Here is a 123,569-nt window from a genome sequence, read left to right as displayed (position 1 = left end):
AAAGATAATGGCCATCTGTTGCTCTGTAATGATGCTCCAAGATTTGTCATGAGTTAGGCTGCCTTGTATCAGCTAATAAATCCTGAACACCTTGCCTGGAGACATTCATGAAAAGTCAAATGCATCCTTATAGGATGAGGCAACTTGTCTTGGCAATAGTATGTGTGAAAAGGATCTAAGGGTCTTAGTAGACCATACACTTAGTAGACCATACTCACCAAGTCAGCAGTGTGACTTGGTGGCTAAAAATGGGGTTTGGGGCTGTATCAAAAGGAGTATAGTGTCCAGATCATGTGAGATCATGTCCAGATCATGGAGGTCAAATCATATGAGGAAAGGTTGAGGGAACCTGGTCTGTTTAGCCTGAAGAGAGGACAACTCATATTATAGCCATAGAGCTGTCACATAGAAGATGGAGTAGACCTCTGTTGCCCCAGAGGGTTGGGCCAGAAGCAATGGGTTGAAATTAATTCAAAAGAAGTTCCTGATAGAGCAGTTCCTCTATGGAACAGGCTTCCTCAGTAGGTGAGAGGTTTTCTTCAGAAGGGATTGTAACAGTGCTTGGCTCTTGTGGCCCTTCTTACATGCCCAGAGAAATGCCAATTGCCACTTGGGGGTCAGGAGGTGAATTTCTTCCAGGCCGTACCGGCCAGGGATTCTGGGTTATTGGGGGGGGGGCATCCTCTAAGCATGGAATTGGAGTCACTGTGGGTGGGTAGATAGTGATGAGTTTCCTGCATTGTGCAGGAGGTTGAACTGGATGACACCAGAAGTCCCTTCCTACACTGTGATTATATGATGCATACATACTTAGGGAAACTTAATCACTGAGTTGAAGAGTGTGCCATTTATGGTTTATTGTGCCTCATATGTTTTAAGGCCATTTAAAGTTTTTGTACCAGAATTCAAAATGTAAAGTATGAATGGTTCCATAGCTGCTTATCGATTTGGCAGCCTCTTTATCTCTTAGTTTCCTTCTGTTGCTAGTTGTTGTTTCCCCTGCTCCCTCCCTCGAAGAGATGCTCCCGCCTGGTTCAGGTCCAGGTTGCTGTGTTTAGGGTAGAAAGCAGTAGGGGGAAATTTCTGCCTCTTTCTATAAAAATGAAAAACTGCTTTTGCTGCATCTCTTTTCATCCAAATGTTCCTGGTGGGATTCACAGTCTGGCATGGTTTATTTAACAGTGATCAGTAACACCGACTGTTGTGTTCTGCGTCAGAATTGTAAGTCCCGCAGGAGACCTTGCTAATGCTTGTGATTACAAGAATCCAGAACAAAGCCTGAGAAACAGCGTGTGCAGGAGGAGACCATGCAAGGCCTTGCTTGGCTTTGGGCCTCATGCGGGGCCATGATCCGCAGCAGCATCTGACTGCCCACTCCATACGTTCTTCTTAGGGCCATGTCTCCGGTTTTGAAACAAAAAAAACAAATCACCCACATTCCTCACCCGAGCAACACTGCTTTCTGTGACCAAGATAAATTATATGTATTAAGCAAATATGCATAAAGTGGCTCATGTAGTACACTGCGATGATCTAATAACTGAAAACTTGAACTATGGATAAGAGGGCCTCTGGTTTGAAGCCTGACTGTACCTTGAACTCATTAAACAAGTCACTCTGTCTCGGTCTCAACATTCCCCCCCATAAATATGGAAGTACCAATACTGAGCCACACAACAGGGTTGTTGTACTTTAAGGTAAAGGTATCCCCTGTGCAAGCACCGGGTCATGTCTGACCCTTGGGGTGACGCCCTCTAGCGTGTTCATGGCAGACTCAATACAGGGTGGTTTGCCATTCCCTTCCCCAGTCATTACCGTTTACCCCCCAGCAAGCTGGGTACTCATTTTAGCGACTTCAGAAGGATGGAAGGCTGAGTCAACCTTGAGCCGGCTGCTGGGATCGAACTCATGGGCAGAGCTTTCAGGCTGCATGTCTGCTGCCTTACCACTCTGCGCCACAAGAGGCTCTATACTTTAGGCCAGTGGTCCCCAACCTGCGGGCTGCGGCCCGGTGCCGGGCCGCAAAGGCCATGGCACCGGGCCGCGGCTCCCTCTCCCCGCCCCGCCCCCGCAGTAAAAAACTTCCCAGGCCGCAAGCTTGCGGCCCGGGAAGCTTCTTACTGCGGGAGGCGGGGAGAGGGAATCAGGGCCGGGCCGCGCCTGTGCGGGCCACGCCCGCTCGGCCCGATCCGCGGGCGCGGCCCGTGGGCGCGGCTCGCGGGCGCGGCTCGGGTGCGGCCCGATCCGCGGGCGCGGCGTGGGCGCGGCCCGCGGGCGCGGCCCGATCCGTGGGCGCGGCCCGCGGGCGCGGCCCGATCCGTGGGCGTGGCCCGCACGGGCGCGGTCCGCGGGGGCGCGGCCCGATGCCCTGCCGGTCCCCAGCCTCGGAAAGGTTGGGGACCACTGCTTTAGGCTAACAAAATAAAGGGTGGATTCAGCAATCTGTGAGTGGAAGGTGCTGATGGTGGTGGATTGTCTCTGCTTTCCTCTCCTCCGAGCAGTCCCCCACAAACCCGAGGAAAGCTGATTACAAGGATCATGGAACCTACATGGAGTAATCTTGACGGGTGAAAGAAGGGGCTGCAGTGAAGAGAGAGGAATCGTCCTCTTTGGCTCGTCCACCATTTCTACAAAGCATGCTGAGGGGAAAGGAGTGCAAATCCCCACACAAACCCACATACTACTGCTCTGCTACAAACATATGCTGGAATTTGGGGAGTCAGATCTTCTTCTGAGTGGTAAACATAGGCATTAGGACATAATGGACTTGAACCAACCTTAGATGCACACAATTAGTGGCCATGGTCAAGGAGATAGTTCTCCACCTAGTTCTACAGACATGGCCAAACAGTTACGCGGAGCCCTTCCTGGGGTGTTTGATGTGCTGCTGCTGATTATCTCCCTGTATAGGCTTCATCTTCCCAACAAAACCTGATTAATGAAAAACAGAAAAATCAGGAGATGTGATTGAGATAAGCTGATCATCTGGATTGTAAAGGTTAATTTGTGAGGAAAAGGCGGCTAATGCATCTGGAGGATGCAAAGGGAAACAATTTCTCTGACAAATGAGCTGCTCCTTTGGGTGGCCGGGTGTGAAAAATTGGGACAACGCAAAGGTAGCATAGCTAATAGCGTGGTGGCAGAGGGAAAACAAAAGAGGCAATTGCACCAAACATAATGGGGGTTAGCTAGAACCTGTGGAGTAGTCTAACAGCTCCCATTAAAGCAGAAGGCAAGGCACTTGCCGTGATAAATGGGAATGCTTCCGTCGCCTTGTTACTTTTGGAGCTCCTGCTGGATGAAGAGCTAGCCTGCTTTTGCCAATGGCATCAGCAAAAAGCCCACTTTATGGCCACAGAAAATAAATCCAAATTGTGCAAGTTTTGAAGAATGCTCCCTAGTACGTAAGGAACTCTTATATTACTGGAAGTGACAAGGCACTTGCTACTAAAAGGTGCCGTCACACCTGCCTAGGTTCATGATATGTGGGTTTGAACATGTTCTCTATATTTCCATGATCTTATCTAGTTTCATAATTTTAAGCTTCTAGTATATCTTCCCATCCATTCTTAGTCTCGTCCCCCCCCCCCACCTCACAGACACTTTAGACAAAAATGGTGTGGATGGAGATAGAAGATTACACAATATGGTAAACAAAAAGATGTTTTTCTTTTTGCACAATTCTGGCTTGGTAAAGCTATACCGAGTCTTTTCATCTAATTATCCCCAAAGCAGCTTACAAAAGACATGAAGAAACTCTAGGCTCCAGGCTCACTTTTCAGCAGTGGAAGCATTTCTTAAAGGGTAATTGATACTAAAACCTCAGTCTCCCCATTGGTTTTGTTGCTGTCCTTAATACTAGGGTCACGGAATTAAACTGATGGTGCAGCCACAGATTCATGACCAGAAACCAGAATACTTTAGATAATGTATAACTCACATCGAGCTAGTTTGTATGGCTTTCTTAAAGCAAGGAGACAAATGAACAGAGAACAGACTGTCAATGGCAATTAGCGATACAGTTTTGATACGATAAGCCTGTTGGAGCAAAAAAAAACAACAGAAGTCTTGTGGCAGCACCTCAAAGATTCATCAGCCTTCCGTATGCCACAGCCCCTCCATCTCCCGCCTTTGCCAGTGGCTGGGGGAAAGAAGAAATCTGGGGGATTCGCTGCCATTCCAGAGCAGGCTTGATTAGATGGGCTGTCCTCACAAAGCATCACTTCTGATGGAGAGGGCCTGGCTGTGGCTCCCTAGGGGATGCACTCAGGGGCCTCTGCTTTGTAAGTAAAATAACATTTTCCATCTATCCTGTAGCTGAGCCCTGATATTTAAATCTTGGCTCAGTGTCACACCAGATTGCACCGGTGGGCCAGATTCTATCTTCCTTTCTCTTTTCAAATTATAATTTGAAAATGAATTATAATTTTCAGTTTCAGTCAGCTTGGAGCCCAGAGGGCTGCGTCTTTCAGTCTCAGTAGTACAATGCTCTTGTCAAATTCAGTCCTGAATCAATTATCCACCTAGGAGAGATGTGCCTCTGTGCAAGCCAGGGAAATGGAACAACATGGACCAGATGTACACAGGAGAGCTGAGAGTAATGAACACTGGGAAGGTTGAATGAATTTTATCCAAGGAAGAAAAACACACACATTGGAGGGGGAGAGATTCAAAGGTAATCGAATTAAAGCACCATGGATCACCTTTCCAGTTAAGGGTAGATGGGGAAACACAACACAGTGCCCTGGGTATAGATGATGTTTGATAAAGGGCGGCAGACTGAGGAGCCAGCATGGTGTAGCGGTTAGAGTGACAGATTCCAATCTGGAGAACTGGGTTTTATTCCCTACATGTCAACATACAGCCAGCTGAGTTACCTTGGGCTTGTCACAGTCCTGTTAGAACTGTTCTTGCAGAGCGGTTCTTAGAAGAAGAGTTGGTTCTTATATGCCGCTTTTCTCTACCCGAAGGAGTCTCAAACCAGCTTACAATTGCTTGCCCTTTCCTCTCCCCACAACTGACACCCTGAGGGAGGTGAGGTTGAGAGAGCCATGATGTTACTGCTCGGTCAGAACAGCTTTATCAGTGCTGTGGTGAGCCCAAAGTCACCCAGCTGGCTGCATGTGGGGGAGGAGCGGGGAATCAAACCCTTAGAACTGTCTCGGCCCCACCTACCTCACAGGGTGTCTGTTTAGGGGAGAGGAAGATAAAGGTGTTTGTTAACCACTTCTTTTCTCCATAGTTGCATTAACCTCTGGAATTTTCTTGCAATGGTGGCAACCCTGAATAAAGCTCTACCAGGAGACAGATTACTGCACAGATTTATATATGCATTCCATTGTTCACCCTTGAGAAAAGTATTTTACACTGTTTCAAAACTGTTTGAATAGAAATAATGCATGCACCATGAGAATGGAGAATTTGCTTTCCTGATGAACAACTGCCTTTCACTTGTTCACTGGAGAGTGCTCCAGCTGAGACAACGGTGTCCCTCCACCAGCCAGGAGTCATGACACCTGAGCTGAACTAAGAGTAGCCTTCCACTTCCTTCTTGCATCCAGTTCTTATTCCCAGCCATGAAATGCAGTAACATTAAAATATGAAATGATGGCAAACCCTAGTGGTAACTAACAGCATGTCTAGTGGGTGGATTGTGAACCGCTTTTGGTGAGCAAGTATAAGGATAATTCATTAGGTAAGCAAATAGCCCACTCTCCCTCTTTGTTCCCCTTTTGGGGTCCAGATCATGGAATGGTTCAGAACAGTGTCAGGAGACTCAAGTAGGTATAGGTCGGCTTCCTCAATGGAGGATGCAAAGATTGATCTCATAGCATCTGGAAAAGGTATATAAGGAAGCCCAGACAGCTGCTCAACACACCTCCTAACTTGTGGCTTGTGAACAGAGGACCCACCCCACAAAGTGAATGAGCAGAGGGCTATAGAGTAGGGAGAAGAGATGTTTTTGCAACCTTATATGCTTCTGCAGTGCTGTTCCTGAGTCACCTAGCAAACAAGGTCCTGAAAGCCTTGTTGGCCCTGCTGTGAAATCCATAGTCACAAATCACTTAAAGGGCCAAGTCACCATGAAGGTAATGGCAGGTCTTTTCCTGCGGATGGACAGGGTTAGAGCAAATGAAGGAAGGATAAACTCCCATTACTTATGTTAACTCAGAGGCTGCCTTTTGAAATGAAAGGAGGATCAGAGCATAAAGCAACACAATCCTGATAGCAAGAGTGCACCCAACCAAGACTCTCCAGGCTGAGGTGATCGCCACCAAAATGGCTGCCCTTTTAGAAAAAAAGGGGACCTTCTTAAGATTTCAAAGGGAGTCCTAGTAAGGGTTTAAAGATGTATTGTAAGTTGCCAGTTGGGAAATCTTTGTGCCACAGGGGGACCCAGCTGGGAAACCATCCTCAAAAAAGTACTTAATGTGAGGGTTGGGCCCCAAAGAAGCATGGTAACCTAGGGAGACCATGGTCTCTAGCACTACCACAGCGTAAAATCAGGTTTAGCCAAGCTTCCAGAAATTCCAGGATGGATGGCACTTGGTCTGCTCAGATGAAAGTATCTTTATCCTGACACCTCTCCAGCAATATGTCATCCCCTGGTAGGCCTATTTGTAGTCTCTTCTATCAGGAAAACCCAGTTCCCTAGCAGACACCTGTGTACCTGTGAAGGCTGCAATGATAAACTGGAGTTCCCACCACTTGTCTCAGCATCGATTCCTGTTCTCTTGCCCAGCCTGGCCTGCATTTATCACGGTGCTTTCATGTTGTTGACAAGCTGACATTAGGTGGCTGTATTCACATTCAACCCCAACAGGGTCTCAAAAAGAAGCTCTGTGTTTGAGCAGTCCTCACCCCAGGAAGCAGCCCAGACTAGCATGCTGTGAAATAGGTCTGCTGTAGCTGCTGTCAGAACGTCGGGGTGTTCTGGGCAATGTAGCCAGCCCAAATGACAGCACGCAGTGGGCCAGACTCAATAAGCCAGTCTGAGAAACTTGCATGGCTTGGTGCTCATCAGGACCAGTAGATCAAGGGTTGTACTGTAGCAAAATGATTCAGAGGATGCTTCGGTACAGGAACAATGCTACTATTTGTACAATTTGTAGTGTTGCTATTAAGTAGGATCCTCCTATGTAATTTCTGCTTTGTATAATGCATCATATTAATGCTTATGCTTTTGTTGTTGTTGTTGGGTGCGAAGTTGTGTCCGACCCATTGCGACCCCATGGACAATGAACCTCCAGGCCTTCCTGTCTTCTACCATTCCCCAGAGTCCATAAAGCTTATGTTTTATGTTAGCTCTATTCAGATTTCTGCTTGGTTCCAGACTCCTGTGATCCAAATCCTACTGCGTTGCTTGTGGGATGTCCCATGCTGTTGATTGTGTTAACATACACCCTGTAATCTGCCCTGAGTCTCATTTAGATAGGCAGACTATAAATAATATACATAAAAACAATTTGAATCTCCTGGCGGAAGTGCTGCTGAAATTGAGAGGGTTCTGTCTTGAAGCGTCTTACTCTGAAGTACTTGTTGACCTTCAGAAGGTTGAGAAAGGCTCTGATATCTGTATTTTTCTTTTGTACAAGAACAGGATGATTATACATCCTGATGTCTTGGTCAAGAGGGACAGACTTCATGGCTCAAATGTGGAGAGCCTTTGTATGGTTTTAGCCATAAGAATGCATTGAGGAGGAGGAGGGTAGGAGTATCTTGAAGTACTCTCCAAATCTACAGGGACTGTCTGAGACAGACTGGGCTCTGACCAGGTGATATAATGTGGGGAGGCTCCAAGGAAAAAAGCCCCCTAATGGGGGCAGAAGAGATCTCTATGAGCAATCAGGGTTTATCAGGCAGAAAACCAGAACAGCTACCTAAATGCTTGTGCCTGGGATCCAAATTACCTGGAAGCTCAGAAGCTGAAGGGTCTAGATGCACATCTGCGAGGCTGAGTAAAACTACAGTGCTCTGAACTCTGCCCTGGACTGCTGTTTCCATGATATAAGGAAGAATTTGTGCTTAGATCTTAGAATCATAGAGTTGGAAGGGACATCCAGGGTCATCTAGTCCAACCCCCTGCACAATGCGGGAACTCACAACTACCTGCTCACCAACTCACAATCTGCCTAATTTCATAAAATCAGCATTTCTGTCAGATGTCTATCTAGCCTCTGCTTAGAGATTTTCAAAGAAGAATTCACCACCTCCTGAGGAAGCCTGTTTCACTGAGGAACTTCTGAGGCGAGATGACTGTGAACTGATGACAATGAACTGAGGCTAGATAGTCTGCTTAAGAACTTCAAAAGCAGGAGGACCCACCACCACCCAAGGAAGCCTGTTCCACTGAGGAACCACTCAATTGTCAGAAGCTTCTTCCAGATATTTAGCCGAAAATTCTTTTGAATTAATTTCAACCCATTGGTTCTGGTCTGACAATGGTCTTCTACCATTGTTCTCTATGAACACTTGGGAGACTCCCAAACAGGCTGTCTCCCTACAACTTCCCAGAGGTGAAGACTAACTTGGGAGCCATATATCTTCCCTAAAGCCTGAGGCAGAGAGACCTTCTAGGAACACTGCAACACCTCTGTATTTGCTAGCCTGACAGGGAACATTAGTAGTATTGTGTATCATTAAGTCAAAGTGTTGTTCAACATGCAGACAAGTGGGAACAGGGGAAGGTAAAAGGAAGGAGACAGATGCTTAGGTGGCTGTCTGCTGGGCTGATCTATAAGGCAACTGACAACCCATCTGATACTTTTCCCACTCCCAGGAAACCTGGGAAGAGAGGATGCAGTGGTGAGCCTGAGAGTGACAGCAGCTTATTTGCAACTAGCATCCTTCTCATTCTATTTAATAAATTAAATCCCACCAAACAGAACCAAAAGAGGAACAGACCAGGAGGAAGGAAGTGGAGTCTCATCATCTTAAAAGGCCTATTGTCTGGCTTCAGTCACAAATCTGAAAGGAGTTCGAGGTTTTGAAATATAGCCATTGGATTGGATCCTCTAAAACATGGGTAGTCAAACTGCGGCCCTCCAGATGTCCATGGACTACAGTTTCCATGAGCCCCTGCCTGCAAACGCAAGGGCTCATGGGAATTGTAGTCCATGGACATCTGGAGGGCTGCAGTTTGACTACCCCTGCTCTAAAATTTCCACAGACAGAAGCATTTCCATCGTAGAACCTCCCTACCGTTTCCCTTCAGCAGCAGCCCAAAATGCAGGAGAGGTGGATGTCTTATGATGGGAGGCAGGAATTGGTAGAAAAAAAAACATCTATGCAGAATTATTAGGTGGGATTCCAGCCAATATTTTGAAATAAACACGTTAATCTCCTGATCCTATATAACTGTATTTTCATCTGTAAGAACAGTAGCACTGAGAAGAGGATGAATCTTGTCCATTTACCATTGGCAAGTGGAACTGAAAGGTAAACTGCACGGCCACAGGGGTTAGTGGATGACACCAAACCCCCAAGACAGCCAGCTGGTTCTCTGTGGCATCAATTGAATTCCTGGCATGACTTAAGGGTATGATGTTGTACTGAGCAGATGAGTGTCTAACAGAGTAGTCCCAGGCTTCTTGGCAAAGAAGATGATTAAGCACCTTAGCATGGTGGAGTCAGCATGGTGTAGTGGTTAAGAGAGGCAGCCTCTAATCTGGAGAACCGGGCTTGATTCCCCGCTCCTCCACATTCAGCCACCTGGGTGACCTTGGGCCAGTTTCAGTCTCACTCACAGCTACCTCACAGGGTGTCTGTTGGGGGGAGAGAAAGGGAAAGGTGTTTGTAAGCTGCTTTGGGACTCCTTTGGGTAGTGAAAAGTGGGGTATAACAACCCAGCTCTTCTTCTTCAGCCCATGGGTTGGGACTCTCAGGACAGTTCAGAGTCCCACCAGCTGAGACATGAGCCCCTAGAGAGCTGCATTCTTTGCTGCCTTCTGGAAGACAACCTGCTAGCACATGAGGGCAAGGGAGATACACGTCCTCCTGACTCACTCTGCAGATGCATGGTCCAGTGCAGAAACTTTTTTCCTACAATTAATTGAACTCGGGAGGACTAATTTTTAACAATCTTCAGAAACTGAACAGATTGCTTGGGACTGATCAGCAATGGGATTAAACAGTAAGTGCTGCCATTCATGAATCTTGCAAAATCTTTCAGCCCAAACGCATCCAAGAATAAAATATGTATATCAAAGAAAACCAAAAACTGCAAAAAGAGGTGGCTTGAAGAACCTTCTTGCTACCAAACAATGTGCAGTACACATAAGTTCACACGTGATCATCACCCTTGACCAATGGCAACCTAAACATATGAACCAACTCTAGCCATTTCTGCTTGCACAGCTTGATTTTGATTATCCCTGCATTGAAACCAATATCCTTTTAATTCTCATCCAGTTTGCATCCTGTTCCTGCACTCTGCACATTTCTTCTTTCTCTGATTTTTCTCCTCCAAACTGTGCATATTAATGAGAAAAACCAGATTGCAGTTTGTTAGCCCACCTCTTTTTGTGCTGCTGGTTGATCCATTGGTCAGTTTCAGGCAGGGGGTGTCTTTTGAAACTGTAAGGAGAGAGTCTTCAAAATTCTTCCACTTCCCAGTTGCTATTTTAGTGGTAGGTTTCCCCACTTTTATTCTGTCCAAGTACTGTTTAAATATTTTTAAAAAATATAATCACTCAAGTCTTGCAGGAATTGGGGTGCAGCGTTAGAACTATAGGCAAAACTTTCCTAGTGGATCCCTTCCAGTTGTTCCTCCCCCTCCCTCCCAAGAACCATGTGTGCCTTACCCCCCCCCTTTCCCCTCCCATCTTGACAGTGTTCTTTTTTCATGAACGGAGCTCAGTAAAGTCAGGTTTCTGGTGGTTGTATTCTTTAAAACCATTCTAGTGAGGCATTACATTGCTTTAAAAAAAATGAAGAAAACTGCTGATCTGCTCCAGAATTCAACATAATTTGTTTAGCTCAATCAGTAAGACATTTGTCTGAGTATCAGAGGTCTGTGAGTTCTAATCCAGCTTCGTGTGCTAACTTTTTTCACACAGAATTGGCCACGCCAATTTTACATTTTTTGCTCTGTTTTGAAAACATGGTGCAGGCATTTTTAAAATATAAGCTTTTCAAAAGCAAAACAATGTAAAATTGGCATGGCCAATTCTGTGGGAGGGAAAAGTTTACACCCAAAGCTTGACACAGTTTAGGCCATGGTTCCTGTACTGCTTTTCATACTTTTGGATCACACCCTGGGGCAAAGATCCATTCTTCCTCCAAATAAAATGGTTCTTCTATTGAAGGAAAAGCCATTAAACTTGGGGAAAGGATTCAAAGTTTAGTCAGTGGAGTGATAGGAAAAGGGTAGGAGCCAGCCCACTTTCTTTTCCCTGCCTCCCTTTGCATACATAGAAACACACCCATCATTTTACTCTATTGCTAATTGCATTGGGTTTTCCTGAAAAGGCTCTGCGTACAGAACAATGTTTGAGTCCAGGGGCACCTTTAAGACCAACAAACTTTTATTCAAGGTATAAGAGCTGTTGTGTGCATACATATCTGATGAAGTGTGCATGCACAAGAAAGCTCATACCTTGAATAAAACTTTGGTCTTAAAGGTGCCGCTGGACTCAAACATTGTTCTGCCGCTTCAGCCCTCATGGCTGCATACTTGAATCTATCTGTATACAGAAAAAGCAAGCAGTACAATGATTTGTCTTCCCCACTTCTGATGGTTTTCACTAACCATGTTTTTTTTTACAAATCTCAGAGCACTAAGCTTTCAGTGTGTAAAAAGCAGATACCATGCTATCATGAATGCAGAAGGAAGCAAGAAAAAAGAGTGATAAAACAGAAGCAAAGTTATCAGCTTCTAATTTTTCTCCTCAAATCTGAGGGAGGTATATCTTAAGGCTCTTGGTTATCCTGGCTAGCAGAAAATCTTACCAAACAAGTTTAACCATAAAGCCTGATTTAGTAATCCTCAGCATTTACTCAATCATATATCCAGCAGTTTTGCAATCTTTACAACATCCTCCCTGTAAGCCAGGAAAATATTATCCTGATGTGACAGATGTGGTTAAAAATAGTAGCTTGCCAACCAAATCCAAGAACAAAGTAAGATTTTAACAAAGAACTACCTGGCTCACCTCATTATGACATACCAGTCTGTGTTGTGGATTCCTACTGGTGTGCCCACAGTTCCCACATAGGTCTCCCATGCACCCCTCCTCCAGCCATGGAAAGCACTGACACACACACACACAACCACCCGTCTGGCTTTTTCCTCCAGACCTGTTTATAAATCCAATTCTGCTGCTTTTACACGTCAAACTTGGCAACAGCGTTTCTGCTCCTGCAATGACCCCTCCTGCAACAGGCACAGATAAGTCTCCGTTCTACTCCATCTTATACAATGTTTGTTCTCCACTCGCTGTGTGGTCAGAGTCGTCGTCTCCTTTCTTCACCCAGCGAAGACTCCGAATGGGCAGAAATCCGTCCTATGTAGGAGTACTGAGTGCTTGAGTATCATGTGAAGTTCCTCTGAATACCCACTGGGAGGGGCAAACCCAGTCCAGCTTGAAATGTGTAAGACCAAGCGTGCTTCTCTGGGCCCACAGCTTAAGCAGGCAGAATGGCTCTGGGCACCTGGTTCATCCCTTGGTTTAATGGAGAACGGCCAGGCACTCAAAATGGCTGGGGATGTGGAGAAGCTGAGCCTTGAAGAGTTTTTGTTTTTAATCCTATAGCATATGAAGCATGCCCTGGTCTCATGCCAGTTAGTCCTGAGATATTTCCCCCTTTCCTATTGTTGCTATTCGCTCAAACTGTACTATGGCAGTAAATGGATGTTCAGCTGTAGCTTCCCACAGCAAAAGTAAAAACGCCCCCATCTTCCTTCTCCGGGGAGTGGGCCATCTGATTCTGTTCACACGCTGCCTTCAGGCCAAGGCCCCGGCAAAGGTGTAGGTTGGGCAGATGCAGCAACGGGCCAGGCCAGTGGAGCCTTCCTTGTGCTGGGCAGGACACAAATCCCTTAAGTTGAGTTTTCTGAAGAGGCTGGACATTCATGCACGGCAAGGGAGACAGAAGATGACATCTGCAAGGGAGGGCTGAGGGCAGCTGAGAGGGAGAGCAAAAGCCCAGATTATCCATGGGAGGAGAAGATAGGCCGGCTGATGTTGCTGTTGGTTGTCATTGCGGTGAGCTCCCATCTGCCAATGCAATAGACTGGGTTTAAATGCAGGTATGGACTCAAAGGACCCACTTCTTAAAGTAAAAAGGAGGGGGGAATAAACTGTTTTGTTTCAGTCAGTCAACCATTATTACATCACCCACAAGCCTTACGGAAGCAGAGTATTTGTTTCTGGATACAAATTAAATGTTAGAAAACCTGAATGGATGGGAAAGAATCTTCAGAAGGGTGAAGGGTGAACTGAGTCAGTTAATATTTAATGGTCATTTCTTGAAATGCTGACTGTTGAAAAGGATTGCCACAGTAAAAATGAGTATCTGTCAAAAGATTCTGTTCTTATACACAAATGGTCAGCTGTATGGCACACTAGCTATAATGAACTTGTGAAAGATCACTTTTGATTTTTTTTTGTATAACCTGCAACTATTATGGCTGAAGATTTGTATAACATAAAAGAAAAAGGGGGACTTGGGAAGGCCAATTCAAGTAAGTATTAATAAACTAGATTAGTTTCTTTAGAGGATATCGAATGGTACTTTTCGGTGTCAACAGACTAGAAGTATAGGTTTCATATATTATCTACAATACTCAGTAATATAACAGTGATGAATGATACAGTGCAAGTGAAAGCCTATGCTGAGTGCTTCTTTAACCCTTGAAATCTCATAACATCCTGTCACGCTGTGACCAACCAGAAAGGCATCTTGGTGTAGTGGTTAAGAGTGGCAGCTTCCTCTCTGGTGCGCTGGGTTCCATTCCCCACTCCTCCACATGCAGCCAGCTGGGTGACCTTGGGCTAGTCACAGTACTATTAGAGCTGTTCTCACAAAGCAATCCTGTCAGAGCTCGCTCAGTCCCAGCTACCTCACAGGGTGTCTACTGTGAGGAGAGGAAGGGAATGTAATTGTAAGCCGCTTTGAGATTCCTTTGGGTAGTAAAAAGCGGGACATAAAAAACAACTCTTCTTCTGGCGGCCAAGACTTTCCCTTGAGGTTGTTTCCTGGCATTCGTATTCATGGGTTTGCTGCTTCTGAATGTCGAGATCTTCTATAATAAACAGTTTAAGTTAGAAACAATTCCACTGACTGACGTTGAATATGGAAATATGGATTAAATATTTTTGGAAAATGAACAAAGGGTGGCAGCATTTTATCACATGAAGAGGCTATGGAAAATATGGAAAGTTTAAAACCTCCATTATCTCAATAATGTCAAATGTGATGCATTGTTACACTCTTTCAGAGGGAATGCGGTTCATTAAGAAAGGAATTTCTGTTTGAACCCTCACTAATACTAATCACTAAAAATTTAATAAACAGTATAAGTACACTGGCTTGGATCCAGACTAAATGATTCAATGGTCAAATGGAAACTCCCTTCTTCTATTTCAGCTCCCATGAAATGTTGTTTCTGGAGGATAAGGGATTCTGAAGGACATGGGGGAGGTTTGCAGTGAAAATTGCCAATTTACTCTGAATCCAACCCATTATTTGTAAATCTCTAAAGACATTCAATGTAGGTTTCAAAAAACAAACAAACAAGAACAATGGGGAGAAATATTTGGGATAGAAGATACCAGTAGATACAAATTTAGTTACACTGTCTAACTCAGGGTTTCTCAACCAGGGTTTTGTGGAACCCTGGAGTTTCTTGACAGCCCTGAATGGGTGGGAGTAAATTAATTAAAAATATGTTTTTAAATGTTTACCAGGTAATAGGACCTACCCACCCCTCATGTTGACCTACCCACCCCTCCCAAAATGGTTAAGAATGGGCCTGGAGGGGGTGGGAAGGGGAGCAGTCCTGCCTGGGCATGTGCACAGTTATGCTTCCCAACCATATTCCGCACGATCACACCTCTTCTGGGGTATCTCAAAGCCTGAAGAATGTTTCAGGGGCTTCAGGGGTTTCTCAACAGTAAAAAAGTTGAGATAGGCTGGTCTAAGTGAACCTCATGCAATCTGAAGGTAAAATTTTAAAGTTTCTGCTTTAGAGATAGTTGACTCCACACAAACTAAGCCATATTTATACATCAGTGCATGAGGTACTATATTCTGGTGCAGTCATAAAAGTTAAACAGACTTTATGTGCTATTTACACCTGTTCTGTAATAAAGCACTTTGGAAAGAAATATTGAAAATAATGAAGGAAATCACAGACTAACCCAAATTTGCCCTCTAACCCCAATATAATTTTGCAATAGGCTTTGACTGTGATATTAATTAAAGTATCATTAAGATTTGGAACAATGAATTTATTAGCAGTTGCTTCTTACTAGAAAAAGAAGGTGCCTTCCATTTCAGCTTGGGGGAAAAGAATTTGAACCACTGGCACAATATCAAAGCTGCCTTACGGAACTGTACCACAGACATAGAAATCTGTTGAAAAATTAATTGTCTTTCCCCCCCCTACATCTTTTTGGGAGCAAGAAATTCCAAGATAATGTCTGTCCTCCTCAATGCTGTAAATTTTGCCATGTATAAAGTTTGTACTTTAGATCACTGCTCATTAATGAGTTTTTATTTTTACATTTTTCTTAAACTGACAGATGATGAAAACGTTGGGATAAACAGGATTAGCAATGATCCTTAGTGAATAATGGTTGCATTTACATTATCTTCTTTGGCCCAGTAAGCTGTAGTGTTAGTATTTTAATATAGCTTATTTTTTATTTTCCAATTCTTTAATGTATATTCGTTTTATATCTTTCATCGTAACTACAGATAGGACAAGGAGACTAAGCTTAGACTGGGAGCTCTGGGGAAAAGGATCCCCAATGCTCTTCTTCTCTGGAGATGGCCGTGCTTGGTGGATATTACTGATTGCCTCCCTTTAGGGCACCATGAAAGTCACATAAAGGGAGAAATCAGCCTTTCATTGCAACAGAGTCATGCTTGCCACTCTGTCTCCCTCCTGCTCAGAAGAGTAACAACCCAAACTCAGCAGGTAAAGAGGCCAAAAGAGAGACTTGGATGGCATAATAACTGGTCTTGTTAGGAAATTTATTGTTGCTATATGGATTCATGAATTTAGATAAAGCAAGTCGCCAACAGTTGTAAAGCTTGAGCAAAGATGGGGCTGGGATGCAAAGAGAACTTCGTAGTCGTGACAGTCATTCTCTCTCCTGTTCAAGCTTTCTCAATTTCTATTGCGGAGACAGGCCTCAAAGGCAGGATCTCCAAAAATCAATCTTTCCTTTTTGGAATGGACAGGGTCCATGGTTGGCTTTCCAATCAGATCCAAAAGAGTAAACATAATTAGGTGCAACAACAAGGTTTCTTGGAATACCTTCTCTAGTCTGGGGTTCAGTGGCCAGAGACAACAAATGCATGGCATACAAACGTGTAGCTTACCTGATATCGTGAGGGAGGCAAGACTGGTCCAGATTGTACTGGATCACTGCCAGTTTACACAGTGTCTTTAAATTGGGACCTGAACAAAGAGAAGCATACTATAAGATACTATCAGTTCCCCATAAATAACTGAAGATAAGATGAATGAAATGCTGTATAACGGTGGTTCCCAACCACCAGGCTGCGGCCTGGTGCCGGGCCGCGAAGGCCCTGGCACCAGGCCGCAGCTCCCTCTCCCTGCCCCCCCCCCCCCGGTAAGAAACTTGCCAGGCCGCAAGCTTGCGGCCCGGCAAGCTTACTGTGGGAGGGGGGGAGAGGGAAGCAGGGCCACGCACGCACAATGAGCCATGTGTGGCTGGGCCGCCCATGCGCCATGCGCGGCCGAAAACATGCATGCGCAAAAGTGCCGCGCATGCATGAAAGTGCCACACATACGCGTTTTTGGCCGCGCATGCCCGGCATGCGCAGCCGGGCAATCGCCCTCCCTGCTGCCGCCGGTTCCCAGCTTGAAAAAGGTTGGGGACCACTGCTGTAGAAAACTTACACAGTCTCACAAATGGATCAAAAGGCTGTGGCTACTTCAACCAACTTAAAACAAAACAAAAACAGGAGACCAAGCCTAGATAAGACAGCTACTGAAAGAAGACATGAGAAGGAAATGCTCACGTACTGAAGTCCAAGATGTACAAGTCTGAGTGATCCATCAGGTCAAATTCATCTCCCATGCCTTCCTCTGGGGATGGACTGTGGGAAACAATGAGAATTCTGCGGTCGATCACTATAATCCACTTCAAATGAAGCTTGAATTTCAAATTACTAGTAAGTTTTGGCCTGTTATATGGAACTTTCTTTGGATAGGAAAAAAAAATCTGAACAATGTTTCTCTACAAGTAGCAATGGGCTCCCTCTCCTCTCTACTACTGCTAGCAGCCATTCCAAAGGTTCTTAGTTCTTATTGTTATATATTGAAGAAGCCCTGCTTGGTTTGGCCTGCATTCAGTGCTATGACTCCTCTGTCTTACTGGATAAATTGCTTTACATTTCCATTTTTTCTGCAGGATTCATTCTATCAACCCTGGTATTCTTGAAAGCCTTACAGTGGTACCTGAAACTAGAAGGCCCAGGTTTTGAGCTGCAGACTTCTTTATAAATGTTAATGTGTAACGAGATAACAAAACTCTGGACTACTTTTCCTGAAAGGGTTGCCAGACTAAAGCAAAGAAAAACAACATTTATTAGATTTAGATAACTTATGAAAGATAACACACAATATCCCCTGCCCCCAAATATCCCAGTTGTGTCTTCCAAGGCCAATCCCCCATTACTAAATTATAAGCCTAAATTCTGTTTGTCTCCATTCCCTCTGGGTAGAAGAAGCTGCCACCGTCAGGGATGGGACACTGGAGAGAGGAGGAGAAATTTAAATGTGGTTTTCCTTTGTGAATTGGTTTTATTCTTATTTAAGATTGGACTGATTACAATATTTGGAGGTCGAAGAGACCTCTTCCTGCCCCTGTTAAACTAATCAGATTGACAATAACTACAGAGGATTTCTCGTTATCCCACTACTGAGAAAGGAAAACGCAATTATGTCAAATGCTTCCAAACAATGTTCCAGGTAGCTCTGCTGTTCCTTGGACATTTATTGGGGTTCCTCAGTAATGGTATCTTGCCGACCACCGCGTATCTTGCATTTCGACATGCAGCTCCAAGTGCTGATTGTCTACTAAGTTATGCTTTCAGTTCATACAAGGGGTGATGGCAAAGCCTCCAAGGTGATACAACATGATTACATCCCAGGATCCCCTGCCACACATAAAGATTCCATTGCAGATGTGACAAATGTGGAAAGGGTTTTCTGTAGGCCAAGAACCAATGGAATAACAGGTTCACTCTTGGTTTTTCAGTGCTTTCATCCTGTTACCATGCATTTTCATATTCAGCTTTTGATTCTGAACTCTATCCATACATGACCTGCCATTTCTGCTCCTGTCCATGGTAGAGAAGCCCCTGAGAAATCCTATTTTTTGTGAACCTTTCTACTCTCTCCTACTTCACATGCTCTCCATCCAAAGACATCCAATGTGTGCTACCCAGAATTTTACCAAGTAATTTGTGAAGCATCTCACATAATTAAGAAACAAAGTAATCTCTTCATGTTCCACTCTGGATTTTTAAGTGGAAACAAAGCAGTGCTCATAAACTACAAGGGCAAGGAGATCTCATGGTTTATGAAAGGAGACACCTAAGCATGCAGGAAAGAATATACTTTGGTGTTGGCCAAGATCTGTTTGCACAACCATCTGCTTGGTTTTCTCCAGCCTCTCTTCTTCCCTAGCAAATAAACAAGGCTTCTTGTGCTGCCCCCACAATACTCAGGGCCGGATGTTCTGGCACCATCTGGAGATTTCATTATCACAGAAGGTCACAGAGTCCCCTAACAGGCAGCCAACTCGAGAGCAAGGGAGGGGAGGAAAATCACATTTAGGTTTGGTATCAGATCACTTCGTATCACCAATGAGGTCCGCTTTTCTCTGAAGTTGGAAGGATTCTTGGTTAGAGAAAATTTAAAAACAAAAAACATCTAAATCATCTCAAAAACACCAAAATCTTCTAAAAACAGACACAGCAGCTGCAAAAGAAAGACTTTAAAAAATGTCTTTAAACCTGTTAAAAGTGGGAGACTTGATTTAGTAAAATAAATCAGCCTCCTTCTGCTGCTGCCTTAATCCCAGGCCAGGACACAACAACAAACAGGCTGTGTAGGTTTGGTTCATCAGGGGTCTTGACTTCAGAAAGTACACTGCTGACATAATCTAGCTGCATGAATGCCTGCCCTGTAAAAACCTAACTGTAAATTGTAGTGTTTGGAGACAACACAAAAAATGACACTAAGAAGCTATTTTCTGCCCTTATTTCATTACGGCTATGAATGCTCCTGCCACCCGCTCCTTTTTCCCCCCCTCCAAAGTCTCAGCCTGTCAAGTCGCAGATGTTGGAGGCTTTGGTGAGCTCTACTCCTCCTTGCTCATTTTCATTTACACTCTGCCTTTCTCTCAGAGATTCAGTTATACATTCTGCAAAGCAGCACTCACATTCTGAATATGTCACTTCTGTGTGGAGGAGACAGAAGAAACCATTTCCAATCTGCTGGATGGCATTTTATAGCTTATCTTACACTTATAATTCTGCATCCTAGTCTAAAAAAACTCAACAATCTATTCAGAATGAGTTTAGAAGGATTTGTACATATCCTCGCTTGGTACAATTGTTTCCCTTTCCAACTTAATCAATTTACAAAACTTTATATGGACATAATCTAAACAAAAAACCATTGTATACAATCAGAATATCTGACCTTACATTATGATTTTTTTTCTTACCACTTGGGCATAATGGTTTCGATTTTAGCATAACATACTGAACAGTGACATTAGCTGAAGTGTTCTCAGTAACATCTTCTCAAGTTATTACTAGATGAGAGTGCTGCAAGGGACAGCTCAATGTAATTTCTCCAATACTACACAACTGCAATACATTTAATCTACTTTCAGATTTCCCGCTTGCCATGTTAACTCTGAAGTGTATTTCACTGTTGCTGGCAGCAGAATACTCTGATGTTTTACCCTCTATTGCAGGAAAGGTCAACTGAAAGAATGCAGACTGGATCTAGATCCTGAAATATTTTATTTGGCACCTGATGCTTTTACTAAACTTTAATCAAGCTGTGATCTAAAAACAATAGCAAGGTATGTGTTAAGTGAAAAGATCCCATCATACATTGAGAGTCAGAGTGCTGTAGTGGCTAGAGCGCTAGAATGGGATTCTGGAGAGTATTATATTATTTTCACAACCAGGTGTTGTTCTCTCTTACGCTCTGTGGCTAGGAAAATATTTTTTAAATACATAACAAGCCATGAGTTCCTTCTCATGATGCCTGTACTGACACAAACATCTTCAGTCTGGTATGGAATTTCCAAGAGCTCTGGATTTCTATCAACTGGCTGATGTCACACACATCCTGTCGGGTCTACTGGAGGTGGGGGCAGCTTCGGTGTTGCAGTAACTAAGGATCCTCATCCTGAGGGACTTCAATGTCCATGCAGACGAGGCTGCCTCCAGAACCCAGACCTGGGGGTTGTCCATGGTGACACTAGGGTTCATGCAATTTGTTGCTGGCCCCACCCATCAAGCAGGCCACATCCCGGATCTGATCTTTGGTGCATGGCTAAAGGTTGATCTGATAGCAATGAGTCCTGTTCCATGATCAAATCACTTTGCTCCAGCTGTATAGGTGGAGGGCATATTTACGCCTGCCCATGGAGACTTATGGATCCTGTTGGATTCCTGAATGCTCTATGGGACCCAATGCCCCCCTCCCCCAGCAACTCGTTAAATGATCTAGTTGATGACTGGCAATCCTGGCTGATGTCAGATATTGACAAGACCATGCCCTGATGCCCTTTCTGCCCTCTCCACCCTCGTCCCAAGTCAGCCCCCTGGTACATTGAGGAACTGCAAAGTAAGAAATGGCAGCTGAGAGCAAGTTTGGAGGAAAAACTTTGATGAAGCAGCAAGAACATCTTATAGGATGCTTATGAGAGCCTATGAGACGGAGGTGAAAACTGAGAAGAGGGAATTCTATGCAGCTTCCATTGTGTCCACAAACTCTTGCCCAGCACAACTGTTTAGGGCAATTTTGTCTCTCACCACCCTTGAGGATGGGCATTCAAATACAAGTCAATTGGCCATAAGCTGAGAGGCTTTTGTAAATTATTTTGCAGATAAAATCTTTGCTGTGACCTTCCACCAACCTTTAATACAGAACGGTTGTCTTCAGGAGAGAGATTTGATAACCTCAGGGAACTTTCACAAGGTTGCTAGGTTCAATGAGGTTGATCACCGGCCCCCTAGATCCTGTCCCTATTAGCTTTTAAAAACAGGTGATGAGAAGATTGAGAAGCCCCTGCAGGACATAATAAATTTGTTTCCATCTTTAAGGACATTCTCAGGGCCTCTATCGAAGAAACCATCATTGGATCCGTAGGACCCTGCCAATTACCACATTTCTGGGGAAGCAGGTGGTGGCAGACCAATTAAAAGCATACCTAGATGAAACTTCGGTTCTGGATCTCTTCCAGTCTGTTTTTATTGATGTTAGCTGCCTGAGCCTATGTCAGGGAGGGGTGGCCAGTAAATATAATTATTAATAAAATACTAATTTGTGTACCAAAATATGCTTCTGGCCCTCAGATCACTGCATAGAGGACAAAGTGGTCCCTGAAAATGCAGCAGCCGGTCATCCCTGGTTTGTTGTTCCTAAGGGGAGCCGGTTCATTCTCCACGGAGTCTAATACCAAGCCTTAAGTGTATGTCACGAGTGGCCTTTAAGAAGACAAATGGTGCGCTCTTCATTTTTACTCTTCTGCTCCTGTCTTTCTGACAATTTTAAAATATAAAACAGCACTCTGGTGTCTAATCCATTACTACCTGGGCACCTGCTGTAGTCAGCTCTGTTCACACTCCCATTTATGTGCTGATTCACTGATGTATTTAGTAAATTCAATACAGCAAGGAACGAGGATCCACATTTGGTATTCTTCATGACCCTCATGAATCAGTCTCAGAATAATCAGCATTCCATTCAACCAACATCTATTAACAAAATCCAAGTAAGGTAAAAACAAATGAGGGAGAAGGGTTAAAAGATGTAAGACAGACTAAGGCCGTGAAGTGAATACAAAGGAAAGAAATGAAAATGAACCCCAGCACTGATTTAAATAATTAGCACACTGGTAATGGATGAAAAAAGGGAAGATACAAGAAAAACCTCCCAACATCACTGAACAAATTATAGAGAGTGGTTAAGCAGCAAGAGAGGTACTCAAGGGGTGTTGAACAAAAGAACATGTCACACACTCCTTCGTATTCAGACTAGGGGGTTCAAGTGCACAGGCAGCTTCACCATGTCAATTTTAACATCCCTTGGCTAAATTTTAATCACCCCATATTATATTGCAGATTCCTTAAGCAACCAAAAGGGATATAATTGCACTCCAGGACTGGAAGGCAATGTCCAAATTTAAGGTGGGCATTAACATTAACATTTTACATTAATATTCAATCGATTCAAGCTACAATTTCACAGAAAAGCTAACAATTTTATGTTCCAGGTAAGAGATACGTGTTGATGGGTATCTTAATTCCTTCACCAGAAAATGGAAAAGCAGTTTGGCTTTACTAATTCTTATTTGTAGAAAAGAGAAGATGGAGGCAAGTCCATCCCTACCAAATTGCTCCAACGTTGGTAGAGACAATACCGACTGCAAAGAAAAGCCAGCTACCTGAAATTAAGAGGAAGCCCTTTAAAACACAAGCGTACTGTTGTTTCCAAGACACCTGATAATCTTTTTAAAAATTAAAAGTATATACAAAATTAATTAACTCACACTCAATTGGCAAAAACCTTCCAGGGCCATTGCGAGACCCCAGGGTTTCATGAAACCCTGGTTGAGAAAGCCTGATCTATAAAGTGCGAGGAGACAATGTATAGTGTACTGTAGACAAACCTTAGGGGTGAAGAGATGTCAGATTTCATGGTCAAGAAGATCTGCTAAAGAATTAGACCAGGCATTAGGGCGAAAGGCTCCCAAAAATGAATATCTTGAGCACCTCCTAGGGATACCACTCCCCAGGTGGGACCTGAGGATCCTCTGGAATTATAGTTAATCTTTAGGTGACAGAAATCAGTTTCCCTGGAGAAAATGGCTGCTTTGGAGGGCGGACTCCATAGCATTATACTCCACTGAGGTCTCTCCCTACCCCATCTCACTCCCAGCTTCACCCCCGAAGTCTCCAGGTATTTCGCAAACCAGAGCTGGCAACACTAGCAATATCAGCCAAACAAGCTAGTGGGACTGCTTGCCATTTCACGGACATGCCTGGCTGGTTAACTAACTTAGAAGCAGTTTACACTGGAAGGAAGGTAATTTGTACGTTTTGCTCAGCCAAAATTAGATAAAGATGGTTGCAGCAAAAGAAGACAGCTCTGAAGAAACAAAATCTCTAACAAAATCACGGGACGGCAAAAGGAAAACCAGCTAAGTTCAAGTGAGCCCAAATCACATTTATTTGCAAGTCGCCACTTCACAGTATGTGCAAAACACAACATTCCTGGGGCCGTAGAAGTCAGGAAGCAGAGGGCTTGAGGCCATTCAATCACATTCACAACTCCTTTGGGAAAGATCAGACAGAGAGTAAAACAGCTCTTCTAGCGGCTTCCATTCATCAACAGTAGGCAGTTCATCATGCTTTGCAAATCCCTTTTGCTGAAGCACTATCAAGCTGTGTTGAATATTAGATATGGTTTAACATTGGTGCCTTGGGACAAAGCTTGTGTATTTCAAAATATACTCATCTGGCCATTATGAAAGTAATGCTTACTTAAGGCTAGTTTTGACAAAATTGCCTTAGCTTTTATCTTTTTAAAACTGTTGTTACAGGAGTGCAATTAGGTTTATAGAGTTCTAATCACTAAGAAACCAAATGTGGCAGTACAGGCCTGCTCCCTCTTTTGGATGTGGGAAGGAAGAGAGTTGAGGATCAGCGACTCAAGGATGAGAACCTATTCAAAATCTCTCGTTAGAAATCTGACAGGGCTTCCACCGGGTATATCCTATAGTGTCTGCATGCAAATATAAACATGGTTAAAGTAGGGATAAACAGATTTGCAAGATCCGTGGAAAAGATATTTATTTATGGAGCCGCCTGCAGACAGAAGATACCGATTCATAGTCTGTGGGAGAACTACTGGGATATATCTGTGTTTCCACCAGGATTACAGGCTGCGCTGACAGAAAACATAATTGAAGTAGTACTCTGAGACTGAAATCATAACAGGTCTTTTTCACACAGCACGGAAATATTATGGTTACGCAGTCATTTCCCCACGGTGTGGACATCGTCTCAGTTCAGTGCCTGATAAGCAAGTTCTGGCGTTTTTTTGTAGTTAAATACCTTCAACTAAACCTGTTTGATCTGAGTTAACCGTGAACAAAAATAAATTAATGTATACACCTACCACCTTCAAATTTCTTAAATGGTCTTCAACTATAGAACCAAATAATATATTCCAATTTTTAAAGATATGAGTTATTTTTACAAAAAGGAAGAGCCCAAATGGGCTCAGAATAGCACTGTGGGCAGAGGAGTGCCTCTTGCCTCCCTCTGCCAATCATTTTCCCATGTGAAAACTACACTGAGGTGAGTTATTTCCCCAGTTTTGTTGTTCCATGTGCACAGGCACTCCAAGTGGAACCGAAAACGGAGAGAATTATTTAAAATTTCTTGAAAACCTGTGCCATTTAGCTAGGCTCACAGACTGCAGAAACAGGCTGTGAAAAGGAGAGAGGTAAGGGCCTATGGGCCTCAGTAACCACTGAAATTTGGTTCTCCCTTTCTCCTTCCTTGTGCTCTGTTTTGACAATGGATCTAGAGACTGAGCTGTTATTTGTCCACTAATGCTTTCCCTAATCCCTTGGTCTGGGCTGAAATTTTATCTCCCCCCTCCCCGCTTCCTGGTGACCTGTGGCCTTCAGGACAACACAAGTTGCAGAAACCTCTTCATTTACAACGACTTCCTGGAAAATGTCTTATCAAGCCAGCCAGCTCCACAGCCTACTTGATAACCACTAAAAGGAAGTGAATCAAGACCCCTTCCTCCTTATTCTCTCTTCTGCCAGATAGCAACCATCCTATTAAACCAGCAATAGAGATGGAAAACTGTAGTGAACAATAAAAATGTTTTGAAGTATAACCCAAAACAATTAAGAACAAAATAAGACTTTTCCAACACTTTCTTATTCTGATATCACAATACTAAAGGCTAATGATTAAATAGTAATACTCAAATTGCTCTTGAAAGTGTCATAAGCGAAACTGCATCCCTTTGGTACATAAATCACTTACTGTGTTACTGTAACACCAACAAGAAATGTCCTCAGGCAGCACACAAGCAATTTCATAAACCCCATTCTCCCTCTTCTCCCTTAAAAGCAGATTTAAGTATTTCTGTACTAAAAACCATAGTCTGAACAATGGTCTGCCTCATTAGTTTGTTGAAAGTAGTAAAGCATGTTAAATACATAATATCAATAGAATTGCTTGCTACACCCGGTTGGTTTTGTGCTGAAAGGAAGGTATATTTCAGTGAGGCGAAAGATTAAGCAAAGTAATCAGGTACTACTAGAAGGAAGATGGTGTATGAAATTAACCTAGTTCCCAACAGAACTACTTTTGGAGAAGGGCTTGTGGCTGGGGTTCTGTTCTATCTGTTTGAGAGTTCGATATCATGTGCAGTTAATCTTACCTAGTCTGACCCTCTGCTTATGGCACACTATGAACTGAACTAATATGTTTGTGGAGGACTGTGCTTCAGAGAGATTTTCGACTTGATGCCCTTTGAGAATATGCTATTAATGGAACTGTTCAGACAACATACAAGATCAATCTTATTCAGCCATATCAGTGATACAATCCATCTCTCCAAATATTCTGACTTCAATACAGGCTAATACGTGATGCTACGAAAGGGGCCAACAGCAGCAGCAGCAAAGACCAGTGTAAAGCACTGATGTTTAACCCATGAGTGACGCATGTGTACTATATAGATGGCACTTATCAGAAAGCCGCCCTTTATACTAAGCAAACCACAGAACTGTCCCAAACTAATTACAATGAAGACCAATGTCTACTCACAAATATCCCAAGGAACAATGGGAAAAGTTGAGAATAAATGTAAGTACGGTAGTTAATTTGTAATCTTTCAGTATGCTTGTCATGTTGCATAGGCACACATGGTCACTGTCACCAGCATCTACCCCTCCAGGGAAGACTCATGGCAAAGGTTCTGCAACTGATGGGCACTTCCTCTCTGTGAACAGGTGTTAAGTATCTCAACCACTTCCCCTTGACCTGCATCCTGCTGCACTCACTTCCAATGTTTGACAACTCAATCCTTAGTTCTTGGAACGCTCCAAGGCAGTCGGAAATTCACCCACATGATAAAGACATGAGGGGGAATCCTGTCCCTCATCAGAGATTCAACGCTTCACAGTCAGTGTCACAGACAAGAGTGCCTGGCTACTTCCTCTTACTATAAGACTTTCTGGACTGCCCGCTTACCATGCAACAACGTGCAGCAAATTCATATGTTTTCTCATTTGCAGTGCATGCACTACACCTCTTCCCATTTAAACCACAGTAATTTTTTGCCTGGGAAAAGACAATTCTTTGTCCAAATGGGCACTACAAGGACGTATAGTTGCTACTGCTGCAGTTTTCCATGAGTTCTCTCCCATCCGCTTAAATTAGGGTACCCAGTTCCAATCCAAAATGGGATTAAAAACAACAGACCCATCCTGAGCAGTCCCTATCAATTTCTCTGACCTATGCCTACTGACAGGCACAAAGGCAGGGAATAACTCTACAGTTGCCTTTGTTTACATAAAGAAGAGAGGTAGTGTACGTCCCAACATACTCGGGGGACTGAAGGCAGTAAGCTATTCTAAGACCTCTATGACAGGAAAGCAGCCAAGAGAACTTCAGTCATAACTTTCTTTTTGACAAACTAGCAACCTAAAGGAACAAGGGACAAAAGAGTGCTTTCCCCATACTCCTGTACTAGAAGAGACATCTAATTGATGATGGTTTATTTTATGAAAGGGGAGAACAATATCTGACAAGCTGCATAACCTACCACAAAGAACATAAAGAAAGAATAGACTCGTGGGAGCAGCCATCAAAGGATGAAGAGCAACTGGGGGAATGCTTTGATTGGGTGGAAAAACCCATAAGTGCAATGGCATTGAATGTCAACACAGGAAATGGACATGACCCTTTGCAAAGTATACAGATTTCCACTGTTTATGTGATGTATGGACACCTTATGGCAGCCACAAGCAGTTTGACACAGCCTTCCCTTCCAGAAGCACCATTATCTTTGGACCACATTTATGCATTGTAGCAACATGGCATGGCCCTCTCCTTTTTTGCAGAAATTGTTTTAGTCATAAGTTTCAAGGCCAGGCTGAATTATGTTTGACTCGAAACTGGATGTTTGCAATGGCTATTATTGTCACTGTCTTCCTGACCATCGTTTCATCTTTCAGAAGAAAAGTGGCTAAAAGAGAGCTGTGGAGATGGAGCGTGGGAGCAGGGGGAAAAGGTCTCCTTGCCTATAACTTTTTCTGATGCTAAAGACTGCCCAAGGACAAGGAGGAAAGTCTTTGTCCCACGTAACCATTCCACAAAGGCACATATAAATTAACTTAATGTGTATAGTTCCCATAATGGCTTTATGATTTCAATGTACTTAGTATTTTATAATCTTTCATTAATTCCCACAGCAGCCCTGGGAAGTAGAGCATTAACAATGACCCTTTACAGATATGGAACCAAGTGACTCATCCAAGGCTACAGGTCTGGCCTTCCACGCACGAGACTACATGCAATGAAATCACCACTTGTAGAGGGAGGAGGGGGCGCAAGCACGCCGAAGCCACCTCCATGCCGTTGTAAGCTTGAAGCACAGAACTGATACGTACAAGCTCTCTTCCTGCAACCTGGGATCCTGCTTTTTCAAGCATTCTCAGCCATAGGAAGGAAGTCTCTACACACAAACTGCATGCAAAAAAGCTGGTGATCGCATGTAAGTGGGTCTAGTTTGATGGCATCTGCATGTTGATTTCATATTATTATTATTAATGTTACTGTTATTATTTAATTTGTTACCTGCCACTCCCAAGAGGTTCGTGGCGGGTTACAGAACATCCAGCTAAATCCCAATTAAAACCCATTAAAATGAACAATCAACAATACAATAACAACATAGCAGCAACATGGCAGAACCCCCAACCCCTCCCCCACCCTACTTTGAGGGAGGAGGAAAGAGAGACAAGAATCACAGATGACATTTAACATCGGGGGACCCCGTTGATCTTCCTTCACTGCCCCAGCCTCAACCGTAGACCTGGTGGAAGAGCTCTGTTTTACAGGCCCTGTGGAATGCTGGAAGGTCCTGCAGGGCCCAAAGTTCACTCGGGAGCTTATTCCACCAGGTCGGGGCCAGGACCGAAAAGGCCCTGGCCCTGGTCGAGGCTAGGTGTGCTTCTTTGGGGCCCGGAACAACCAATAAATTCTCACCCCCAGAGCATAGAGCCCTATGGGGGGCATAGGGTGATAGGTGGCCCCTCAGGTATGTGGGTCCCAACCCACGTAAGGCCTTGAAGGTTAAAACCAAAACCTTGAACCGGATACAGACAACAACTGGCAACCAATGCAGCTGCCTCAGCACAGGCTGGATATGGGTCCTCCATGGAGTTCCCGTGAGGACCCTAGCAGCTGCATTCTGTACCAGCTGGAATCTCTGGGTCAGGGACAAGGGCAGGCCCACGTAGAATGAGTTACAGAAATCTATTCTGGAGGTGATTGTCACATGGATCACCGTGGGCAGGTGTTCAGGGGACAGGTAGGGCACTAGTAGCCGGGCTTGGCGAAGGTGGTAAAATGCCTGGCTGGCTACCTTCTTGACCTGGGCCTCCATAGTTAAGGAGGCACGATGGTCACACCTAAATTCCTGACCTGGGATGCAGTCATAAGTTGCGTTCCTGCCAGGGATGGTAGTCACGCTTCCTAATCCGCCCCCCATCTCCTAGTCACAGGACCTCTGTCTTGGAGGGGTTGAGTTTCAGGCGACTCTGCTCAAGCCATTTAGTTACTGCTGTGTTGACTTCAATGTGAGCAGGGGTATAATCTCCACAGGCACACAAAAATCTTAAGAGGTTTCTGGTGCACTTGATCCAAGGCAGGTGGCTCTATGTGTGCCCCAAATGCAAGGGTGTGTTTTAATCCTGAGCTCAAAGCAAAAATTACGTATATCTCAGTACACTCTACAGCTGGGATGTGAATGTCTCAAATCCACCACTCTACAATGAATCACACCAGCTGACAATGCTGGATGAAAATTAAACTTTTACAACTTACAATGGGAATAGTTACTATCTAGAAAAGTTCCAATTTTTTCTTTAAAAAATTAAGAAACCTCTAGAATGCTCCAACATTGTTCCTTCTAAAGATCTTATCAAATTCTATGGAACCTACAAACAAAATGAACTTTGACTTAAAAGAATGACTGCGCTTGGAAATCATATGTCAAGGTCATTGAGCATTTGAGTGCACTGAATAAATACATTTTAAAAGGCAAAGATGAGGGACAAATATCTGGGAGGAAAGGTTAATTTACATATGAAATCACTCAGGACAGGACCTACAAGCATGGGTTCATCAGTATGACATTTAAAGCACTCATAGTCCCTTAAATGCCTTCCCAAGGCCATGGGTTCATCAGGAAGGAATTTAAAGGACTGCAATTCCATTAAACCCCTTTTAACATCACCTATATGGTGGCCCTGAACAATCCAAGATGTTTTCAGAATTTGTTGGGCTTGGCCATTTTTGATAGCCAAATAAATGCCCCAATTTATATCTGGCTGAAAAATATCTGCTATATAATGATAAGGGGATTTTTGGCTGTTCTTTCAGCTTGGATATATTGAATGCATATGCCTGTATGCTACCTTGATGCTACAGCAGCAGTGCAAGATCCTATACTTATGTAAAGGATGGGCTAAGGAATATTGAAGCAGATGGCTCATTTATCTGACCTGATATATGGTGGTTTCACGGTATCTTAAGAACACACACTACTGTAGTTTAACATGCTAGGTAATTCTGGAGTATTAGAGAACAGTTTAGGTTAAAGCAGGGGCCCCCAACCTGAGGCCCACAGAACACATGTGGCCCCCGACCTCTTTCTGTGCAGCCCTCCAACCTGCTTGTCTGCTACTATCACGTTCAGGACATTTTCCCTTAGACTCATACTGTTCTTCCTGCGTCAAGAGGCATCATCTAATGCTGTTCATCCTGTCACTTTCTTGTGAAATAGACAATAGCAAAATTGTTTGTTTTTGTCTCCATGGTTCCTTCTGTCAGCCCCCTCTCTTTCTTATCCTCCATAATAGCATTTTGGCCATTCTAGGTGCTTTGCTAGCTAGGTAAAGCTCGGGCACCCACACTACTCAGCTTTTTAACTCCCCCTCTCCATGAATTACCAAGCTGAAGCTATGTATGTATATAAGGAAGGTAAAGTCGCTGTGTGAATGGGTTCAGGAGATGTCAGGTCTGCTTTTGCAAAAAAAAAAAAAAGGGTAGGACAGGAAAAAGCCTGATATTTTTGCAAAAAAAGGATACAAAGTGTTTTGTGTACTGAACATTTCTAGAGGCTTCACCCATCAAAGCAAGTGGCTTCCAAAGTTACTGGTGAGGTTGCTGCTGCAAGCAAAAGCATTCGTCCTTCCACAACAAGAGCTGGTTGCTCTGACTTCTGGCCTTGCTTGCTCTTTCCTCTCCTCCCTTCCTCGCTCCAGCATGATTGCAGGAGCCGGTAAGTGGCTCCTTGAGTACTCTCTTAGCAGGGAAAACTTATGGCATTCCCCTTCTCACATCTTCCTCCAGCCAAGTTCTACTTCCTCTGGCTCTGTGCACTGCAGAGTTTGAAAGGTACTACAACTACAGAGAACATAGATTCAAATGGATAGCTGTGTTGGTCTGAAGTAGCAGAATAAAACCAGAGTCCAGTAGCACCTTTAAGACCAACCAAGATTTATTCGAGGCGTGAGCTTTCTAGTGCAAGCACTCTTCCTCAGACTCAGAACTCCCTACATAGCTCATGCCTTGAAGAAGAAGAAGACGAAGAAGGAGAAGGAGAAGGAGAAGGAGAAGGAGGAGGAGAAGGAGGAGGAGGAGGAGGAGGAGGAGAAGAAGAAGGAGAAGAAGAAGAAGAAGAAGAAGAAGAAGAGTTGGTTCTTATATGCCGCTTTTCTCTACCCGAAGGAGGCTCAAAGCGGCTAGTCGCCTTCCCATTCCTCTCCCCACAACAGACACTCTGTGAAGTAGGTGAGGCTGAGAGAGCCCTGATATCACTGCTTGGTCAGAACAGCTTTATCAGCGCCGTGGCGAGCCCAAGGTCACCTAGCTGGCTGTATGTGGGGGAGTGCAGAATCGAACCTGGCATGCCAGATTAAAAGTCCGCATTCCTAACCACTACACCAAACTGGCTCTTTTGGTTGGTCTTAAAGGTGCTATTGGACTCTGATTTTATTGCACAGAAAACATATTCCTGAAGGTGGAATATGGGGGCTGAGCTGGGATAAATTGAAAAGCATCACAACTGATGGTGCAAGAAATATGGTGGGAAGTAAAACTGGTATACTTGCAAAAATCAATTCAGAGATACTGAAATCAAATGGTACACTTCCCATGGAATTTCACTGCATCCATCAGCAAGCCTTGAGTAGTAAGATTCTTCAGTGGGAAAGCATGATGCGTACTGTTGTATCCAGCATTAATTACATTGGACATCATGGCCTTGCTCATCCTCAGTTTCAAAATTTTTTCTCAGAGATAGATGCAAAATATGGGGATGTATTGTACCATGCAGAAATCAGGTGGCTTAGCAGAAGCAAAGTCCTCAGATGTTTTCTCAGTCTTCATCATGAAATTGATGTCTTTCTTAAGGAGAAAAGAAAAGATCAAGAAGCATTTTCTGACCCTGAATGGCTTTTTGATTTGGCTTTCTTAACGGATATCACAGAGCATCTCTAAGGTTGCAGGAGAAAGCTTGTGTGACATGTATATTGAACTGAAAGCTTTTGAAGCAAAACTAAACATTTTTGTGAAGCAAGTTAGTGAAAGTAACTTTTCAAGCTTCTCATGCTACAATGGACTAAAATTTGAGAAGGATGGGAATTTACAATTCAATGTTGAAACACACATCAAAACACTGAACCTATTGCAGGTGGAATTTCAGAACAGATTCACTGATTGTCATAAGCTTGGAAAGGAAATAAGAATGTTTCAGAATCCATTTGAAGTAGCACCAGAAGATGCAAGCCACTTTTTTTCAGATGGAACTAATTGATTTGCAAGCTAGTGATCATCTCAGAGACATTTACAAAGAAAATAGCCTGTTAGATTTCTATTCTGGTCTACCTGATATATTTATCAACCTAAAGAAATTTGATGCCGGCATGTTCATGGTCACTGGCACCACATACATCTGTGAACAAACCTTTTCCAAGATGAAAATTGTGAAATCAAAGTGTAGGTCAGGGCTTAGAGATGAACATTTACACGACATATTAAGAGTGTCACAAACCTTGACTTGGACATCAATCCCTTGGCTAACAGAAAACAGCCACAAGTATCACACTGACTAGATAAGCATGTATAGCTAAATAAAAGGATTCCACAGTTAAATAAATGGATTGTATTAAAGTTAACATTTCTTCACTTACCTTTGAATGTTTACTTTTGATCTAAATAAGTAGGTTAATAATTTTGTTATATTTTGTTTAAGATGTGGCCCTCTTTAGGTACTAGGCACGCTAATGCATCCCCCATGTGCCTAAAGGTTAGGGACCCCTGGATTAGAGTAAAGCTCTTAGCTATTTTTCCTGGAGAGTGGTTTATGGAAAACCATGAGGTCAGAATCATCTCCATGAACCAGACTGAACAGAATACATACAATGCCTGAGAGAGATTGGATCATACCTGCTTCTGATCGTCTCATGAATATTTTCAAGGAAGCACTACTATTGTTGGTGTCTCATCAAACATGCAGCTATAAATGTACACTAAAAAAGCCCACCAGTGTGTAACATCACTCACCTGGTGCCTCCAAAAAGGATGATCTTGTCTCCTATCCTACAACAGCATTGCCTCCGGCGGGGACATGGCCCCTTTCCCTTGGGATCGATTTTCTTCCAGGTAAAAGAAACTGGAGAAAACACACACACCATGATAGTAGCACATCTCAAACAGTCCTAATACAAGTCATGTGGGTGAGTTCTAGGAAGACTTTACTGCTTCTGAAACAGAACTAGATAGCAAAAAGACTACTTAAGAATCAACGCCAGTTCCAGACTTCCACTGCTTTTTCCGTCAGCTTACTTACTCTCTTTTGTCTCAATCAGAACAACAGGATGTGTTTCTGGGGTGAACTCAAGATGCTATAGGAATTAGCCTTTTATTTTGCACAAAAAGTATCTCATAGAAAACAGGGTCCCATATTACTCTCGGTAGACATGGTTTAGTGTAAAAAACTGAGGATTTCTACCAGGAAATATGACAGATTTTTCAGGATTTCAAAGATCTTAATTATTTTACACACAAAAAGAGTTCACTTGTATTCTAGATACCAGAATGGAACAACAATCTCCTCAACACAGAAACCTGAGAATATCTCACTGAAATCTCCTACTAGGACAAACGCATACTTTGTCACCAATAGTACCAAACAGGGAGTGAGTGCAAAACTCATATGCCAGAAAGCCAGTTTGGAGAGAGTCAGTTTGGTATAGTGGTTAGGAGACTTATAATCTGGCGAGCCAGGTTTGATACTACACTCCCCCACATGTAACCAGCTGGGTGACCTTGGGCTTGCCACAGCACTGATAAAGCTGTTCTGACCGAGCAGTAATATCAGGGCTCTCTCAGCCTCACCCACCTAACAGGGTGTCTGTTGCAGGGAGAGGAAAGGGAAGGCGATTGTAAGATGCTTTTGAGACTCGTTTGGGTAGAGAAAAGTGGCATATAAGAACCAACTCTTCTTCATCTTCTTCTAGATGCTAAGAAGCAATGAAATTCTATATCACACTACATTGCTTAGGCAATGTCTCCCCTCTTCAACAGACTAAGGATCCTACTTTTCCAAGATTCCAACTGATTTAGCTCTGACTTCACATCTTTGTTGCACAAGAATCCCAGTAAAAGCAAGTGCCTTTGAAGGGGAAATGAGAGGACTCATAAACAGGGAAAAAAATCCCCTAGATCATCCTTTCCAAACCATTCTGCAGAAATATGCCCAACAAGCTCTTTTGAAGACTTAATAGAGGCACATTGCCATCTGTTGGTAATTATGGGAAGTGCAGATATCACCTATCACTATTACCGTCACTTGTTCTATCAGAAGACACTCCAAACTGTACCCTGGCTTTGGAAAAACATCTCTGAAATGGGTTGCTACTGCTGACTGTCATTGACAAAATATTTTAAATACTAGGGACAAAGCCCGTTGCATACAGGAATACAACGGGTGCTAGAGCTTGGTGATGGGAAGAGGAAGGGGAGGAGTTGTCCAGTCTGTAAGGGCGTGGGGTTGAATGTGTGTGTTGTATGGGAGGTTGTGGTGGCATGGTGACAAATGAGGGCATGGAGATATGGGTGTCAAGAATCTGTGGTTTGGAATGTTCATTGAGTGTAGGAGAAGACTGACCTTTGGGAATTGTGGCATAGTGGTTACAGATGAGCTTTCCAGAGCCATGTCTTCAGATATGTGAAGGGAAAATCAGACTGAAGACTCTTCTTAGGGGAAGATTACATGGCAACCGATTCCTCCCAGTTCTGTGTCATTTCCCTTCTTGTGTGAATTAGGCCACTGACACCAAAATGTCCCCCTGCCCTAATACACATGGGGTAGTCACAGTACACAGGTATCCACCCTGCCCCTTCTGTCTCCATTTTTTCACTGTTGATAAAATGTTATGTGCCCACATGCATCTTTCATGGTTGCTCCTTAGAAGAAGAACTGGATTTTTGTACCCTGTTGTTTACTACCCAAAGGTGTCTCAAAGCGGTTTACAAACACCTTTTCCCTTTGTCTCCACACAATACACAACCCGTGAGGGATGTGGGGCTGTGAGAGGTCTGAGAGAACTGGGAATGGGCCGCAGTGACCCAGCAGGCCTCAGGTGTCTCAAAGAATATTCAAATTATCTTCCCTTCCTCTCCCCATAGCAGACTCCCCATGAGGGAGGTGGTGTAGAGAGCCTCACATGGAGCTGGCAATCTCTCTATGTGCACAGCAGTCTTGACCTTAGTAAGGTTTTTTATACTGTTTTTTTTTTTATTTGCCTGGCCAAGGTTGGAAAAAGTCACTTCGGTTCCCATGTGTCTCCAGCCATTTATTTGTTCACTATTTACAGTTTCAGGCTGTAAATATTTATTTAGATCTTCCTGCACTTTCCATACTCACAGGAATGATGCTGGTCTGTCTGTCTGCGCCCCAGAATACAAACAGTTGCTGGTAAGGGCTGGCCATAGCCCATAGCCCAGGAGGGACACACCTGCACCCCTCTCTCCCAACTGCAGGCAAAAGTGGCTCCTTTGAAGGCTGGACTCTGAGGCATTGTGTGATTTTGAAGTCCCACCTCCAAACCTCCAGGAATATTTCTAACCCAGGGGTAGCCAACCTCCAGGTGGGATCTGGAGAGCTCCTGGAATGATGGCTCATCTGCAGAGTATAAAGAGCAGCTCCCCAGGCAGAAAGGGTTACTTTGGACAGGGTTGTGGTAGAGAAGAAACATTTAAGGCCTCCCACACAGGTTGTTGTTGAATTGAAAGACTTGAGGCCAACTGCACAGGGTTGTTGTGCAGATGAAACAGGAGACCAAAGAGCCTCCACAACAGCATCCAGTTCCGTCTGCAGAATAACACTGTGCAGTAGGCCTCAAATCTGCAGAGAGTTGCAAAGAAGAAATATATATGGCTTGGCTGTGTCTAAGCCCTGGGCAGAGCAGTATTTTAAGTGAGAAGGGGCTTTTCTGTGGCCTCCCTGTCAGCCAACATTTTGGCAGGAGAAATCCCCCCCCCCAAAGGAATGCCCACCCCCATGCCCTCAGACTCCCCTGCGTTGCTCTCGGAAACGCCTCCCTCCCCTCAGTCAGGGGCTGTCAGAGGCTCCTTCGGAGCAGGCCTGAAGGGAGGGGGGAGGGAGCGCACTCACCAGCCTCTTGCCAGCTCTGTCAGGGTTCTGAGGCAAAGAGAGGGAAGTTACAGTGGGACGCAACAGTTAGGACAGCCTTGGAGTGAAAAGGGCTGGCGTAGCCTGTTCAAGCCTCTCTTCTCATCCCCCTTGATGAGAAAATACCTGTGTTGCTATAAAAGCATCTGGTGTATAAACTAATCATGTGAGCTGGCAGTATTTCCTAGGGAATCCCTCTTTACATTTATGAAAACACATTCTAAACATGTCTACTGCACACACGTGTCACGCAAATAAACTATACAGACATTCTTGGAACACAGAGGAAAGGTGTCTGATGTCTAACTGCTGCCCTGATTACAACACAGGGCCTAGAAGCTCCCTGCGATTCCAATACAATAAGAAGGAAGTTTTAGTCCAAATACCTGGATCGAATTTCCAGAGATCATGGAAGTGTCGGTTGAGGCGTGCATTGTAGCCACCGAATATGTACAACTCTCCATTGTAGCCGACTGCAGGGAACAAAGAAGAGAGAGGTCAGAACATCCTAAACGTTACTCCACTTGTTCCAGTCTCCTAATTGCATCCATTACAACTTAAAAGAGTTTTAAGGTTGCTTCCTTGTAAAGCTCCACCTTGTCTTGGATTAAGAGCCATTTCAGAGGAGGATGAAGATAAGGGGGAGAGAGAACAATGATGAGGAATAGACCAGTGACTCCCATTTCCTGAGCTTCTTTACTTTGCCCAAAAAAGGATATCAGTCATGGGAGACGAGCAAGACTGAAGACAGAAAACTGTGTGTGTGTGCTCCCCCGAAAGTCTTACTTGCTTTCTCTCCAAAAGCACAGGCCAATATTTTACGGAAGACTTTCACCTGACCAGCATTCTCCCTCTCTGCACTCAGCTCTCCCTCTTTCCATGTTCCATAGTCTGTCTGTGGCTTACATGCTGAGTGGCTCCTTCTGCCTTCAGGGAGGAGTGGGGTGGGAGGGGAGTCCAGCCAAGCGTTGGTGTCTGTGTCAAACACTTTGATTCGGTTACAGTAGATCTCATTGTTGGAGTGGAATGGCCCAAAGCGGTCTGCTCTTCCCCCAAACACATACATCTTTGTCCCGATTATTGTGGCTGAATGGAAGTCCCTCCAACGAGCTGGGGTGCCCTGAAATAAGAGGCTCCTGTTAAGTCAGTCAAAAGGAAAACGGAGGTTACTTAAGACAAAGTGGATGCGGGAGGAGATACAGTCAGGTGCCTACAATTCTACTCCATTCAGACCATGGGCTCAGCCCATCTCCTAACACAGGACTGACCTTTGTAGCGATCAGACTCCACGTCATGTTGCTGGTATCCAGTTTGTGAATGTCATTTGAAAAACAGTCCGCCTGAAAGAAAGAACCTTTGTTGAACTGTTGAGCACTTCAGCGCTAATGCTACGATTCAGTTCCTAAAACTGACAGTCACTCCCTGCAGAGATTAAAAACCCTGCAGAATTATATTCTTCAGGATTTCCTCTGGAATGAAATGGGACGGAAAGAGGTGGGCCAGAAAACAAACAGCTGCTGCACTGATTTACCGTATGGTGTGTGTCATGTAGCCAAGAGGTCCAAGGATTGTCTGGCAGCCAGGCAAGGGAAGTTTGGAGGTGGCCTGCCATTGCCTGCCTCCGTGTCACAACTAGGCTTGTGCACTTTGGCAGCCGAAGTGGCCATTTGAGCCCAAAGTGGCCAGCGCTGGCTCACAACCCCTCATGTTCCTTGGAGGTCTCCCATCCAAATACTAGCCAGGATTGACCCTGCTTAGCTGTTGAAATCTGACAAGGTCAGGCTTGCCTGAGCTATCCAGGACAGGGCAGCAACTGCAGTACTGCTTATTTATGTTGAAGCCCATGATTCTAATCCCCATACGAATATGGAATTATGACCCTCCCAGGCTTTTTATATTACCTGCCCTCATGAAATATCTCCTTTTTGCAGACAGGGAAAGGAAGCAATGACATTAAAGACAAGATCTGCTATCACAGGGGCTGGTTCCGCTTGCCTGGCTGGAGGAAGCAAGGGCTGATTGCTTTTACAAGTCGTGCTGAATGTAAGTAGCTCTCATTAACTTTCATTGGGGTTCTTAAATAGTCACTTCTTAAAGTCAAGCAAGAGAAGCCCCAAGCGAAGTATTCTGAGAGGAATGCACAATTAGCGGCAAGCTTGCAAAAGATCCAATTTTGCTGGTCTTGTTGAATTCCATGGCACCCAGACAAACCATGCAAAGAAAATCTTTGGGCTGCTGCTGTGTTTCCTCCCTGCTGGTGCTCTGCCTCATAGCATCTGATGCTGCAGCAAATGAGGCTGCACATCCAGTGACAACTGACTTTTTCACCATATGACCCCTAAATGGGAAAAGCCAGTAAGGTTTACTGGCTATGAGTGCTGGACATGAGCTCATGTCACAGAAACACCAAATAGCTTCTGGTCACCAGCAGTTTCAACTGATTCAATTCCCCAACTGGCATAACAACCTACAGAGCCAATTTGGTGTAGTGGTTAGGCGTGCCGGGTTCGATTCTGCACTCCCCCACATGCAGCCAGTTGGGTGATCTTGGGCTCACCATGGTACTGATAAAACTGGTCTGACTGAGCAGTAACATCAGGGCTCTCTCAGCCTCACCTACCTCACAGGGTGTCTGTTGTGGGGAGAGGAATGGGAAGGCGACTGTAAGCCACTTTGAGACTTCTTTGGGTAGAGAAAAGCAGCATATAAGAACCAACTCTTCCTCTTCTTCTTCTACAGACCAGGAGTCCTTAGCATGGTGCCCATGGACACATTGGCACCTGCTGACAACTTTTCAGGTGACCGCCAAGTTTTGTTAGGAAGTGGGTGGGGAGAGGGAAGGCTTTAGCCCAGAAAGGCTTCTGACTGGTTATGCAGTTTTGTTTTGAAACGTTGCTTTGGCAGCAGCTCCTAACATAGCATGGTTTATTGAAGTTAAGCTGTAGCAATCATTTTGTGACTGGCTCTCCTTCCTGTGGCAGCCATTTTACTGCTGCACCCACAACATTGAATTAGAATTATTAATGTGCCTGCAGACTCAAAAAGATTGGGAACCCCTGAGACAGACAATGGAAGAAGGCTAGAAAGGCTAGAAAGCATTTAGCACACTTTATAAGCAGCAGCAAAAGAGCTCCCCAGAGAGCCAAGAAGATGGAACAGTCAGATAGGTGGTACTTGTGTAGAATAATGGGACAGGATGCAAGAGCAGGGAAACTTATGGTCGGAAAGGGAGGGGACTCTTGGACATTCTGGGCCCAGTAGTCACCCCTCCCCCCCCCAATCTGGAACTGAAGAGCAGGATGAAAATCTGATTTGCCAAAATCTCCATCTATTCAGCAGGATTTACACCTTTTAAACTCTTTGACAAAGTGGGCTGGGATCAGACAACACTTAAAACTGGCCCACTCCAACAAGCTACTTTAGGCATGCCTTCTGGCCCTTGGCCTTGGCAGGTGGGAGGCTTACGCCATGTCGTCAGAAGCCCCACTGGGTGTTCAGATCTGTTTGTGCAGGTCTCTGGATTGCAGTATTTCAGGGAGGTTTCAAGCAGGATGTTAATACTGGGCAATCCAACAGCATTTGCTTCAGAAAAACATTTTGGATACTTCAGAGGAACATTTTGGATGCCTTAATACTGAGGTATCATTTCCAGGTGATTGGTCAGACCTCTTTATTAATATTATTGATGCTCTACATCTCCAGTCACAGCATGAGATGGCAGATCAGGTTTATGGCAGGCCCAAATGTGCTCATTGCTCAGTTCTACTCAATGACCTTGGGGGAGAGACTCTTTTTCAGCTATTTTCATTTTCCAGAACAGTATGAACAACAAGCGTCAACAGCCATTCTTTTAGAACAGGCTCTCTGAAAGCGGAAGTTTTCCAAAGAAATCCTGAAGTTTTAAGATAACTTACCAGTTGCTCGTATCCACCAAAGATATACATGCTCTTCCCCAAGACACAGGCGGAATGTCCATCTCTTGCTCCTGGTACCATTCCAGACACTTTTGGGGTGGACCATTTATGTGTGCCTAAAATGTAAGAAAGGAGAGAGAGAGAGAGAGAGAGAGAGAGAGAGAGAGAGAGAGAGAGAGAGAGAGAGAGAGAGAGAGAATAGTTGCCATTAGCAGACACAGAATGGCATTCAAAGGAGTGACAAAAAGTAAACTCTTGGCGAGGGGGAGGGAAATAATCCTAAATTTACAACACATCCTTCAGCTGGTACGGATGAAACTATCTTTCAATTTCTGATAAACTCCCCAAGGCACCTGCCACTTCCCCATAGGGAGGATCCTCTGTGCTTTCAGGCTGACCCTTATGTAAGACGGTGCACTACTAATGCAAAGAAATGGCTGCAGCTTTATGGGAACTGACTCAACTGAAAGGAAATTTCTACCCTCTTTGAAATATGTTTTTCAGCTAAGACAGCATGAATACGCAGTAGTGAAAAGTTTATACAGGCAGCTGCAATAGAACCCACTCCCCGCACCCAACCCCCCCAAGGCACTCAGATCAGCTTTGGAGCAGCAGGAGATGCCCCAATCACAGTTGGCAGTTGGCTTCAGCATCCTTCCAAGAAGCAGCGTAATGCTACAGCCAGTTCAATATCTCCTGCAGCACCAAGAGCCTCTCACAAGCTGGATTCCATCCATGGCCATCCACACAGACTCTTACCACGGCTGTACTTTCACTGCAAGGTCAGTGTAATCTCCAGGGAGATGATTAGCACAAAGGGACGGGGAGATTTGCTCCTCATGGGATGCTTGCCATGCTTGGATTTCTAAAACCGGTCATGTGTTACACCAGAAGATTTCAGCCAAGAGTAACACATGAAACTAGAGACTGAAGTGGGCTGTGACATCTGATCTAGACTGCACTTACACAACTGTACAAGCCAGCCAAGGACAATGCCCTGCAGAACAGCCTCAGGGCTTTGTCTAGCCTGAAGTGACTCATGCAAGAGGGCTTCCACTTTTTCCCTTGAGAGGGGGGAGGATTATCAGTGCTTTCCAGGAATGGTACGAAATGGCAAGCAAATGAACGCAAAGCTGCCCAGGACTCTGGACAGCAAACACTGCCTAGGCAGGTTTTCGATCACTCTTCACGAAAAATCGATGACAGAGAGATGTGACTGGCTTATACTAGAATCTACGACAGTATCCCATACATGCCTGCAAAAATATACATTAAATAGCAGCGAAAAATAAATACATGTGAAAAAATATACTTTAAAGAAACGAGCTGAAAATCTAGAAAGAGAGCCCACTAACTGAAAGGCAGGGGCAGTTTTTGCAGGCATGGGCAGTTTACAGTTTCTTTACCCTTCTCCTTGTTATGGGTAATTGACAGAAAATTTGCTCATAAATCACTCCCCTTATTTAAGAACTGTAATACCCACTCAATAAAATGATACAAGTGTGCAAGTATCTCTCTCACAAGGACACACGCACAGGCCCTTCTCATATGTTGACGCTACAGATACATTGGACTGGCTCCTGAAGTATTACCAAACATGCATCTTCTTTGGGTCAGGAGTTTCACACATTACTTTCCCAAAGTTCCACTGGCATACGCATGCATCTATGTATTCAAAAAGTAATGTCAGAAGTGATATCCTACCTGTGCTGGTATATATATGGCTTTTGCATATGGCTCTTAGTTTCACTCTTGGCTGCAATGGTGCAGGTTCTCTTCCTGCATCCTTGTTGCTACTCTTCTTAACCCATGCATCCTGCAAGGCCCTTCTTGCCCTGCAATCTCTATGTAGAGTTATCCTTCTGCCTGCACGCTGCTATCCGATTTCCCCCTCCGTTTCCTTTAACGTTCCACATTCTTTTCCTGCTACTGTGAGAAGTTTTACCTATTTTTATTCCACCCTTCCTCCAATGAATTCAAATCTGCATGCATCATTTTATCCTTCCACCTCTGTGAAGAAGGTGAGGTTGAGAAAGATGGACCCAAGACCTTTAATGGCTTTAATGGCTGATCTCCCAGATCTAAGTCCAACCCCTATGCCACTGTGGAATTCCTATGACTGGTTAACTCAGAAGTGGGAAACCATATCACCAACAACGCTGCAATCCTTCAAAGGAAAGGTTTCACACCGATTTCCCTTGCTTAAATGCAAACACATGCATTCAGAAACACAAGATGGAGGCTTGCGAGGGAAGGATGTTACCAACACTTACTGACGTCAAAGGCATATAGTACATTGCAGGCTCCCTCGGTATCATTCCGGCCTCCCCAGATGTAGATGGTGTCATCAATGAGCACTGCAGAATGTCCGTATCTCATGTAGGGCACTTCCCTCACATGGTCCCTGCTGTTGGTCCACACTGGAGGCAGCTTAGTCCAGCGTAGAGAGACTACAGGAAAAAGCCCACAGGACTATTAGTGGATCGGCTTGCCCTCAAGCTTCAGGTTGCCATGTATACAGATCCACAGAGAAGCTACAAATACTTCAGCTCCTCTGATTAACAAGCCATAGAAGAAATCCAGTCTGTTACAGAGTGCCCTTATCAGCATGCAGGAAGTGAACAATCAAACACCATCGTGTTTGTAGACAATAAAAGGGAATAAGAACAATGAAAAGGAACTAAGCAATATCAATAGATCACTGAGGAAAAGATGAAGATGCTCACCTAGACCTATTTGTTATTAACAGACAGGGGCTCTCTATCATGATGATGTGAGAACAGAAGGAAACTCCTTCCCTTTGCTCCGTGTTCCAAAAGGATGGCGTTTTGGGAAATTTACATAAATGAGCGCAATTCGGAGTATATTAAGCATTCATTTAACCGTTAAGCAACATTAAGCTCACAGTTAAAACCTTTTTTTGAAAAAAGGGAACAGGTAGCACAATGGCAAAATAAAACACGGAACAGTGCACAGGGAATGAAGAGTCAAGGCATTTTTCTTTCATTCTTCAATGAGATAGAAGTTTCCAAGATTTACAGCTCTAGAGTTTATTTTCACAACAATGCTGTAAAGTGCAACTGGATTGAAGGAACTGTCACCATTACCAAGTGAGTGTCATTGTTCACCCAGTCTGGGTCTGCAACACCCAAATACTTTATCCAGACCTAATTTCACCCTTCCAACCACTGTGATGACCATTACACCCATCTGTTCCTCCAATCCTGCTTTAATTTGGATCAAATCTATGAGGCTTTTGAGGGTTAAAGCCACCTAGTTATTTATTTATTTATTTATATATTTATTTATGAATTATATTTTGCAATAGCACTAGCTATACCTCAAATTAAAACTAACTTTTATTTTAAAAAGCATGTTGTTAACATGCCAAAAGCTGTGAAACAAAGGTACTTAGTTTTGCTTTACAGAATAACAGCTTACAAAGAGTCTCTCTCACATCCAATATTTACCCATCTCCTAAGAAAGAGTTTTCGCTAATTTAACCTCTATTTTGTGAACAAAATTTATATTCTAGTCTATTCTTTAAATAAACCTTTCTGTTTCAGATTACCTGGAAATAAAACTAGTATTAATTTAACTGGACAGAATAGTTTTGGGGGAAAGTAAGCTGGGAGTATGAAAAAACCCCTACACTGAATGTGAAAGAGGTGCACAAATTTCATGATGGTTTTTGTTTGTGTTAACCTGGTAACATTACTATCTAGCTATGCTTTGTTGTTGTTGTTGTTAGGTGCGAAGTCGTGTCCGACCCATCGCGACCCCATGGACAATGATCCTCCAGGCCTTCCTGTCCTCTACCATTCCCCGGAGTCCATTTAAGCTTGCACTAACTGCTTCAGTGACTCCATCCAGCCACCTCATTCTCTGTCGTCCCCTTCTTCTTTTGCCCTCAATTGCTCCCAGCATTAGGCTCTTCTCCAGGGAGTCCTTAGTTCTCATGAGGTGGCCAGAGTATTTGAGTTTCATCTTCAGGATCTGGCCTTCTAGGGAGCAGTCAGGGTTGATCTCCTCTAGGACTGACCGGTTGGTTCGCCTTGCAGTCCAAGGGACTCGCAAGAGTCTTCTCCAGCACCAGAGTTCAAAAGCCTCAATTCTTTGACGCTTGGCCTTCCTCATGGTCCAACTTTCGTGGCCATACATTGCAACTGTAAATAACATAGCCTGGACTAAACACAATTTTGTTGGCAGGGTGATGTCTCTGCTTTTTAGGATGCCGTCTAGATTTGCCATAGCTTTCCTCCCCAGGAGCAAGAGTCTTTTAATTTCTTTGCTGCAGTCCCCATCTGCAGTGATCTTGGAGCCCAGGAAAATAAAATCTGTCACTATCTCCATTTCTTCCCCATCTATTTGCCAGGAATTGAGAGGGGCGGATGCCACGATCGTTTTCTTGATGTCGAGTTTCAAGCCAACTTTTGCACTCTCCTCCTTCACCCGCATCAACAGGCTCTTTAGTTCCTCTTCACTTTTTGCCTTTCTCATGATGTGCTCCGCATACAAGTTAAATAGGCAAGGCGACAATATACAGCCTTGCCGAACTCCTTTCTCAATTTTGAACCAATCAGTGATTCCATGTTCAGTTCTCACTGTTGCTTCTTGACCTGCATATAAGTTTCTCAAGAGACAAATAAGATGCTCTGGTGTTCCCATATCTTTAAGAACTTGCCACAATTTGTTGTGCTCCACACAATCAAAGGCTTTAGCATAGTCAATGAAGCAGAAGTAGATGTTCTTCTGGAACTCCCTAGCTTTCTCCATGATCCAGCGTATGTTGGCAATTTGATCTCTAGTTCCTCTGCCTCTTCGAAATCCTAGACTCCTGTCAAATACCACAGAAACCTAGAGTTGGAAGGGTCCAGAGAGGCAATCTAGTCCTACCTCCTGCTTAATGCAGAATCACTCTAAAGCAGCCATGATAAGTATCTGTCCAGCCGCTGCTTAAAGCCCACCAGTGAAGGGGAATTCACCACTTCCTTAGGCAGCCATCTGCTGAACTACTCTGACTGTGCACCTTAGAAACCAACAAGATTTCTCTTTTTTTTGGGGGGGGGGGAATAAACTGTGTATCTGATGAAGGGAAAATATGCCTCAAAATTCTTGTTGATTTTTAAGGTACTACTGCACTTGAATCTGTCTGTTCTACTGCTGACCAACATGACTACCCTCTGAAACAATCTAGCTATGAAGCTATGTAGTAGAGCTGTAGCAGTGTATACTCCATTAAGGAACTGGATGAAACCTGGCTATCATTGTCTTTCTCTTTTACGTGATTTAAATCACACAATCTTAATCTGAATGTGACGAGTACGTTAACTTAGAAGATCAATTACTCTTTCTATAATAAACCCTTCTTTGGATAATTTGTTCTATTCTGATGATATAACAAAGAGGTAAATGTTGGGAAAAACAGGTAGAGTGTGTCCAGTTATATCTAAAGATATAAGAAGGCTGTCATAAAGAAACTAGTAGAATACAGATTGTTGAGAGATAGGTATAAAAGCAAATAAATGATTACAAAAAATAAGAAAATTAGTACACTGGTCTAACTAGAATTAGAATTCAGTACAGGATTGTTGCTAAGAACTTGCCAGGATTAACTAAACAGAAGTACAAACATTTTAATATGGACAGTTTTAAAGACAGATTTATATAGCCCAGAAACTTCTAAATCAATAATCTTACCTGCATTAAACACATGAACATCGATCTGTCGCAGAGTCTCATAGTCTTCACCAGAACAGTAGCCACCAAAAGAGTAGACTTTGTGTCCGACAGCCACAGCAGCGTGGTTTACTCTCCGAGGCCCACCTTCTAAGTGCACTGTCCACCGTAACATTCCCTTTTGTGAATGCTCAGTCCCTCCAAGCTGGGGGTGGAGGCTCTAGGGTCTCATGCCCACAGGACTACCAACCAACCATGTTGGTTTGTAGCCACGAAGCTCTGCAACAGGCAAATAATACAAGTGTTTATAATGTGCCTTATTAAGTCCATTGCCCAAGGAATCTGGGTCTTCTTGTATATAACACTTCCCAACTGAAGATTTTAATAGCTCTTTCATTACACCATTTGTTTCTTTTAATATATTTGGGTGGCAGGAAACTGCCCTGTTGGATTATAAAAGTTTAAGTCAGGACTGAATATGTAATTTAAAAAACATGGAACCGCTACAAAAGATGCCTTAAGATCATGCACAACAGTTCAAGAAGACCAGATTTCTCCTTCTGTTAATGGTTTCAAAGAATGCACAGTAAATGACAGCAGAAGTTAAGTGGTGTTACCACAAATACCTACTACATTTATTTGCTTGAACAGAAGGCGTCTCCCCCCTGGCTTTCTCTAAAAACTGTAATGCTGTTGCCAAAAAAAGTCAGCCCCATGTGGAGCCCTTCTCTGTTAATGCTCCTCAGGACATCAGTGGTTGTCACTGGTGAAGAAGACATAATGACATCAGTAAAGTTACATGCGGTAAATTATTATACTACATAATGCAGAAAGGGAGGAGAACTCAACATGGGGCTGCCATTTTTAGCTGCATTCCCACATTTCCAATAATATGCATAGCCTTCAACCTTTCCACAAGAAAGACATGGAGTCACACGTATATATAATCCCTTCTTTAAGAACTGCAAGGATGTTAGTTCTCTCAGTTAAAGATATGCTAGAAGAAACAAACTGGATTAACAACAAATTCTCAAGAATTCAAAATATAGATACCTCAGCAGTTGCAGTGTATGAAATAACAGGCTGTGCATGACATAGTCCTTTAGTGTTCACAGAGCATGCCACTATATGCATGCCCACTAGAATCAAGATCCTCTCCCTTAGTGATTTAGTAGCTGAAGACAGTAAACAACAGTCTTAGCAACACACAGTAATAGTTCTTTAGATGGTATCTCTAAAGGGCAAGAAAGGAGTAATAATTTCCCAGGGACAGTGAAAACAGGGACTGCTCAAGGGAAGTCAAGAGAGCTGGGACTCCGTATGTAATATTTTACAGTGAAATTATGACAATATGCATCGGCAGAGAAAGTACACCCACAAAATAAACCCAAAATGTATGGGGCAGGGCTACTTGCAGCCTTGTTAATGTGCATTGCCAAAGAGATAGGGGTTTCTTGCACACATCAGTGTGAGAGTGGGCCGCATTCCAGTCTAGCCCATATCCACACTTAAATGGATCCGAAAGCTGGACCCTAAAGAAAGAAGGCAGGAGGAAAATAGATGCTTATGAATTATGGTATTGCAGATGAATGCTGCAAATACCATGGACAGTCAAAGTTACCAACAAGACAGCTTTATAGAGGAGCAAACCAACTATGTCATTAGAAGGGAAGATATTACGGCTAAAGCTCACTTACTTTGGACACATCATGCGATCAAACTTATTAGAAAAATCATTAATGCTCGGCATGGTCAGCAGCAAAAGGAAACATGGTTGCCAAAGGATCTGCTGGCTCAACACGATCAAAGTTGACACAGGGATGACCATGAACCAGCTAAAAGAAGCAGTTGGAGACAGGGGCGCATGGCGAAAACTTTCCTATAGAATCACCGAGGGTCGGACATGACTGAACATATGACATCATCATCATTAAGGAAGAAATCTCGCTTTTAGTACCTATGCTAAAATAGCTGCTTGCTTGAGTTCTTCGCCCAAGTTAAGTGAATGCTTCAAACCTGAGCAGGGACCCACAAATGATGAAACAATTCACTCATAAAGAATGTCTCAAAGGTCCTTGCCAAGACTAATAATCCGTGGCTAACCTTTGTTGTTTTTATAGAGAAAGCCTAAGAAGAAGCTAGAAGAAATTTATTAGTGACAGGCAGATGAAAAGCTATGAAGGCAAACTAATGTACAACTCAGGCCTTTTGCTACCGTCAGGTCTCCTGAAAAGGGGACGGCAGTCCCAGCCAAGTCACAAATTTGAAGTTGCATGTCAATATGCCTTATTTATTACTGGGGAGAGGGGAGGTCCAGTAGAATATGCATGAAATTTTCTTTGTATTGAGTTCACATGCACAGAGACCACTTTGGACAAGTCAGTGCAAGTATTGTTCTCAAGAACAAGAAAGAGAAAAAACAGGTAGGCTATGACATAAGCATTTTCAAAGTCCCGGGGGGGGGGGGGGAATTAGTGGTTAGTTAGAGATTTAAACCCACACACCTCTCTCCAGCTAAGTGTCCAAAATAGAAGGGAAACCAAGACCTGTCTTCTGCCTGTTGATGACTGTAGTGGGAGTTAACCCAATCTAGTCTGAAGACTTAATGGATGGAATCTTTAAGCACTCAAAGAGCACACCCTCAGCAGGTATTTCAGTATGTAGGTGTTTCAAAGACCGTTTATGCACTGGCAACTTCAGTTCCCCAGCTCCCATGCAAGAGCACAAATTGGGGGTGGATGAGGCTCACCATGCCAAATGCTCCCCCGTGTGGGGGCAGGAAGAGGTGGGGCAACCTGCCACGACTAAAACTCCAGCCTGCATCCCGGCATGAAACCTCCAGTGCATAAATGGTCAAATAGAATACTTGCTCATTATCAACCTGCAGCAACACATTCAGTGTACAAATAGCCATAGGAAGAACATAGGAAGAATACTACTTTCCTTAAACGCATCAGCCTTCCTTATAGGCCACCAACTCCACCCCCCCAAAAAACTCTAAAGTCATTTTTCTCTTTTCCATACAGCTCATGGGCCCATCAGCCAAAGAGAGTTTGGGTTAGCATCTATAAGATTTGTGCACAAAAGGATGGCACCCTCCCTCACTGAATACAAAACTGTAATGGTTTTTCCTTAGTTAATAAGCCAGAATCCAGATGTGAAAGGCAGCAGGGGAAAGATGAAATGGCTAAGGATAACAAGTCAGAGGTCTATATAAGATACTTAAAAACACTGAAATAAATGCAGATCAGAAAAAAAAAGCCAAACAGTGAAAGGAATGAAGATAATACATACATATTAGGAAAGAAAACTATTTGCTCAAATGAAAAAGTTAGTAATGTAGCAGTAACTATATAAAACCAAGATCATAACAGTCATTTGGTCGAGAGAGCTGCAATACATCACCTGTTTTCAAACAATTCTAACATCCAATTTTCCTGAAGCCTTTTCTAAGCTTCACACTACAGAAAATAATGACAAAGACTTCAGTGTCCTATAATAAGGAACAATAGTAACTTTTAATAAGACCGAGTAAAATGTCTTTTATATACACCCAGAGCCTGAATGGAAGTTTGGTGTAAGGAAAAACAGCCATGTGAATCAATAATAGTTACCTTGCAAACAGCTTATACACATAAATCTAATATACTGCTTTTTTACATTCATGTTATTTTTTGCAATGTATACAGGCAGAGCTACTGAAAATCAATTATCCCAAAATATTAGGAGTGCATAAAGGTAGTGTAGAATCACTGGAATCAATAAAGAGGCTGAAAATTTAAGTCAAGTATCATGCATTACACTTTATGACAGCTATACAACTCCATGTGGGGAACAATCTTTCATAGCATCCACTCATTTTTTTATTTTTTTTTATTTATTATATATTTATATACCACCCTCCCCGAAGATTCAGGGCAGTTTACAGAAAACAGGGAGGATATAATTAACAATTGTTGCAATAGGAGAGAAAACATCAGACCGCCAGCAACTTACTTGTGGAGTCCCACAAGGAGCGGTCCTCTCTCCTATCCTATTCAACATCTTCATGCGCCCTCTCGCACAACTGGTACGGAAGTTTGGGCTGGGTTGCCATCAATATGCAGATGACACCCAGCTCTTTCTCCTGATGGATGGCCGCCCTGACTCTCCCCCAGAAGCATTAGCCAGCTGCCTGGAAGCAGTGACGAGATGGCTCAAGCAGAGTCGTCTGAAGCTCAATCCTTCAAAGACGGAGGTCCTGTGGCTAGGTAGGAAGGGCCCATGCAAGGAAGCGCGCCTGCCTACCCTGGATGGCGTGCAGCTCTCTACGGCTCACTCCGCCAGGAACTTAGGCGTGATTCTGGACGCCTCTCTCACAATGGAGGCCCAGATCACAAAGGTAGCGCGGCTGACATTCTACCATCTCCGCCAAGTCAAACTACTAGCGCCCTACCTGGCCCCGGAACACCTAGCCACAGTGATCCATGCGACGGTCACCTCTAGACTGGACTTTTGTAACTCGCTCTATGCAGGCCTGCCCTTAGCCCTGACCCGGAAACTACAACTAGTTCAAAATGCAGCAGCCAGGATCCTCACAGCAACACCGTGGAGGTCTCATATCCGGCCTATTCTCCATCAGCTGCAATGGTTACCAGTTGAATTCGGGATCAGACTAAAGGTTCTGGTAATTACCTTCAAGGCCATACGCGGTCAGGGCCCAGTGTACCTGAGGGACCGCCTCCCCGCCTATGCCCCCAAAAGAGCTCTGCGCTCTACTGCCTCCAATCAGCTAAGGATCCCTGGCCCTAAAGAAGTCCGTCTGGTCTCGACCAGGGCCAGAGCATTCTCTGTTCTGGCCCCTACCTGGTGGAATGAGCTCCCAGAGGAGATCAGGGCCCTGACGGAGCTTATACAGTTCCGCAGGGCCTGCAAAAAGGAGCTCCTCCACCAGGCATTTGGCCGAGACCAGACTTAATCAACAGCGACCAAGGGCCCCTGCTCTCCCCCACCCCCACCCTTCAGAATCCTATCAATAAGCCCTGGACCTGTTTGTATTACTATATTGTTTTACTGTTATACTGTGCTATTATTTGGTTACAATTATTAGTTATCAGTTATACATGTTTTACAGACTGTTTTATGTATTGTTCTCTGTTATGATGTAAACTGCCCTGAGCCTCCGGGGAGGGCGGTATATAAGTATGATAAATAAATAAATAAACAAACAAACAAACACATGGTAACAGGTAACAATAACAGCAGTAATATTATAACAATAATAATTTAACATGATAATAACAATGATACATAAAATAGAAATTGTAAGAGCCTCAGCTCAACTCTTACTGGACCCTGTGGACAACCTATTAATGTTGGTTGTAGGGGGGGGGAGCTTGAGGGCCAACTGGAAGCGGTGGTTTGGTCGACCTCAACCAAATGCCTGGTGGAGGAGCTCATGGGGTGGTAAAGATTTTACTGAACATCTGCAAATCACCAGAAACCCAGGGAAACTGAATGGTTGCAGGAAAGCTCTCTTCACTGCATGGGTAAATCTCTACAAGTGAGCAGTTCCTCATCTGCATATATGGCCACTTTGGTAAATTGCTACTTGGCAAAAAGATAAACTGGATTGAACAATAGCTAGTCACATGTGCAAGATTTTTTTGTGCCTAATTTGCCAATTAATGATTCAATATTCAAATACTTTGACCTCCTTTTGCACTGCTACATTGCATGCATTTTCCAAACCTTAGAAAGAACTATATGTAGCTCCCAAGCCACTTAGTACACATCACTACTCTAGGAAAAGGGAATTAATTCCTCAGTCACTGGCACTGACAAAAACACTTTGCTAAGACTGGTATACTGACTGGGAGCAAAGATGGTTTTATTATTCTTTTATTCTCTTGAATATTTAAGTGACTGCTGTTGAAAGTAAATTTATTTTATTTATGCTTATTTATTTATTTATTTATTTATTTATTTATTTATTTATTTATTTATTTGATTTCTATACCGCCCTTCCATAAGGCTCAGGGCGGTTTACATACAACATGGGGGATACATGGAACAAATTAATACATAACATAAACAAATACAACAACAACAACAATCCAATAACGCAATTTCAGTGATCATAAACAATACAACAGGAACAGAACCCAGCCAAAGCCCCCAGAGAGGACAGACTGGTTCAGGCCATGGAGGGATGTCTGAGGGGGGACCTGGTGGAGGAGCTCCCTTTTGCAGGCCCTGCAGAATTTTGGGAGTTCGGACAGGGCCCTGATCTCTCCAGGGAGCTCGTTCCACCAGGTGGGGGCCAGGACAGAAAAAGTTCTGGCCCTCGTTGAAGACCAACGATATTTATAACCGGCAGGAACTACTGGCAGGAACTACCCCGAAGTGTGTCCATCCTCAGCTGCTCCAACATCTAATTCCATAGCATTAGAGGTCTGGTTATATTAATTATTACTGCCATCTTGAGATTATGTAATATTAAAATGTTTTATTGGGTTGCTGTTTTTATGAACTTTGATTTTATTGTTTTCTTGTAAATGTTGTAAACCACCATGAGCCAGAATTTCTGAGAATGGTGGTATATAAATAAAATTATACATAAATAATAAATAAACAACTGAGGATATAAAACAGGTGCTTTTTCACTCACTCACTTACGTCTAATTCCTTTTCCTAATACAGCCCCCATCCCACATGATTCCTGTACATGCAATTACCATAATCTCCAGCACAGCCTTTTCTGCTGGTCAGTGGGGACCTCAAATCCAACAGGTGCTGAACAATGGTCTAGTCAGAACAGCAGCACATCTGTGCACAGCCCTGAAGGCATGACAAAAGGGAAGCTGAACCCTCATCCATTACACAGATTCTCTGTGTCAACAGACATCATGATCTCAAACACTACTGAAATTCAAGAGGACTTTTCAACACAGGTAATAGGGTTGCACTGCACAACATGTCCCATTTTTGTGACTGTGCTGGTTCACTATCTATAATCTACCTTGTGTCCCTGTGAGAAAGGCCAATGTAAATAAATGAAATTACATTTAGATGCAGCTTCACAACAGCTTGTCTCTTGGTTTCCAGCAAGCAGAGGACAATTGCAGTAGAAGTTAGAATGATAACTGTTTTTCAGAGGGGTTACAACCCACTCACAGCACACAGAAGCCACGTCATAAAGCAAAATGGAAAGATAGCACTGAAAGGGGTGGGGCTGAAAGGATGCAGCTGGTGACAGTAATGATGGTTATAGTCACAAAATGTAGGTGGAACACTATGTCCAGGGAAGTGATGATCTGTATTCTTGGTGATTGGTGGGCAATAGTGGGAGGATTTCTAGGGTTCTAGATCTCCTGATGGCACCTGGGCTTTGGCCAGTGTCTGACACACAGTGTTGGTCTGGCTGGACTACAGGCCTGATCAAACATGGCTTCTCTTATGTTGTTATGACTACTGCTCATTGTAGCTCTTATGAGTAAAGTTTTACTGGTTGATTTTACTTGTAAGCTGCATTGTGGAGAGAAGGAACAACTTTTTGAATGAATCAACAAATAGCTCCTGTTCAAACAAATCAAATTTTGTTTTAAGATTAGCATATACAAAGAATAACAGAGTGAACATAAACACTTAATGAAAAGCAGACACAAACTACTTAGCACGTGAGAAGATGGAAAACAACTGTTATAGAATATGAAACCTGTGCTGCTTTCTCAATTAATTCTTGTATGAGAAAAAATTAATAAATTTGATTATGCTGACTTTTTAATCTATGGAGAATTAACTTTTCCACAGCATATAGACACACTTAATGTGCAAAAAGTTCAATGGGTCATGGTACTGTATACCAAAATTTAATTTGCACAACTGGGCAGATGTCTCATAAATCTGTAGTCAGCAAACCCTCTGCACACCATACAGTTTTACCTTCTATTCATGAATAGCTTGCCAATTCTGCAACAATGTAGACTGAGCTGAATTCAGTGATTTTAAGTAAGCAATCTACACAAAGTAGCTTTAATATGATAGAAATAGCAACATCACCAAAAAACCAATCAAAATAACAAACAGAACATACATATCAGGAGATAAGGACTTATTATAGCTGACCTTTGAAATGCAGTAGAGAAGGAACCCAGCTTAAAAGAGAAATATTGGGGGACATATCAATTCAGAACTGACCAAACAGCCTGATGAGCTCAGTTCTACATAAAAGCACAGAATTCTTATCTTTAAAAAGAAATATAAGAATCAAATTCTGTCTTTTACAACAGACCAGATGGAAACAGCACAGCAAGAACAGTAAGCTCCTCATACTGTCATCTGCTGATATCATAAAGCAATCATAAAATGCCCAGTAGAAATAAAGGCTCTTCCTCCTCAAAGCAGAGCCATCCCACTCCCACCACTTCTGAAGTACATTCAAAGGACACAAGTCCCTACCCTGCTGTTGTTCCAGTCCTCCAGGGAATGAATCCTGAGAAGCTGTGGTTCCAGCCACAAGGTTTAGTAGCACTTATAAATAGCCCTTAACCAGTGTGAAGCAGTCCATATAGACTGTTCTATTTCAGGCACATCCTAATTCACTGTTACGTCCAGCAGAACAACAATCCAGCGTCTTGTCTCACTCCTGAGATTTATTCACTCCTTCAGCTATTTATTCCTGCAGAATGTAAGCCAGTCTCCACAAAGGAATAATCAGTGCCCTTATGTAATGAGGTGCAGCTATGTTAATATGGGAATGTTTGTTAGGTAGACTGAGTCACTTATGCTGCTGCTAAAATAAGACTTGCGAATCCCTGAAATCTGCAAGATACAGAATCCGGAAGACAGCCAGGAACTTAGGATCCATTCTGATCTTACTCGTTTCCAGCTCAGTATCAGTCCACAGCCTCCTTGTGTGCTCAGATCCAGTTTGAAAGGGAGAAAAAAACCTGGCAAATCCATGAAGAAAATTCCAAAAGATAAGGTTTGTTAGCCTCACAGAGAGGATTTCAGGACTTTGAAATTTAACACATTTCTTGTGGCAAGAAAAAAATTCCTCAATCCAAATCACATTCACTAGGCCTGCAAGGCAGTACAGAACATTAGATAAGCAAGAGAGCTATGGAAAAGCCATAACAAACAGGAAGTGATATGGTGACTAAAGAGAGCAGTGGGCTGTCAGCATAAGAAGAATAGCAGACAGGCATGAACAAAGGAATGGAAACGTACCGTGCTGAAAAGATATCAGGCTTTTTTTTTAAAGTACTCTACAAAGAAGACTCAATAGGAGGAGATTCCTGAAGGATGCCACTACTAACTAAGCTTGGGAGCATCAGGAAACTAACCTTCATCTTCTTAGTATAGATACTGGCAGGCTACATACATGGTAGCCACAAACCACGAAAAGTAGTATTTCCTGATGATCTCCAGAATACAGACTGTGTGTAAATCATACTGGTTCTGTATCTCTAATGAGTCATTTCTCCCACCCCCAAGATGGAAGATCATCTGATATGACAGAGATCTTGCAATGCTACTGCGAGAGGGGGAGATATGGTATCTGCTGCAGCTGATGATGCATGGAGAATCCCTGTGTTAACCTCACCCATCATGTAATGGCACAGCCCCCTCCCTTGCGGAAGAATATGCCTGCATTGTATGGGGCCACAGCCAAGCTGCAGTCATGTGTAGCTACTGAACCACCCTCCCGCTGCAAGTCCCTCTGTCTCGCTTTTCATTTGCTACCGGATGGAGAGGAATACATCTTCTGATGTCTGGCAGCACCCCCCAAATGTTCTTGAATTAATCCTCCTTTAATGTCTCCTCTTTAGCAACAAGGAACAACTGGAGTGACATCTCACAGGAAAGGAATATTGTCCATGTCTGTTAATAGGAATGCCTGCTGGAAAAACACACACATACACACAGGCTAAATTAAAGGTCACAGAGTTGATCACTTATGTAAGCTGTGTTAACAAGATAAACTCTATATTAAAATCAAAAGGAACCAACTTCTACAGCAAGCACATTCATATACCACCCACACTGCCCAAACCCAGCCGCAGCTCACCTTGTAACTATAATCCTACTTCCCATCTCAAGCAGCAGCTGCCTGTTAAGTACCCTTGGAAGTCTTTGGGGTTGTATCCTTTCTTGCCCTCTTCTCCCTTCCTGAATACTATATGGGGCTAGAGGTAAGTGAAACAATCATTACAGAATCTCCAAAGAGACAGCAGTTATCAAATCACTTCACCTTTACCTGACGGGCAACAGTACCTCCCATGCAAATTAGTGGAAGGCATTTAAAATGCCTCACCCACAACAGCTTATGCTACACTGTGGTTCCCTTTTCCCAAAAAACACCTTACCAGAAGACTGACATTTCCAGATTCCATCATGGAAGCCCCAACATGCCCACCTTGTTCCATGCACCTCCTTTGCCCAAAGCAAGATCCCACAAATCTTTGAGAAATGCATGTTAGATAAGACTCCAACAGAGGCCTGTTATAAACAGAAGTCATGAAGCAAGCCAGAAATTCCACAGACACCAATAGACATCTGAACAGGAGAGAGAGGAAACTGCTACACTCAGAGAGAAGGGTCAGTCTTGCTAATGATAGATTAAGACACCTATTCAAGCTCGGTGCACTCTTTTTCTCCAAAAACTCTGGGAACTAACTACAACTTGTTCTCATCTTAGAGCATTAAGCTCCGCCACTGCCAACTAGCTGGTGATCCCTGGTCCCAAACAAGCACGTCGGTCCTCAACGAGGGCCAGAGCTTTTTCCATCCTGGCCCCCACCAGGTGGAACAAGCTTCCTGAAGAGATCAGGGCCCTGCCCAAACTCCCACAGTTCCGCAGGGCCTGCAAAAGGGAGCTCTTCCACCAGGCATTTGCCTGAGACCAACTACAGGTCCCCCCATACCTCTGACATCCCCTCCATGGACTGAAGCAGCCTGACCTCTCTAGGGTGTTTAGCTTGTTATGTTGTTATTGTTGGGATCACTGAGATTGTTGTTTAGAACCACTGTTGGGTTGTTATTGTTGTATATTGACTATGTTGTATGTTGACTCGTTCCATGTATCCCCCTATGTTGTATGTAAACCACCTTGAGCCATATGGAAGGGTGGTATAGAAATCAGACAGACAGACAGACAGACAGACACAGACAGACAGACAGACAGACAGACAGATGTAAAATGCAGCTACATGGAAAAATGCATCCAGGTTGCAAAGGTTCCAAATTATACCTTGAGGAAGTCTAAGCACAGGATGCTGTGGCCTAAGAAAGAACTTTGAATATTTAAGGTTTTCCTCAAGATGCTATCACTGAAACTTATTGATGCAAGTCCTACTTAGTGACCTGGAAAAGGAACCCAAGCAATTAGCCAGCACAGATCATTCAGGATTTTTACACCACCATTTAGTACGTATATTTAATGTCTATTCTCCTGATAGAAACTTATAAGTTTTAAAGCTATATCTGCTATGAAACATTGAGAAAGATGAAGGATTGAGCACATATTGATATTGAATTTGCTAGTATTTTCTGATTTAAAACTTTAAAACATAATAATTACCAGTAGTATTTGAGTCCCTACAGGTGGGTCGGATTTATTATTATTATTATTATTATTATTATTATTATTATTATTATTATTATTATTATTATTATTATTATTATTATTATTATTATTATTATTATTATTATTATTATTATTAGATTTATAGCCCGCCACTCCCTTGCGGCTCGTGGCGGGTAACAATATCGCAATTCCCCATTAAAACCCCATAAAACAATAATAACATTGCCAATATTGCCGGCATGGCAAGAATGGCAGCTCAACTCCCCCCCTCCCTCCCACTACTAGCGGGTGGAGAGGAGGTCCTGATGATGTTTTGTTTCGGGTCCAGAATGGATACCTTTTGGTGCTATGCAGTTAGCCATACCAGTTTGTTACATGTATTTTGTTTTGTTTTAAAACAAATCACTTCTGGCAAGAAATCTTAGATAGAATCAGAAAAATAACATGGTATGCTCTACCATATTTAATCCAAAGTGATAAATATCTCTGACTGGGAATTAGTGATGAATTTATCACCTAAAATTAAAATTGCCTTCTCTTGGAGAAAAAATCAGACCCTCCTTTTTTTGACAGAGTGATTTAGATGAGATCGGTCAATTAATTTTATTTCTAAATTAATCTCCACAGCAGCAGAAACAAAGGAACTCACGTACAGGAAATATAATGCAAAAATACATCAAAAAGGAGAGTGTAAAAATATTTAGTATGAAAAAGATTTAGTGCTCATCACTGTCAACAGTGACATAATGGCAAAAATGGATAAATATCACCTCCAGCCAATAACACAATGATCATGCAGCCAGTAACACAATGCTGACAGATAGCCAGCTGGAATCCCATTCAAAACTACTCTTCTTCAGAAAATTCCAAAATAATTTGTGATTCCCTCATGCGCTTATTCAGAAACCTTGGGTGACTGTGACAATTATTTAAAAAAACATTCAATAACTACTGGTGTGATTTTACACACATGAACTCTTAATTTTTTGTTTCCCACTTTTAGTTGGTCAATATATAAAAGCAATAATATGCACATCTGAATATTCCGTATAATTTATTCAGGCCGATAAATCTGGCACAAATTTTAAAAAGGAGGCCTGATTAGTGGGATTGGCATGTGGTAGCCATTAGAGAAGAATCTTTTAATTGTCACAGACACTATGCACCAAGTCAGAGTTTAGTCAAAGCATACAATTAAACAGACTGGGTACCTATATAGAGTAGGAAATACGTCTGGTACACTAGACAATGGGAATGAGAAACATCTGCTATTAATGGCAATAGTAGCATACTTAGTTGCACATGGTCAAAACGCTGCAGATGTCAATAAGCAGTTTATAGAACTTGGGGTCATTCAGCTTGCCATACAGAGACCACTATACATTTGAGAACTTTACATTTATGCAGATTGGAATTACAACAATTTCCAGAGAGATTACTTTGCAAATCCATTTCCTTGCCATCATGTTCCCACCATGACTTTCTACTGCTTTTCTGCCACCTTCTGTAATAGAAATAACAATCCTACTAAGAACCTGATGTGCTGTTTTGCACATCAGGGCTCTTTGTGATTAAAATAAATCTGGAAGCCTGTAAAATAGAACCACATATACAAGTTGAAGCAACTAGGGACTTGTACTTGGTCAGCAATACTTTTATAAAGCTATTAATATGGTCACTGAACAGTGATTAAAGTTAATAGCTTCCAACCGACATCCTATGGTCTGATAACCATGAATGCATACATTTAAAAGCAACCAGGGGCCCCTCCACATATAATGAACTTCCTACACAGATTGTTAAGGTATACAATTTTCTATACAGAAGTGGTATGTGTATATTTATTTTCTCAGGTGTGTTCGATCAGTCAGAAATTATTGATGAATGTAAGGAAATTTCACTCAAAGTGGATTATCTACAAGAATATATGTTATTCTCTTACTTTACGTTGTCTGACGAGCCTCTCTTGGTGTTAAGTCAGACAGGTCCCCCCGTCTGTTTGAAAGGAGAAAATAGGCATGGATGTCATCAACTACTTGGCTATTTGAACTGTTTTAATATTTAACTGTTCTATTATTCAGTTGTTTTATAGACTTGTGAACTGTCCCAAGACAGCTGGGCCTACAGGGGCAGGTCATAAATTTGGTAAATAAATAAATGAATACATACATACATACATACATACATACATACATACATACATACATTTAATGTTCTAATTTTGAATCATATTTCATTGTATTTTAATAATAAAATATTCCTCCATCCCACCAAAGCCCAGAGGATCTCCCCCAATGCTGCTTCCGGAGGTCATGGAATTCTCCAAAACAGCACAGGGGGGGAAAGTGTCTAGCAGCGTGGGAAAAATCAACCCCTTTTCCACTGGCAGAAATGATAGTGAGTATCAACCTGTAGATCCAGCCCATTGTGTTCTTATATCCATTAGCTTATTTTGTGGACCTCTAGGTCAGACAGTAGGACACAAATTTATAAATGGATAAAGCAGTCCCAAAGTGGATGGTATGGCTTCCAGGGGGCATGTTCACCATCAGCTAGAGAGCAGGCCACATACTTGCAGAGTGCCTCAGGTGCCGTGAAGAGATGCACCCAGGGACTGCCCTCTCCCATTAAGCCAGATTGGTTAGCTGTACTCTCCCTCTCTGTGCCATTTACCATTGTGGCCATTGGCTTAACTGAGTAACGCACCAGCTGGAATGAGCCTTTTTTTAAAAGTTAGCTTCCTGTTCCAAGGCTGAGTTTTTAATTACTCAGAATTAATCATTCTAAGAAATCAAGTTTTTTCAACCTATATGTTCAGGCTGTTCCTTCTTAGAGGAGTATAGTGATCTTGCAGACAAGACAAACAGGCAACGATATGTGGAGACGCCTTCAAAGGTAGTGTTAATGTTGCCGGATGTCACATGGTATATACCAGTGTTTCTTAAAGTGGAATCCAGAGACCCCTGGGAGATTTACATTTACATTTATATTTATATTGCATGTATAGTGTAGCCATGAGATTCAAATATTGTGTGGCAGCCAAGTAAGAGACGTCCAGAGGTGATTTCCTGGGTCTATGTCATGATCCCTACTGTTCTTTGGAGGAACTACTTCCAGATCCTTGGAGGTCTCCCATCCAGATACTAGACAGGGTCAGCCTTGATTAGCTTCCAAGATCTGATGGAATCAGGCTTGCCTGGGCTATCCAGGTCAGGGTTACCCCTGGGAGTGCATGGGAGAACTCAAGGGGGACCACAAATCTTCCTTAAGAGCAGAAGGCAAGTTCTTCTTACCTTTCAGTTTCCCAGAAATGGTAGCAGGGACACTCTGCCTCAGGGAAAGGGGACAAAAATCAGCTTCCTTTGTTTAAAATAATCTCATTTAGTCAGTGCCACCCATAACCACCTGATTTTAAGATCACTTCAGAGCACTGTCCAGGAAATACAGGGATAGTGGTCACTAGGAACTCCAATTGGTAGGATGGCACCATGGACCTCATCCACTTGCACTGTAAGAATAAACTAATTTTACTCTATTTTCCAATGCAAAGGATTTCAGTATGTGTATCCTGCATTCATATACCATAACAGCCAGTCAGGGTTTTCAACTAAACACCAAATTTCAGGTTTTGCATGATGCTGGCCTTTTTCTGTTTCTTTAAGCAGATCTGAAAATGTTGTCAGGCTCTTTCCTTATTCACCTGGCCTCAAGCTTGAAGTTATTATTGATTAAGAAAGGTTCTTGCTGCCCAGGTACAAATTCCTTTCCAATCAAATGGTGAGAATGATTAGAAATTTGGCCAGGGCTATAGAATCAACTATGGTGATCAGACATGACTTTGTAGACCATGTACAAACGATACAAACATTTTATTGGAACTTGGTTTATTTTGTAATTGATATGACACTCCCTGTATTATTTTGAGGATATGGTAGGATGGAGGCCTCCATAGGGCATAGGGGGCTTGCTGTATAGGCTTTGAAAAAAGAGCTGTCTGGTACAGGGCTGCTGCCAGGAAGGGAGCCAGGTATGGTGAAACTGAAATTGTTAAAAAATCGAAATGTGGGTCCTCAGATTGCTGAAGTTTAAGAACTGCTGACCTACACTATCATATAAACATTATGCACCTGGGGTTCAAATAATTCCAAATTCTGCAGAATCTCTTAGGATATTTAAATTGCTCTATGAGTTCTTAATAAGAAATGATGATGGCTTCGTTCAGTAATTCTGACGCAAGGTGAGAGAAGTTCATACTGCCAGGTATCCTGCCATTCTGCTGAACAAAGTTTGAATTCTTCCTTCATGAGAAGAACCACTTAGGTTGGAGGGAGGCTGCTTAGGAAGTTATTCTTGTTTAAGATGTATCCGTATCTAAGAATAGATTCAAATGGGTAGCCATGTTGGTCTGAAGTAGCAGAATAAAATCAGAGTCCAGTAAGATTTATTCAGGGCATGAGCTTTCGAGTGCAAGCACTCTTCGTCAGACTATGTTCTCCTTAAATGACAGGGAATCTATCTAAGTATCTGTATCTAAGTAATTATTCAAGTTGAATTATTTTAATATTATATTTTAATATATAGTAGATATTTATTCCCCCAGAGCAGGACGTTTGTGAGTCCAGCACACATACCAGACTCTTCAAAGCACTCAGCTCTGAATTATTGGCTCAAAGACATTTGGTATCAGAGCTGATCCCTCCCATCAAAAATGACCATGGAAATTCATCTTAAAATCAAAAGCACAGACCCAAATATGGCATGTAACGAAACAGCCATGTGAAAAGGAAGCAGACTGAGTACAATAAATCGATGCAGCATGAAACAGAAGCAAGTTAATGCGCAGTCCAAGCACAGCTGGAGCAGTACTAATGAACTCAAAGTAATTAGATTAGAGTTTAGTTATGAAAAAATGAGCGTCTAAATACTGGTGGCATTTTAATATTTCTTTTTCATAAAAAATATACGAAGCACTTTCCCCCACTATTTAGTCACTGTATGAATATGGCAGGGTACTTTATTGAAAAAGAATAATTAAATTCAAATGAGACTTGCTTAAGATTGCAAGGGATTTTGTGTATGTGCCATTTGACTGTGAGGACAAAAACAAAGAAGTATGATAGCATTTATTTGTTTTGTTTATATCCCACCCTTCTCACCTATGGGGACACAAAGCAACTGACATGGTTCTCCTCCTCTCCATTCTATTCTCACAGCAACTCTATAAGGCAGAATAGGCCAAGGGCATGTGACTGGCCCAAGGCCACCTAGCAAGCTTTCATGGCAGAGTGGGGATTCAGTCCTGGGGCTAGTTTGACATTCTCACCACTACACTAAGCTTGTTCACATTATCTATCGACCCATCAGTTTGACAAGTGTAGCTGGCAAGATTTTGGAACAAATCATCAAACACACGGTCCTTGAGCAGCTGGAACAGAGAGCTGTGATTTCTAAGACTCAGCACAGGTTTCGCAAGAACAGGTCATTTCAGATCAACCTTATATCTTTTTTTGAGAAAGTGACTACCTTGCTGGATCAGGGGAATTCTGTGGACATAGTTTAGCTTGATTTCAGTAAAGCTTCGGGTAAGGTTCCACGTGATAGTCTTGTTGACAAGTTGGTAAAATGCGGTATGAATCCTAATTCTGTCAGGTGAATCGATAACTGGTTGACAGATCGTACCCAAAAGGTACTTGTTAATGGTTCAGCATCTTTTTGGAAAATAGTGACAAGTGGAGTGCCCCAGGGATTTGTCCTGGGGCCTGTGTTGTTCAACAGATTTATAAACGATTTGGATGAGGGATTAAAGGAGGACTTATTAAATTTGCAGATGATACTAAACTGGGAGGGGTAGCAAACACAACAGAAGACAGAATCAGAATACAGGATGATCTTGATGGGCTCGAGAAGTGGGCTAAACTAAATAAAATGAAATTCAATAGGGACAAATGTAAAGTTCTACATTTAGGTAGGAAAAACCATATACGCCAATATAGGATGGGGGAGACTTGTCTTAGCAGTAGTATGTGCGAAAAGGATTTAGGAATCTTAGTAGAACATACATTGAACATGAATCAGCAGTGTGACTTAGTAGCTAAAAAGGCAAATGGGATTTGGGGCTGTATCAAATGGAGTATTGTGTCCAGATCATGGAATGTTATGGTACCACTTTATTCTGCTCTGGTTCAGCCTCACTTGGAGTACTGTGTTAAGTTTTGAGCACCACAGTTGAAGAGGAATGTAGACAAACTGGAGTGGGTCCAGAGGAGGGCAATAAAGATGGTGAGGGGTTTGGAGTCCAAGACGTATGAAGAAAGGTTGGGGGAACCTGGTCTGTTTAGCCTGGAGAGGAGACAACCGAGAGGGGATCTGATAACCATCTTCAAGGCTGCCATTTAAAAGGCTGCCATGTAGAAGATGGAGAAGAGTTATTCTCTCTTGCCCCAGAGGGACAGACCAGAACCAATGGGATGAAATTAATTCAAAAGAAATTCCATCTAAACATCTGGAAGAAGTTCCTGACAGTTAGAGCGGTTTCTCAGTGGAACAGGCTTCATCGGGAGGTGGTGGGTTCTCCATCTTGGGGATTTTTAAACAAAGGCTGGAGCTCTCTCTGACGGAGGGGCTGATTCTGTGAAGGTTCAAGGAGGTGGCAGGTTATAGTGGATGAGTGATAGGGTTGTGAGTGTACTGCATAGTGGAGCGGGTTGGACTAGATGACTCAGGAGGTTCCTTCCAACTCTATAATTCTATAATTCTATCTTTCACTGCCTTCATTCCAACCATATTAACATGGCCTTGAGAGCTAATGGGGTAAAATGATTAGGAGCCAGATTTGTTCTGGGAAGGCATGGGTTTAATCTATGTCTACAATGAAGGTCACAAAATAATAGGATAAAATTGTGCTTAATAAACATGAGTATGTCAAGTTGGGGATATAGGTAGAAGCACTGGTCAGAAAAAAAACAGGGGGTATGTGACTAATGTTAAGTGCGTGCATGGAGAAGGGGCACCTGAAGACCAATGTTTAGATGAGAATTACTGTCACATTTTTTGCCTTTCTTCCAAGGAACTCATGGTGGCATACACAGCTCTTGATCCCCACCACCATTGTTCTCCTCACAACCATCTCCTAAGACAGGTTAGGCCAGGAGAGAGGGAATGCCCGAAGGGCACTTACAGGGTGAGCCCATAGGCCTAGACTGCTATATAAAGGATAGTATTCAAGCTTCATGGCTATGTGGAGGATTCAAATCTAAATTTTCTAGGTCCTACATCCAACACCTCAATTATGGGGGCTTTTAAAGCCCTAAATCGTTTGGGAACAGAGCACCTGAAGGTCTCCCTTCTCTATTCTGTCTTTCCCAGCAATTAAGATCCTCCTCAGAATCTCTATGTCCCTGCCTTCAGAGAAAAGACCAGTGACGGGGCTTTTTCAGTGATAGCACATAGTCTGTGGAATACCCTTCCCCATGAAGTTTGCCTGATAACTACCCTACTCTCTTTTAGGTACCAGGCTGAAATGTTTATTTTTAATTTAGGCTTTTAAAATAAGGGGTTGATCTTTTAGCACAGTTTTTATAGTCTGCTTCTAACTCGAAATCTGTTTTATCTGACTGATTTTAAGCAGCTAAGTGGTCTGCAGACTCTGTGCTGTTTCTATCCTCTGCCTGGGCACTTAATCAATGTTTAATGGTGTTTTATGTTTTATCTTGTAAACCTTTAAGCAGCTTTTCTGGAGAGGTGACAGGCAAATTTTCTTGTAAAAATACAGTACAACAGTAACTTTCAAAAGAAGGTGCAGTTTAAAAGGCCTGTCCCCCCCCCCTTCCCCAGATAAAATACGAATTTATTTTGGGTTACTATATTAAGAGTTTATACCCAAACTTCTTTGGCTGATATTAGAAACTATATACTCACACTGGGATGATTCACGCTTCATTTAATGCTTAATTTCACTTCAGAACTGGCCACTGAATGTATATATTGACTCAACTGCACTTTTGGACAAGGTGTTAAAATTCTACCTGAACTGCTTCATCTATGATCTCCCATTTGCACATGCTAGTGAAAAGCTACCACTGCACTAACCAAATGATGAATATACATACGTGAACCAACCTACAGCTTCTGGGTCTACAGACCTTCATAAAAGCAGTTTTTTTGCTGGTCTTTACCAATCAACAGAATTTAATTATCTCAGTGTTGCTCAATAATGGGGATGTAATATGGCCAGGAACTTCGTTGCTATGTGAAACAGCATATTTTCTCCATCCCCTCAAGAATGTTATAAATTGAGAATTCACAGTCTTCACTCAAGTTATATCTGGAGTTATTCCAGGTAAATTAATTTAGGATTATCTAAAGCAGAGAACAAAGACATGTTCTTACATATGTGGCAACAATGATAAGAGCAGTAAAAGTAGAGGTTTATTTCTTGCACACTTTCAGTCCATACCAATGCAAGGTCTAACCAGTCAACCACGTTCACTTCAGGTGACTCATGACCCAGGATAAGGACAGAGTCCTTTCAGAGGAAGCATTTGTCCTTTCCCAATTCATGAGGTTTGAATGTGTATAACTGTATTTGTGCACATTAATCCCTTGCTATCCCTGTTGTGTTTAAAAATATCTGTACTAGATTATAAACCCTGTCTGCTTTTACATATGTGCAAGCCTTGTAAAATATTTATTATAATAATGTTTGCCTGCATAGGTGGTTCTAGTTTAGGAACACTGTCCCCTAGAGGGAGGGGATTTTTACACAGGCTGCTTGGCAATAAAGTTCCAGACCAACAGTTTCCAAAGTTCACAACTGTGGAATGAGGAGGTCATTTTGGAAGGAGTGGAGAATTTGGTGGTGAAAGAAGTTTGAGAGGAGAAAAGCCTGCAGGGACTGAGAAGGTTAGTGGGTTAGGTTGTGGCATGGTCTCAGTTTTTATGGGGTTTCTCATACCCTGTCTATTTTATTATTCACACTGTTTTATTTAAAACTCCTCGTTTTATGCTCATTATTGTTGCCTTTAAATAAAAGCTGTTTATTTAAATGCTGATTCAAGTGGCTTACCCATGTTGGTCTGAAGCAGCACAATAAAACAAAATCAGAGTCCAGTCCAACAAAGTCTTAAAGTGGTCTTAAAGGTGCCACTGGACTCTGATTTTGTTTCAATGCTGTTCAGGTTTGGAACGGGGCATGCACAATTCTCTGATCACTAACCTGGCCCTTGTAAGGCTAAATGGGTTGCATATCCAAAGCATGGAATCTTATGTCCCAGCAACAACAAAAAATCCCAACAGAACTGACAGTCCTATCCTAAGCAGAATCACTGAGGTCAATGTGCTTAGAAGGCGTGACTCTGCTTAGGATGCCACCGCAACATCCCTTCGGTGAAGACATTCCTCCAGATCACTATGCCAGGAAAAACCCCAGGCCAGCCATATACCGCGGCATGGGAAAAGGAACGTGTTGCTGTTCGGAATTATTATAAACGCGCCCAGTCAACCATTCAACCCATCCCCACTCCAGAGCTGTTTCCTAAGGGGGCAGCCACAAAAAGCACTAACCTTCCTGCGTCCCAGGCTTCACGTGCGATCCTCCATCGTGACCCCCCGCCCGCTCGCTCGCCCGCCCGGGTCTCCTTCCTCTCGCGTCCCCTTGCACAGACGCCACGGCCCAGCCTCTAGCAGCCACGGATCCCCCCCGCCGCCGCCGCCGCCGCGCAGGAGCCTCCAAGCCCTTTCTCTAACCCTGCCAGGGACGCCCCGCCAACGTGGTCGCGCCAACCTGTCCCGCAGCAGACCCCCCGCCCTCCGTCGGAAGGAACCAGGCCCTGCTGCAACGTTACCTGGCCGAAGGGGGAAGCGGGGGCGGCCCCAGAGAACCCCACCCGCTCCCCCGCCGCTCTCGCAGGTCTAACGGCCCAGCCAGCCAGCCCCAGCTCTCCCCGGCCAGGCCCAGCCTCAGCGCACAAGCCCAGAAGCAAGTCACGCCTACCCAGGGAGCCTGGGACGTGTAGTCTCGGTCTGCACCGCGTCGCCGACGCAAGGAAGTCTCCCCGGGACACAGCCGACGCCGCTGGCCGCACACGCGGGTGGGACAGCAAAACGGGGCGCGGGGAGGGAAGCTGGAAGTCCGGCACGGCTCTAACTGAAGCTAGACGCACGACCGACTTGGTGGGGGTCGGGGAAAAGGACAGTACAGTCCTGCTGCCTGAAGACTAGGGTTGCCAGCTCTGGGTTGGGAGAAATCTGGAGACTTTGTGGGGTGGGGGCGGGAGTACAATGCTGTGGACTTCACCCTCCAAAGCATCCATTTTCTCCAGCGGGGCTGATCTCTGTCGGCAATCATAATTACATCTAATAAGAAATCCCATTATGTGGCTTACTTCCAAACAAGTGGTCATAGGATTGGTGCCCCAAAATTCAGTAGGCATTAAACCTCAAAATCTTATGCATCAATAAATCTGCTAGCCTTTTAGGTATCAGAAGACTACTTTTTAGTTTTGCTTCAACTATCAAGGGTAGTTCAGAGGAATAAGTTGATAATAGTTACCCTTGTTCACTCTCTTAACCATCCCACCAAATTTACAAACAGGATACAAATTTACGAACCCTTACAGGGAGTATGATCCACTTGGGACTGAGAGGGACTTTCTTTTCAGGACACATGTTGTTTTTTAAGGATAAAGTTCGTTAATGTTTACACCTTCAGTGAGCAAAGTGGGGATTCTGTTTCTTGTTAATGCTTTCCACTATGAATCCAGTTAGCTGTTCATGTTCTCTGGATAAATTAACAATAAATATAGCCTGATGTAAATTTATTTTTCTAGATGTGTAGGTGTGTTAGTCTGAAGCAGCGGAACAAAGTTTGAGTCATGTGGTACCTTTAAGACCAAGGTATATAAGCTTTCATGTGCATGCACACTTCAAACACTATTAAAAGTTAAACTAAGGACATACTTTAATTCACTATTTTAAGGCAACTATCTTAAAGCCTGGTTTATAGGTGATGCTGGTGGAGGTAAAGTGCTTTTCAGCCCAGGCAAAAGTTGCACTTTTGAGCCCACACAAAATTGCACAGGTGCCAGCTTTATTGTTCAATTGAGTTAATTTTAGTATTACCATTTTACTAAATGCCTGAATTATTTCCCTAAAACAATCTTCTAAAAATCACCACAGCAGGTGCTAAGGAAATGGACATCTTGTGACCCTGTCTAAACTGAAGTTACTTATTCAGGTTGTTCAGGCAGCACCATGCTGAATAAAGAACTGTAGCTGAGGGTGGGAAACAGCCCTCCTAAACTGGGAGAACCTACCTGTAGTCACAGAATCATAGAGTTGGAAGGGGCCATACAGGCCATCTAGTCCAACCCCCTGCTCAACGCAGGATCAGCCCAAAGCATCCTAGAACATCCAAGAAAAGTGTGTATCCAGCCTTTGCTTGAAGACTGCCAGTTGTTTGAATGCCACAGTAGGACATGACAAAACCAAGTTGTTGGGGTAAAACGGAGGCAGGGCGGATTAGGGAAATTTCCCTGAGCTCTTCCTAAAATAAAAATATTAGGGGGGATAGATAGTGCAATCCCATGTATATTTACTTATAAGTAAGTGCCAGTGAATTAAACAGGATTACAGTCCTGGAGAAGAATATTAGAGGTGACCCTATGAAGCCATCCTTGAAGAGGCTGCCGTTGTCATGGCTACACCTCCTCCCTCCTCCCACCCCGGCGCTCAGTTATGACGACATCCTCGGCAGCCGTATTTTGCCTTGTTACTTCCGGAGGTTGAGCTGGACGGAGGCGGTGGAGCTGGAAGACGGCGTTTGACCTGGTAAAAGATGGGAAGGGGTCTCGTGAAGCTACGCCGGGCATTATTTGGTTGGTCCACTTGCAGCTGGCATGTGAAGGGAGGGAGCGGAAGGTGGAAATGGGGGTTTGTTGTTGTTAAGTTCCGTCGGTTATGCGCCTTCTAAAATGGGAGGTCTTTTTTCGTATTAGCTGCCTTGTATATAATTCTAACAGCAAGCCTGTAAAATGACATATTGGAGGGGGGAGGCTGAAGCTGGGAGAACTCGGTTTGCTTATGGTAACCTAATTAATTCTGAGGAGGTGGCCCCTCCTCCCACGCTTCCTACTTTTGTAGCTCGGCCTCTTATGCTTTGTAAAGCGCCCTGAGCCACAAGGGAGGACGGTATATAAATCTATATAATAAATAGCGTTTTGAACCTATTTGAACGGCAGGTCATATTGTGTTATTAGGTTTTAGAGCTTTTTCTTTTAAATTGTGGGCCTTTGTACACCCGTGTATACAAATTGCTACTACTAGTAGCTGCCTTGTGGTTAAGTTGGATAAAATTGTGTATTTCATGAAGATAGGTGGAAAGTAACAAGCCTATGTATAATACAGTGGCATCGTGGTGTGTTGATGGAAAAGGGATTGTGAAGGAGGAAAAATTCCAGTTCAGAGGTGCTAGTTCTTGCTTTGCAGTAGTTATGTGATTGTGTGCAGCGAATGGGAAGTTTTTAGGACCTGCATAATCATAAATATATGATCTGATATACTAATTACTGTTTTCTTGGTTCTATACACTATTTTTGCAGTATTGTTTAATATTATTTGTTAGCAGAACTCTTCTCATTGTGCCAGAATTATCTGGTTTGTGGAGATATTGTGAGAAGGTACCTGAATTGGGAGTGTCATATGTTGCTTCATACTGTACTGGGATCATTGTTGGGGGTGGGGGCAAGCCATCCAACTCTAAAAGGAATGGGGAACAGCAGGTTTTGGCCCAGTCACAGCATTGTCATCAAGTTCTACTGTCTTGTTTTCTTTCTCTAAGAGATTATATTTATTTTATTACATTTATATACCACCGTCCCCTGAGACTCTTAATAGTATCTATTCACTTGTAGGAGATAAATGGGTATACTAGACCAGTGGTCCCCAACCTTTTTATCACTGGGGACCGGTCAACACTTGATAGTTTTACTGAGGCCCGGGGGGGGGGTAATCTTTTGCCGAGGGACGTCACCACCACCACCTGAGCCCTTGCTCCACTTGCTTTCCCACCGGCGCCTCTGACTTCCTGCCGCCCGCTGTGCAGTGCCACGCCAAGGGGGAGCCCCAGCCATGGCGGCTGCTAGAGAGCACCAAAAGTGAGCCGGCGGCAGAGTGGCAGGATAGGCCCCCGAGGTATCAGCTAGGGAGGAGGACAAGGAGGAGCTGCGGCCTGGTACCGACTGATCCATGGACTGGTACCGGTCCCCGGACCGGGGGTTAGGGACCGCTGTACTAGGGCACATTATTGGGATACTAGCAGTAGAGCTGCGAGCGGCTGCTGATTGGCAGCTTGGGGGTGGACTGACCAGCGGAGGGGCCAATCGGGAGGCACTTTGCGCCTCCCAATTGGGCCCTCCGCTGGTCAGTCATGGGGAAGGGGCCTATCGGCATCCTTCCTCATCCCGGACAGGGCACGCCTTCGGGGCCCTTACTCTTTTATTTAATCCGTGGCGCCGCGGGGCTGTTTTAAGATGGGTTCAACCAACTCCTGATATCCCTCACACAAAAATCCACCCAAAACCTCTTTGGCCCACCTGGCTAACAAAATGTTTGTTGTTGTTTCTCTGTACTCGAAGGAGTCTCAAAGCATCTTCCATTCACCTTACCTTTCCTCTCCCCACTATAGACACCCTGTGAGGTGGGTGAGGATATTACTGCTCTGTCAGAACAGCTTTATCGGTGCTGTGGTGAGCCCAAGGTCACTCATCTGGCCGCATGTGGAGGAGCGGGGAATCAAACTCAGTTCGCCAGATTAGAAGTCTGCACTTCTAACCACTACACCAAGCTGGCTCTCTAACGCATACATAATAAAATTACATTTAAAAAATAACCAAATGGTGTTAGATAAGCTATCCTAAGCTCTTTGGTAGAAGAATGGGATAGAAATATTTGTCTTCAGAGAAAATGGAGGTGTTAGATTGGTTAATTTAAAAGACAAGGGAATGCTAGAAGACTTAAGATATTAAAATGGATTGTTCATTCTTTGTTCCTCCTCTGACCATTGTCCTAGGCAATCTGTTTTGTAAAGAGACATGAATTGCTTAAGTTCTGTGTATGTCTAATAATGCATGTTTGGCTTGTGCATTCATAACCGGGTCTACTGTTTTTTTTTCCATGCAAAGTACCATAGAAGTATTCTGTTGTCTCCTGTAGCTCTGTTGCCCACTGCTGGTTTCTGCCTGCAAGCTTCCTTTTATAGGCTTGCCTACCATGAGTAGTGAGAATCCCCAAGTAAGATTCCATGGAAAGGAGGATTCCTGGAACGCTGATTACACAATCTGCAGTGGCTTTATTATGTAGCAAGATAGTCCAATTAAGATTGAAGTCTTTCTCCTAAACTCTTTTACACTAGTTTAGTTCTTTCCTCCCCTAAACTGTTTGGGTTAAGAGATACCTCTTTCATTGAACTTACAGTTACCTGGTGTTTGTTCTGCAAGATATGGAAATATAACTACAACCTTTCCCAACATATTATAGTGCATGGCCTTGGAGCCGGTCATAACTCTGAAAATGGGTCCAGAGAGGATTTGTCCAAATGAACATGAAGAGGTGGGGCTACAAGAGACATCTGATGGAACTCCTGATCCTGCTGGCGAATGGAGTAGTGAGGAACCAGAGGAAGAAGAAGAGGAGGAAGAAGGCAGCACTCATGGGTATTTGTATCAACCATTGAACCAAGATCCTGACCAGGGGCCAATGACAATAGAAGAAACAATACCCAGCACAGAGCCAGTCCTTGACATCCATGAGCGACTTCAGGTAGCAATGGGGTTCCTCAACATGGGGATAGGGATCAAACCCAGTATGAGCATGTCTTTGTGTTGTATTTAACTTCCATTGGGTTTTGTGCACTGGATACAGGCAATGAGACTGCACCTGCCTGATCCTCCTGTGGACAGTGATGAGGAAGATGGGTCCACAGCTCAGAACATTCGAAGCTCGATCCCTATGGATCCAGGTAACAATCAAACTTGACATGGTGCAGTCATTTTAGAGAACAGTAACCTGTGTGAAACAATGCCACCTTTAGAACATAAAGCTTTATTGTGGATGACAAGTATTACTACACTTCTGTTTTTCTATTACATCAAAAGTAACACCTGAGGTCTAGTTTTGTAATCCTGCTATTCTATGGCACATGTCATGATTCTATCTTGTACTTCTTCCAAGGAGTGCAGTGGTATAGAGATGGTAATAAATGAACTGCTTGATAAGGTTGTGAGGCAGGTAACTTGCACTTGGTGAGTTGTACTAGTGCTGAATGGAATCTAAACCCAGGTTTTCTTACCTGTATTCAGTTGCTATCTTCTCCAACTTACTTGCTCTGATAACATTTTGTGGCTGCAAGTTAGTTTGTCCTCACCTTTAATAACTAGAATATTTTCAAGACAGTTTCTTGAGTATAGAAGCCGCCAATTTGTTACCTAATTGTTATTTCATGTTGATTATATGCTATGATCTGGTGTGAAAATTTCCTATCCTGCTTACGGTTATTACATGTAGCCATGTTTGGATAGAGCTACCTGCTAAGTATCTCTTAATTGGGACCTTTCATTTTGTAAATATGAAACTGTGAATGGTGATTATCTTGGCATTGGGGGAGCTCAATTCTGGGGGTTTGTTTGTTGGTTGAAGTAGTATCTCTTATCCTTCCACTCTGTTTGATTCTAGAACATGTGGAGTTGGTGAAACGGACAATGGCTGGAATCAAGCTTCCCACACTGGGAATACCTTCATGGGCCAATGAGATTTCAGATGATCAGTGGCAAGCTATGGTGCAGCGAACACTGCAAGCCCGGCAGAACCCAATCAGTTCTAGGCCAGAATGGAAATGAAGATGCGGAGTAAATAGTAGATTCCTTGCCTAGAGGGGGAACCTTTTTGCTAAGTATGAAGTGCTGCACTTTAAATCTGTCTTTCTGTGAATAGGTCAGGTAGAAACTTACCTCCTACCTGCATTGAAGCTCTTTTGTTCTTGTAGCATTGAAAATGTGGCTCTAGTGCATCAGTTGTTTGTAATTGTGGCTGTTAACAGGGGCCTGGGTGATGAGGCTGTCTTCTGGCCCTTGAAAAGCAGGCCGCTCCAATATCAGCCCATGAGATAGGACCCTTCTACCTTTGACATGCATGGTCTATCCCTGTTGTCTTTCCCTCCCAACTAGTTTATAGCCTAAAGAGCTAAACAGGGGCCATGAGGTGTCGTCTTTTCAAGAGATCCATTTTATTTAGTTCTGTACATACAGGGACATCTGTACAAAATCCAACACTGTCATACTATGTAATACTCTACTGAAAATAAAGTACACCATATGTACATATGAACTGTAAAGCAGCTTAATACTTATGTCCAGAGAGTGAATGCGTCACTTAGTTTTGCTTCCCCCCCCTCTTGCAAGGGACTATGTAAGAAGTGAAAGAGGCCACTCTGTCCCAGTCCATGTAAAAAAATGGAGAAGGGTACAAGCAGAAACTAGGACAAATAATGCAAGGAAATTAAGTACAGCTGCATTAAGGTAGATAGTAACCTGAAGCTGTGTGCTTGAGGTGTTTGTTTTGGCTTGCTTTGTCAATTTTTACCCCATTTTTCACACAGCTTCCCCCACCTGTGAGATACATAGGACACTGGAATGAATTGGCAGCAAACTAAACTTTAATGTTAGGTACCAAACACAACTTTTCCTGACCCCCAAACAAAGATGACAGAGGGCTATATTTACATCTAAGCCATACAGCACAAGATGCTCAGTTGCAGCCCTGCTCCACCAGTGCAAAGCTGTAGAAGGCAGAGGAGTGCTATGTGGCATCCATATGGAAAAGTAAAGGGGAGAAAAGTCCTCCAGTTCTTATTTGCAGAGCCCAGCCTCATGGAGGGGGAGATGAACAGGTGGATTGAATTGTACTTTAGAGTAGAAGAGTTCTAAGTCTGTTCCTTCTCACTACCATCTGAATTACTCTAGAAGATTACAGGCTAACCAGGCACACACTGAGCATCAGGTAAAACTTTTTCTGTTCATAGGTGTTTGCTTTGCTTCTCCAGTTGTCACCTTAGCTTTCTCTCCCTTCAGCAATAATATTTCTATAGGCATTGCGCAAAGGACATTAAGGACTACAACAAATTGGTAGCCAGATGGTATTTTTTTAAAGACGGGTACTTGAAAATATTTTGGCAGCAGACAAGCTAGGTAAGACAGTACCAGTTGACAGCCAAGTCACATGACACAGAATTAGCAGCAACTCTTCTTCCCAAAGTGCAATTTGCAGGTTAAGGAGAGCAACACTGTGAATTAGCTGCCAGTATAAACAGCTGGTAAATTCCCACTTGTCAGATGTTAACTAGTCAGTTTTCTAATGGCTGAAAGGCCACTAAACAGATGTGGGGGGTGCAGGCTATCCTCAAGATACAGATGTGTCTGTGGGAGTACATATAAATGGTTCAAGGTACAGAAGAAAGAAGCATTAGGATATTGTGTTGATAGTAATTAGACAAGGCAGTACACTGTGCAAAGATTAAACAAGGAAAAACAGAAAATGTACATAGTATTTTTAAAAAGCTAAGTTACAGCCTGATCTTAAATCATTTACTCATCAGTCCCACTGATGTCAGGTGAGACTTGCTTCAAAGTAGATATGCGTAGGTTTGGAGCCTTGGTCTGAGATGCCAGTAGTAATTGGCTGGAAGCTAGAATCTGAGGGAAAACCCAGCAGTGAGTATATATGATTGGAATGATAGAGTAGGCGGAGTGTGGAGGTTGAACAGATCAGCTATAAGGGCTTTTCCCTTTTGTAGCCTTCCATGACTCTGAAAATAGCAGCTTGAGAACAATGGTAGTACATTAAGTGAATCCAGCGGTTACTATAAGGGCAGCAGTAGACAAAAAAAAAGTGGTCTAGGGCTTGGAATTGTCTACTTTGTGTATGTATCTTTCCCCTTCCTACCCACTAGGACTCAACCTCTGAAATGAACCTGAACCCAGTAAGCCAACTGTGTTTTAAATGAGAGTGGCTGGTTTCCAGTTTGAGATCGTGAAGTCAATATTTTTGTTTCCAATAGGCAAAAGGTTTTAAAAGCCATTCTGAAACGGTTTCACAAGCTTTCTAATTTTAGTAAGTGCTCATTCAGAGTCCTTCCTATGCCTTGAAGCCAGCAGTTGCCACAGAAGCTGGTGTGAGTACAAGGCTACTTAAGAGTTACCCCTGCTCCAGTTTTTGCTGAGATAGCTATGAGAACAGCAGAGCTGAAGAGGAGGTCAAACAAACCCTAAGTGAGGCTTCTGCCCAGCAGCTGCAGTCTAGTTGTCAGGCACATCTGTCAACTAGTCTCGCTTCAAGAGGAAGAAGAGCTACCAGAGAGCCCAAAGCGATGGATTTAGAATGATGTGTAGCTGCCATTGCACCACAAGTCTGGGGGGGGTGTGTAATACAAATGGAATAGTGTGTGCAAATTTTTGCTTAACTCCATTTGCATCCACAAAAATTTAGGACTTTCTGACAGATTTATTATATCCCTGTGCTAGACACAACCAATAGAAAAAGGTCTCCTGGATGCTGCTGTCACCCTTGCTCACATGGATCAAAACAAGAGTTCTCCAATCGATTAGCCAGTTAGTGAATGTGGAAAAAAGCAACAAGCTGGTCCCAAATCTTAGCCTGGTCCCAAAAGAACAAGCATGCTTTTAACCGTAGAAAATGGATTGCATTTGATCCATTTAGTCAGTTTCATGTACAATATCTGTTATGGTCATGTGTGAAAAATAGCACATAAGCAGGTGCCAGGAGGCTGTAGTGAACAGTCACTGTAGTGTGTGGCTAATGTTGCTGAACTCTGTTTTGGTTTGTGAGGCTGGGGAGTCAGAGAGCAGGAAATGGAATGATCCCTGCAAGGAATGGTACTTTCATGGGTTGGCTAGGCTCCCTTCACACGTGCACACAAGAACAGCTTTAAGAAGATAAAGCAGAGGAAGTGACAGTGTGGTGGGATATGAGGTACAATGTAAAATTAAATCTAACCTGAAAGAATGAGAATGGAGCGGAGGACAGGCACAGCTCACCATGTTCATTCCCTAGTTATACATTAGAACAAAGTGCATTTCTGTGTACCCTCCAGGGGCTCCCTAGCCCGTCAGAGCGTCTCCTGGCTCGAGGTGAGAAATTCTTCTGCTCTCTTGTGCGCTTCCAGGGCCTTTATGGTGTAGACATCCTGAGGAAGCTCAGATTTCCGACGCAGCAAAACCTTCTCCTTCTTCATGTCTTTTAGCATCTAAACAAAATCACAAGAAATGAGAAGGCAGGTTCGGTCAGCTGCTTTCCATGATGAAAGCATTAGCCTCCTCTCTCTAGAGCTACTCTACATGTTGGCATTTATTGTGAGTCACTGCTATGTAAAATTTAGGGGGGCAGCTGCAGGTCTGTGTGTCCCAGGTAATTATAATATCCCCAGGTCTATCTGTTTTCTTTACCCCCAGTGCTCAGAGGCCTGTCCTAGCAAGGCAGCTGCTGCAAAGCTAGTCAATTTGAGGGTGTTTTTTTTTTAAGTTTTAAAAGCTGCCTGTTTGTGTACAGACATACACCCTTGACTATACCACAACCCAGAGTATGTCAGTGCCACAATCAGAAAGTGGAAACTAATGAGGTGCGTACAAAGCGAGTAAGAAAAATGAGCCAAGTTGCAGTCTACAAGTGAAGTTGAACATGCATGCAACACATTGAAAGGAATCTAGAAAAGATCCCATTGTACAAATAGGGGAACATCAGGACTGAAAAGCAAGCAAGTGAATCCTTGACAAATCAAAGTCAAGTTTTAATATTACTACCCTTTTGCACCCCAAGGGCACATGGTTGAGAAAACAAGCACTCTGTCTTTGCCTCCATACAAACACATGCTATGTTTTATTCTAGGTAAGTATCATTAGGATCACAGTTTCATGAATCTCCCCCTATCTGCAATACAGGAAAAAGCCCTTGTACCAATCAACGGCTCCTCTGTGTTCATCTTTACTGTGATGCCATCTCCAACTGCACACCTTCCACTTTCAAACTGATCACCACCTGTTTACTGCTTACAATAATCTCTACGGAATTGGATTGGGAGGCATGCTGAAATGGTTCTGAAGAGGTTCTGGGAGTATGAGGAAGGGATTTCACAAATTTTACTCAAGTGCATTAGCTCCAATACGGTAACACACAAGGGTGAAAGGGGTGCTTCATAGAATATCCGCTCAGACAGGCAAGTACAGCAAAAGGGAGCAGCTGCTGAGAACAGGGAAGCAGCACTCCCTGTGCTGAGAGCCAACGGGGCAGGGTTGCCTGCTGTGTGTGCTGGGGAGGGCGAACAGCAATCCTGGCTTCAGGTCAGAGAAACCTGAAGGCTGCACCTGGGCCCCAGGACATGCCTGCTCTTGCTGACTGCCACCATCCAGCCTGAATTGGACTGTCCGTTCACACAAAAAGTAGACTGGTTATATCTGTTTCCACTGTGCTTTTTGTTCTGGCAACCTGTATGTCATAGTTATCAGGGACTTAAATGTTTCTATCAAAATTTTATAATGGAAGAAAACCAATGAAAACCTTGCTAAATGGATCTGGGGAGGAATTGCAATTTCTCTGGTGGATTTTTAAAAATTGTCTCAGTTTCACCGGTTGGCCAAAATTTCAGCAGTAGTTCCACACATACGTTGTCAGCTACAGTAATGATCTGCAAACCATCACCATGCACAACGGACCTGCACTAACTGACAGCGACCAAAGGTTCAGTCCAGTGGCACCTTTAAGACCAACAAAAATTTTTCGAGGTGTAAGCTTTTGTGTGCATGCACACTTCCTCCAACACGATGAAATGGAAATTCACTAGTCCACATGTATAGACCATGAATGAAGATGCTTCACAGATACAAGGAGCTTACAGGAATAACAAGTTTACAAGCTTATCATTCGTTTGAGTTGAACTTTCGGGGGGGCATAATAAAGGAAATAAAAATGTGAAGATTAGAAACTAATAGATGCATTCCCAATTGGGAAATGCCAAGACTATTAACAAAGGTAAAAAAAATCTGGAAATTTTGGATAAAAATTCACAGTGCCTTAAAAGTAATGCTGCACATTACATTTCCTAGGTATCCTGATTTTAATACCATATAATATTCCTCAAATGGCTGAAGATTTTTTTTTCTTTATGTAACAACGTGACAAGAATTGGAAAGGTTTGGAAACAATCCAAGACACCAAAGATGTCTGGTTAGATACACTTGCAGAACTATCTAAAATGGCTAAGCTAACCAGCCTGCTGAACTGTAGACATACAGAAGAATGTAAAGAACTATGGCACTATTACACAGATTACATGGAAATGAATGTATTAGTCGAATAAAGGTGGTAATAACTATATGGGGGTTCAATACTTGTTGTACTTGATGCATTTTAATCTTTTCTATTCTATTTTATAAAAATAAAAGTTGGAATATCCAGCAGGATAAAAGTAATTAATAAAGAACCTGTGACAAAGCTATGTAGTGCCAATGGACTCAAAACTTTGTTCTACTGCCTCAGACCAACACGGCTACACACCTGACACTAACAGTGACCGATCCTTCCAACTCGGAGGCCAGATGTTTTCTTCTACCCTGTCAGCCTCTATGTATTTTACTGCCATTCTCACAGAGAAAGGTTAAAAATCAATAACATTTTAGCCAGTCTAAAGAGACAGAATGAGGTCTGTATCTGGGAAGAACCTGCTTGCTTGTTCAGGAGGAATGCCACTTGGCCAACAAGAATCAAAGCTCCTGATCTATGTGGGGATATATAGATGAGTCACCTGCACGGCCTCTGTCTCCATCGTTTTCTTCAGGAGCTGTATGTCCTCTGCAGTGGGGGTCTCCATCTCCATGCAATAAACAGGAGGCAAAGGTGGGGGTGCGCAATACATGGGATACTGCAGGAACACGGCACACAGAAAAATGGGAACGCAAGCTCAGCAACTCAAGTACTGATGCACCAAATGTTTAAACACACACATTGAGATAGAGCTCAAGGTTACGTTTGATACAGCACTGACTGTCTCCCTTGCCACTTAAGGTTTCTTTCTATGAGATGGCTTAAGTGTCTCCAGGGAACTGAAACAGGCTGAAACTTCTTATGCTATGGGGCCATAATTCATCCTAAAAAGGGAAATTCTAAAACTCTGTCACATTATGCATCACACATTATCGTACTGTACAGGAACTGACTGTTCTGTGTGGTTTCCATGTGTTTCATTCATACAAAAGTGAAGCATGTTCAAGGTGCTAGTAGATTATGGCATCTAAACAACCCTAATTTGTTGAAAACTAATTCCAGAAGGGCTACTCTATGCTGATGCCGCTGCCCAGAGACGGGCGTCTTAGCCACCCAGGGGCCACTGTCCCACCACTTCAGCAGAATGTGTCCTTGACCTGTATTCTCCATCTGTATGATCAGTCTAAGGAAGGGTTGTAGCTCCTGAGACCCATGTGGAAGAAAAGCTGCTCATGGAGTGTGGGGGCCTGACGTGAAGAGGAACAAAGAGTTACAACTGCTCCTCCTTCCTGTTCTGTGTGAAGAGCTCTGCTGAGGAAAGGGAATCATTTCATCCCCTTGTCCTTCATAGCTGTTCCTTTGCCGATCCTGCAATCACTGTGAGTGAACTGTCTGGGAACCGAAGGGATGTTAAATGATAAAAAGACTGGGTAGGGTCTGATTACTGATGTGATTTTTACAAGCATAAGAGAGTTAAAATTAAGCAGCACATAGGTGCATGCTTCCTGTTTCAGGCACTGGCTAAAGTAGGCATATGCCACATAGCCAAGGATTACCTTTCCTGGTCTTCCTGCCACCAGACAGGGAAAACTGTCCTTTCCATGTTACCCCAAAAATGTGGGCACAGCGTATAAGTCTACCGACTACTTCTCTTGTTTTAGGAGGCTGGGTTTAGGAGGACAGCAGTTTATCAATCTATGGCAGAAGTATCTAGCAACTATATTGGAAATCACCAATCACAAATATGAGCAGTATTTAGTACTTGGCTTATAGTTTGCTGAGAAGGGGAGAATCAAATAAGTTCGGCTTGTTTTAGCAAATACTGTTATGGGACACATCTGTAGGGTCCAGGTTGCACTTGATAATCTCCATCTTGCTCCTCTGATTGTTCCCATTTTACAGAAGGGGAAACTTGAAACTGACAGCAACTCATCTAGAGCTTTCCAATGCAATTTAAACAAAGGCTAATCCCAGTTCAGTACTTCCAAGTGGATCCCAAAACAGTCACCATGGTAACCATCTCTGGGCTTGTAACCTACAAAAGCAGAAATCTCCCATCTGTTCAACTTAATCATTACCTGTGGATTTTGGCGGGCTAGTTCTTCAATCTTGTGCCACATTTCTTCTCGTTCCTTCAATCTGAATCGCCCCCTGAAGAGAGAAAGGTTTTTTTTTAAAAAAAAAGACTTTATCCTATCTCTAGATAGCTTGCTATTTTAATTAATTATGGAAATTTTTGTACCCTGACATTCCCATGGCTCAAGGTGACACAAACTTCAAATTCAAAGAATCAAGTGGGTAGCCATGTTGGTCTGAAGCCATGGAACAAAGTTAACAGTGCAGTGGCACCTTTAAAACCAACTGAGTATAAGCTTTCTCAGATACACTTTTGAAGAAATGTGCATTGCACATGAAAGCTTATATATCTTAAATAAAACTCTTTTGGCCACAGGACTCCAACTCTGTTCCAAAATACAATAAAATCCTAAAGAACGCCACCTTCTTTTTTGAAAAAGCCTGTAGCCTATAATTTACAGATCAAATTTCCTTGTATATAAAATGCAGACCTTCCAAGAACTACTTCTGTCAGGTACAGTTAAGCTAACTCTATGATTTTATGTTGCTAAGAAAGAGATCCATGACATGCCAAGAAGTAACTCATACATTGGCAGAGACATATTCCACCCACAGCTGGAATACTCACTTCTGCTTCTCTGCTTTATATTGCTGTGTGCAGTCATCAAATAGCTTTTGGTTCATCTCCATGAACAGCTTCAGTGCATTGTAAATTAACCCATGGATTGTCCTGCAAAAAGAGGGAAAGTGAGTAGAGATTGAACCCCTGGTTTCCCCAGTCTTAGACCAGCATTCTAAACACTACTCCACTTCAACTTTGTAGCTCAGTTTTCCTGTACATGCTTGCATAATTCATAGTATTCACTGCCCTTCATAATCCAAGCTGTTCTCTCTATCACCACTGTAAAGGAGCATTAGTAACAAACTGAATATAGCATGGTCATCTGGATGTATCCCACAGTGGAAGGCCAAATCTCAATTTTCTCCTTTGTGCATGCCTTAATGTTTACATACAACACAGAGGTGACCTTACTTGTTCCAATGACTCTTGGAATTCTTGTAGAGTGCTGGAAACATGATGGGGAGAATTTTGGCCGCGTTGTCACTGATCAAGCTCATGATGTATTCATTGTTCCAATAATACAGTGCCCTCTCTGCCACCTGCAGAAGCACAGAGAAATACATTTTCCAAATCTTCCTCTTGCTGCAGTCTGATATACGCCCAGAAATGCTGCTACACTGTGAGGGGGGAGGGGACCTCAGGAGCAGCATGAAAAGGAAGACAGTAGTCTACTGTAGGAGGAAGATATCCAGGTCACAGACTTCAAAAAGAACAACAACAACAACCAAAACGGTTGAAGTTCAGTTTGTTTCTCACTAGGGTGGAATTTAAGGTTAGTTTCATAATCCCTATGAGAAATTCAAAGGCACTCAAGATGATGTTGTCCTCAAGGAGGGAAAAGAGTACAAGAGCACACTGCTTTCAAAAGAAAATCCCCTTTAAAGAGGGGCTGTTTTGTAAAGACAGGGTATGGAGCGGCTTCCTTCTGCCTTTCAAGAAGGCTCACAGGCACCTTCAGAATGCAGATGTTATTCAAAACTGGGCTACAATGAAGGCAGAAGGGCAGTCATTTTCATCTCCTCTGCAAAAGGAGGAGCATACAAACTAGCACTTAGCTTCTAGAAGGATGAAGGGCGCTTGCACTCGAAAGCTCACGCCTTGAATAAATCTTTGTTGGTCTTAAAGGTGCTACTGGACTCTGATGTTACTGTGCTACTCCAGACCAACACAGACCAACTCATTGAATCTATCCTTCTAGAAGGAAGACACTCTGGAGTCTGTGAACTTCAGAGGAACTGATCTCTCCCTCACTTAAGAGTGAAGAGGCCTGCAAGCCTAAAAAGAATTTGACGTGGGCTTTGTTTAGCTTTTTGCAGCCAATTCCTACTACAGATAATTGAGTGATTTGTAACCCTGTCCCTTCCTATAACTTTTGATTGTTCCCAAATACCTCTTCCTTTGTACCACTGAAAGATGACATCCTGATCAGTATGATACGTTTTCTTAACTTCTGCTCAGCAGAGCTGCCTGTGTTATATACCAGCATGCTTGCAAATGCCACGGAACATGAAGCTGTTGCCCCCTTCCTGTCTCATGAGCCTACCTGGAAGTGTGGACTGGAGACACACTTGGCCAGCTGCCTGAAGAGAGGTTCCATAACCTTCACAAACTCAGAAGGCTCAATGACATCCAGAATTTCTTCCAGTTCATTCAGAAACATAACTTCCTTGGGGCTGTGTGTCTTTGGCCAGAACTTCAGCAAACCCATAATCACCTGAACAGATCAAGGAAGCAATTTTACAGAGGAGAAGAGAAACAAAAAGGAGCATTCTGTTTATTACATGTGTATCTCGTTTTTTCTTCCACTGAAACTCTAGGTGTGGATATGGCTGCTCTTTTATCCTGGGAATGACAAGGTAAAGTTTTGCTTTGTTACAGCAAGGCAGCTACAACATGCATCTTCAAACCACACTTGGAACCTTATCTGGTGTTGACAGGTCTCAGCATAAGGGAAGGCAACCCCTGGAGTATGTGCCAAGCAGAAGCACACCAGATCATTCAGACCATGAGCATGTAGGGCTGGAGCATTAGCTGGGTTGTTAGGAGTCTGTGTTCCCAGTGTTCCTGGCCACATATAGCTTTGTACTTTCCATTCCTTTGCTGGTATAGCAAGTTCTCATAGGTGAACATTGTAGGGGAGAGAGGTCAAAATGGTTGTTTACTCTTAGTCTATACACCCTGCAGGGGGAAAGTACTATATTCCCTTTTGTACCTCCAGTTGTGCTGTACAAAAACTAGATAACTGTGTAACAGCTTTTATACTTTTAAAAAACACTGCTACTGCTTTCTAACAATTAGCTTTTGAATCCAGTAGCACCTTAGAGACCAACAACAGTTTAAGAGTATAAGCCCGGCTTTCTCAGCCAGAGTTTCTTGATAGCTCTGGAAGGTTTTCCTGAATGGATAGGAGTTAATTAATTTTAATATAACTTTTAAATTTGTTAAACATTTATTGGGTGATATGATCATATATGGTCCTGTCGACCCACCCACCCCTCCCAAAATGGCCACTGATGGGCCCAGAGGGGTTAGAAATAGGAGGGGCCCTGGGTGGGCATTGTACACAGATAGGCTTTCTGAATATATTCTGGATGATTGTGCCACTTGTGGGTTTTCTTGAAGCCTGAAGAATGTTTCATGGGTTTCTCAGTGGTCAAAAAGAGAAAGGGTGGTATAAGCTTCCAAGAGTCAAAGCTCCCTTTGTCAGACACAGTAGAAGTGGAGATCTGGGTCCTTTTATCATAGCCAGAAGGTGGGAGGGGTGCTGCAAAGCATGCTTGCAAAGGGGGCAAAGACATAACCTTATTTATTTATTGTAATGCATGGAGATCCTTAGATTGTCTGGCTGCCAGGCGAGAGGCATTCGGAAGTGGCTTGCCATTGCCTGCCCCCACATCATGACCCAGGTATTCCTTGGAGGTTGCCCCTCCCAGTGCCCTGCCTAGCTTCCAAGATCAGGTGGGATCAAGCTTTCCTGAACTATACAAATTGGGTAATGTATACTGTAATCAACTTGATTGGAGCAAAGGCTACCAGACTTAAATCTAACCATCCTACTGCAGACCAACACAGCTACCCTCAGAGACTGCTTTTTATTCTTGGCACTTAGGAAACCTACTTTTACTTGAACTCAGATTTGTTTCTCGCTATACTTAATAAGAGTCAGCATTCATACAGTGCTGTGAAGTGTTCCAAGAGTATGTCATGCTGTGAGGGGACTCCCAAGCGGCATCCGAATTGGCGTGGGTGCCAGTGCATAAGTGCTACGCACACGCAAGCGCACCTGCGTGTGTACGCTGAGTTACACACCGGTGCCCACACCTTCCCCCCCCCGCCACGTGGCGCTGACTGTAGCGGCCTGGGACAGCCAATTTGGACGCTGCCGCACACAACCCTACTCCCAATATTATTATGTCCATATTTCTGGAAGGGGGGGGGGGAGGCTGAAGCTAAAAGTCTCTTATTTTGCTACTGAAAGCAAAAAAATCACTGGCAGGTTCTAATTAATGCGTTGGAGGGCTCTCATACTTCCTTCAGGACTTCAGAAAGGAAGCTAAACCCACCATTTTGAAATAAAACATTTTACTAATTAATAACACTTAGATAAATTACTTACTCGGTTACAGGGCAGCGGATCGTGCAGCTAAAAATTCTCTTAACAGACGACACCCCCAGCATTTCCCTTCTATGCTTGCCTCACCCCCCTGCACAGAGGTAAACTCTGCACCACTTGGAAGAGGAAGCTGCCTTCACTTTTAAATCTGTCTTGCCAGTTCACATGGCTGCAAAGCCGCACACTCACAGGAAGAGAACTTAATAATGCAGACGCTGTAACATCCTATTGCAAGAGTTTGAAAGCAAGGCGAGACAAGCGTTAGCCAGGCAGGCAAGCTCGCCCAAGAACCCATTTTCCATTCGGCCTGCTTGAGCTCTCCGATGGCTGGAGCTGGATTAGTTTTCACACAGCTCTAACAACATACAAATCCTGTAATCTGCTGGTCTTATTACATTGTTTAACGGCACTAATTGAAGTATCTTTTTACCTAAGCTTCTACACTTTCACGGAAACGTGCCAAGAATCTTCTTCACTGGCACAGCCTAGTTTGTCAAGACATCAGTGCTATTAAAAGGCTCGCGAAGCTAATGAGAGCCACTTGCAGAGGATTTCATCCAATTATGGCAGCACATCCCCATCGCCAGTGAGGCCTGACAGGGCTTTTTGGAAGAGTGCCGCTGGGCAAGAGAGGACAGATCCCAAACACTTGGGATACTCTGACCTTCTGCTTTTCTGCCCACAGATCAAAACGTAACGGCAATGCCAGTATTTTTGAGAAGCAGGATGGCTGTGTGTCCATCTTCAAGAGCATGAGGTGCAAACTACTAGAAACATTATGTGTTTTCTGTGAGGCAAATGTCAAGTTCGCCTAATGGTACCTATAGAAGCAGAGCAACCTTTGAGGCAATAGTAATGAGTGAAATGTCAATGGTTCTAACTCTCTAGTTTTCCAACGTGTTTGTGCAATGCAAAACTAATTTTGCCCGCTATTGGACTGATCAACGGGTACTCTTCTTATTGCACAATTAAGTTTATGAATGCTGCAAACAAGTTGATGAGAGATCTACCAAGCGAGTACAACTTACCTCAGCTCTAACATACACAAACAGGACAAACTTTCTGTGGATATATGAAGTTGTTTTTTATTAACCAGAACGTTCATCCACCTGGGCCAGTATCTTCTACCCTGAACTGGAAGACGCCCAGATCTCCAGCAGAAGTCTTGGCCAGGCCCATGACACCAGATATTTAACTGGTAATGGCAGGGATCAAATTGCACAATACAAGATATAGCTGTATTTCCTGTAGTTCCATTTCAAGATGGAACTATATGTGGTTTTCAAAGTCTACACTGAAACACTATCTTATTGCCATAATCTACCAAACTGTTTATCACTACAGACCTATACTGTTGTGGCAGCTCACAAATTGTTTGATTCTGCTCTCCTGATGGCTCCATATGTAAACACACAATGAAAACAGAAGAGGGCTTCACAGGCTGGTTGCAGTACTGAACAAAGAAGAGCGGCAGCTTCAAAAGCCGGTCATGTCTGCCTCCCTGTTCTGTTTCCAACTCACCTCACTGGTTTCCCAACACGTTTTTGCAATGAAAGATAGTTCTGCCCATAGTTGGACTGATTTACTTCCACTCTTTCTCATAGAAACTACACATTCCCTGCCCCCCCCCCCCAATCAATCTGGCATGTAGGTTGCCCTACCACCATAACACCTGCACAACAGGAGCTGTTTTCCATAGCTTCTTCCCACATTCCTCTAGTCAGGGTGGCAATTTCAAGTTCCTCCTGGGAACGCCATTCCACAGCACCACAGGGGCCTGATTTGGATCAGGATGGTGGCCCAAGAGGAGGAAGTGTTCAAGCCTTCCTCCCCAAACTTGAAATAGCCTTTGGTGGTGTTAACTGTTGGAAGGGTATTCAGGGCTTGTGCCACCCTTGATAGGGCAAATAATGTTGCCCCTGGTCATTTCAGACCAGGAAAGCTGCATAGGTGAAAAGGCTGAAGCTCCTTCTCCCTTCATGCCATGGTCCTGATCCAAACTGGGGCTCTGAACTCACAGTGGACATCCTGCTGTGAATCTCTGTGGCAATCATGCCTTGTGACATCTGGTTTTGGGACAGAGTTACGGACCTTTAAATACTGCACTAGCACCATGAGATGATCTGACAGAAAAGGATCTATTATGATCTCACAAGGGTACCACCCTCCAAAGAAACAGCTACCCCTCCCCTAACCGCATAAGTTTAGCTGCCTGCGAGAAGGTAAAAGTTTCCATGTGAATTGACTCAAAGTCCATTTGGATCACCCCTGCAGAAAAGGCAAGAAGTGAGCAGGTTCTGAGTCACCACAGGACTTGCATCTGTCAATGACTCCGTAAGTCCATTGCCCTCACACATTGAAGCTGGATCCAGAAACTTCATGGTTGAAGACTGGGATCCAGCCTAGCAGCCTACAACCACAGAATGACCTGTGTGCCTGGCAGGCAATACAAAACCTCCAGATTAGCAAAGTCCGGTATAAATATCTGGAACCTGCCTGCTGCTTGCACTACAGACCTCAAGAACCAGTCTGGAGAACACCACCTTCTGGCACAAAACCAAGACACATTTGCCACCACATCAGTACATGATCTTGTGATGCTTAATGTTTGTAGAAGAGGAACTCTTTGGACAGCTCATCTTGATGCTGGACAGCCACAAAGGAACACTTACTGGCTCAGTCAGGCTGCTGTCTTTCTCCAGAAACTGCACAACACAATACGCCAACTGCAGGAAGAACACAATACAGTCAGAATGTTTTGGTCCTAGCTGTGCGAGACAGGATGCTGGACGAGTGGTTACTGGCTCTCCTGGTGTTCTGTTCTGGGGACTGGTCCCACTGATGGTTGTGCCTGCCTGTGGAGCAAGGAGCCCTTTCTTTAATGCAAAAGGCTCCTGCCCTTGTATCGTGGGAAGGCTTCTTGCACTGTGGGAAGGCCCTGTCATTAGCACAATGTCTCAAGCCATCACTGCTGTACTCTGAAAGCACTACAGACACTTGTGTGGCATCAACCTTTTTTTTTTAATTGCCAAATAAGAAAAAGACTGAGGTTTAAGCCAGTAATGTTCTCACAGCAATTCAGATGCAAATCTGGCAAGTTAACCAGAAAACCTGGGAGATAGTGTTGGATGCATCAAAGGTAAGTACTACAGAGTTCTGACAGAACTTTACATGACTGAACTACTTAGAAAGCAACCCTTCCAAGAGTAAAGGCAGATAAACATGTCCAAACAAGTCTGCCAGTTCATCTACACAGTGAATCTGAGGTGTTAGCTAACGGGACTCCTTTACCTGTGGATGGTAGACGCTCAGAGATTTCACCTTGTGTAATGGTAATAAAACCCGGATGAGGAACATCTTGTGCTCTTCTTTCAGAGGCAAAGCAAATCCATTGATTATACTGAAGAGAAGCAAGAGAACTGGTCAACACTCATAGTTCCTACGTTGTACATATAAGTATGCAGCCACAGATCGGTTCCCAGACCTTGCTGGCTATTGACCCCATCACCAGGAAATCCTGCAGGAAACATCTGTAGAGCTCCCAGGGACCTATTCTTCCAGCTCATGGCATGCCTTCTTGGAAGAAGCTTAGTATGGAGGAGGGGAAATGGACGTCCCACATGAGAAATATTCACCCAACCCTGCCAAAGACATTTCTAAAAGAATGGGAAGAACATGAAGAGACTGATTCTCTTACCTGCCTAAAATCTCTAGCAGCTCTGCAATTCCATTATGATGCTCTGTCTCATAGATAAACCTGCTTAGAAAGAAGTTCATGTCAAGCAAGGAATGCAGGCTCCATGGGGACATGCACGGAATACTTGCACATGCAGACCCCTTCCCCCCTGATAAAAAAAAAAGCCCACACATCCTGTTCTAAAGAACAATCAGTGGCAGGATACTAAATAAATGTGGATGTTCCTAACAAGGAATTCAGTTACTATGGGGAAAATGGGGAAAGACACTTTAAAGCCATATATAGCTTCTCCCATATGAACCTACCCAGTCCTCTCCAATCACCTTCAGAGGCTCTACTATGGGAGGGAGTCCCTACATTTGAAGCTAGATGGGTGGCAACCCATGTCATGAACAACCCTGCCCCCCCACCCCGAGATTAATCTGTCTATGGTTGTCTAGCACCAGTGAAAATGACTTTGCTTTGTTTGGCATAATGACAATAACTGTTTCTGGCTCTCCTCCCTACTCATGGCGCTACATGCATTTATATGTTTTCATGTTCACCAACTCAGGGACCTTGCTAAATAAAATTCAATAAAACTAAGGGGGCAGGGGAATTCTGCGGGGCTCTCAACCAACGTAGCCAGACTACTAGGAGCACCCCTTTGGACTTCCTGTCTGGCACTATTCCCATACTTCTGCTCTTCCCACTGCAGTCCTACAAGCCATGTATCTTTTAAGTAGATACCTCAAGAATGTAGGCAGACTGTAAGTGGCTGGGCAGAAGGGATTGTGTCCATGATTGGCTCTTGAGGCCCTTTTTTGCATGTCCAGGGAAATGCCAATCACCACTTTGGCAAATTTCCTCCAAGCCGGTCTGGCCAGGGATTCTAGCTTTAGCCCTATAGGGGGGCACTACCATTCTGACATGGTGCGCATGCATGCGGTTTTCCGCCGGAACGCACACGTGACCTAGACGGAGCACCCCCTCTTCCCTCAGTTCCGAACTGCCGCCGCAAGCCTAGGCCGGAACATCACAGCCAAGACCCCAAGACAAAGGCTCATAGCGGGGACGGAGGGAGGGAATGTGTGTCTGCACACAAGACCTCAATGAACCACGGTTACAGGTAAGTGAAACCCCATTTTCATTGTCTGTCTTGCTGTGCAGCCCCACCCTCACGAGCTGATAGTGCCGTTCTGACTGAGCAGTCCTGTCAGAAACTCACCTAACTCACAGGGTTTCTGTTGTGGGGAAAGGAAGGGAAGGCAATTGTAAGCTGCTTTGAGACTCCTTTGGGCAGTGAAAAGTGGGGTATACAAACCAACTCTTCTTGTTCTTCAAAAGGAAAATTAGTCAAGCCCCTTGAACCAGTACAGGATCCTCTATGAGCAGGTAGGTTCACCAATAGATTCCCCATTATGTGGAAATGGTATTACCTGTAAAATATATTGTTGATCTGCCGCCTTATATATGCTCGGAGGCCCAAGAACTTTCCATAAATCCTATGCAAAATGGTCTTCAGGAAGTCTCGCTCTCTGGGATCTTCACTGTCAAACAGGTCCAGCAACTGTAGAAGGAGGAATTAAGTCAGATAGCTCCATCAACACACCGGCATAACAGGGGTGCATCCAAGTGACACTTTCCTTTACTGCTTTTCATCAAGATTCCAAAGCAACAAACAAAGAAAAAAATGATCGAACATTAATAACATTTTCCAAACACATTAGAAACAGCATACTACATATTAAAGAAATTCAGTGGAAAGATTAATATAGAACAGCAGAGGGTCAACTGAAAGTCCAAGATGTGGGCAATAAATTTTATCTACCAAAGATCATGTGAAACTAACAGGTCCAACATGTTTACTAAAAACAAGAGGATACTAACAGTATTGCATGACAGAGGGAATTTCAAAGTTCTGACACAACTATCTAGATACTACTCCTTCTATAGCCAACATTGTCTTTAAAAGAAAGCACGGCTTCTCTATTGTGTGCATTTTGCAATTTTATTTTACTTTGCACTTGCATGGTTATAATGTTACTTCACTCTGGAGATATGAATGCCCAGGAAAAATACAAAGGAAAATCAGAAAAAAATCCTGTCCTCCTCCACTGAAACCTTATTTCAAATTTTTCCAAAGGAAACATTGGAAATTTTGGGACATACTGGGGAAAATACCATCTCAAATATTTTCTCTTTTAGAATGAGTAAAATGTTTTTAAAGGCAAGGTGGGCATACTGTAGACATATACAGCCCTTAAATCCAAAATGCATTTCTGCACGTAGAAGGACACCTAATCTTTCACTGCTTGGGTGCCTTCTGTTGTCCTTCTGACCTGACTCTTGACCTTTGCATCCCTCCCTCAGGCCACTTTTGACACATAGCCACAGACTGAGTAACAAGTATCTTACTGCCCTCTCCTGCTGGAGGGGAAAAAAGATAAGGAGGTAGGGCAGGAATAGCACCAAAGCCTCAGAGAATGTTTGAATGTTCCACTGTGAACTGCTCACTCTCTCCCTCCCTCTTTCTCCCTCTCCCCCCCCCTCTCTCTAACCAGTTAGCAAAAATTAAGGTAAATGTGCTAAGGCTGCATAGTATGTATCGGCTTGCATGTTTCTCCCAAAGTTATAAGTTTGCTTGTAGAAAACAAAGGCATTTATAACTTTTAAATTCCATAAATATGCCAAATATTAAAAATTTATATCCTATCCTAAGTAAGTTATAAAATATATATATTCATGTTGTTACAGCAGTAAAAATTAGTTTAGATTTGAAAGAACAGAAAGTATTGCATATATTTCAATTTTTTTCCAGATTTTTGGTTTGTTTTCTGGTGAAAACCATTTTTTCCTGTGTTTTCCAAATTTCCAGAACTTTTACATCTCTCCTCCAGAATGCTGAGTCTAACTTATGTGTGCCCTTCTGCTGACAAAGACCGGCACAGTTTGGTGCTGGTATTTTTGGGGTGGCTAGGCTGGCAATTATACAGATTCCAGAATAGTTCCATATCCCCTCACTGTTTTGCTTTCCTGACAAACAAACAATTTCAAAAAAATCTGCAACAAATAAGCTGCCTACATGTATAGGAGTGTTATGAAGCAATACGTGGGTGACACTAGAAACGTGTTATCAGCTTTGGGTATAAGAAACCCAGAGAGAAACGGACTCTCACCCAAGTAGTTCCTAATGTATTCCACATAGAGAGGCACCAGACAAGGCCTCCAAAAGAGCCCAAGATGGATAATCCAATTTAGAGAACAGATCCCAATAATTAGTAGAAGTTAACAAGTATGCCTGATGATATAAGCTAAGATGAGGGAAACCAAGTCCTTCCTCATTAAATGAGAGTTGCATCCTCTTCAAAGAAATCTGAAGTGGTCAGAAAATTCACATCAATCTCCAAAATAAAGTATTAATTTTATGACTGCCTCTACAAGGTATATGAAAAAGAATTGCATGTAAAACGTACATAACCTAGTTATGATATTCATTTTGAATGGATTTGCCCCAGAAAGACAAGTTTAAGACTGCCCTTCTGTTTAAATCCAAAGATATATCAGCAAACAGCTTCTTACAATTCAGCATAATCATATGCATAATATCCCCAGGAATCACTATTCCAAGATAAATAATGACATCAGGGCATCACCAAAAGTGTCCACAGGCAAATGCCCTCCATGATGATACACTGTCTCCCAAGAGCATCAACTCAAATTTTTGTCCCATTAACTTGAATAATCAGACAAATCTCCAAAGGTACTAATCACATTCATTAATGCAAGAATGAAAGACCAAAGTTCTGAAGTAAACCAGAAAATATCACCTGCATCAATTATAATTTTACATTCCACAGGGTTAGGTATACTGCCATGAAAATTATTATTTTGTTTGATTGATGGAACAAGACAAAGTTCCAGACATAGATAAAAGACAAGAGGAGAAAGACAACAACCTTGTCTAGTGCACCTTTCCAGAGGGAATAGCACCGAAAGCATGTCATTAATCAATACTCTTGATCTGGGATACAAACAGAGAATTCTGATACCCTTCGAAAATTCTTCAGGAAAATTGAATTTAGTCAGTGTAACAAAGATAAGTTCCCAGTACAATTGGTCAAAACTTTTTTTAGCATCATATGAGAGAACTTGATCAGATCTCTTACTATTTAAAGCAATGAAATCAGAGGCCAGCCTAAGATTATCAGAGCCTTCCCTACCTCACCTGGTCTACACAAACCAAAGCTGTAACTATCTTTTTGAAGTCTGTTAGTGTGAATAGCCATTTATATCTAACTTCATTGAACAGGCCAAAAAATTGCACACTGAGTCAACATGTTCTTTGACAGGTTTTGGAATCATATTAATATACAGTTCAACTAATGATGGTGGCAATGAGACAGAGTCAAAAATCTTTTTATGTAATTGATAACGTTTTGAAATTAAGAGAGATTTGCCAGTATTCATATTCATTATCATTGCCTTAATTTCATCCATATGCCAAGGTTCAATAAGAAGATGTTGCTGAATAATATCCAAATATGGAAGATCAAGGTGAGGAAAAATATTTCCAAATCTTTTTCTCAGAGTTCTTTCCCTTTACTGAACTATTTAGAATAAAACTTATAACACTGTGGAACAATCCACAAAGAAATCCCATGAATCTGTATTTATCTACGCACAAGCCACCGGAATTCCCATTAGGCAAAATTCAAGTAGTGATGTGCAATCTAGACAACTAGAAGTCTTTAAGGGCCTTGGACCCAGATACCTGCATGTTTGCCTTTCCTGCTATACACCACTGGAACAGCTTTGCTCTTCTAAGCAAAGCCTTCTAAAAGTGTCACCCTGTAAAACCAGCAAGACTGGCATCTGCCTGTTCATGCACATTCTGTGGTGGCTCCCATCTTGTGGCACGGCCTGCCTGAGGAGGTCAGGAAGGCTCTCACATTTCTATCATTCCACAGAATGTACAATACAGAAATGTTGGGGAGGAGGTTTTCCAAAATGGATTAGAACTGTAGTAGAATGAATTTGGGGTGAGGTTTTTATAAGGGAATAGGATTGTAGTCTACTGCAGTGTTTACTGAAGATATCTTCTTACTTTTCCTGCATTCCCTCCCACCCCTCCAGCCCATTTTCTGCATTGTTTAGAGGGGTATCTTGCCTTAGGCAGCACGTTGTCCTCATTGTTTTCTAATTCTGTAATCCTAGTCCTATTGCATTGTTCATTGGCTGTTTTGTTCAGTCTGACTGCATTGTTTTTATGTTCTGTAGTCAGCCTTGATTCTCAGTGAGAAAGGCAGGCTATAAAGTCAATGAAATAAATGGGGGGGAAAAAGAAAGTACATGAGTCTGTGAGTCTTTATATGACAACTATTTGCTAAAATGAATTTTCAAAGTAACAGAACAGGTACAATCAAGAAGCTCATGGCACTAAGACCCTTTCACAATGTGAATTACACTCTTCAGATCTTACAGGTTCTCAAGGGAGCCCTGGACTTGTTCTTCAAAAGCTTCATCCTTTACAACCGTCATCTTTTTCAGCCACAGTGCAAAGTGACACTGATGGTGGGGATTTTCTAGACAAAACTTTCCATGCCCTAATTTCCAAAAGGCCTGGGAAAAACCAAGATAAAAGAAAGCCTTAGCTACTTACCGACAATACAAACTTCTGGTCAATATATTTCTTGGCTACGTTTGGCTGGAAGTCCGGTGACTCCAGGAACCTCAGGAAAAATTCATACACCAACTAAGAAGGGAGAAAGAAAAACGAAACAAAACCAAAACGGCTTCTGTGATACAAGAGCAAGAACGGCCCTTCCTTCTGATTAAAGCATGTGTACAGTTCCTAACTGCCAGCAATGCCATTTTGCACAGGCATAGATGGCTGCACAGTGTCCATCAGTGATCTTGGCTCTCAAATCGACAGTCTTACAGCTACAACCATTTCTACCAAGGGTGGTTCTGCCCTGCCCAGCAGAAGCTCTGGACTCAATGTGGTTCACAAAAATCCCCCAGCAATGGAATTCCTTTTCATCAGCATAAAGAGTCTTAGGTGGCAAAGCTGTAGAAAGCCCAGACCTGTTTGCTCTATACAACATATAATTAATTTCTGGAATTTACTGCCACAAGATGTGTCTAGGACAACTGTCTTAGCAATGAAATCTTAAGCGCAATTACACCCTTCTAAGCCCCTTAAAGCCAATGGGCTTAGAAAGGCATGACTTTGCTTAAGACTGCACTGCAGACTGCTTTAAAAATGAGTAGACAGATTCATTGAAAACGGATCTATCAAAGGCCATGACATTTAAATGAAACCTCCATGTTCAGAGATAGTATAGATGCAGATGGATATATGGTCTGATCTAGCAGTTTATACTCTTTATGCCAATATATATATTTAAAAAAATCACTATCAGTTACAGCCAGATGAGCCACTTATTTAAAAAATCCTATCACCAATTAACAGCACTGAAAATATGCTGACATAACCAAGTTTCTATTGGAAATTGGAAAATATTTCCAAAATAATGTTTGTTTTTTTGAACCTGGTGGCTTATATGCAACAGATCTTCAAAAATTATCATGGAGATTATAAAATGGGAGTTCTGACAGAATGAGGACAAGATGATCATTGTTGCAGTGTAAACTTTAACCATGTATACTGGGAGCAGGGGAGAACTGATTGGCACAGGAAAGGAGAGATGAAGCTGATGACTCTGGAGAAGGCTTTTATCTCTCCTCCCCCAGCCAGGAGGAGAACAGACATGTCACAGGACCTCTGAGAAAAAAGTCAATGAAAAATCTAGGCAATGCATCTCAGCAGAACCTTAATTCAATGATTAAAGACTTATATTAACATAATGGTTTGAGTAGCAATTCCATCCCGTTGCAAAGGGATTGATGGTCTGATCTTATGCAAGTTTACTTGAGAAGAAATCTTAGATCCTACTGTTTAACAGGCACAGGCTGAAGTGGGGCTTCTGGGTGCTGGATAGCTCCCTGCCTCAAGAGGCTGTGCAGACAGGAAGGCCAAAAAAGCAGTGCTCGCTAGGACTTACTAATTGAAACTTCCTCCTGGAAAACCCAGCGTCCTCACTATTGCTTCCTCTTTTAGCTTCCAAAGAGCTTTTGCTCACAGACATAGCCAGATGGCTGCAGTAATTTCCCCCTTTCTGCAAGCAAACAGTATTATCAAGCTCTCCCACTCGAAGATGAGCCTATAAACCTCGCCTACCCAACCCCCCTGGCTCTTACCTGGAGATGTGGCCAAGCAGCTTCTAGCGTGGGTTCATCTTCCTCAGGGTCAAACTCTGCTCCTGTGGGATTGGACGATGGGGGAAGCGTCCGGAAGAGATTCACTGAAAACTGACAAATGTGATAAGAAAAGTGGGTTCAGTTAGTGCTTTGGTTATTTCTTTGCAAGGAGGATATTGCCATGCAAACCTGACATGCTTTAAACTGTCCTCACAAGCCCCCTCTATTCTCAAAGACATTAACAACAGGGTTCATATGAGCCTCTGGGGAGGGCGGTATATAAGTATGATACATGAATGAATGAATGAATGAATGAATGAATGAATGAATGAATGAATGAATGAATGAATGAATGAATGAATGAATGAATGAATGAATGAATGAATGAATGAATGAATGAATGAATGAATGAATGAATGAATGAATGAATGAATGAATGAATGAATGAATGAATATCAAACCATAATCCCCCACAGGACAAATGGGACAAGCATCTCTGTACTGATCTATATTCTAGATATAGTCTACAATTCACAGTTTCACATACAATTCTTTACATATTCTACAATTCTATGTTCTACCATTCTTCACTCACATTTCAAGCCAATCAACACACGTTGTTTCCAGCTGGCAGGCCCAGTGTCATTCATCCAAGCTGTTAACTTTCCCCAGTTCCCCAGTGTAACTACATCGTCACACCATTTTTGGGGCAGGCACACAGAACATAGAATCATAGAACCATAGAGTTGGAAGGGGCCATACAGGCCATCTAGTCCAACCCCCTGCTCAACGCAGGATCAGCCCTAAGCATCCTAAAGCATCCAAGAAAAGTGTGTATCCAACCTTTGCTTGAAGACTGCCAGTGAGGGGGAGCTCACCACCTCCTTAGGCAGCCTATTCCACTGCTGAACTACTCTGACTGTGAAATTTTTTTCCTGATATCTAGCCTATATCATTGTACTTGAAGTTTAAACCCATTACTGCGTGTCCTCTCCTCTGCAGCCAACAGAAACAGCATCCTGCCCTCCTCCAAGTGACAACCTTTCAAATACTTAAAGAGGGCTATAATGTCCCCTCTCAACCTCCTTTTCTCCAGGCTGAACATTTCCAAGTCCCTCAACCTGACTTCATAGGGCTTGGTCCCTTGGCCCATGTGTTCCTTGTCCCCAAGACATCTGCAGCAAGAAGAAACAACCACTAGGCAGGGCAGCCTTACCATAATAACAGCTTCAGGGTAAATGGCCTCCGTCACGACATCCCGATTGTGTGTGATGTACTCTACCATTTCATTGAGACCCGCTCGCTTCACCTCTTTGAACTTCAAGTCACTGAGGGGGTCAGAGACAAAGTCAAAGAGGACGCAGCACTGCCGCAGCTTCTGAATGAAGAGTTCTTCCCGTTCGTGAGGCGGCGCATCTGTGAGAAGTGCAAGGGAAACTTTTAGTATCAGCTCCTCTGATAAAAACCGGTCAGTCATATTCCAATCTCCGAAATGCATTTGAGGCTGAAACTTAGCAGACTTCACGCACCGAAGCTGGCCAGTTTGTATGGATGGTATTATTTACAACATGTTCAAAGCCACGGCAAGTAGCTTCCAAATAAAAAGACAATTCATCCAAAGTTAAAACCATGAAAGAAATTAAAAACAGACAACTGTTTACCAAAAACTAGTTATCCTACTCTTTCCTTCTATTGCCTTTAGGTTTTCATATTTGTGCACAACTCACTGAAACCTAAGGCAACAATCAGAAGAATCAGATCTCCTCAGCTATATGTATTTGAGTGACTTTAGGGGACATCCCTCAGCCCCAGTGCCTTTTCAGAGAGATCTCTCCGTTGGATGCTACTTTTATTCCTGATGGAGACCTATAAAGAGGTGTAGAGGTGACGGTGAGCTGTATTTGACATATTTGATGAAGGGATCTTTAATTCCTGAAAGCTCATACCCCCCAAAACCAGTTGGTCTCAAAGGTGTAGCTTGACTTGAACCTAGCTGTTCTACTACAGACCGACAGGGCTCCCCCCTCTGAAACATTCTGCTATAGAACCTCACTGGGCATGACCTAAGGCCTGGGGCATGATCTCAGCCTGACCTATATCATGGGGTTATTGTGATGATAAAATGGCAGAGTGCAGAACTATGCTGTAAGCAAAACTGGGTCATCATTAGGGAGAAAACAGGGTATAATAGTTCACAAATAAATCAATAGCAGTTTATGTTCTTCCTTCCCCCATTTTGTCCTCACAACACTGGGAAATAACATTAAGCCAAGAGAGTGCCTTGCCCAAGATCACCAGGCAAATTTCTATGGCAGAGTAGGGATTTGAACCTGTATTCCCCCAAATCCTAATCTGACATTCTTACCATCCAGCAATGCTGGCTATACTTCTAGTAGCCTACTGTTAACAGGGTTGTTGTTATTATTTTTACTTATTACATTTATATACCACCCTCCCAGCAAGCCGGCTTGTAACAATTATTGAAGTGTGAGAAATGCTTTGAATTCAGGGAAAGCATCTAGCAGCATCACTTGTGTCCTTAACATAAGTGCTCTCTTGGTAGACCACAAAGATCCACCTGTTTCGGGCACCAGCCAGACAAATGGTGTCCTTTTCATTCCCATCTTCATGCCTTGTGTTATGTTTTCCCTGCCCCCCTGTTAATCCACTTCAAATCCCTTCTCCACAGCAAATATTTGACTTCAAATAACTGATGCTTTATTATTGGAATGCATCTGAGATAAGGAGGAGTAACTATTCCGTTATTTAAACCTGTCTGCTTTAATCTGCTCTTAAATACTTTGGGTACATGCTCTTGTGCAACTCCCATGCCCCGCTCCCTCCCTGCTCCACCATTTGCAATGCGAATGTTGTACAAACCGACAGGACCTCTTTGTGAAATATGGAACAGCAAAAGCCAACTGGCCCTGTCATTACCAGGAAAAGTGGGACAGGGCTTGGACAGCGTTCAATTAAATTGGCTTGATTCATTTTCAAAAAATGCCAACTTGTGAAGCTTGGCCAAGTCATTTTATACAGACTGCTTCAGATTTCATGCAAACACAGCAGAACGACGATGGAATTTCTTGGAGGGGCTCCGAAATATTTATTTTATACCCTGCTTTTCCTTTGGGGTCAAGGTGGTTTACAATAATAATTAAAATATTACAAGTTAAAACCGAAATAAAATAACCAATGAAAGGCAGTTCACTGGGAAGATTAATTATTTTTAAAAAATAACAGATCAAGACATTATGCTCTCCTCTACTTGGTAGTTACTTTCCATTCAGCATTGGAGTCATTGAAGTCAGCATGACTCACTGCTGAATCAACCCCTTTTTGTGCCTTTAGAAATCCTCCATTGTTAGCATATCGACCGCCAGCTGCTGCTTGCCTAGCTAGAAAACACACTCTCACCTTTAAGGGCAGGAAGCTTCTGAAGTTCCCGGTTTTTGCTCAAGTTGAAGCGAGAAGAGCTCTGCCTTCGCTCCTTCTTTACAATCTGGGGTCCCCCTGAATACTTGATCTTATTCAGCTGCGTTGGTGGCGGGGTACTGTTGCTCGGGCGCTTATTCGAGGTCTGCTGTTGCTGCTGCTGCTGTTGCTGCTGCTGCTGGACCTGAAGTGGAAGGAGCAGAAAAAATAAATCAAGATCTGGGCCTGGTTGTGCTCTAGTCCAGAGGTAGTCAACCTATGGTCCTCCAGATGTCCATGGACTACAATTCCCATGAGCCCCTGCCAGCAAATGGGAATTGTAGCAAATGCTGGCAGGGGCTCATGGGAATTGTAGTCCATGGACATCTGGAGGACCACAGGTTGACTACCCCTGCTCTAGTTTATACAAGTCTCGACCTTGCCCCAGTTGAAGATCTTAGCTGAACAAGACAATAGGAATTTCCAAAGGTTTGCTTAAAATACCTACCAATGGTATTCGGGTGGCTTTGGTAGCAAACTGTGGCTCTCCATCTGGAAGGACCCACTGGCAATTTCCCAACAGGCTACCTGGGAATCATCACTACTGCCATATATTATCACATTTGACTACGTAACATCACTCTTGTGAGTACCTTCATGCCAGCCCTACTTCTCACAATTCTCTAACCAATACAATTCAATCAGCACTCAATTCATACCAGTCAGGGTTCTGTCCTGGCCACAGGGGGGAGATGGTGCTGGTTGCCTTGGTGGATGATCTCCATGCCAGCCGGATCGGGGCGGGGCAGCGGTACTCGTGCTCCCTTGTGGGGTACCACAGGGCACGGTACTCTCCCCCATGTTATTTAACATCTTCATGTACCTCCTTGAACAGCTGGTCCGGAGCTATGAGCTGGGTTGCCATCAATATGCGGATGACACCAGCTCTATCTCCTCATGGATAGCCTCCCAGACTCCCCTCCGGATACATTTGCCAGTTGTCTGGAAGCCATTGCTGGATGGTTAGAGCAGAGCCATCTGAAACTCAACCCCTCCAAGATGGAGGTCCTGTGGCTGAACAGGAAAGATACAGGACAGGAAGTGCATCTTCCCACCTTTGCAGGGGCACAACTTAACATTTCGCTCACAACAAGGAGCTTGGGAGTGATCCTGGATGCCTCCCTTACGGTGGAGACATGGGTCACAACGGTAGCGCACACAGAATTTTATAATCTTCTCCAAACATGGCTACTAGCGCCCTACCTGCCCCTAGACTGTTGGCCACAGTGATCCATTTGTCACCTCTAGACTAGATTTCTGTAACTCACTCTTTGCTGACCTACTCTTGTCCTTGACTCAGAAACTCCAGCTGGTGCAGAATGCAGCTGCTACAGTCCTCACTGGTTCATCTTGGAGGACACATAATCAGCCAGTGCTGAGGCAGCTGCACTGGTTGCCAGTTCTGGCCTGGATCAAGTTCAAAATCTTGGTTCTGACCATTAAGGCCATTCGCCGCTTGAGCGGGACCACTTGTCTGCTTATGCCCCCCCCCCCGTAGATACCTTCGCTCTGCGGGTACCAATCTGTTGTTGGTCCCTGGCCAGGATGTTTCCAGTCCTGGCCCCAACCTGGTGGAATGAGCTCCTGGGAAAGCTGAGGGCCCTGACGGAGCTGACAAAGTTCCGCAGGGCCTGCAAAATGGAATTCTTCTGCCAGGTCTATAGTTGAGGCTAGGCCAGTACAAGTGATGGGCCCCCCTCCAGCTTCAGGGCCATTCCGCACTCGTTCAAAATTGCACAATGGTTGCAAATTGAAATTGCTACTGTTTTGCTGTTATGCACACCGTCATTGACAATCTGCAACACTCCTGAAACCAATCCGCAAAAAGCGCTTCGTTGTAGCACTTTCAGGGAAATCCCAAAAAGTGGATTCACCCTCCGGAAAGCGCTACACTCTTGCAACCAATCTGCAACACTAGCGAAAAAGACCTGTGCGTTAACATTGTTGCGGTTCCAACAAAGTCCCTCCCCCTAGCTCTCTTCTGATCTTCCGGCGAAGCGATCGCCATTTTTTTTTCTCGGAGCGAGCGGAGATCAACGCACCGGCAAGCTTTCATTTACCCAGCAAGGCTTCCCTGACTGTAGTCCCTCCCCAGAGCTGTTTTAAGTCACCAAGCATGAAGCAACACACAGCCCCGTTTGCTGGTTTATTTTCCCTTTATTTTTCACTCTATTTTCGGCCGAAAATAGCGCCCGTGCGGGGGGGGGGGGGATATTTTTTTTTTTCACTCGGGGGGAGCGTGGCAACGATGAAACGGCAGCTCAAACACCACCTGCTATCTAGATGGGTCTCTCCGTTGCAACGAATCAACGCGGATTCATTGCAACGTGTGTGTGTGTGTGTTTTTTTAACCTTCCTTAAAGGGAAAGGGGCTTTTTGGGAGCACAATAACAGCCGCCCATTGGCTGCTTGACGGCCAGGGGCGGGACAAAGCTCGGCAATATCGCTTCCTGGCTAGCGATTTTTGCCGAGACCGGAAACCTGTGGGAAACGATAGAAACGCAACTGGATTCCACTACAAAGGCAGGTATGCATAACGACGAATTCCACTATTTAAAATGGCGTTTTTTCATTCCGCAACCAATTTGCTACATAGATCCTGGTGCGGAATGGCCCTCAGTATACAACCTTTAGCGCACCCCTTGTTAGATGACTATAGGAGGTAAGAGGGACCTGGCCATCTTGGTACCTTGGGAGTTATACAGTTTAGGGGGTTTTATGGGATTTTATGGAATTTATATTTTTATGTAACCTGCCTTGAGTCTCCGAAGGCAGGCTATAAATTTAATTAATAATAATTATTAAAGTGTGCTATCAAGACATGGAACGCAGCAAATGCAAACAATCTCATCATCTCCAATTTCAATTGAAAAACTCTAAACAGAATTTTCCAGGAAATTTTAATAACTGGGAGAAAAACACATACAGGGAAAATTCTCCTTTAAATTGCTAATCATTGGTATTACCACCCTAGGTATCATATCAGGTAGGCTGTGCTATTCCTTCTGTGTAAGTATATGCACTGCTAGACTACTTAAACATGGTAACAAATTTTTTCAACCAATGTTAATTTTAAATTACCGATAAACCTGTCTTCTATATACAAGGCTATTCCATTGATCCTCTGCAGTAAGCGTGAGCCCCCTCCCCGGGAAAGTGTCTAGAACTCACAACAAAAACTCCTCCTATCATCAGCACCTGAAGGTAAGAATTCTTTAACTTGAATTGATCTCAGTACAGGCCATTAAACATTCAGGACACATGGTAACCCTCAGGTTTGAATTATTTATTTAAGGGGGGAGAGTTGCTAAATCCAGAACCTCCCTGCATTGCATCTTGCAGTACATTTCTGCTAAAGGAAATTGCAGACCACCAGTGTTTCCCTCATATTCCTGAGGGTCTCCAGTGGCAACATTTTGGGCTGCAGTGGGAAGGGAGAGGCAAGGAAGTTGTGTTCCACAGAGCGAGCCAAGCCCTTTTGTGTGCAAACCTAACGCATTAGAGTGAAGGCTGAGCCACTTCCCCAACTCCATAGCTTTCCATATGCTGGGATACTTTGACCTGGGTGTGTTTTCAAACAAGCAATCCCCACAGGCATATCAAGTAAGAGCAACAGGCCTCACTGGCTGTGCCAAGTATGCCGATGAACACTGTATACCAGAAACGCTGGTTGCACCTGGAAGCCAGGTTTAAGAAGAAGAAGAAGAGTTGGTTCTTATATGCCGCTTTTCTCTACCCAAAGAAGAAGAAGAAGAAGAAGAGTTGGTTCTTATATGCCGCTTTTCCCTACCCGAAGGAGGCTCAAAGCGGCTTACAGTCGCCTTCCCATTCCTCTCCCCACAAAAGACACCCTGTGAGGTGGGTGAGGCTGAGAGAGCCCTGATATCACTGCTCGGTCAGAACAGTTTTATCAGTGCCGTGGCGAGCCCAAGGTCACCCAGCTGGCTGCATGTGGGGGAGCGCAGAATCGAACCCGGCATGCCAGATTAGAAGTCTGCACTCCTAACCACTACACCAAATTGGTGCCCAAAGGGGGGGCCCTTAATCTGTTATTCCGTGTTATTAATCCTTGTAGAATAAAGCAAAGACATTTCAGGTTCAGGGAAGAAAAAGACTAGCACTCAAAGCTCCTTGTCTTCTCATTATCCAGACACGGAAGGGCAATTTGTGAAATAGGAGAAGGCAGAAATGGCTTGCTCTAAAGATAGAATGTCCCATAACAAGACTGATCCAAGTGGGTAGCCATGTTGGTTTGAAGCAACAGAAGAAAGTTTGTTGACCTTAAAGGTGCCACTGGATTCAGTCTTATTCAAGCTGTAAGCTTCTGTGTGCAGGCACTGAGGAAGTATGCATGCAGATGAAAGCTTCTGCCTTGAATAAAATTTGGTTGGTCTTAAAGGAGCCATTGGACTCAAATGTTGTTCTATAATAAGACTGTTGGAGGAGGAAGAAATAGGAGCCATGGAAAGCCAGAGGATACCAGTATTCTGAGGTGTTGCTATATGCAAGTATATGCCTGACAAAGTCATCTTGGATCAGGTTACTGCAGTACTAATCTATTCTGATGCTAGTCAATTGAGATACATATTTCTTATTTGAATGGGCTTCTAAATACACTTCAGAGGAACAGGAACAATTGGGACACATACCTTGGAAGAGAAATATTAAGAAAATTGTGGTCTAGGGTTCAGACCTCAAAACCATTTAAAAATAACTTGCTAATGTTTTCAGATATGAATTTTTAAGGCAGGACTTGACCTCTTGGTTTTTGTTTGTCTGAAACCTTCAGGAAGGAGTGTAGCCACATCATTTACTGTGTCCACACATGGGACAACACAACATGATTAAGGCTATTTTGGTCAATGATATTATGTAAAATATATGCAATTGCTGGAATGTAGGTAGCAGAGGATCCTTTAACAGTTATTTCTAAACTCCTCATTTCTTTGCTAGCAATGGCTTACAAAATGAACTGCATCTATAAAACCACCTAAAATATTAACTATCCTAAATAAAATAATTGTGCAGCCTTTACCATTTCTATTTGTCCAACAAAACGTACAAAAGCTATAAGTACCTGCTGTCCATAGCAGAGAAGGGCACGAACCTAAAAATTCCAGTTAGGCTGGGAGAAAGGGGAGGGGATTGCCCAGGAAGGGTTAAATGGCTGGCAGCCATTTAAACATAATAGTTGATGGGTGCACCCACCAGGCTTCTGAGTTTAAATAGCTGTCAGCCATTTCACGGATCAGTTTTTCTTCCCTCTGTTTCCAAAGAGGGGGAAGCAAAACTGACTGGTGAAATGGCGGATGTGCCCATCCACGATCAGGGCTGAAATGGCAGTGAGCCATTTCACCGATCCACTTTGCTGCAAAATTGAAAGGTTAATTGGCTAGCAGCAGATGGGTGTACCTACCCCGCTGTTAGGTTTAAATAGCTGTTAATTTTAAATACCCTCAGCATACTTTCCATGTATTTGGCTCCCTACTTGATTGTAGGACACTGACATGGATGCTAAAAGCGCAAGCTGGGGCACTTAAACCTCACAATTAAACAGGCCAGGGCCTGTTTTTGAGAATTTAGAGGCCTCCATTTATTTTCTCTGGCCCGCTGGTCCACATATGTGACTAACAGGCCACACAGTGTCCACTGTCTATGTCTATTTAAAGGAGCTGATATATTACAAAATTCATTGTACATTTCTTGAATGCTGTACTACTATATATGCCAGACCACCGATAAAGACAGCAATGCCAAAACTGGTTAGAGTCATTGAGACATTAGTATATTTATAGAGTTGGATTTTATCTGAGGCAATGCATAGAGCCTTGGGTATTTTTAATTTAAACTGTATTATTAATACAAATACCGGTATGGTATTTTTATAACTACAGTATCTTTTAGAAATTAAATACATTTCCCTTTTTTAAAAACGTTTTTGATTCCTGGAATAAGGAGCAGGGCTGGCTATACTTCTGGTAGCCTACTGTTACAGGGTTGTAGTTATTATTTTTACTTATTACATTTATATACCGCCCTCCCAGCAAGCCAGCTTGTAACAATTAATTAAGGGGGGAAATGTGAGAAATGCTTTGAATTCAGGAAAAGCATCTAGCAGCATTACTTGTGTCCTTAACATAAGAGCTGTCTTGGCAGACAGGAGGGCGATTTGAGTTAAAAAGCTGGCTTGAGCCAACCCATGGCTAGGAAATCTAGTAGTATGTCCATGCAGTTCTGCCCCAGGGGTACATCAATTTTTATTCACCACAAAAAGTTAGTTCGCTATCTTAGAGCACCTGCAACATTTACATAGGATAGGTCATCTCGACTGCAAAACAAAAGAAGAGGATGAAACAGAAAAGAGACTGCAAAAAAACAGAATGTCTGTCTATTGCATAGTAAGCTTCCAACGTATCCTAGACCAGTCAGAACTCTGACTGTGTTAGAGCACAAGTCAAATCAAAGGAGGATGAGATCTTTGCAAGTCTTTCCAATTCACACAAACCAGCTTGTAGAGCTGGGCTAATGGATGGCAAAGGCTCCACTGTGAATGGTGAAGCTGTATATCACTCTGCTCTGCTGGCAAAGGCTGGGCTTCCTATTGGGCCGGAGTCTCATTAGGTCCTAGAAGTGCAAGGCTACTCTTCAATCGCCTTCACTATAACACAGTCTTCTTTTTCTCCAACGCCTTTCTTCTCACCTTTCTTTTGAGCTCTGCTTTTATTTCCCGGGTGCCTTAGTCTCCTTGGCTAGCTCGGCACCCTAGACACTAATTAGGAGCATCCCAGTGTGGAGCTGCCCAAAAGCCACCAGGAGAACATTGGCAAATTGAGCAGCCCATTACAAGGGGATAATAAGGTTTCTGCAAGCAGTTTCTGCAAGCACTGTGAAGCATCTCTTGCTTCAGACCTTCAGCCCCCAAGCTAAATAAGAGTTGAAGAAATGTAACTGGTTTTAATTGTAATTTTTAAAACTCCATTAATAAGGTGGCTGGAAAGTGGAGATTATCAAAGCAGACAGAGTATGTTTAACAAACATCAACATGTCTCTGATAACCAAATCCTGCAGAACAGATAAGGATGCCAAGGCCAAGGCTCAGAAAGATAAAGTGATAGAAAGGGAGAAGTCCATGCAGGGATCACTGCACAAACAACACAGCACATTCGCCAGAAACTTGGCGAGCAAGGAAGATCAAACCGGTAGCTGGTATAAACAAACACATCAAAAGAAAAGGGCTGGGATTTCAGAGGACACAGAGAAAAGGAGCTCCAAAAGAGGACGAGTGCCCAGCGCTGGGGCCATTTCTGAATGCTGGCCTCATTTTGCAACACAGACTTAGTGACTGAGGCTGGCAGAACTTCCACTGGATTCTCTCCAGTAGTCCGGGACTCCTTTCTTGCCTTGCAAATGCAATCCTTAGCAACTCGCAGGTTAATTCAAACGCTGCAATAAAGAACTCCCCCTCCCCCCCAAAAAAAGAACACAAGGGAGCCCTCCCCACAGGCTTGTGTCCTTCCCGCTGGGGGAAAAAGAAAAGGGCATTCTAGGGTCCATGTGACATGTCAGGCTGGACATTGGGGGGTGTAGCTATAACAAGAAAAAATGGGGAGGCATACAGATGCCCTGGACCAGAAAAATACTGTGGGAAGCAATGACAGAAAACAATACTTTCCCAAGACAGTTGAAATGGATGGCATGTGCTTCCCTTCACCCCTCCCTAACACTTGTTCCTCTCCTTTCTTACAAGGGCCTTGGGGAGTCATGCCAGCTCCAGTCCTGCCTACTGCATATTAACAGGATCTTGCTACAGTTGCTTCATTATAAGTCTGAAGAGGGCCTGTGCCACTTTTCAACCCATCTTTTCCAGAAGCTTAAATAGAGTGGAATTTAAAAGGGGGTGGGGGAGAGAGAGAAACTATGCATCAATCCCATCCGTTGAATTTTTTTTAATTGCCTAAAGCGTTTAAAAAAAAAAGCCATGCCTCCACCAAATTGTGAGTTGAACATTTTTCATTAAAATACTGTGCAAGATCAGGGCAGAGGAATAGTAGATGTTATTTTTGAAAGCATTTTACTTAAAGGTCAGAGTATTTCCATGCAACAAAAATAGTTTTTAAGGCCCCTGAACTGAACTTAATGCACTCTTTTGAAGTGTGCTTAAACAAGGTTTGTTGGCTGAAAACTCCAGCCCTGCTTGATTTTGAAGAGACACAATGTCCCGTGTCTCGCTTGCTCTCCTTTGGCTTTGAAAATGATGAAGCAAGTAATAAATGTAAGCAAACAGGCAGCCCACAGCTCAAACCATGTCTTTTAAGGCAGGGGTAGTCAACCTGTGGTCCTCCAGATGTTCATGGACTACAATTCCCATGAACCTCTGCCAGTAAAAGCTCATGGGCTCATGGGAATTGTAGTCCATGAACATCTGGAGGACCACAAGTTGACTACCCCTGGTCTACTGTGTAGCTAAGAATTTCCACTACACTTCCCACAAATTTATGAGTTGGTGCAGCCCTACTTCTGTTTGTTATCTTTGGGAGCTTCAGCAAAGAAAGACCTCTTCTGGAGAACTCCTCAAGCAGCATGGTGGCTTCATAGGAAGTTGATACTGAAAGTAATGACAGTTTCCTGATCTAAAGCAATGTGTGTCTTTGAGCCTATTGTATTTAAAAAAACATTTTTATCTGATTATCACATGGCAAAAAAAAATTAAGATGCACATACAAGGGGTACAACAGCTTGCAGTTAGTTTTTGCTTATAGAAAAGGCATTCATACTTGTAAATTCCATAAACATACTAAAGAATACAATTTCATATACTAAGTAATAATTTATACACTTATATATTTAAAAAGCAGTGAAATAAATATAGGCTTGATAGGAAAATAAGTACTGCATGTATTCCAATTTTTCTCAAAATGTATGTTTTTTTCTGAAAAAAAGATTTCCCCACCACCACCAACTATATAACTTCAAAATTTCTGGGAATTTTATACCTTTAGTAATAACTAGAAAATACAGCCATTAAATACAAAACCCTGAAAGCCTTTATTTCTTACATTTATTTATTTCTGAAATTTATATTCCACCTTGTCTCAAGTGATTTCTAAATTTTGTGGCTGGTTCCAAAAGTCAAAGGAAATTTGTCAAGGCCTGCTATTTATTCATTTCAAATTGCAATCTGATGACCCAATAGTCTTGGACTTTAGTGACACACTCTGTTTCTACCCTCATGTAGCAGCCAATGTAGCCACAAACTTTGCTACAGTTAACATAATATCAAAATCAGGATCAGGTGGAGAGGAGAAAAAACATCAGAAGCTATTATCAACAAAATCCAGATATCTCTCAGGGAACACCAATACAGAATTTTTATAAAAGAAAAAAAAAGATGTGAGATCTCTGGATCTTAACAGCCCATCCACATGTTTTATTGTTATTGAGCCTACCAAGATTACTTCTATGCAGTTGTGAACCCTGCTGTTTGCATTGGTTAGAAATCATTCCTTTCAAAGAATTTCTCCCAATTACCTTTAACATGATAGTCTGATAGCAGTTTCTCTTATTTTTTCATTCCTTTCACCTCCAAGTATAGCAAAATACTGACTAGCAAGATGAACAATTTGCATTCTTTTTTTCTTAACACTTGTCTTCAATTCTGAGTGTAACGCTGGAAGAAGCACCCACCTACCACCCCCAAATTCCTGGTCAGGGTTGGTGCACACACACTAGATCCTAAATGTTTTATTATGGCATCCAAGACTTTTCCAACCCTGTTGGAGAGGCTAAAAAGTCACACACTGATGCTTTCATTTTTTTTCCACAGTGATGGTTGTGACATAGTAACACCTTCCCAGCTGAAATAAATTTACAGCCCAAAGTGAACCAACTGTCATTAGGTCACTCACAAGACACTTACTATTCTGTAGCACATTCTGAAGTGTCACATGCACAACTGTGTTTTCAGAAACCACAGGAGTGGTATTTTTAGTCAGCTTCATGATAATTATACAAAAACATGGCAGTTTTCAGTTTTACCAAAGCAACAGTTATGTTAATACATCAGAATTTAAACAATCATTGTTGGGTGACATTTAATCTATAACAAGGAGCAGCTGTGTTTGTTAATGCAAGAGACTCAGCATCTTGTGGTGTCTTGAAAAATAACTAAACTATTGTAGCCTAAACTTCCAGGGTCTACAGACTATTCATTCAGACGTACAATGTATGTACATATACACAGGAGGATAAAGGTGGTGGTGGTGGGAACTGTCAAATGTAGGGCCAGTATAGGGCCTTTAGTCTCACTATTCTACTGGGGGAGTTTGCCCCTGAATGTATATATCTGCCACCTGAAGATCACACATCATGAATGACAAAATGGTCTGCAGCCCACAGAGTTTAGGTAAAAATGTCAGTGCAGGGTGACACAAAAGCCTCAGCTTTTTTAAAAAATTTAAAAAGTCCCATTTTGTGTGCCCACAAAGGGGAGTAGAATCAATTCGGCATATACTCTTCAATTGTGATTTTTATTATAAAATCCATAAAGAAACCACTGACCCATTGTTGGAAGGTTTTCCTGATCAGTCAAATAAAATCAGACTTGAATATTTTTTGTCTGATAAAAACCATCAAACTCTGTGCCAAGTGGTTAGATTCTGTGCCCAGGTCAGCCGATTCATGAAAAATATCAAATTTTATCAGTCAGGGACAATTCTATGAGGAACTTTACACGAGTATCAGTAGAAATATTATTTTTAAAAATAATATTAATTTGTTTTATTTTTGCATTCACTTGTTTTAATTATCCAAACAGTCAATTGTCCATCAATGTTTTTGTACATTTCTACATGTGCTGAGGCTGCCCTTAAACATACAAGATTTTATCTTTCTGTACTGTGATTGGATCTAGTCCCAGACCAATATAAATATTTGATGTAAGGTGACACAAAACTTTGGATTAAATAAATGGCAATAAAGTGATTTGACTTTGAAAAAGTTGAGGGCTATGCTTCAGAATGGAAGAAGGTCACCTCCTCCTTTCTTAAACAGAAAGGTTAAGAGACTTCAATATCTAAGGACTAACTAGTCTGGCACCCACCTGAGGAGAACAGGAGGAGAAGCCAAGTCACTGAACAACAAAAGGATAGTGTTCTAACTTTTTTTTACACAGTCAATAAAATGGGTGAAATCTCCACCAATTTTATTTATTTTTGTGCACTGCTGCTAGACCTTCTGCTAATATGTACTTTTCTGAACAGTTATTAAGTGCTACTGAAGGACATAACATCAAAAGCCATAACTGCCTCAATCAGCTCTAGCCACAAAGGCTGCTTACCATAAATGCAAGTAGAAAAAAAAAAGTTCCAAATCCTTGATGCCAGCCTGCCCCACAGGTAACAAAGAGAATTTCAAATGTTTGGATACTAGTGTTAAGTGCCTGCAATTTTCCTTTACTCTATGCAGCCATTAAATGAATCTTCATTTCATCATATGGAATAGTAAACGGTCCCAAATTAAGGATCCCGCCCCCTCCCAGCCAGCAACATGGTAGCAGCTGCTGAAGAGAACAATCATGACTGGAGCATTATCAAAAAGCTTGAATAAGAAAGGCCAGAAGAAATTCATACTGCCACACACAGGCGCTTTCATCTTTGGCTATCCAAGCATCACGAGGACAACGGTTTGCAAGAGATGCTCTGTACATGACAAGCTGTGGTACTGCTGTCCTGTTTGCCTAACCAGACAACTATGTTTTTTCTGTTCTTATCATTAATATGCTATTTTTGAATGGAAATGCTGCCTTTTATTTGAGCTTCAGAGTAAACAGAAAACTGCATTCGTGTACACCCTGAAACTATTTGCAATATGCTATTTGTGAATGCTTTCTTCCCCTTAACTTCTCTGCCATTACTATGGGCTAAAAGGACCCTTTGGTAGCTTCCATTTACTTTGGCCAAGCATCCAACTACTCTTCTTGTGCTCAGTTCCCTCAAAACTTAGTCCCCACCCGCTTAGAGTTTTTTCCTTCTTTCCAACAGGTTCTGTCTATTTCTGACCTTCTTATCCTATAACTCATTAACAGTGCAAATGTAAAAACACTTTTCTGAGAGTAAGTTCCATTGAATAGCCTTGAGTAGGATTCCGAGAAGACCTGGTTAGGACTGATCTCTAAGAGCCCTGAAAGCAATCACAATTACTGTTCATATCATCATACATCATAATAATTAGCTTTTATCTTATTTTATTTATAGTTTGATTTATATACTGCCCCTCTTGGACTGGCCGTCTCACGTCACTGAACAGAAAAATACATAGAGTGTCATGTATTAGAGTGACAAGGATGCAGTCCTATGTATGCTTAAGCCTCACTGAATATAATGGGGATTATTTCTGGCCAGACATGCATTGGCTTGCATTGCAAAGCCACTCCACATAACTTTATCTTCCTGTAACCCTTATGAAAGCAATGCAAGACAGATCACTTTTTTATTCCCCATATTGCAGAGGGGAAATTCTATTCCATCACCTTCTCATGCACAGTTCAGTCTCTTGGCCAATACTCTACACTCAAAATAGCCACGTTAAAACAACTCACTGGATCTTTCTGCTTCCTTAGAATAAAGTTTTAATTCCACCAGTTGCTTCCATTCTTCTTTCCATTTTCCCATAGTAACTGTATGCCTCTCAAATCTGCACCCAGCTACTACATCCATGGCAGGACATAAAGTTTCCCAAAGATCTGAAGAGGTGTGGTCTGCTCGTAAGAGCTACAAACTGAGGGGGTGGGTGGGTTCCTATACATTTTCTACATCAGTTTTACTGCTGATTTTTACAGCACAGCCCAGAGATCTAGATGTAGACCTAATATCCTGTCCCTTGCCTGTACATTGTCATTCAACCCAGCTGCAAGCTAAAATATTTTAATCCATGGCTTTTTTAGCTTAAATTCTGCTGGCAAGTTCATATGCCAGCAACACAGAGGTAGATTATTAAAAACAAATGCACAGGCAAGAAGCAACTGTTTCCAGCCCCCAGACACATGCAATCTAGCTAAGCAGTTTTAAAATTGCTTTAAAGATCTGTAGTTTTCTACCAATCAGAATTATTCTAATGCTAAGCCAGTTAGTATGCAATATATACTAGGCTAAAAATGAATTAGTGCTTCACTGAATGGATATCCTACCTCTTCTGAATTCTCTGTGCCACCATCCTTTCCACCGCTGCCACTGCTGGCTTTTGTCGTGCTTTTAGTAGACTTTGGAGGCTCCTAGAAAGAAGGAGGGGACACAAAGAAAAGCACCTTGAGACGCATGGTCCTGCTGAAGATTTAATGCAATTCATGATGCTCTGAAATAGACATTATGGAAGTGAAAGAGCAGAAATTGAAAAGGGGCCTCTAGTCTATAAACAACTATCCATACCATGCTCCATATGTCAGTACCCAGAGACACACTCTTCCCGGCACAAGAGAGAGGTCTGACCACAGCCACACACTACTCATCCTGCAAGCAGTACCATCAGTTCTTTTGCCTTCTGAACAGGCACCTGACACTGTAAGCCCTGCCCCTTCTTCCAACAAAGAACATGCTGCAGAGCCTCTGACTCTGGTACTGCTCCCTAGATGGGAGTGGGCCTGCCAACACAAGCAAAGGGTTAGTTTAGAACAAAGTTTGCAATGCAGAGAGCAGGAACTGAGAAACAAACAGGAACGCTGTTACATTATGGCTAGCACACCCACCCATTTGGAAACCCGGAAGGGGTCAAGATACAATGGGAAAACAAGGAATAAGAGAACTTTCCTAGGCAGAACTGTCAATAAATGGCACTATCAGTCCATACCCACACCAACTTTGTAGAGCATTGATTACATGTGCTTCAGTTAGTCATGTGTGCACTAAATGAAAATTACAAAGGCAGCTTTGCTAATGTCCTCAGGATATTCTTTACTGACCACAAGTAACCAGGCAATGACTACTTAGACTAGGCAAGAACTAATCCACCTTACAAAGGGAGGGGAGGAAGGGAATGAGGGGAAATTAAAAGAGAGAAGAAAAAAGGGTAACTCTCAGTGCAGGTTAATGTATCCCTATTACATGTTAAATTATCACAGTTTAGGGAAGCAAATCACAGTAAGCTCTATTCCCTTGCCTGTATTTTGCAGAAGTAGGTGGTGAATATTTGGCAAACTGAAAAACTGTCCTGGGATGATGTGGCAATGACACACTGACACATTTCACTGCCACCATGTGTCTGATACAGTATGTACAGGCTGTACCGTCAAGCCCCTATCTGCCCACACATGCTGGCTGAACAGGTTATATATGTTGCATGGCAGATGAACACTGAAATGTTATATACTAGCATGCTGTAGCAAATAGAGGCCTAAAATTCAGGTTGCCAGCACACTCCACAGGAAGCTTTCTCTACGGAACTAATCCATACATTTCTGTTACAGGTTTTGTACCTGTATCTACATACAGTATAGAGGCACTGTGCCAGCCTTACATTCTACTACATGAACAGGCCCACAACTACAGGGTTATCCTCCTTATTGACTTATATAAAAGGTTTTATGTTTACTGGTAGCATAGACATTCCCATGCTTTCTCTGCATTCTTGTAAGATTTACAAGCTTTATCCTCCTTATATCCTAGATGTATAAAGGCCTTCCAGTTACTCAGTACTGATGCAAGTGTACCCAGCAGTATGCTTGCTGGGCTCATAACTTTGCCCAGATTTGTTTCATGCAGTTAGGTATGGCATAAGCCACAATTAATATCAGCAATGAATCCAGAGTCTGTCCTACAAGTTTACATCCAAATGCAGTAAGTTTATGCTATCTGGGTGCTATCTATCCTAAGACTGTCCATGCTGCATACAGGCACATTTAAGGCCTATGTGCTGCTCATCTATATGCCAACCCTGGCCACACTTGCCCTGTTAAAATTCTCATAATACACATACTTGCATGGTAGGGAATAAAAAACAGAACTTATGTACAGAAGCACAGAGAGACATTGCCTATCTGTGAGCACACTGTGCCCCACATCAGCTAAATGCCCCCCAATCCATTTTACACGCCTGCATGCCTCTGCAACCAGCCCTCCCCGGTAGTATGCAACGAACTGCAGTGGACCTCTCTGTATCTTGCATGTGTACAATGTACAACCCGGCCTTGCACTGCAAACCGCCGAGCTTCCTCCTCCACCCCGCATGTAGGTGGGTGTGGGCAACATCCTCTTATTTATGCGCAGCCACTCGCCCCCTCCGGGCGAAAGATCCCCTCCGTGGCTTGACATGTCGCCCGCGCATAACCCAGGGACAGTGGTGCGACGAGATGATGATGTGCTTTGTCTGTGCCGCGCGCCGTCCGCGCCTGCCTGTATTGCAGCCCGCAGATCTGCCCCTCTGCAGGTGTGTGCGCCGCCCGGCCCGTTTCCTGCGCGTCTGTGTGCGCTGCCCGGGCAAGAGAGCCTGGTCGGTCTCGGGCACCGGCTCGTGCTAATGCCGCTGCAGCAGCTGCTGCAGCCCCCGTGCCCGCTGGGCCGGCCTCGGCCTCTGCTTCTGGGGCGCGGGTGGGGGATCTCGGCTGCTGGCGGAGGCCCCGGGCTTGGCCCGCGCCAGGCCCGGGCAGGTTTTTGCTCCTGGGCCGGCGTTGCAGAGGGGCGGGGGGGGTGTGGGGGAGGCCCTGGCTGGCCCCCCGCTTTTGCCCCTCCTCACCTTCTCCTTCTTCAGCTTGTAGGGCATCCCGGATCTTCGGACTGGCTGGTTCGCTCGGCCTCTCCCGCCGGCCCGGCCTCCTCCTCACTCGGTTCTTCTCGGTTCTCCTCGACCGCCGCCTCCCTCTGCACTGGGGCGGCTGGGCCCCCATTGGGCCTGAGCCCCCAACCCTGCCTGGCAACTGGCTCGTGAGCCTCGCCTCATTGGTCGCAAGCCGGAAGGATTTTTCTCATTGGTTGCCGGCCCCCTCCTGTCCTCCCTCGGAGAGGCGGGAGAGGGAGAGGCTGCCAGTTTGCAAGAAAGCTCCACAATATGGGGCGGGGAGGGCGAGACGCAAAGAGCAGGGGGCCCGGTCCCCCTCCGGCCCTTGTGGGGCTGCCAGGACGAGACGCGGGGATCTTCTCTCCAGGAAGCGGGGCGAGAGCGGGCGTGGAATCTGGAGGCGTCCCTTGGGAACGAGGAACCCCCCCCCACCCCCGTGCAGTCCTGACACGGGCCTCCTCTGTGTGTCATTGTCAAGGAGAAACATTCATGGAGACAACCCCCTCCGTGAAATTCACCGTGAAGCTGCTCCGGCAAAAAAAAAAAAAAAAAAAAACACCCGACAGCTGCATTGCAGATAGAATGTTTTACAAAATAAAAATAATAGAGAAGTGACAATCTATGAGCGTGACCTCAATCAGTATCAGAAGGCTACCTTGTAAGGGCCTTTCACAGATGCAAAGGTAAGCCTAGATTTCAGGAAGACAGACACTCCACTGAAGATGCTGCAATATGTTTCTGAGCACATATGTTTAGGACTTGACACAAAGAAATAATTTGGTTGGTAGGCTTTCAAATTAGGTGAACCAAGAGGTGTCATCATGCTTCTGCCAACCAAGTAGGAACAGAAGGGAAGAAACATTCTAAGCAGGGAAATTAGTTATTCTGTTACTCGGCTTTTCTTTATTTACTTATTGTCATGTTTTATGAGACGGTATTCTTTTTTTCTTTGCCCTCATTTGGCATCACTCTGCTCACTACTTTTCTGCCAATTGAAATCACTCTCTGGGAATCAAACTGACAATTCTCTTGCCAAGACTAAACTTGATGTGCAGAGCAATAGTAAAATAAGCACACAGTGGAATGCATACAAGAAACAATGGAGATACAGAATATTTGGTTTAAATTGCAGAAGTCCACAACTCCATATTGCACATAAAAGCCCTATGCAGAGTTATTCCAGTTTAAATCCCCTGAAGTCAATGAGCTTGGAATGGAGTAAATCTGCATAGGTTCTGCACTATAAATGTGCTTAATTATCTGCATACTTGCTGAGCATTCTTCTTGATAATTTACTACCTGCACAGGTCTTATCAGCTGTAATCCTATCTCAACAATAATCATCCAGTTTCTTATGCATGCAACTAGCCCTTCCTGGTAATTAAACCTCCCAACTTCAATCTACCTTTTTGTGATGGTTGAGGAAGTTTTGTTTTGTCGTATCTGAAGAAGTGTGCATTCACACAAAAGCATATACCTTGAATAAAAAAATTATTGGTCTTAAAGGTGCCACTAGACTCAAACCTTGTTCTGCTGTTTCAAACCAACATGCCTACTGACCTAAATTGATTTAACAGGATAGAGAAGGTGCTGCCTTCATTATCCTAGGCCCATTCTGCACACGTTGGATAATGCACTTTCACTGTACTTTTGTGACTGGATTTTCCTGTGCGGAACAGGAAAATCTACTTCTAAAGTGCATTGAAAGCGCATTAATCCAACAAGTGCAGAATGGGCCCTAGTTGTCTTCTTGTTGCCCTCTTCAGGGTCTTCTTCTCTTCTTTGTACACCGGACATTGCCTTTTCCAGTACAGATTCAATTTATCCCTTTCTCTGCTCTCTCTCCCAATGTCTATGTTTATCAGTTCACATTTAGTGGCATTCAAAAGGTACAACATGAAGATAATAACATCTCAACAACCCACCAAAAGATTTTCACATAATCATCAAGCAATACCAAATTTAAAACAGCAGAATTAATACAACACAAAGTTAAATACTGACTTATGTCTACATCTAGATTATAAGCTTCTTGGGGCAGATAATTTACTTTTATTCTACGAAGCACTATATGCATTTATGTTCCTATAGTAATAATAACTTGTCATCTGTCTGTGAGATGACAGGTTTCTTTAAACTAATATAAAAGCACAGAAAATGTACATAAAAATATACACAGTGCAATCCTGTGTAGAGCTACTCCAGGATACGTTTACCTGACTTTGCTGAGTTTAAGGTAAAGGTAAAGGTATCCCCTGTGCAAGCACTGGGTCATGACTGACCCTTGGGGTGACGCCCTCTAGTGTTTTCATGGCAGACTCAATATGGGGTGGTTTGCCAGTGCCTTCCCCTGTCATTATCATTTACCCCCCAGCAAGCTGGGTACTCATTTTACTGACCTCGGAAGGATGGAAGGCTGAGTCAACCTTGAGCCAGCTGCTGGGATTGAACTCCCAGCCTCATGGGCAGAGCTTTCAGGCAACATTTCTGCTGCCTTACCACTCTGCGCCACAAGTGGCTCTTTGCCACAGCTACTCAGCTACTTTGCTGAGTTTAGACTGGAGTAATTGTCCAAAGAATTCTACTTCCAATCTGCAAAGAATGTTTTAAGCCTATTTATTTGGTTGGGACATTGACAGAAGAAGGTGTAGGATCCTTACTATGCTTTTCCATGCTGAGTTGCTTCATTCTGAATCCCCTTAAGTTAATTAATTAATTATATTTATATACAGCCCTCCCCAGAGGCTCAGTGCAGTTCACATAAAACAGAAACAATACAGGTAACTTAGTTTAACAATAATAAAGTGATAACAACAAGCAATATAGAACAGTAGAAAAATATGGAAAACATTAAATTAACGCGTACTGATAGCTCAGTGCATTGGGTGGAATTGTAGTGGGTGCCATAGGAAGGAGGCTCAAGGGGAGGGCCCATGGAAAGTGGTGGTTCAGGTCGACCTCAACCAAATGCCTGGTGGATGAGCTCCATTTTGGAGGTCCTGCAGAACTGTCAGGGCCCTGATCTCCTCTGAGAGCTTGTTCCACCAAGTGGGAGCCAGGATGCAAAAAGCTCTGGCTCTGGTTGAGGTCAAGCGAGCTTCCCTGGGGCAGGGATCACCAGAAAGTTGGGTGCTGGAGTGTAAGGCTCTTTGGGGGGTGTAGGCAGAGAGGCGGTCCCTCAGGTACACTGGGCCCAGACCATGTATGGTCTTAAGAGTGATAACCAGCACCTTAAGTCTGATCTGGAATTCAACTGGAAGTAGACTGAAGTATCTCTGTACTGGATTGCACTGACAGAATGTTTCCCCCTTCCCCAGCCTCTCTTTAACATGGAGGTATAGATTTTGTTCTTAAGCAAGTACAAAGAATTGTAATCTGCAGCTTTTTATTAACACTGCTTGTTACTATTATGTGTAGAAAATTTAAAGTATAAAATTTAAAGAGAAGCCTAACTGGGTGGTAATAGTGATGAGAGAAGGATGTTGTTGTGAGCCACTTTGGTTCTCATTTGGGGAGAAAAACTGAGTATAAATATATAAGTAAGTTACAGGGCGACTTTAGAATATTGTCCTTGTGAAAAGAGAGCATGGGAGACCTGTGAGGTTTTAATGTATTAATACAGACTGTACAAATACTAGACACACAACACTATCAACCCATCAATGCTACTGGAGCCCTCTCCCTCCCTGTTGTTCTTTATGATTGGACAGACTGATTTGTATTCAGTATTTGTTTAAAGTATTTATCAGCCCACCTTTCTTCCAACAAAGTTGGGCCTAAGGCAGATAACAAAATAAGGATTAAATAACAAAACAACCAACAAACTAAAACCAGTGGATACAAAACATAAAATATAGCCAGTGATAAGCCAACAAACAAGTAATGGTGCCCTAAAATAAACATTTCAGTACCCCATCTGAACATGGGTTTCCTTCATTCAGGGTTCTCTACACTTATAATAATAATAATAATAATAAGTAGAAATTATGAAAATAATAAGAATAATTTTAATAATAATATTGTAAACAATACATAAGACCTGACAGTTTTTAGATGAAAATAAAGTAATAATATATACAAATCCGGACAACTCCATTTCAGAATCAAGTTCTAAAGCAAAATATGGATAGAATCACACAGAGCTGGAAGAGACCACAAAGGGAAGACCAGTCCAGCCTCCCACCTTCTTGGAGACTTAAACATCACACACTTCTGACAGGTGCTCATCTAGTCTCCTAAATATCTCCACCAAAGGAGACTCCACCATCCTCCAAAGCAGCATATTCCATCCATGAACAGCCCCCACCATCAGAAAATGCTTTCTAATATTTGTGGACTACTATTATCTTTAATTAAAACCAGATTAATAAATGTAATCCCATTGTGTGTTCCGTACAGATTAATGTCCCTAGATAGATTCCATATTAATTAAATCCTTGGGTACTTTTAAAAGTCTAGTAATACTTATAAAGTTATATATGTAAATATAATTCCTTAATATTATCCCCCAAATCTTTACGTTTTGGCATTTTTTTCTGTTTCCCAGGTTCAGCAAATACCAAATTTGTGGCTGTTATATTAAAAAATTGTCTAAATTGAAGACAGAAACTATTAAGTTCAATAGATAGACGCATGGGGAGTCAATTACATTATAGTTTATCCCCTTTGCCAGCATAATTATCACCATTTCCCAAAATATTATAGCTCTAACACAGCACTATTATATTTGGAAGAAATATGCCTGAGGTGTATCACAGAACCTCTAATGGTTATTAGGCATTCTGCTTGTCTCCCAGCCACCTAGTTCCCAAGTAGGCACCCTCTAAGATTTATCAGAGGTCTCAGATGTGGTGCTAGATTTTTCCAGACTGATCATTCTGGGAGACTTCAGTTTTCACCCAGGCAGTTCCTCATCTGGACTGACTCAGGATTTTATAGCCTCTTTGACTGCCTTGAATCTCTACCAAATTCACTTCAAACTGTGTTCCGCCAACTAACTTCTTAAAACCAAAGTGATGCTGTCCATAAGAAGGGGCCCAATTAAAATGGTTCACCCACAGAGGGTCATGAATCCTAGGGAATTCCAGAACACCTTGACTCATTCTGCATGTGCAGGATAATGCACTTTCAATTTGTTTTTACAGCTGGATTTTCCTGTGCAGAACAGGAAAATCTACTGTTAAAGTGCATTAAATTTGTGACAGTCACTGTGCCTGGAATGGGCCCTTGGAAAATGTCAGGATTCCAAAGACATGTACTGTTGAGGATGGAGTGGAAACACAGAATGTGAAGCTCCTTGAAGCTATTGACACAAGGTTGTACCTCATTGACCTCTCCTGCTTATAGAGTTCTAGGTCAGAACCCTGGTCTTGTTCTGCAGATTCTTAATAGGCCCTGCACTCCCACAGACTGTGAGTAGAGAGATGGAGAAGAGAAACACAGAGACCTACTTAGATAGCCACTTAATGAGCCAGAACACAACAAACTGGTTAGTGGATTAAAGGTACAGTAATGCAGGGCCCCCAGGCACGATCCCCACAGCCCCTTGACTCTTGTCCTTCAGCTCAGACCAGTGGCTTGCACTCTTAATTCTCATAACTGCCCCGTTAGACTGAGAGTTGGTTACCAGTCTGTTTCCGGGTATTAACCTTTAAGGCCATACGCGGCTTGGGTCCTACTTAACTGTGGGACCGTTTGGTTGCTTATGCCCCCCGCAGGGCTCTCCGCTCTGCGGGTATGAATCTACAGACTGTCCCAGGCCCCCGGGACGTTCGCCTGGCCTCGACCAGGGCCAGGGCCTTTTCGGTCCTGGCCCCAACCTGGTGGAATGAGCTCCCGGAGGAGCTAAGGGCCCTGTTGGAATTACCATTTTTCCGCAGGGCCTGTAAGACATAGCTCTTCCGCCAGGCATATGGTTGAGGCCAGAGCAGAGCCCGGGTTCCATCCAAGATCCCTAATCCATCGGCTACTCTTTCTTTCCTCTCTCTCTTACAGGATTAACGCCCGACCTCTCTCTGAACAAGCGGGGAAAGTGGGGAAAGTTATAGAATAGAATGCCATCTTTTATTGTAATGATGGGGTATTTATGGGATTTTATGTGATTTTACTTTGATTTTATATTTTATTGTGAACTGCCAAGAGACCTTTTGGCCAACGGCGGTATATAAATCAAATTATAAATAAATAAACAAATAAACTCCGGAAATGAAATACCTGAAGATTTAAGGGTGCAGCCTAGGAGAGTGGCGTATAGGAAGAGGAGGGACCTTGAAGAGCCAAGTTGGTGTAGTAATTAAGATCGGTGGCTTCAAATCTGGTGAGCTGGGTTTGATTCCCCACTTCTCCACATGCAGCCAGTTAGGCGTCCTTGAGCAATTCATAGACCTGTTAAAGTTATTCTCACAGAGCAGTTCTATCAGAGCTCTCTCAGCCCTATCTGCCTTACAGTGGGGAGAGAAAGGGAAAGTGATTGTAAGCCACTTTGAGACTCCTTCAGGTAGTGAAAAGCAAGGTATAAAAGCCAACTTCTTATTGGTATGGCATATTTCCACACAGTCTGCCTTCCAAAACAGCCATTTTCTGCAGAAGAAATGGCAAAAACATTTCCAATAAATAATTAATAAAGGATTTACATAGTTTGGAGATTACTTGTAATTCTGTGATATCTCCAGTCCTCAACTGGAGGTTGGCAATTCTAGACTGGCCCGAGGTCACCTAGCAAGCTGGAAGATGGCAGGATAGGAATATGATATACTGTATGTATGATATACTGTTACCTGGTTATACTAGTTAAAAATATGAATGTTATTATATGTATGGTTTTATGTATAGTTTCAGTTATATGTAAACCGCTCTGAGCCTTCGGGGAGGGCGGTATAAAAATACAAATAAACAAATAAATAAGCAAACAAACCTCCAAAATCCTATTCTGATATTCTCTAGTAACTACACCACACTGGCCCTGTGTAAAAATAGCTGTCTTATGGCCTTTTCAAAGGGCCAGCAAGGCAGGAGCTTTCTTTCTTGTTCTAAAACAGCTACTGAATGAACCCCAATATAGGCATCAACAGTCTACACCAGCCTCTCTCAACTTTATTACTGTTGAGAAACCCCTGAAATATTATTCATGCTTCCACTGGCGCAATTGTCCAGAATATGGTTGAGAAGCACAGCTGTGTACACGCCCACCCAGGGCCCCTCCCCTTCTTCCCCTTCCAGGCCCATCATTGGCCATTTTGGAATGGGGGGGGGACTTGTCAAATGACCATATATCTTATCTTATCTATGGTCATATCACCCTATAAATGTTTAACACATTAAAATATATTAAAAGTTAATTAACTCCTACTCATGTGGGAAACCTTTCCAGGGCTGTAAAGAAACCCAGGTTGAGAAAGCCTGATCAACATTCTACATCTGGGAGGAACAAAGAGAAGGTGTTTCAGTGGCGCATAAGGGCCTGATTTGATATTATGATTTGACTAGGGATGTCCATGGGTTAGATCAAGTGGAATACTCTGGGGTTCCCCACTTCTCAGGGGCACATAGGGTCTGGTTTCAGATCAGGACCATGGCACATGGGGAAAGGGGGATCAGATTTGAAAAACTGATTAGAAACCCCCAGCCATCCACACACTATTTACTCCCCCCACTTCAGACTATTTTCTAAATCTGAAGTAGTCATGGGGAACTGCTATGGGAGGGGGGGTTCACATGTACTGATAAGTCACACATTACATCTCACAAACATGTCAAACATCAGGGCCATTTTAGATCAAGAAAATGGTGTGGGGCAGGGAGATTAAGCCACCTCTCACTTTGTACCATGGCCCCGATATATATTGGACTCATGCACAGATGGGAAGCATGGAGCGCCACTAGAGCCAGCCTGGGAACATCAATGGGGAAAACATGTTTTGATACACTTTGCTGCCATGTGGCATCTAGACAGGCAGTCCTTCAATAGAGCTTGCATGGTATGGTATGGTATGGTATGGTATGGTATGGTATGGTATGGTATGGTATGGTATGGTATGGTATGGTATGGTATGGTATGGTATGGTATGGTGTATGGTATGGTGAAAGATGGTTAAAGGGCCATCGCAGGATCTGGGAAGCCCAGGTTTGATTC

At 43.2% G+C, this 123,569-nt stretch overlaps 3 protein-coding genes across 21 annotated transcripts; 1 reads left to right on the top strand and 2 right to left on the bottom strand.

The window, feature by feature from the left end:
- Positions 1–11,728: 11,728 nt before the first annotated feature.
- Positions 11,729–67,734, bottom strand: KLHDC3 (kelch domain containing 3). 12 transcript variants are annotated; one of them, XM_077336396.1, is made up of 14 exons: positions 67,623–67,734; positions 59,574–59,626; positions 49,468–49,523; positions 46,693–46,825; positions 46,084–46,341; positions 42,657–42,833; positions 40,384–40,499; positions 37,738–37,809; positions 37,376–37,589; positions 36,856–36,942; positions 33,337–33,445; positions 17,222–17,316; positions 16,552–16,630; positions 11,729–13,217 (listed from the first exon to the last, which is right to left on the bottom strand). In XM_077336396.1, the coding sequence occupies exons 5-14, from the start codon at positions 46,235–46,237 to the stop codon at positions 13,151–13,153; spliced, it is 1,170 nt and encodes a 389-aa protein (XP_077192511.1). In that variant the 5' UTR covers positions 46,238–46,341; positions 46,693–46,825; positions 49,468–49,523; positions 59,574–59,626; positions 67,623–67,734; the 3' UTR covers positions 11,729–13,150. The 12 variants fall into 12 exon arrangements, with proteins under 12 accessions (XP_077192511.1, XP_077192503.1, XP_077192587.1 ...); XM_077336388.1 differs by lacking the exon at positions 67,623–67,734 and adding an exon at positions 67,474–67,610; XM_077336472.1 differs by lacking the exon at positions 67,623–67,734 and adding an exon at positions 67,474–67,610 and having other exon boundaries at positions 17,222–17,295.
- On the top strand, positions 66,514–74,008 carry MEA1 (male-enhanced antigen 1). Of its 4 annotated transcripts, none has more exons than XM_077336528.1 (4): positions 66,514–66,532; positions 72,164–72,445; positions 72,548–72,644; positions 73,358–74,008. In XM_077336528.1, exons 2-4 carry the CDS (start codon positions 72,167–72,169, stop codon positions 73,519–73,521), a joined length of 540 nt encoding a protein of 179 aa, XP_077192643.1. In that variant the 5' UTR covers positions 66,514–66,532; positions 72,164–72,166; the 3' UTR covers positions 73,522–74,008. The 4 variants fall into 4 exon arrangements, with proteins under 4 accessions (XP_077192643.1, XP_077192653.1, XP_077192627.1 ...); XM_077336538.1 differs by lacking the exon at positions 66,514–66,532 and adding an exon at positions 67,701–67,719; XM_077336512.1 differs by lacking the exon at positions 66,514–66,532 and adding an exon at positions 69,353–69,457.
- A 306-nt stretch (positions 74,009–74,314) lies between these two features.
- On the bottom strand, positions 74,315–115,559 carry PPP2R5D (protein phosphatase 2 regulatory subunit B'delta). Of its 5 annotated transcripts, none has more exons than XM_077336376.1 (16): positions 115,397–115,559; positions 112,860–112,943; positions 99,620–99,821; positions 97,419–97,618; positions 96,203–96,313; positions 94,602–94,694; positions 90,379–90,509; positions 88,961–89,023; positions 88,555–88,663; positions 87,936–87,989; positions 83,194–83,364; positions 82,062–82,189; positions 81,657–81,758; positions 81,031–81,103; positions 79,494–79,610; positions 74,315–76,943 (listed from the first exon to the last, which is right to left on the bottom strand). In XM_077336376.1, the coding sequence occupies exons 1-16, from the start codon at positions 115,421–115,423 to the stop codon at positions 76,806–76,808; spliced, it is 1,803 nt and encodes a 600-aa protein (XP_077192491.1). In that variant the 5' UTR covers positions 115,424–115,559; the 3' UTR covers positions 74,315–76,805. The 5 variants fall into 5 exon arrangements, with proteins under 5 accessions (XP_077192491.1, XP_077192492.1, XP_077192493.1 ...); XM_077336377.1 differs by having other exon boundaries at positions 88,961–89,020; XM_077336378.1 differs by lacking the exon at positions 115,397–115,559 and adding an exon at positions 113,098–113,225.
- Between the last annotated feature and the right edge of the window lie 8,010 nt (positions 115,560–123,569).

This window comes from Paroedura picta, chromosome 1 (assembly GCF_049243985.1).
Source record: "Paroedura picta isolate Pp20150507F chromosome 1, Ppicta_v3.0, whole genome shotgun sequence".
Classification (NCBI taxonomy): Eukaryota; Metazoa; Chordata; class Lepidosauria; order Squamata; family Gekkonidae; genus Paroedura; species Paroedura picta.
This window is presented reverse-complemented; position numbering and strand designations above follow the sequence as displayed.

What these genes read in the sequence shown, in the direction of transcription:
- KLHDC3 (XM_077336396.1), bottom strand. Translation starts at nt 46,237, where the DNA reads ATGTTACGGTGGACAGTGCACTTAGAAGGTGGGCCTCGGAGAGTAAAC. An exon ending in CAGAAGGAGCCACTCAGCAT is followed by an intron (nt 36,943 to 37,375) that starts GTAAGCCACAGA and finishes TGTTCCCTGCAG; the next exon opens with TCGGCTACAATGGAGAGTTG. An exon ending in ATCCTTTTTGGAGGCACCAG is followed by an intron (nt 17,317 to 33,336) that starts GTGAGTGATGTT and finishes GATCGACCGCAG; the next exon opens with AATTCTCATTGTTTCCCACA.
- MEA1 (XM_077336528.1), top strand. Translation starts at nt 72,167, where the DNA reads ATGGCCTTGGAGCCGGTCATAACTCTGAAAATGGGTCCAGAGAGGATT. An exon ending in ACATCCATGAGCGACTTCAG is followed by an intron (nt 72,446 to 72,547) that starts GTAGCAATGGGG and finishes CACTGGATACAG; the next exon opens with GCAATGAGACTGCACCTGCC. An exon ending in CTCGATCCCTATGGATCCAG is followed by an intron (nt 72,645 to 73,357) that starts GTAACAATCAAA and finishes GTTTGATTCTAG; the next exon opens with AACATGTGGAGTTGGTGAAA.
- PPP2R5D (XM_077336376.1), bottom strand. Translation starts at nt 115,423, where the DNA reads ATGCCCTACAAGCTGAAGAAGGAGAAG. An exon ending in GCACAGAGAATTCAGAAGAG is followed by an intron (nt 99,822 to 112,859) that starts GTAGGATATCCA and finishes CTTCCACTTCAG; the next exon opens with GTCCAGCAGCAGCAGCAACA. An exon ending in TATAAAGCAGAGAAGCAGAA is followed by an intron (nt 81,104 to 81,656) that starts GTGAGTATTCCA and finishes TTCTCTCTTCAG; the next exon opens with GGGGCGATTCAGATTGAAGG.